Raw genomic sequence first — 141,004 nt, forward strand, 5'->3', positions numbered from 1 at the left:
TTTATCATGAACTCAACATAATTAGGCCTTTAATTTACTTACAAAAATGAAAGTTGAAACATCTTTGTTTTACAGGAACGAAAATAAACCTGATTAAAATATAGGACTTATCTACCATAAACCATTCTAACCGACTCTGAAACTGTCTTGAGGTTGTCTTTAGCCCCACTTTTTGTTTTTGTACAAGATTATTCCTTTTTAAGGAGCAGTAGGAAATTGAGAAGGGACATTCAGTCAAGTCCAATCGAGAAGGCAATAAATGGAAATTAATATTAATTGTTGTTTCCGTAATGGCTAAGAATCCCCTGTGGTGCATACATAATCTCACTACAAAGACAAAGCACATCCCATTACTGTTAGAAGAGAAAAGTAACCTCGAATCCACTTGTTAGATTAAATTGTAGTTTAATTGAACCAATTGCTAGCTTTTGACACAGTGCAGCTTCATTCAACTGGTGGATTTGCTTTGTTCACTCAAATGGACTGCTCATCTTAAAGCTTTACACTTGCATCTGTGATGGTTCAACCAAGATAAGGAAGCTTTTTTTCTGTCAAAAGTCACAGGCAGAAACCAATAGCAAATCCTAGATACCATTACAGATAATAAAACCATAACAAACCAACACACGATTCATCTAACCTGCCATTTTTTAATCACTAATGGGACACAGTCGAGCAAACATTTTAATCACTACTATTACTAACACGCTATTATCTATCAGGCGCAGAACTTTCAATTACTTTTTTTTCATCTTTTAGTCGCGATGACTTGGCGGATTAGCCCAAAAAGAAAAGGTTTTAATTATCTTGGATACTTTAAGGACCGAAAATTTAATCTGCACTTTAGAGGTGAATCACACTATGCAAATTCATCTGAGCCTTCGTGGATGAGAATACTGCTGTCTACGGAAGATGTGACCCAACCAACAAAATAATGTATTACGTAATGAAAGCATGAAATCGGTAGTGTCTGAATCAGGACAATTCCTGTCTCAGAATTGGTTTGAACATTGTCTAGGAGTCAACCAACAACAGAAAGAGGCCCCAGGAGAATACGTAAAAGAAAGCTCAAAGGGTAATTCTGATTAAGAGTGGATAGCTGTGACCTTTCTCATAACTGGGCCAAGAGTCCCGGTCTTCACTCAAGAATCCCTCATGACGTTTCCAGACTTCTTGGTCATAGTTCTCCGTTACACTGAAACGTAAGCCATTTTCCTTGGCCAACTCCAAGAACAGGTCCAACGAGTTGCCTCTTTTTGGACTTAAAAATATAGCCTCAGAAGATCCGGCTTTTGATAATAAATGTTTGACAATACGAGCAAGGTCTCTGTGGAAATCCTTAAAGAAAGTGCTGTCAAAGTGACACAATCAATGTCGTAATATAAAGATAAGAGTAGCATATATAGGCCAAAAGAAATGGCGAGTCAAGCTGCATGCATGTGAATCTGCTGATGCATTTCGTACAAGACAGAACTGTCTTTTGCCCCCACTTGATGAATAAATATAAATATCTAAACATATATTCAACTTTAAAAATTGAAAATGATAAAAAGCTAGCAAAAGAAAACAAAGAAAAGTAACAGCATTTCCCAACTGACATACATGAATGCAAAAATTTGATTATTATATATATAAATAAAAGCTTCAACCAGATAAATAAGAGATTGTGTCTTATGACTACTAGCTCACGCTGAATCCTTTGTCCGACTCAGATCTTTATCCAAATTATATAGGTTTAGGAAAATGCTATTGACATGAAATGACAGTTTCCAATAAGCAGTTACGGGCTTACAGCTATATCACAAGAACCGGATATAGTATCTTCATCTAAGGATGGAAAATGCATTCAAACCAAGTATGAAGCAGCCCAAATATCAAATATCTTACCAGTCACTCGCAATGATGATATCAAACGTGTCCGCTAAATTAGTAATATCCTCCTGATTCCAGTGAAGAGTCATAGACTTCACAACTGTATCCCCAAATGCTCCAGTGTTGGCTTCAATATTACGCTGAGTATCTGATGGTCATGGAAGAGCAATGCTATTCACCTAGAAAATATATCAAGTACATTCTAAAAACGGATATTTCTGCATGCATATTTAATTAGAGAAAGAGCATTAGATATTGTGCTGATTACAGTGAAAAAAACATCACATTTAAGTACAAAGTTGGAAACGTTAAACAATCAGTTTTCAACCCAAAAAGAAGTAAAGGACCCAGAAACATAACAGGAAGTAGAAGCGATAGACTTCGTTGGTTCTTTGAGAAAAAAATCTATACGTTGATAGTTGTTGGGACTTCATAGGTTCTTAAAAGAGAGAAGAAAATAAGATAATAAATGAATTAAGTTTCTCCCACAAATTAAAATTAACGTACGCATGATTTAAAATGATCTTTAGGAGAAATTAAGAGAAAGTGTCAATAAAAGTTTAAATATAAGTTAATTTTAACTTGTTGAGGAAACATACTTCATTTTAACTGACTTCCTTAACAAGTGTTTTAACTTCTTACTTTCTTTACCTATAACTATTTATTGAAAACTTCATCAAAACAGGGCCAATAAATGGTTTTACTGTTGCATTTATTTATTGATCCTTAAGTGCAATGAGCCAAAATATCATATACATGAATAACCAGCTTAACCACTTCTTAAATACCTTCCCCCTGGAGGGCCAATCTCCTTGATGGAATGATCATTTTGATCATGTTAACTAGAGCACTACACCTAGCTCTCCTAGAAGTATAACAGTAGACTGTTATCAACCATTCCCCTGAATGCATAATCCTAGAGTGCAATCAAGCTTCTTTCTTCATGCATCTCTTAATAGAACAAGATATTGAAAATAAAAATCCATAAATGCAATGACACAATCCCACTAGTAGTTTTCAATCTTTGGTTATGCATGATGAGACAGTATAACAATGCATTTCAAATACTCATTACAAAGGAATAGATCTTGCAAACATTTGCTGCAAGTGACATCAATTGTCTTGTGACAGAGGTCAAGTAAACCAAGTCACAAGCACTTGGGTTGCTATACTCTTAAGTAGAAAGAATTACAATTACATTTTTACTACTAACTATAGCTTTTGGTCTAGTGCTAACTGCTCGATTCAACAATTGTTATTAGAGCCAAGACCACGAGTCCAATTCCCATCCGGACAATTGCTAAGGGAGAGATTATTACAAGTAACATCAATTGTCTTATGGCAAAGATCATGTGAAGTATAGCCTTTGAAATAGTAGTAAAACGATTGACTAACTTGAAGTCACTTAAAATGGTTATCAGTTTCAACATATATATTGTGGCAATTTCTTGCACTCTAAGTTTCCCAAACACAGTACAATTTTAAAAACCTGATAATACGTCAAGTGTGCATGAGTTGTGAATAGACCACAACAGTACATAAGATTGTGTGTGCGTCAGTTCTGAATTTCAGATTTTTATCCGTGCTACATGGTTCGTGGTATGATTAGGTATGTGGCAAGGAACTTTTCCTACACAGTACAAGACAATGTGATAAGTCAGTTCATTGATTTATATCAAAATTCATTTAGCGTTTGATTGTGGACTGGACAACAAAGGAGGACTGAATCTCTATTTGATCCACTGAAATATTTCTATAAATAAAGATTGATTGGGTAGATAATTTGTTTCCCTATGTAGCTAGTGATCATACTATTTTTTTTATGGTCACTCTGATACCATTTTTGTTTAGCTTACTTTTAGGTAATTCATTAAGCGTATTTTCTTTTCTAGGATTTAGTTTCTTTCTTTTACTTTATCTAATTCTCCTTTATAAAAAAGGAGGAAACCCAATACATACTGTTAATATTTCCAATTTTCAACTTTGGAATCAGAGCACGACCTTTGCACCTCTGATTTCCAGCCATGACCTCAGCCATCAGCAATGATCAAAATCCATAGCCTCCAAAATGGAGCAAAGGGTCCCTTTTGGAAATTATCACTCTTTTCCAATCACCTCCTTTCGGCTTAATCGGTAGATATATCTCCAATGGTCCCAATCTGTCAAATGTACAATCATGAAAGCTTGGATACCTCACTAGTGAGCTACCCATGCTCAACAATAATGATCTCAGTATCCCATCTAGGATGCTGAAAACTCCATGTTGATGACATGTTTGGTCCAATCATGTAGGACTAGGTTGTGGGTAATAAATATTGCAGATTTGTTGTGCTATTCCACAGCTAGAGAATTGAAGCAAAGTGTTGTAGCAAGAAACAATGCAAATGCTGAGTTTAGAGACGTGGATTGAGAGGAGTTGTGGGAGGAAAAAGTTCCACAAGAATTGAAGGTTTCCAATTCTCCATGAGTGCAGTTATTACGTACAACCCGGTCCTACATGATAAGGTCAAACATATGGAAGTTGGCAAGCACTTCTTCAAGGAAAAGATAGAAAAGGGACGAATTTGTATTAGTTATGTTCCCACTGCAGAACAATCCATAGATATCTTAACCAAAGAATTACCCAAGAAATACTCTAAGAATATAACCAGTTGTGCATGGAGGTTACCTTCAAGCCAGCTTCAGGGGGAGTATTGACAGATGTCAAAAGAGGATAAAATCTCTATTTGATCCTCTGAAATAGTTATGCTAATATGTTTGATTGTGCAGTTAATGAGTTTCCCTATACAGCTAGTAATCATACTATTTTCTGTATGATTACTCTGTTACCATTTTAGTTCAGCTTATATTTAGGTAATTTATTATTGTTATACTTCTTTCCTTTTCAGGATTAGTTTCCTTTTTTCAGCTGATGTGATTATCCTCTATTAAAAGGTGAAAACCCTACACAACTCAATAGTTAATAATATTTCATATTTTCAATTATAGAATTAAATAGTTAAAAACTAACAAAGTAATTGAACAGGCACAACACTAGCCATTTCTATTTTGTTTAGTTCATTGCTTCGGTCTTTAGAAGGTTGTGCGCTTTGCACTTCCCATCCCTTATGTTCTATCGTGTTCCCAGGTCTTCTCTACCTTTTGCAGCCTTTCATCTATGAACAGCTGCTGCATTGAATAAGTTCCTTGACTTCCTTCATCCCTGGCACATCTTTCCTCTTCTTACACTTACTTCCACCTCTATTCTTCCATCTATTGGAATACTTCTCACAACTTCTTGGGAAAAAAAAATCATGGGTCAGCATTCAAATGAACCATTTAATATTTATCATTATACTAGTAAGTCATAGTCATTACTAAAATCCAAATTGTTGTTTTCTACAGCAAAGGAAAACATCTGTTTGTACCCATCCTAGAAAAGAGTTCATCATCCCTAATCAAAAGGAAACGAGAAGTTAATCACTACTCTTAGTATAACACAAACTTTTGCCTAAGAAAAAATTAAGCCAGCAATTAACTGCAGGAATGATAAAACTCTCACCAAGTTTCTATCACTATCCCAACCTGTTTGTCCAGGTTGACACATATTAGCTTTGCTTTTATAATATCTAATTTAAGAGATCCTTTTCATTTACCTATGAAAGCATAAACAACTGACAGATTGACAATTAAGATTTACAGTAACTGTGCATACCCCTGGACAATTACTTCCATTGTCATGAGTAGGAAGAGCACAACAAAATATCAAAAAATTGCAACCAAAGTCACCTAATTAGTCAACTTCATCTCTCTGGTGCAGCATTAATACCTCTTACCATGATAAAGGTAGACATCACACTGCAGTCAATAAACCCTTACAAAATGAGTTTAAACAAGGCTTAGGGAAGAAATGAATCAACTAATAATCGCATCAAAGGCATTATGAAATTCAATTTACATATAGAAGACATCTGACCCTTAATTTATGAAGAAAAGTTTAAAAAGAAAGAAGAAATTTGTTTAAATTAGTAGCCAAAAGGCACTATGAAACCATCCTTCACATCCATTTTTGGCAAAGATATTGAACTCTGAGATAATACAATTAATTCTCCTTCAAAACTATACCAAAAGGATACAATCAACTACTTGTGGATTTCCATCTGAGATTACAACCTCGGATGCCCCTGTAGCAGCTGCAATAACAAATCCAGCCAACCCATAGCCAGAACCAAGCTCAATAACCTTTTTAGACCTAAAAGAATTTAAATGCATACCAAGTGACCAAAAAACAATTATACCAGCAAAAAGTAACAAAAATAACAGTTAAAATATGCTAAGCAATACACAATGAAATCTTCAAGAAAAATTATGCAGTTTTCAAGAATTTAAATGCATACCAAATGACAAAAAAAAATATACCAGGAAAAAGTAACAAAAATAACAGTTAAAATATGCTAAGCAACACACAATGAAATCTTCAAGAAAATTATGCAGTTTTCAAACCTGAATATATCTGCATGTGACAAGCAATAGTGAGCAAGAACATCTTCTGAAGGCCAATTACCTGAAAAAGACATCAAGAATTTACAAATAAGCACGTGAAAAGAAAATGTACAGAATTAATATTTTGAAGATATTGAAAATTATGTCAATATCTTCTGATAAAAAGGGTGGCACAGTGCACAAGGCTCCCACCTAGTGAGGTTTAGGATGGATAAACATATGCAGTCTTACACCTAAAAGTATTTTACCAAGGCTGTACTTAAAATAAAAGCATTATTTTTACATCAAAACATTTGGGAAAATTATAATGCTTTTTTTAATGAACCAAGAATTGAAATGAGAAAGAAAATAAAGTTCTTTATAAAAGAGGATGAAAAGAACATGAATAGAAGAGAAACTCTTCAAGGGATTTCGCTTTCACAAAGATAATGGTCAATTGATAAATGACATCGAGTACTCTTTTCCCCTTATATCCTCGTATTTATTTAACTTATGAACCGCTTAACTAAACTAATCAGTATCTTAACTGTCATAATTAACTCCTTTCCTATAGTCCTAGCATCCCTCCAATGAATGCAATGAAAATTCAACTTATCTACATGACTATATCCAAAGTTCTGTTTGATGAGTAACTAATAGGATATCCACCCATCCCTCCAACCCAGAAAAAAAAAAAAAAGAACATTGGTGGAAGTCTTAAAAAGATCACGTGCTAACCAAATGCAAGCTGATCGCCTAATCTTCCCAACTCAGCTACCAAGACAAAGGGACCTATTTAAAATTACAAGACTATGCTCTAAGCCTTGAACCAAATTTTAGTACCAAGTTAAATCGATTCATGTCATAAAGAAAAACTTCCCTTCAACATCAAATATATAAAACTTTGACAATGAGCTTGTGACTCATGTTTCACTTTATTCTGAAATGTGTTATTAAACCTTACACGTCTAATCAAGGTTATAGAAAAAGGTTGTGACTATTTTGCAGTCTCAGCGTCTGCAAATGTGAACACATTTGTCGATAATTTTCTACTATATCACAATTGTAACAAAATTGCAACAACAGGAATTCAAAACATTGCTCTCGGCACTGGCAACAGAGGATTGTGAATTATTCTCAAAATCTCAGTTGACACAAATGAAAATATTTTATACAAACAAATACCATCAATCTCTCAAACCTGAGAAGCACAGCTTGTGAGTTGTAAGGAGAATTATAGAAGAAACTTACAAACAAGCCCAGTATTGTCAATGTTGTATCTGTTGCATATTTCAAAATCATCAAGGTCAGCACGGCTGTCCACTCTTTGTCTGCATAAACAAAATACAAATAGATAACCATACAAACACAATCATCAAAGGCGACTAAGTTTTTGAAGCCGTAAATCCACGTGAAATGAGATTGTCATTTACTTCTACTGATACTATATGTAAGTTAGCAGACACTTTCTATCACACTCCTTCGAACACATCTTTTATTAGTCGAAATTTATCCAAAACGACAAAATCATGAGTTACGCACACTAAAAAAGGAGTGATTCCAACAATATTTTCTGATTTCTAACCAATTTCAGTCCATAATACAGGTCTTGCTAACATTTGTCATGTAAGGTATGGCGATAGGAAAACCAAAATCAATTCAATTCAAAGTAGATCCGTTTCCGTAGAACTTGCTTACTGAAAACTATTTTTTTTCCTAGTTGCTAATATATTGGTTCTGAAGCAATGCATGGAAAACAAGCATTTGATTAGCGGAAACTGCCGAAAGTTTACCAAACATTACAGTTTTTAAGTAAAACAACACAGAAAATTTTCCCAGTTGGAACATGAACAAGAGAATGAAAACTAAAAAGGAAAAGGAAAATAGCAAACTGACGTCAGAAAGAGTTGAGGAGCGTCAGAGATAGGTAAAGTGTAACAAACGCGAGTGTCTCTGGTGGAAGAACAGTCGCGTTTGTTCGGGTGACGTTCGTCGTCGATTACATGTGAGGGTATCAAGTTGAATCCATGGCTGGTCCTTCTCGAAATGCGCTTAATAATAATGTGAGATTGTTCTTCTGCAAATAAAACGAAAATTTTTATTAGTAGAAGAAGCATTTTGGCAACGAAAAGGTGGAAATTGGATACCTACGAAAATGATATTACCTGAGTCTGGTGGAGTGGCGCGTGAGAGAAGCGCGCGACGAAGAATTTTCCATCTCAAAGAAGAAGCTTTGACGTTCGCTGTGTTGTCCATGGCAGCTTTTTGTTTTTCTCAGAAGGGGTAAGGGCCAATTTTATCTACTTTCTCCTTCATTGATCCAATTCTTAATTATTACACCCTATTATGTTCATTTAAAATGTAATATTTTTATTTTACTAACAATTTGTCGGAACGGATCGTGTTAATTAATTTTTCACTTTCAAAGAAAATATGGTCAAAGGTAATTTTTCACATTCAAAATAAAAGACTAAATGGATGAATGGATGGTTAAATACGAAGGTGTAAATGTGTTACTGAGATTAAATTTTTGCTGAAAATAGAAATGTAATTATTAATAAGATCCTAAATGATTTGATTAAAGGTAATTTAATATCAATACTTTGCTTAAAGACAAATTGGTTTTCATCTACCAACACAATCTAAATAAAATATTCTATCATTTTAATCATAATAAGTAATATTAAATTTTGATAAACTAACGTTTTGGTTTAAGTGTCATAAATAGATCATTAGAATATTACAAGAATATCATCCGGTCTCTATTACACTATTGAGTTTTAGAATGTCTATTTAATACAATTTCAATATCACACTTATAAGAAACTCTCTACGTAGAAGACATAACTCTCAAAATAAGACCATTTTAATAAGACATTAATTCACTTTTAAATGTGCTAGATTGTCTAAAAACCTATTAGTTGACTTATAAGAAACGAATTGCTGAAACACTTGTTTTTATTATGATTCGTTCTCATAGTTACATGAATTGTGATTCTAGTACATATTGTGTCTTAAATCGAGATCACACAATTTGCATTATGACAACAAATGCTTCATATATTATGGTTATTTTGGATGTTACGATTAACAATCGTAATATATCAAGTTGTAGTTTAAAACAAATATTTTAGACTATAATGAGAGAAACCATCACGAACTTGACTGTAGATGCTTCTAAACCAAAATGAAGAAAAGGAGAAGAAAAATCTTATGTCTTTCCAGGCGAAGGAAGAAAAAAATGAGTTCTGCAGGGAAGACAACGATGGTTTAAAAAATAAAAATAAAAAAAGAAAAAACTCAATTCATATAACTATAGGTTACAACTCCTTTAGTGAATTATAGTTTATTCTGTAACAATAATTTCAAAAATGAGAATTTCTTTATGAAATCGTAGCTTATTCTTTGACAATAACAGAAAAAATGGCATTGTGTGAATAGACTATAGACTATAGTTCCTTCAGTAAACCATATGGTGTAGTTAATTGATATATATCAGTGAGAAAGGAGAAGATGGAAGAAGATAAACCCAAAAGAAATGAATCCCGAAGAAGATGAATCATACCAGAAGAAGACGGGAGAAGATGTTGAAAAGATAAACAGTGAGGGAGATGTTTTTTTTTTTTACTTTTTTTTTTCTTCTTGCAGTTTAATGATACCAACTTTTATTTTATTTTTTTCTTTAAAAAATAATGCAATTCTTTAAGAAAAAAATTAACTACCGTTTAAGTTAATATATGTGTTGTCAATTAATTATTTGATATTTTTTATATTTTATTTTCTTTATAGAAAATTCTCAATATTATTTAAATTAGGACATATTCATTCTATGAAATTAATTATTATTTACTGATATTTTTTCTATATTTATTCTTACTTTCTTCCAACCAACTATTTTAACATTAATTAATCTTTCGATTATACAATCATTCTTTTTTAACGTGATTGTAAATTACATCCTATTAGAAGTGGACAAATGGAACTGCACTACTAAAAATTATACTGAATTAAAAATTAATTTGTCTAAACTGAACTGAACTGTTTTTTATTTTATCAAACTGGACTGAACTAAACTATACTAAATTATACTAAACTACAATATAAACTAACCGAATTATTAACTATATTAATTTTAAATTGAATTATACTATTTTTAAAACTGCAATAGTTTAAAACCAAATTTTTAAGTTTAAATTAATTTCATAACATAATTTGAAATAAAATTTATTTTTATTATAGTGGTTTAAAATATGAATAAAGAATAAAATATAAGTTTAAAATTTCACAATATTATTATTATTTTATTTGTTTATATTTTTTATTTGATTATTTATTATTCTACTTTTCTTATAACTAGTAATAAATATGATAAAATAATCTAAAATATTCTTAAAAAGTAATAAGATTTATAATAAGTAAAGATTTGATAATATTATAATAGGAGGTATGATCTTAAAGATTTAAATAAGTAAATATTTATATATTATTTCTTACAACATAGTATATAGAGTTTCTAAAAAATAAATTGTAATTTTATTGTCACTCAAATTTAAGTGATAGTTTTAGTAAGTGATAGTTTTAGCATAATGATTTGATTTTGACAAAGACCATAATTGGAGTGACAAACTTAAAAAAAACAAAACAAAAACCTAGAAAAACAAAATCAAGTTAATTAAAAGAAACCAGAAAAAAAATATAGAAAAAAAAAGGAAGGACCAATAAGTCTCACCAATGATCTTATATCAATTATGAGAATAAATATTTTAATTCCTATCTTTCAATGAATATGTTGAATGTTCTTTTCAATGAATATGTTGAATGTTCTCAAGTCATTTTTTTACACAAAAATAAATAAAATATTTTTTAAAACTTTCAAGTATATGTAGTTTTAATCTTTATTTTATAAGTTTTTTAATATAATATATATTAATAAATTAGAGATTAAATGTCAATATTTAAAAACAAAAACTAAAGATAAGTTTATTGATATAAGAAAATAGATTTTATCCACATCAAATAAAAAAATTAAAATTATTCTTTTTTTAATTATTATATCGTTGCATTGAATGAAATTCAAACATTTTAACTAGTGGTGGATAAGCTTAAAGGTGTGAGAGACGTGACAACATACATACAACATTAAGATTTGAGAGTACAGCTCTATCATCGATCTCTTAAAAATACAGTACACTTCTATGGGTGTTGCTCCCTCCATCACCACCCTATACTTCCTCCACCTCCCCACATTATTTTAAATACAATTATATCCTTAAATTAAAAATATTTTTACTTTTACCCTATTTTAAATAATTTGAAACCCTAATTTTACTTTCCCAGCACCAACCCACGGAACTCTCTTCCCATTTTCCCCCACCTCCCGCACTTCCATTCCTTTTTCTTCCCAGTTTTTTTTTGTTTGAAAGCTTCCATTGCCGCCATGGTGTGAAGGAGCGTCGCCGCCGTGGTGTGGAGGAACATCGAGGAACGTCCAGAACACCAACCAGCGTGAGAAAGTATATTCAACGGATGTCAACATCCGTTTAAGGTAAAACGGATGTCAACATCCGTTTAAGGTAAAACGGATGTCGACATTCGTTTTTCCTTAAACGGATGTTGACATCCGTTGAAGGATGTTGACATCCGTTGAAGGATGTTGACATCCGTTGAAGGATGTTGACATCCGGGTTACGTTTTTTATTTTAGCGTTTTATTTCAAGGTTTATTCGAATATGAGGAAGCACTTCACGCACTGCACCACGAGAGGGAGACTGCTTGATAATTTTTTCCACCCTAAAAATAAAATTTTACTGAGAAACAAAATAGTAAAGGGGAGGTGGAGGGAGAAAGGTGTGGTGGTGGAGGGAGCAACACCCCACTTCTATTAGTTAACTGAACTGAAAACTTTATAAATTGAGTTTTTTAAAACGGAACCATAAAACAGTATATTTAACTTTTAGTAAAAATGAATCATTTGTTTTTTTAGTATAATATAATGTAGTTAACATGAAAGTTATTTTTTCCAACCCTACATCCTATTGGTTACATTTTATGATATCCGATATATAATTTTGTCCGCATTAACTAGTTCTATAATAAATAACGACCAGAGTGACACTTACTTAAATTTGTACATATATTATAACAATAAATAGTTATAAAAAAAGAAAGTAATTTTTTGTAAAAGAAAAAAAAGTAAAGAAGTTTAAATGTAAAAATTTGCCTGTCATAAAAGTTTGATTTGTGTTATATAAAAAGTTGAAAAAAGAAAATAATTATTCGACACACTTAAAATTTGTACATTTATTTAATATTATTTTTATTTACTTTTTTTCTTTTTTTTTAAATACAAAAATTTAAATTTTTATGATTAATTTTATCTGTGAAATAAATTTAAAATATGTGGTGATACTTGGAAAAATAAACATTTTTCAGGTGATGAAGCTGCCATGGCGGCATTAACAGTTGAACAGGATTCTATCATGGAAGCTTAGTAAAGAGGACAGCCTTTGGATTCAACAGCTGGTGCAGTTGGACAGGAAGCTAATGGGCACCTATCTGGATCGCTGCCCCACCAGTTTAGGCTGATACCTTCCATCCCCAAACACAAGTAGAGCAAAACCCCCATGAAGGCTAAACCAGCATCAAGTGCCCCAGACAAGACATAGTTGTGTCGGCTCCACCAACCGCGATGGTAACGGTACACAACAAACCCTGAGACAAACCCAACAACAACCCAACTGCTGTAGTTTACTGCTGTAGCTGGAGGCATGTCAGCTAATGCACCCAAGAGCACAGGCACAGTGATAAGCCTGATCCATTGTTTTTGAGGCAAGGCCTTGTGTGCTACCCAGACTAAGAAAGGAGCTATTGCTCCAGCCAAGAAAAACCAGTTAATAGCCCAGTAGTGTCCAAGGTCTCCGAAAATTCTACGAGGCCCTATCAAACCCCATATCACAGATGCGTCATAGAACACATGATCACCGGGACAAGTCCAAGGACTTCCTGCTGGAAGCAATTCTCGTTCGCATATGTTTGGAACAGTGTTCATAAGCCACCATGCTGTTAGTATATGCACCACTGCAGATATTAAGGTGCCCAGTACCTACAGAAGCAAGTAAGGGGATTATATAATGAGTTTGAAAGACAAAATTGTGTCAAACATGTACCTCAGACTTTGATAAGGGGAGAGTAAGTGGGCAAACCTGTGCCAAGAACATTTCTTTAGGAGGGATCTTCATGTAATGGCCAAGCTTAAAATCTTGTAAGAAGAAAATGGCCTGCTTCATGCTCACATTACCATACACTTTAAACAACATGCTGGCAACAGGATATCCTGGGTAGACGTATCCAATTATGTATTCTGTTATTATATTCAAAGCCGGTGCCTTCACGACAAGGAAAATTATAGTTTTTGTTAGTATACAATTTAATCTTGTACACAAATTTTTATATATCAACTAACTTTACCATTGCCAAGAATTTTATAACTTTGTGTACCTGATTTGTTGTGGCTCTAATTACTCCAACGGGAAGAGTAAATGATATGGCAACAACACAAGCTAACATCACACCCCACCATGGTAGTTGGAGTTCATTGTTGAAATATTCACATACAGATATAGTGGCCACGATGTTGAACAGAAGAATGCAAAGAAACCACCATTCAGGAACTTGTTTGTAGTTCTTTCTCATGATCTTTGTGTGTATGTCTATCTTATTCTCTTGGAAAGCAGACTTACTCAGTCGCAATATTTCACTGCAGTGACAACAATTCAACTACAGCGACACATTAGTTCTAGTTCATACGATTGAAACTTTCAGTAGAAACTACAAATAGCTTGATTTATTACCTTCCATGGAAGAGTGAGACATGAACGAGAGTTGCAGAAAGGCAAGCAAAACCAATGCCATATGACATAGCAAACATGGTGCTGAGATAAAGAGGGCCCTCGCGCTCATAAGCCTCCATGTCAAGGTGAAAGTTGGAGTCTATTATAGCTGAGATGTTGTACTTTTGACCACTGGACATGAATAGTTCATCTGAAAATATTGGAAATCTTCTTGCCTTGTAAAGGTTTGCGGAATAAGCAATGGGCACAATGACATATATGAAAATGGCAAAACCAGCAGCAACATTAGCCGTAGCGAACCATGGACTGGCCAAAGGGCTACCAAGATATGAACATATACTTGACCAGTCAAAACCAACAGCACCAACTCCAAGACCATGCAAGCCTGAACCTAACTGGTGTGCTATCACGGACGTTGGAAACATCCAGCAAATCCACGAAATCGATGTTAACATAGGGAACAAGTAACCAGGAAAAACATAATAAGCAAAACTGCAAAGAAATGCTGTAAGGAAAAACTGATTCCGAGTTAACCCTCCTTTTCTTCTCTCCTCTTTCTCATGCAGTGCCCTGAAATAAATTGCATACATGCATGAGTTGTAATATTATTACGCAACCTGGAACTAATACAGTCATATTCATGTAGCTGTTCTTCTTCATAATTCTGACACCATTATCTAAATCAAGATTACATCAACTTTAAGGTACAATACAATGCTAGAAAGTTTAAGATCATGCAGCAACTACAAGGTCTAGGCGACTCCAAGCGTGTGTGTATATATATATATATATATAACAACAATGAGGTAGACTCATATAGGAACTAGTTACTGTATGTTATCACTTAAGAGACTCAAGCACCAAAACAAAACTTAAAAAAAAAATTATTTAACACCATTTTACACAACATTTATAAAAAGAAAGTAAAATTGTTTTAACAAGAGTTAGTGGCAACAAGGATTTTGGAAAACTTTACAGGGTGTGGCTGAATAAACAATTTAATTAAGTATTTTATTCAAAAAAATTATCATAAAAAGTTTTGTGATAATAAGTTTGATTGTAAAAAAATCACTTTAATGAATTTCACTGAGAGGCCTGTGGAAATAAATAAGAATTTCACAAGTTTAAAAGTTGTGTAAAAAAATAGCAACCTCGATACTTTTTTTTGGATAAATAAATACAAGAAAACAAATATAAAAGAGTTTAATTTTCAATAAATTTTTAAAAATTTAAATATATGATTTAATCCCTGTAAAATATAATTTATCCTATTTTAATTCTTGTTTAAAAAAATTTAAATCTTCATCATTTTTTAATATTATTTTTAAATTTGTATAATTAACTTCTTTCTAGTTATTTTAATGCTGAAAAAAGAAAAATATTAACTAAGATAATTGTATTTTTAGGCACATGATTTAATCAAATAATATATTCATTAATTAACTTAAATAAAGTAATTAGATATATGTTAGTTTAGATTTTTAATTCAATAACTTAATTTTAATATTTTTTTATATTTAAAATAGTTATATTTTATTTTTCTGAGTATTACTTTCCATATTATAATATAAATCAATATAAAATAATTTTTTTAATATATCACGAACAAATATTCCATCTCTAAAAAAATAATAACATATGTTTTATACTTTTAGAACTAATAATTATAGTATTTTTAATATAAAAAATATTATTAGTTTTATTGTTTCCTTTTCTATCCTTTCACAAATAAACATAACATGAAACAGTAGATTTAAATATGTTTTGATTTCATGCAAATAATATCTTATCCTATTTTAGTTTTTTTGTAAAATTTTATTACACTAAAATCCTTGACATTTTATAGTTTTTTTTTCATATCATTAAACACAACTAATTCAGTACTAAAAGTATAAAATATTAATTATAACTGTTAGATTATTCTAAGTGCATAATTCAGCAAAGTAATTTATTTAATATTTTATAAATAAGATAATAATATTTTTTTTAATATACCACAAGAATATTTTTATATTTTTCAAATGAAACTAATTTTTTATTTATAAAATATTATTAAAAAATAATTGTATGTAGATTTTACTTTATAGTTATATATTTATGTGATTTTATATATAAATAATGATTTATGAACAAATATATTAAAAATTTAAGTTATATTAGTTTAAAAGTATAAAAAAAAAATAACAATCGATGCCATATATTAATTTAACATATTATCATTAGTAGTTCTTAAAAATATAAAACATATTTTATTATATATATTTTTAAATAAAATACGATTTATTATATATTAGAAAATAATTATCTTAAAATCTTCAAAATCAATATGTGAAAAATAAATTAAAAGAATATAAGTAAATTAAATTTTTTTAAAATTGATTGAAAATTTGAGAATAATAGTCCATGAAGGGAAACCCTTGACAATGCCATATCTTCGCAAGAGGCTAGCAAATCCAAAACCAAAGGTGTTTTTGCTATCAAAGTGGATTTAGAAAACAGTAGTTATGATATTTAATAACTTAATTAATGAGAGATTTTTACAACTTTCTGGTAGGTTTGAAGAACATCCTGGGATTATGTTTTTGAGTGATAATGTGAGAAGTGTTCTTCAAAGCTGAAGAACAAGAGTTTAGTGGTCTTCAAGCTATGGAGCTAATAAGAGTTATGGAGACATACGTACTCATATTATCACGGCAATATTAGAGAATGGATCGATCATATATTGAATATTTTTACAAGTTATATAACCATTTTATAATTTTTTTTATCGTATTTATGCTTAAATTTATAATAAATATATTTTTTTAAACTAATACATTAATTTTTTTGGGTTTGTTAAATAATATTTCAAAATTTAAACTAAAATATGTTAAAAAGTGTAAACACTTCAAAAGTCAATCTAAAAGTGTTTTTATGTGTTAAGAAAATTTAACACAATTAAATTTAAAACAATATATTTATTTATTATTAAAATTTAGGAAATAAAATATATCAAAATTTGAGCAGATTAATTTTAATTTCAGACTTAAGTTTAGGAGTTAATAAAAATATATATAATCTTTAAACTTAGTTAAAATAATCTATAATAAATAACCATACTTCATTATCTAAACTAAACATTATACAATTTACATTTTGAAAAAAATATTTATTATAAATTTAAGCATAATATAATTTATAACTTTTGTTTTTATGCATATACAAAATATCTTAAAAAACAAACACACTCATAAAGAAACAAAAAAAAATAAAGATGATAATATATGAAATAAATAAATAATTAATTAATCAATGCAATAGGTAAATAGAGAAACTAGGAAAATTAGCTCCGAGTGAAAATTAGAGTTTTTCTTTATTATTGAATCAATTTTAGTTTTGTATTACATAAACGTGATATGGTCTCATTTATCTAACCTAAAATGATATTAGCCTACATTTACTAGAAAAATATGATATCAGGTCGACAATGACATAACAATAGGAGTACTTGTGATTAAATTAAGTTAATGGTTAAAACGCACAAGTAAAATATTAGGCAAATTGATTAAGGCGATTAACCATATGAATCAAACTCATCCAAGTAAAATCTCATAAATATGATGGAAACTCTCTTTGTCGACGGAATCATGGAAACTCCCAACTAATTAGAAGTCCCTTACGCTGGATAAATATGATGAAAGTACATACTTGAATGAGCACATTGTTATTTATGTTACTTAGGTTAGCTTATACACTACCGAAAACTCATACATATCTATAGTCTTCCCCACCACTTTGAAGAGAGCATATCTAAACTTATTTACTTGTTTATCTCTGTAGAAAACAACATTGTGTTTTGGGACATAGTTCGCGACAAATTGGCCTCACCATCTCACTTATTTTAATATAGTTCTACACCACATGGTCACGACACTAAGGCCGGGCATGACTCTTTGCGAGTGATGTGAGTGATCTATGCATGATATTGACTATTAATTTGGACGAGTTAAGACAATGTACTACGAAATTTATTAATTTGGACGAGTTAAGACAATGTACTACGAAATTCATGTCGTTGAAGGAAATGGAGATGTTTAAGAACAAAATGCAAACTAAGACTATGTCATGCCGTTGAAGGAATTGGAGATGTTTAAGAACAAAATGTAAGCTGAGACTATGTCAATCGAAATGAAGTCATCAAAGCGAGAACTTATGCACAAGAGTGGGTCAAACAAAGAAAGTCAAAGTTTACAAAAGTTAGTCATCTTAGACATTTTGATGTTAGAAGATTGCATGATGAAATACAAAGGTCTAATGACAAGGGAGATGGTCGAAAAGAATGCAATCGAAATAAAATAAATAAGAAAGAATCCGTTCTACATGAGAAAAGAAACACGTATCCTAACCCTATGAAAAGAGTTATAAATCTAATGGCTGATTCTTTTTCCTTTAATTATTCTTCTTGTTTTTTTTCAAAGAGTTCATAATGGCGGTACCTTTTTCCATTTTTTAGAAACCAAAATAAGTATTTGGTTTTTCAATAATTAGATTAACGTATCAATTATACAAAAAAGATGAAGTAGTTTTCAGACCATGTTTTTGTCCATTTGGTTTAGGAGATTAGAGAAAAGAATAAAATGAAAAAGAAGATCAGTGATTAGATCAAATTTAGAATCGTTAATGATAAAATATGTTGTTCGAAAATAATTTTCTTAAAACGAATTGAAATTTTAAAATATTAATTGGATCATTTAAAATTAAAAGAGAGTTCATTATACTGACTTATGTTAGTTAGGATGAGATACATTTATATTTATTTTATTTTGACACACATTATAAAAACAAAATAATTCTAGAATAAATTTTTGTATTTTAATAATAAAATAATAATAAAAAAGAATAATATTAAATAAATATAAAAAAATTGGTGTATGGAACTATCATTTATCCTGCTTTTTTTCTATTAGCTTAAACAGTAATATGATGTAAGTGGAAAATGAAGTAATGAGCACGGTACCTGAAGAGCGAGACCTGAACAAGGTTTTGGGGCCACCACATGGTAGCGGGCTCGACGAGGTAGCGTCGGAATATCCCGGCCCAACCGAAACCCAAAACCTGCGACGTTATAACCACCAATAACGCCGCAAAAACCGTTAACTCCTTACGGTAGAACATTTTAACAGCGCTAACGAAATGAATGGCGTAGACGCTAGCAGCTCCCGAACTTGCGAAGATAGTGATAAGCACGTGCTCCTTCACGTTGAACTTCCCTGGGTTCAGCGTAAACTCCCATTTCGTCCCCTTCAAGAACACGTGCTTTGTCACCGCCGCCGCCATCAGGTGTCCCGCCGGCACCACCGCTATCTGCGCCGATATCGCCGTCACAGTCAGTGGTTCTCTCCGGAACCCGAAAAACTGGTTTAGGAAGGAGAGAAGCACGCACGCCAGGGTTCCCAAAATCCATGTCCGGAAAGTGAAGGAAGGCAGCGACGGGTCGTCGCTCACTGAAACCGTCAGCGCCACCTGCTCTACCGGAGAATTCTCGACGGCCGGCGAGTTCTCCGCCTGGGAGATGGCGTCGTTGTTCTGATGAGGCCTTTTAACTGAAAAGTGAGTCAAAGAAGCGATAACTAATCAATTGTTTGGATCTTTTAATTAAGAATGAACAAAAAGGTAGGTTTGGAGAATTAGAGAAAACGAACTCAGAGGAGCATGAATTTCAGGATTATGAGCCATGTTGCTGGAAAGTGTTTCTGATTCGTTTAAGCTAAATCGCATGTCACCTGATTTACATTCCCGTCTCCACTTTTTGTTTTTATAACAATAAAAATAAAATAGAATTAAAAAGCAATTATTAAAATGAAAAATATTATTAAAGTAAAATAATGAAAGAATTAATGTAAGATTTCAACATTATATATCGAACCAAAAAATTAATAATTGTGAAATGCATGAACCACATAAATTAATGTAGTTCAGCTGTCATTTTATCCCAGATAAACCCTCGTATTTGGTCCTGTTTTTGGGCAAGATTCATTGAACGAGAGAAGCTTTGTTTTTTTCCCATACAATAGGTAAGAATGAGATAATCATATCGAAAAAATAATTTTCAAAACTGGTTATTTATTTCTTTTCCAAAATTTGACTAAACAAAGAGAAGTAATGAGAAAAACAATTAATCCCTGAAAAACAAGTTACAAACGTCAACGAAAAGAATGGGCAGACGTGGAAGGTTTGTTCCCCACATCGACCAAAGTTCCCAAGTGGTGGGCCTTCGAATATCCCTATACGAAGCGTAAGGTATTAAGATAAATAATATAAAAATTATATGAATTTAAAACGCCCACAAAAACTTACAAGACATTATTACGATTTATAAAGACTATCTTTTAATAGATCTTAAGACATAATTAAAAGTCATGAAAATTAAAACTCAACTTCATAAAATTGTTTTGTAGGTATCACAATGAAATTTATATCATCAAATCGAAATGTATAATGTCAAAAATATATTGCTTCTAAACCATCATTCCAGTGCATCCAAAAGTTTATTTCCTATTATCGTTAAAACATAACGAAACTACCCATTCATACTTTCTCTACGTACTCAACGCTTGCAGAAATATTTCTTCTATGAACCTCAATTGTGAGAAACGGCAGCGGAAGAAAACTCTGAATGCAAGAGACGAAACTTTCAAATAAAATGCGAAGGGGTAAAACCATATTTTAAATTCATGGGGGTAGAGTTAGGATTATGGAAATGCAAGAAGCAAAAGCCCATTAAGAAGGTCTTAAGAGATCAGTGTCTCTTAACATAATCGTTCCAAATGTGAGAAAATTGTAAATATTTATAGGTCACTTTATTTGGATGACATGATTTAGAATGGTAAATTATATATTTTAAGAATTTAATACTAAAATGACTTATTTGGATAAGTGATTAAAAAAAATTAAATATTTTACAAGACATTTTAAATGAATAAAACAAAACAATTTCAAATATTTAAAAAATATATAAAATTTGAAATTTTTCTCTTTTTCAATACATTAACACAACACGCATGCAAGCAATTGCCACTATTTCATAATTGGCTTACAGCAAAAGTCGAGATAAGTTAACTTAGATTAAAATTCATGATGATTCGATCTAGGTGAAGGTTAAATTAAGTCACATCAAACCAAAGGTTGAGACGAATCAAACCAAACTAAATATAGAAGCAAGTCGATATGGGTTGAAGGTTGAAACAAGTTGATCTGAGTCAAAGGTTAAGACAAGTCAATTTAGACCGAAGGTCGAGATGAGTGGACTGAGGCTAAAGGTCAAGCATAGTCAAAGGTTGTGACTAGCTAGCCCGAGATCAACCTCCACCTCAAGGCGAACGATGAGATGAGTTGTCCCGAACTGAAAATCTAGTAGAGTCACCCTAAACAAAAAGTTGACTCTAGTCGATCTAGAGCATTGAAACGAGTTACCCTAGATTGATCGAGATAAATTAACCTAAGATGAAAATCAAGACGAGTCAGTTTGACCCGAAAGGCAAGACGATTTAGTTCGAACTGATGGTCAAAATAAGTCTACCCATATTAAAGGTAGAGTCAAGACAACCTTTATTAAATGTTGAGATGAGTCCATATTGAAAATTGAAACGAGTTATCTTATATTGAAAGTTAAACAAAGTCAACTCAAGTTAAATTATCTAAATATTTTTAAAATATTTTTTTTTTCTAGAAAGAAAATTAAAATATTTTATCCAAACTAGAAAATAAAATCTATAATATCTTAATTACTTTGTTCAAATAAAATATTTAAAAAATTAAGAAAATTTAATTGGAGAAGTAATTCAACGTATTTCAATTTTTTTGAAGTTGTTGAAACTCCTCGTCCAAACACTTTTTAAGATAAATAAATCAAACCTAAATATATTAACATTAATTTTGATAAACCTCTAATGAAATAGGATAATAGTACAACCTTAAGAATCGAATGTGAGTTGTTTTGAAAGTTGAGCAACTATAAATTCGATACAACTTTTTTACCACCTTATTATTCTTAATTGTTTGAAATGAATTTATTTCTACATGCACTTACTATGATATTGTTGTATAGACCGATTGAAACTTTTGAAAAATATAATAGGGAAATTTGTTTTGGAGAAAAATAAAACAAAATTCAGTTCATCCCTCTCTTCTTTTTTATTGATCATTTGGATAATAAAATAGTTAAAGTATGCAATATCTGAATACTCCTTAACGAACCTTTAGATAGATAATGCCATGATATTGCACCCTTACATGACAATTTTTTCTCTGAAAAATGTGATAAAAGAGAGTAATAATTTTCATCGATTTTCCATTATACATGAAATGAACAAGATAAGTAGGCTAAGTGCAAGTACATTATGTTGTTAATATTACAGATAAACTACTCTAAGTGCTCAAAGAAAGTATACCGATACCCGTATGTTATTTAAGATGTCTAAAATGGAAACAAATTGATTTTGATAACAAATCTTTTGCATGTCAAAACATTATAGTTACTAATTCATATTTCTTTCCATTGGGGAACTATTTGTAAGGAAACCTTTAACACCTAAAGTTATCAGGCATTTAAAAAGAACATTTTCTAACTTAAAAATCTGAAATGACTAATTTTGTGAACTTCGCTATAAAGAGGCCACTGGTTCGTGATGTCAAAGGGTCAAATCGCCATGTTTTTGGTATGCATCCACCCTTGCAAGGCCAATTTCTGGCAGCATCTATCTCTGTCAGCTCTGTAGATTGAAATAAGAATGCAAAAACATAGAGAGGAACAAATAACTCAACTGCCACAACATGAAGCAAATACTGTGAATATATGATCCAAGGAGTAATATCACTACAGCAAAGTAAGCGTACGCTTACTCATCCCATTAAACAGGTTAGACTCTGTTTGACTAGTAAATTTGTTTTTTTGCATCCATTTCAAGTTTCATTAAAAATTACAAAAATGCCAGCATTTTTATTGCCCCCTTTGCTTGTATGATACAAAATAAAAACAACATTTCATTGCCTCACATTTCTTGCACAAACTTTTAAAAACAATAAATACAGTATATAAATAATACTACATGCTTGTCATAAATAATATAAAAATGAATATAGAAAATATTTCTGATATCCAGAAACATCCTAACTTTTGCAAGTTAACTATGTCCACCGAAATAAGAAATATATCGCAAAAGATCAAGCAGACCAATTGATAATTTTGTAAAACTATGACAACATTCAAGCAGAACTTTTTCCCACCACAAAAGAAGCAGATTGGGTGAAAGAGGGTTTAAAGGCTTCAGGATAGAGGCAATATGTTTACGCATCTAAGAATGGGGAACGTCTACAAGAGAAGCACACAACATTTGATAAGAAACAAGCATAGTACAAAAGCTAACCATATTACTGAAATGGATATGATTAGATGAAAAAATGGATAACACGAAATAATAAACATGGACCAGTAGAAGTACTCGTAAAATACAGACAAAGTTTTCACCAACCCGAAATAATTTGAAGGGTGAAGAGCATACCTGCAGCTCTATTTTCCTTCAAGAATTGTTCCACCACATCTTCATTCTGAGCAACAGTTAAGCTAATCGACAAAGTATTTTGTCAGAGTAAAATTGGCAAATGATAGGGAACATTTGTGCTGACTGAATCAGAAGAGCCGAAGAAGTTACAAAGTAATCAGGTTACCTGCAAGTGCTGTAGACAAGGGATCCTCCCACTTTTAGCAGTCTGAAACCATTGGTGAGAAGATTAAGCTGCAGCCAGACACAAAAGGTATGTTCGTTAAATTAAGGTGAAATCTAAGACTAAAGGCATTCATGCCTTGAATTATGCCAAAAAAGGCAATAGAAACAATCTACAATATCTTCTTTGCATACTTTGGGGTTAAATATGGCAAAAAAAATTAACTTTGTGCACAAGAAACTGAAATCTTACTAGTTTATTATCACATTACTAAAAATGAAACATGTCCTATTTACAAGTTCAGACTTAAATAAAATCCGTACACTCTTGTTATAATTTGCCTTGATGATTTGATGCTCATACAGTCCTCGACAAACAATGTTTATGGAGTAACATAATGAGATCATAATTGGTAGGCCTTCTTAATGAAGGCTTTCTTCCAACTTTGTTAGTTATTGTGTAAGTAGACATTCCTTGTTATCTCTTATTCTCTACTTTTCTCCATAAGGTCTAAAGGTAACATTGCAGAGTTAGCTAGTTTAATCATATTAATCACTCAAACTCTTCAACAATTTAGTTATATACCCACAATTAATCACCTCAGCACTGAGATTTTCAAAAATGTTTTAGGCCTTACACGTAGAGCATACTCCAAAGAGTGTCTCAGTTGATCATGAGTGTGCCAATACCCCTTAGACATTCTATCAGAAAGGGAAAACATTCAAAGCTAATGCCTGACACTAACACAGTAAATGATCCTGCACCATGTCATCAATAGCCAATCTGTTCTAACTCTAAGATGGGATGGGAGTGTGTTACAATATGTGTGAGAGAGAAAGAAATGAATGATTATTCTAGTAAAATATTCTACAGTAGAGAATATGTATTAATGGCTCATTTGCCTGAAGAGCATGTAAGTCATCAGTCCTCTCAGCATCTAATACACGGCGTTGAAGCGTTCTCCAGCCCCAATGTTCAAACTTTTGAATATGTTTAACTGAACCATCATGAGTGCACTCTGCATCTACAAGGACCTGCATTCCAACAGATCATAAAATATTCAGGGTTGCTGAAAGCAAAGAATTATGCAAGATAAACTCAAAATGACGTATATGTTACCTTGTCATAGCCCTTGTTTGCAATCTCATCGTCAGATAAAGTCTTAAATAATTCTCCTTTAGTAAGACCAACAACGCCAGAACGATGTCCATAATAAATGAGTTCAGGAGGCTGAGAGCTAGACACCAATTGTGGAGAACCACTTTTGCCAGCTCTTTTCCTTTCTTTCCATGGTCTTCTAGATGTCCACTCCTTGAACACATCCACTCTTTCTTCCGATCCAGACTCACCTGTTTGATACTTGATAGAAAGAAAACATTTCAAAAACAAGCAACACTGAATAATAAATATAATATAAATTTAAATTCCCGGTATTGCATTCCAGGATGAACCATCTCTATAACAACTATACTTCAATTACATGATTCACAGTCAGAACGGGATCTGGTAGGAATAACTGAAAATGATGTTCCATCAGCAACAAAAAGCCGGCATTGATCACCAAGCGTATATTTTTGCAGCATTGTCCTACAAGCGGCCAAACGATGCCTTGCAGCATCTACTCCTGTCACAGAGCCCGAATCACCAAGAAGGTCCAATATCATACAAAGTTTAGCACCTGAAAATAAAATTGTTACAAAGACAGTTATGATCAATATTGAATCGTTTCTCTGGTAAACTGATAAATTACAGTCAATGTTGATTTTTTAACTAAAAACAAAATCCTGCAAAGGAAAAAGCACGTCAAAGCATCACTGAAACACAGTCATTCATTCATTTTCTTACCGAAATAAAGCAATCTTAATCTGAAAATCATGCATTTTTGCAACAGTACGGGAAGAGAATACTCCCTCTAGTCTCATATAAAAGAAATAAACTCATGCTAATTAAGAAAGATCGATAGCATCCTTCAATTGTATCAATCTCATTTAAAAACCAAACTTTTTTACCCGCATCAAACTTTCTTGGAACTTTGATATCAAAAACACAACAACAGAGTCATTGACACAACAAAACCTCCATTGAATGAAGGGTATTTTGATAATCGTAAAAACAGTTAACATTTGCTTATATTTGAGACTTATAAACATAAGCAAGTAAAGAAAGAAACATCTACCAGGAGCAGCACATAGGTCTAGGACATGATCTCCAGGTGACACTTCTAAAGCCATAACCGCAGCTCCAGAAGCAGCATCAATTCCATATATCTGACTCAGAGGAAATCCAACAACAGCCTCACAAACTTAGGTTCTCAAAAATTACATTTTGACATTAAAATTTACTTGACTGTTGTATGAAGAGCCAAATCAAGATTCCTTGATCAGTTACCTTTCCTTCTCGGTATGCCCTAGAGCCAGCAATTTGAACGTGCGGTGGAAGAGAGAGAAAGCCCGATAACCACTCTACTTTTTCGAGGTTGCACTTTACCTCTGCTTCAACCTCTTCAATGCATGCTTCACAACCAGGTTTCAACCTTCGAAGGCACGATATAAATAGGAAAAAAATGTGAAATTGAAAGGCAAAAATGAAGGAGGTGTAGAAAGGGTGGAATTGGAATTACCGAATGTATCTTGGGGTGGAATCGATTGCAGTGTAAAGGGAAGGATCGAGCCCATTGGCCTCCAGGAAGTGAAGGAAAGCCTCTGGCAATGGCGCCATTGCAGCGTTTTCTCCTTCCATCCACGGCTCAATTCGGGTTCAACTTCATAATATTTTGGTGGGTTGTGCTAACAACCAATATTAAGAAAATCAAATTAAGGTTTGTTCTTTTATGTTCTGTTTCCAATGTTGTTAACTTAGATACAGTTATCATTGTACCCTTTTATTTTATTTTTCTCAAAAATATTCTTTTAATTTTGTATTTGCTCTTCTTCTTTTTAAATTTCTTGTTTTAGTCACTTAAATTTTTAAAAAAAACATCAATTTTAAAGTTCTACAAAAACATAGTTTATATTTTCTATTTTAAAATATTTAATTTTAATGATTTGATGATGGTTTAAATTTACTTAAGTTAAGTATATTATAATAAAATAATTAATTTAAATATTCATTTCCTTTTAATTGTCATTATAATAGTTCTAATTTGTAAAAAATATTTGATATGATATAAAAATATTGGATATGATAAACTCGCTCTGGAATCTCTAATCTGCAAAATTATATCCAAATATTTTCAAAAATCTACAACTCTAACATTATAAACGTAAAATAATTAGATTAAATGTTTAAACAATTTTAGTTGTTGTTAACTAATTTTAGTTTATAAAAATATTGCAAATTGCAAAATCTTCTTCACATTATCAAACACAATTTTAATGCTTTAATTTCTCATACTCGATAGGATGTTTTCAATATTATAAGAATAAGTATTAAAGATAGGATGTTTTCAAGATTATAAGAACGAGTATTAAAGATGAGAGAAAAATATACAAATATTTAAATCTAATTTATAATTATTTAAATTTATATTAACTTATTTTAATATATTTATCTTAAGTTTAAATTCATAAATTCCAATTCATATGATTGAATTTGAATTAAATATAAATATAAATTAAATAATGTTTTAGATTTTGAAAATTAATAAAATGAGTTTGTGATAATTTAAATTGTGAAAAGATAGATTTAATAAGGTAAGATTGAATTGAGTAAGATCGAGTCTTATGTAAGATTATGTTAGGTTAAATGTAAGATAAGTTGAATTATGTCATATTAAAGTTAAGTTAGGTTAGGTTAAATTTAAGTTAGATTAAGTTCAAATTGCTCTGAGTTATATTGAATTTAAGTTTAATTAAATAAATTTAAGTCAAGTCAAGTTAAATTGGAGTAGAACTAATTTAAACTAGTCAAGTTGGGTTTAAGTGGAGTCTGGTCAAATCAGATCAAGGTTAGATTGAGTTTGGTCCAAGTTAGACTAAGTCAGGTCAAATTTGTAAGACCCTGAAAATTAGAAGAAAAAGTAAGTTTTGGGTCATTAGAATACTAAGAAACTCAAAATGTAACAAGTTGTAACAAAAGTACAAAGTATAGTACAAAATACAATGCTGTCGACTTTGACATGGTTTAATATTTTAATTATTACTTTTTGTTAAAATTAGATCTTGAGTTGATTCTTCTTCCATTAGAAAGTAGACTCGAATAGCTTCGATTCGAGTACTTGTATGCGTAATTCCGACTTCAGGAAGGGGTTCAACAGGACTGACAAAGTTTTCCTAGTGAGTGAACACGTTTTTGACGCGTTTTTGATGCATTTTTTTACTGTTCAAACGCGTTTTTGGCCAAATTTTGGCTATTTCAGGACGTCCCAGGGGGCTGGAATGGTTCCTAAGTTGAACCAGAGACTAGAGTACGAAGGTTTTGGAGCAAAGGGACTTTAGAGTTGTGATTTGAGTCGGGGGAACATTCGCAAAGTGTTTTCGAAAGGCTAGCTAAGGAGAAAACCGTAAATGGAGCTAACCTTGAGTCTTTTTGTTTCTGTATGATCTTAAATTTGGTATATGTTTAGGATTTTGATTCTCTTTATGATTTTAGAATGAAATTTTGCTTTTGTTGTATCTTTTGAATTGATGTACGGTTTGGAATTGGGATATGCTTCTGTTTTGATAATTTTGAAGAGATCTTGTTCGTATTAAGTATTTTGAATAGGTGGAAGTTTTTTTTAGGTATACGTATAGATCGAAGATTTTGAATTTGTTTATGGATTTAAAAGGAGACTAGGTTTTTGATAGGAAATTTTGGATTGTACTATTTATCCGCTGCCTTTTATTTATATGTTTAGTTTAGATGTTTATAAGATTTGGATAAATATGGGTTGTTGATAGGAGATGAGTTTTTGGACGTCTAGAAAGTCTGTATGATGAAAGGAATAGTCGGTATAGCCTAGGAAGTGAATTTTCGTGATTTTGGAATGGTAAATTCGCTTGAGCGAATGAGCCAACTCGCTGGAGCGAGTTATGCGTGACAAATTTAGTGTTTTTGATGTTTTTGACATTTTGGGAGTTCTGGATGTCCGTTTTGGACGTTCTTTAGGTCGATATGGGGGTTTTTGACCCTTCGGGAGCCATTAGTGAGGGTATCCAAGCTGTTTGAACTACTTAAGGGTTCGAATTAATAGACCATAAAGAGTTATGTGTTAATAAGTGATGTTTTTTGTGAGGATGTGAAATGTCTGAGTATGTAAGAGTTATTTTCTTGAGATATGACTAAAGATGATAATATGTTGACATGTGTATCTATGAATGGAGAATGTGGAATAGAGTTCCAAGGAGGAACTCCTTGTTGATTTTGTGTCAAGTACTGTACGTATGAATATAGGAACTCCGATTTAGGGGTTCATTCTTATGCTCTCAATAGTCTCGATCTCACTTAGAGAGAAAGCTATGTGGTGGAGAGTGGGAAATCCTTACCGAAGATCCACAGTGGGGTGGACAGAGTAGGAAGGATGTAGCTTTAGTGGTGGTATTCATATCCGAAGTTCCAGCTTGAGGAACAGAGTAGGATAGAATAATTGAGCTAGCGAATAAGTGCATCCATATCCGAAGATCCAGTTTGGGGGACAGAGTAGGAAGGATGTAGCTTCAGTGATTGTATTCATATCCGAAGATCCAGTTTGGGGGACATAGTAGGATAGAATAATTGAGCTAGCGAATAAGTGCATCATATCCGAAGATCCAGTTTGGGGGACAGAGTAAGATAGGATGTAGTTGAGTAAAGTACCACTGTAAGTGTAGAACTAGCTAAGAGTTCAATATTCATACGATTATTCGGATGAGTGAGTTTATGATGATTATGGTATGCTTATTGTATTATTGAGTAATTTAACTTGTAAGTTGGAAATTTGGTTATTAATTTAATTTACCATAACATTTTATGTTGCATTAGCTCACCCTTGCTTTGTCTGTTATGTGGTTGTTATTTTGTGTTATGTATTTTGTCTGGCGATGATCATTCGGTGGATGGGAGCAGAAGTTGGTGATATGCCGGTGGAGCAAGCATTAGATGGAGGATCGATGGAAGCTTAGTTATAAGAAGGAAACTTATATGTTTAGTCTCTATTTTAAGCATGAATTGTATTTAGTTTGTGATTTGAGTGAGGGTTTGTATAATAATGAGGAAAACTATTATTCCTCCTTCTATCAACTGTTCTATTGTATCAATGATGTAAGAACTCTATTATAATTTAATGCTATAATTATTGGAGTGTTACAAAATTCACATTCAAATCAAGCAACAAAATGAGAATGTGTTGTTGTCTGACAAGTTGGATAATAGAGTTCACTTTATGTACCTCTATTTGTTGACTAATCTTTCATGTCTAATATAGGTAATTGTATATTTAATTGTTGTGTATATGTTGAAATCCAATAGGCTATTGCAACTTAATGTTAATGTTGTAATTAATAACATTCACTTCACTAATATAAATATACTAAAAATATGTTAATAAATGTATTCATTGATGTATAAATAGAGTTGAGTGGAAGTGCTTGGTTGAGTTGATGTGTGTCATAAAGATGTTATGGGAGCAATAGTTTGGATCATATCCAAACTGTGAGTACCAATTATAAACATGTCTTCCATATCTAGTTATTTATTATATGTGTCATTACCATTAAATTCATAACATCAATGTTTATTGTAATTTTTATATAAAGGCAACGAAAGATAAATATAATGAATGGATACAAATGCTTAATTATGGATGACAAACACAACTTTAATTTGTTTTTTAATTATCAAATGAGACTATGATGACAAGGTAAAATTGTAATGTAGTATATTTCAAGATGTATCTTGCCTACTAAGTAAACTTGTCAAAGTTACAAAAAAAGTTGACATATAGAATAAAATTGACAAGAATTTACTAACAAAACATATAATATGTATGCGGTATGAAACAACAAACATGAACAATTGACAAATACAATGTCCATTGTTTTATATATATAAATACATGGAATTATACATGACCAATTATATTAATTTATTAATTTTGTCGGATTTATGAATTATTTGATCAAACATTTATTGTTAAGTGAAAAGCCACAACTAAAAGTTGAAATATAACTCTTTCTATTTAAATATTGTAGCAATCAAAACCTCAATTAGATGGTAAACTAATCTATCCAACCTCAACCATGAAACAACCCTTAACCAAATCATCATGCACATCTCAAATTTAGTAAATTAGTGGTAATGTATTAACTTTGTCAAAAAGATGCTATCATAGCATTCTTTTGTATCAATAGTTGAATATTTCTTACTTTCACCACATGTATTATAGACTAATCATTTGCCTCAAGTTCAAATGAGTTTATGTCAAATTTGTTTCTCATAAATCTTTAAACTCTAGTTTTAGCTTATGCATATTCGAAAACTCTATATAACATGAAATTGACAGTTTATCAAGTGCATTTGAACATTATATTACTTATTACCATAAAATATCTCTTATAAAACGAGTAACCATATTATAAAGAGTTAGTATCTAATTAAAAAATGTGGATCCATCAAGTCTTAAGCCATAACTCACACCTATATATAAGATTTTCATCAAACAATTATATGAAACAATAAATTTGTGACACTTTTTTCGTCTTCTTATATTATGCTTTTCTTACTAATCTCGACTCATTATAAAAATTTTAGTTTAACACGTGAATTTTTCACCATTTGTGTTTTGTATTATGCAAATTCTTAATTTTCATTCGAGTTATTTATTTTATTATATTAAATTTAACGTTTTACGATAAATAATTGTACGTAACCATAAATTTCAAAATCTACAAATACTCTATATAAAAAATAAACTAAATTTTCAAGACAAATTTAAAAATCAATAGCCAATTTTTCGGCAGGTACCAATTACAAAGTTTAGAATTAAGTATAGTGAATCTTAAACGGTGACTTGAAGAAAACAACTGCAGTTAATTAATTTCTTAAAAATTAATTACATCCGGAAAAAGAAAATCTAAATTTGTGTGAAGTATTGTAGATTTTGTGATGCAGTGTTGTAAATACTTTTGAATCGTGTTTAAACTCTATATATAAAAAATCGAGTTAAATAATTTATCTTGAAAGAGATGGGAAGCATGGTAAAATGGAATCCGACACATCCTGCTACTAATCTGACGCGACACGCAATTCAAAGACCTTTGTGTTTTATAAGAAATGATAATTTAATACACACAAATTTTCTTATATTTAATTGATATTATTTTTTCATTATTTATTTATATATTCAATTCAATCTCTTGCATTCAAACCTATCCATTCACTGCTATGGCGAACTTTATATTACCAAACACAAAATAACGACCACAAATCTTCTTCCTCTTTTTTCACCTTTCTTCCTCACCCTATAAAGATCACTTCTTTAAACAACCACACACTACCAATTAAACAACACCCACTTCCCCTCATGGGTTCTATTGGAATCAAAAGGTTTGTTTCAGAATCATCACTCTCTTCAACATTTGCCTTAATTATACTTTCCTAATATATAGTTTCAGACTCACTGAATCACTGTATCATCATTGTTAATGATTTTTTATTATTATGAACAAACTATGTGTGGTTGTCTTTGTTCCCCTGTGGATTACAATATCTGTCTCTTTTTGTTTTGGCCTTCTGAAGCTCGGGATCCGAGGTTGTCACCATTGATGTTCATGCAGCCAAGGGTTTGATCCAGACCGGTCATGTTTATCTCGATGTCAGGTAACAAAAAGTTCTGATTTTTCTTTTCTTTCTGTTTGTTGATTGAAAATCAAACACTGAAATGAATCTCTGGGTTTCTGCATAATCGTGTTTATCTTTTGGGAAGAGACTGAATCTTATGGTAATTAATAGGACGGTGGAAGAGTTTCAGAAAGGTCATGTGGATGCTGAGAAGATAATTAACATTCCGTACATGTTTAATACACCAGAAGGTAAAACATTTGTGATATCAATGTTCTTTGTTTAGTGAAATTGCAAATTAATTCTATGATTAGAATGTGAAATCTTGTGATTTATTTTGGAGAGAAGGTAGGGTGAAGAATCCGGAGTTTCTGAAGGAGGTTTTATCAGCGTGCAAGAAAGAAGATCGCATCATCGTGGTAACTTTCTTTTTCAATGCTTAATAGAAAAAATTAGTTTATTGTCCTTTTCATGCTTCAACTTGTTTTCTGTCTACGTTTACTACCATATTTAAATTTGATTGGTCAAAGATTTTGAACTTAGTTTCATTTATCACTTTTAGTCTCTCATACGTACTTTTTTTTAGTAAACTATATTTAATTTATTAATAACTAGTTTTAATAAGCAAGAAATTAAAAATGCAGTTCATGAAAAAGGTTTTTTGAATGAGTATTTAATAACATGACAAATTACTATTATGTGTTAACGGCACGATACTTTCACTAACTTAATCAGTTAAACGCATTCATAATGCAATGTTTTATATGAAAAAATACTTTTAGAATATGATTTTATTTTATTTCATTTTAAATGATTTTTATCATATTATATTACTTTAAATAATTCTTAAAATTTTATTTCAACGATATAAAAATTGACTTTGTCACACTTAATATTTAAATAATGTTTCTTTTTGGAAATTGATATTCTAAAAATATGGTTTTGGATTACAGGGTTGTCAAAGTGGAGTGAGATCTGTGTATGCAACTAGTGATCTTCTGACGGAGGTAAGTATCAATTCTAGTAAACTGGAGTATATATATATTAAAATAGGAAGAGTATTTAACTGGTTTTAGATTTTGATATTTAGAAGAAAACTATTGAATATGGTAATAATATAATTGATGTTATTTTTCCTTCGTTTTGGTAGGGTTTTAAAGATGTGAGGAACATGGGAGGAGGATATCTTGACTGGGTTAAAAATCAATTTCCACTGAAAATACCTTTGAATTTGGTTAAAGATGAAGTTCCACTGAAAGCTCCTCTGGATTTGGTTATAGGTGAAGTTACAGTGAAAGAACCTTTGGACTTGCTTAACAACGAATTACCATAAAAAACCATAATTCAGTTAAATTAAAAAAAAAAAAAAGATGCTTCTCATCAGTTACACGAGCATTCTGAATGGTTCACAACACAGGGATATGTATTATTATTATTATTAGTATTACCTTATCTTTGCTATTCACTACTATAAGCTTGTTCATAATAATGCAATTAAGGAAAACAATGTATTGTATCCATTAAGTAATGCACAAGGGTTTACCAGTTTATAACCATTCAAAATATGGTTTACTTCCTTCTTTCGTTTTATCTGATTATTCTTTTATTATATAATGTTCCAATCAGAAGTACTTCGATACGATACTTAGGCATATAACAATGAAAAAAGAAGAAAAAAATCTTACGAGAATGTGGATGTGTTGAATGCAGGGAACATTAAACATTTAAAAGGGAAAAAGAAACCCTGATAAGCCAAATAACGAATTTGTAAAGTTAACGTTACACTATTATTTTATACTGTAAGAATTTCAATAAGAATTATAATTTTTTTTATACCTTATTGTTATTGTATGGTGTAACTTTTCAATCAACAGTTGACGTGAAAATTGCACGTTAATTAATTAAGGGAACAGACCAAATGGTAATTGTTCAAATAATGATCAAAAACTCAGTAGAAAAAATATATTTACAGTATGTTTATCAAAGGATTAGGTTGTAGTTAGACCAATATTAATTAAAATTCAGTTTGAAATTTATAAATACAAACTTAAGGTAATGAAATTCAACGATTATTTATTGACTTAAGCATCATAGTACTTATATGCAAATAACCCATCGCACTCTAAAGGTGAAAAAGGAAAAAAAACATTCAAAATAGTAAAAGATTTGAACTATAAAACTTATATGAGGAATTTTCTTTGCACCTCACTCATTTCTTCCTGCACCTCTCATTTTACATATTTGTCCTTCATTTATTAAAATTAAATAAAAATTAATGATGAGTTAATGATTTCGTAACTACCAGCAATCCTAAATCTTATTTTGTTGTCCTACATGCACCCCCTTTCCTCTTCTTATTTTTTGACTTTAAAATAAAATAACAAACAAATAAAAAATGAAAAGATATTCCAAAAACATATTCAATATTATTTAATCATAAAATATAACATAAAAATAAAATTTACAAAATATATAAATATAAAATATTAACAAAAAAACTATATAAAATATTAAACAAAATAAATTAAATATACTAACATAATATTTCATACATATATTTTTAAACAAATTTAATACTATAAATAAATATAAAAAATACTAAATAATAAATATAAAGAAATATAATTTATAAATTTTAAACAAATTTAATTAAATATAATAAAAGAAAATAAAGTAATAAAAGAAACCCTAAAAAAGCAAGCGGCGCAGCTCCAAGTGTGGCTAGCCTCATTCGTATCTCCAAGTGCAGCTGCACGCAAAAGTGTCGAAAGCCAACCGTAGGTCCAACGTGGCGACCCGTCAACGCAGCTCCAAGTGCGGTTCTCATCCCTCCCAACCGCAGTTCCATGTGCGGCGATGCTTGATCCGCAATTCCAAGTACGCTTAAGGCCCCAGAGATCAAATACAAGATAAAAACAAAAATCTACCTTTGAAGTTAACTATGTGAGAAGAAGAAAATCTACACTGTTATACCAGAAGAACTTAAAAACAAATGAACTTGATGATCAGGGAGGAGGAGAGGAGTGCGAGAGGAAAATGTGAGCTTGAAATGAAATGCGACAAATAGAGGCAAGGAGGAGGAAGAAGTGTAGGGTTTACAAAATAATCTGAAATGCAGTAAGGCTGAACTCAATTAGGAAGGGGTGTAGGACGGCTGCTTCAATTTAATCATTAAATGATCAACTTTTTTAAGTAAAATATTCTTTCTGAGAAGGATAGAATTGTAAATGAAAAAAAGAAAGAAAGTGCAGGATGATGTTGGTGAGGTGTAGGAATAACCTCTCAACTTACCGCCTATCTTAGTCGGGAAAGTAAATCCCAACCCATGTATCCCATTTAAAATTTTGCAATCAATTGTAATAATTTACAACAAATTAATAAAGGGCTTTCATTCATGAAAACCATTTTGATAAATTTTAACTGTAATTTTTTATTTAAGAATTATGAATCATATTTATTTACAGTAATTATGATAATATTTATCCATTATAAATCATATTTTTGTCATAATCATAAAAGTAAATAATATCCCGTCGATAGTTAATAATCTTTCTTCCATTCACATTTTATGTTTTCTTAAGTAAATTTAGTTGGCAACGTATAATAATCTTAGCGTCATTTTTTTAATGTAATTCACTTTTCTAGTTTGTCTGATACTTTCCTTCAATTAAACTTTTTCAATTCGCATATTTTATTTTATAGTTTATCTTGTGTTATATATATATATATATATATATATATATATATATATATATATACAAACACTTATATTTTAATAATTTAACAAAATATTTCAAGAACTATTTTTCAATTTATAACTAATAATATGTCAATAAAATTTTCAACTAAGATAATCAAACATATGCAAAACTTTTCTTTTATAAAAATATCAAAGAAATTAAATCTCCACATTCATTTCATGTAATTTCTTACCATGTATTTTCTCTTTATATTTATTAAATAATTTTTAACCCTCAAGTTAAATTTGATTATATTTTATATTTAAAAATATGTCAACTTTAGTTGATATATTTTTATTCCTCATAATTTTTGTTAATGTGCATCTAACTACAAATAATTAATGTTATTATATTTTTATCGATAATATAAAGTAGAGTTTGTTGTTTTAATAAACATGATCAGTAAACAAGTATTATTATACATTTTCTTGACTAAAAGTTTACATATTTATGAAATTGGATTTAATTGTTTTATCCTTGAAAGAGCTTGAGCTAGTACAGTTTTTGACCTTCATTTCCCCGTTACGTGGCAATCGAATTTTTCTTGGAAAGAATCGAGGGTTATATTATTAGGGTCACATACAACCTCTTCTGCAAGTAAACTTGAGTTCCTTTCTTTTTCGTACGATACATTGCTCCCTTCCTAATTTTTTCTGCACAAATTCCATTTTTAGTTTCTGAATCTCCAACGATGGTGCTCGAGGTAAATCCCTTTCTCCTTCGTATTAATTTTAATGTTGCCATCACTATCCCTTTAATATAATCAATTAGGGTTTCTTCATTCGATCGTGTTTTTATTACTGATTGCAATTCCTTTTCTGTGTTCGTAATAATAGGCCACCATGATCTGTATTGACAATTCGGAATGGATGCGTAATGGAGATTACTCTCCTTCTCGATTTCAAGCCCAAGCGGACGCCGTCAATCTTATTTGCGGTGCCAAAACCCAGGTGGAAAGTCAAGCCTGTTTGTCGTTGCTTAACACTGCTATTATTTGTGACTGCTACTGTCAGTAGAAAAATAAAATGTGTCAGATATTGTTGTGTTTCAGACTAGGACTTTGAGAATTATTTTAAGGTTTAGGAAATTGCAGTAGGGTTCAATTTGTGCTGATTTTTTTTTCTTTTGCTTATTTAGTCTAATCCAGAAAATACGGTGGGAGTTCTCACAATGGCAGGGAAGGGCGTTCGTGTCTTGGTCACCCCTACCAGTGATTTGGGCAAGATCTTAGCTTGCATGCATGGTCAGTGGTTTTTTTTTTGAAGTATATGGATTAAGTGACATTTGAATTTGGCATGTTGTAGAATGGTGTGTGTAATTTCTGTGTTATAGAGGTGCCTGTTATTACAACTGATGTGGATGGAACTTATTTCGGAAAATATCGAACGCATTGCAACAAATTTGCTCGGACATGTTATTATGATTTAATTCTTCTGTTGACGCAAGGGTTGATGCTTTCCTTGTTTTTCGTTTCCTGCTTTAGGACTAGAAATAGGTGGTGAGATGAACCTAGCTGCGGGCATTCAGGTGGCACAATTGGCTCTTAAGCATAGGCAGAACAAGAAGCAGCAGCAAAGGATTATTGTCTTTGCTGGAAGGTGTGATTAAGCGGTTCTTCTGTGTTATTTTAAATTGTTTTGTCTGTTGCTGACTATATTGTCTCCAATTATCTAATTTAATGCTTTTTAGTCCCATTAAACATGAGAAGAAAATGTTGGAGATGATTGGTAGAAAATTGAAAAAGAACAGTGTAGCACTTGACATTGTCAATTTTGGCGAAGAAGATGAAGGAAAGAATGAGAAGTTGGAAGCACTCCTCTCCGCTGTTAACAATAATGATACCAGCCACATCGTCCATGTTCCATCTGGTCCGAATGCTCTTTCTGATGTACTAATAAGGTTTGTTGGGTTTATTTCTTTATTTCCTTTTCACCCAGTCTTCCCATTTGAACTGAATTCCCAGTTAGTAATAGAGAAGTTATTGATTTAAGTACCCGTACTTCTTTTCAATTCTGTCCATTTTCTTCTGGCTCTGATAGAATAGTTTGTATTGTGGACTCTTGGGCATTTTCTTTTTTAAAACATCGGACTCTTGTGGCAGTACTCCTATTTTTACTGGTGACGGGGAAGGTGGAAGTGGTTTTGCAGCAGCTGCCGCAGCTGCTGCAGCAGGCGGTGTATCTGGATTTGAGTTTGGTGTAGATCCGAACTTGGACCCTGAACTAGCTCTTGCTTTAAGAGTTTCAATGGAAGAAGAGAGAGCTAGACAGGAAGCAGCTGCAAAAAAAGCTGCAGAGGATGCTTCCAAACAGGATAAAGGTGATGAGCAGAAGGCTAGTCCACAGGATACAACTATGACCGAGGGTGCCAGTGCAGGAGCTTCTGAAGGCAATAATAAGAAAACTGATTTGACGGTTGGTGCAATTTGTTATTTTAGCATGTTTTTTGCTTGTTTTTTCATTTGCTTATTTGAATTAGAAAATCAATTATCTAAATTCATTCAAGTAGTTTATAGGACGATCTGCTATAATTATTTTGTCCTATAGTGTTTACTTTTCATTACCAGTATGTACATGGTTTGACTCTTTTAAAGGTTGATATTAGAGCTAAAGTGTCCTTAGTTGTACGGGATCATTTTCTTTTTTGTTAGGTGGTGTAAGTGAAACTTAAAAAAAAATTGTGGAGTGTGGGAGCTAGTTGTTAACTGAGAGTCTAAAGCATACCTTTGCCGTTGTTCAGTGCTAGCGACTTAAGTGTGACTGTGGCTGGGTTCTACTTGATCACTCAAGTGAATTTAATCAGAGAACATATACTCCATAGCGTCATAATTGCTCAGTTGATAATCGCAGCATCTTGTTTTGGTATCTTATAATGTATTATAATTATGTCCAATTTTACTATTTTTTGCATTTTGTTTTCCCTATACCATGCTTTCCACTGGCTCACTAGAAACCTAATCTTTGTAAGCATTTTCTGTTAGTTTAAACTAAAGCAGCTCTTTTGGATTCTATCATTGCATTCTAAATGCTGTGATGAGTACTATCTGTTTGGCTAACTTGTGTCTAGCAACATGTTGCTTTTCTAGCTGCATTTCAACTTGATTGGCAACAAATCTGTTTAGCTAGCTGGTGTGAGTATGTTCTTGTCTTCCACCCCAAATAGTTTGCTTCTGCTTGCCACAAATGAGTTCTCTCGTTTTATTTTCATCCTTCCCACAAATGAGTGTCCGATAATAGTATGTGATATGCATGAGCTTATTTTCAATTGAAAACAGGACGATGAAAATGCACTTCTACAGCAGGCTCTTGCAATGTCAATGGACGATCCTGCTATTACCCATGATGTGAGAGATACAGATATGTCTGAAGCAGCTGCTGATGATCCTGAGCTGGCTCTAGGTGAGTTTTTACGCTTAGTAGTTATGTGTTTAAACATGGGTGGGGTGTTTTCTCATTATGTTGATTGATGATTGATTTGGTTCTGGAACTGAGAAAACGTTTGAGGATGTGGCTATTTTTTCTCCGTCTGTTTTGAGGTATCAATGATTTAGCTTTGTTTAATCATGTATAATCATATTCTCTCTCTCTTTTTAATGACAACTTGTTCTGGAGTCCATTTGCATCTGATAGAATTTACAGGAAAGCATTAGTTGTTGTCCTGATCACATCGAGTTCTTGTCTTTTTATTGTAGCTCTCCAATTGTCAGTAGAAGATAGGTCAAAGGACTCGGCAAGCCAGTCTGACGTCAGTAAATTGTTAGCAGATCAGTCCTTTGTATCTTCTATCCTTGCATCGGTATGTCTATAGATCCTGAAAATTTCCATCTTGTTCTTTTAATGCTTGTTTGGTTTGGCGTCATTCAAAACTGGAGTTGCAATCATTGAAGCTAAAATACAAAGCCTCCACATCTTTTTAACTGATACGATTCAAAAATATCAGAAACTGACATACCATGATAGGACTCCAAATAGGGGTCATACGTGAGAAGTGAGCATGGGCCTGTTACTCAACAATATGGAATGTTTATACCAGGAAAAAGGAAGTGGGGTCAAGTGGGGAAGGAGTGAGAAGTTAGTTAGGAAATGGGGATGTCGTGTAAGAAATCCCTATTATGTGGGATTTTGGTATATGAGAGAGAGGGAGAGTTTGTTGGAGGGGGGAGGAATTGTGGTTCCTTTTGGAGGAGGTTACTCTCTGGAGGAGTCTATGACTCTGGGATTACTTGGTTTGCTGTAGAGCTATCAGCTCATCACTATTTTACTGCATAATCTGTTAAATAATACATACCTAGTTATTCAGTTCGTTCTTGGCTTTTATCATACCATAAATGTATTAATAAAATGATTTGCTTCTGCAGCTTCCCGGGGTTGACCCAAATGATCCATCGGTCAAAGATTTACTGGCTTCTATGCAAAATCAGTCTGAGGTAGGTTTTCTTCTATGAAGAATAATCTGTATTCTCTTTTGTCCTTACTAATTGTGGTGGAAAAATTTATTCATGTTCGACGAGCAAATTGGGTCATTATATCTTTGATCAATATTTGTTTGTTCGATATTGTATCTGTTTTTCCCTGTTCGATGAAGAGAAGGGGGAACGTGGTTAAAAAATGGCCGATTAAAATACAACAGTTTCCACTAAATGAAAAAATTTATACGTGTAGGTGGAAATATAATATTTAATTGACCAAATATAATTTTATACGAGTGATATATGAACACCATTATGCTCAGTACTACAAATAACTAATTAACATTCAAACAGTTTTGGTACATTCCTGTCCTAATAACAATTTCTTGATTGTGCTGTCAATCAGCCTCAGCAGAAGAATGAAGACAAGCCACCAAATGAAGAGGAGAAAAAGTAATGTTGATCGAGTCTCTTCGCCGTTTTATTTGTGTTCCTCTGGTAGGCTTATAATAGCATGTTGGAAAGTGATTTTACTTGGGGTGTTATTACTCTGCTGATTGAAACGCATATATTTCTCGAATGGATGGTTGAGTAGAGCATATTGTCAATGGGGGTTTATTAAGGAATACTTCATTTTAAAACATTGCAGAATCGAGTACACGGTTTCCTTTCCTTTCCTTTCTTATTTGCATATATTTATTTTAGTTTGAAAGTTTATGCTTAACGTTGAAATGTGGCATTTCGTAGTACAAAGCATAACCCATCAATATAAACAAATTTATTATAAAATTTACATCTCTGTCAAATGTTGTCCAATCATCGACAGCTGAACGGATTGGGCAAGTGAATTTATTTTTTAAGTGACGTGAATACCAAGCAAAAAGGATTGTGTAAACCTGTATTCTTAATTGAATGGTTTTAATAAGTAAACCATCTTTAATTATTAATTTAAGAACATATAAATTATGAAAGTGGAAATAAAACTCTTGATATCACTTTAACCTGGTCAGGGAATTTTACAGATTTTCAGGAAATTTAAATATGTTCCTTTAAATTACTTCCATTTTAAGTTGTTTAATCTTTTAAATGTTCAGACAATATTAAATATTAATTGTCTTGTTTGAATGAAGTATTCTAATTACTATCAAGTACAAATTTTACTACTTTAACTTTAGAGAGACATTAATCAAAATTAGCTATTACAAACTGCAACTGAAAAACAGTCGCGAGAAATCATGATAAAGATCCATTGAAAACTGGATTGGATTGATAGATAAATAATCTTAACAATGTGAAATAAAAACTAATTTATATCAATATGGAGTAAAAAGGTTTGATTTAAACCAACTAAAAATTAGTTTCTTGAGCCGTATCTAAAAGAAAAAAAAGAGCTTAGTTGACACTCATTGAAAGATTAATCATGTCAATGTTGAGAAAACTTTGATTAATATTAATTAAGAAATAACTCTAACTTATTTTCTAACAGTTAATTGTAGAAAATAAAATAGTCTTAAATGACATCAATTGAAATTAATATATGATGATGTTAATACAAAATTTGGGTTTAACATATGGTTGAAGTTGACAAAAAAATCTAATTTATTTTAACTTAAAATAACATTGATTTGTATGACAACAGAAGAACTTTAGTGATAACTATATGTAAAAAAGCTTTGCAATAGGTTAAATTTAATCTAATTGTAATTATTCTTATAAATTAATTCAAATTTCCTGTCCAAATAATGCATTTTATGATAGTATTTTCGTTTTTTTAAACACAACTTAATCTTCTAAATACTTCTAATACAAGTAAACGTAATTTGACCTCTTTTATGTCTGAGTACCGCAGCCAGCAGTTTGTAATTGACAATAAACTCAGTACATTTTTGAAGTAGTTTTCCAATGATGATGTATATGTGCAGTCAGTAAAGCACGTGAGTAGAGCAATGGTTGAATCCAGATCATAACGAAATAAACAATGAAACAGGGTTTGTAAGCATGGATGAAACACCCAAAATTCGATCTCAAACATATACAGAGTGAAGATAAAACAAAACTCTAGAAAGTAGTGAAATCCAAATTTTGAAATACGTCTGATAGATAAGTTAAAGAGATAGAAATTAATTAATCAGCCTATTCCACTACATAGTTTCCAGGGCCGGCATTCTTAGGCATGGACCAATCATTACTTTATTTGTTGGGTCATTCAAAGCTCCTTTTCCTTTAGTATCCCTTCAATGCCATAATCCTCACACTCTGCAAAATGGAAACCACTTTAGTTGCACAAACTCTCTCTGCTTTTCTATGGCTTTCCTTCTGTGCCACACTAGTTTCTGCCAAATACATCAGGTACAATACAGGGGCTGCTATTGCTCCAGGAAAATTGAATGTTCACCTGGTTCCACACTCCCATGATGATGTTGGTTGGCTCAAAACCGTTGATCAGTACTACGTCGGATCAAACAACAGTATCCAGGTTAGAAACATAACATTCATTTGTGTTCGTTTTGAGCATATATATAATTCTCCACTAGCTGAACTTCACAGTTCGATGAAACAGGGGGCATGCGTTGAGAATGTGCTGGACTCGGTGGTCGTATCTCTTCAGAAAGACCCAAATAGAAAGTTTGTGTTTGCCGAAATGGTAAAACGAAATCTGTCAGGTTTTGGTGCATTTGTTGTTAATTGGACATAATAGGTTTGGTTTGATCGGGTAAATGGTGATAAATGTCAGGCCTTTTTCCATCGGTGGTGGGTAGAACAAAGTCCAGAAACACAAGAAGAAATGAGAAAGCTTGTGAATGCGGGGCAGCTAGAGATCATGTACGTGACAGATTTATGCTTTACTTTTTATCTACATTCGTCTTTCTAAAAACTAGAGCTTTTTTTTGGATCTTTTTTGTGGGGTCCAGCACGTGTGTGTTTTTGTGTGAGAGACAAAGATTGGGGAATCTTGTTGCAGATGTGTGTTATGACGTGTTTTTGTCGGCAGAAACGGTGGTTGGTGCATGCACGATGAAGCTGCAACTCACTACATAGACATGATTGATCAAACCACTTTGGGCCATCGATTTATCAAGGATGAGTTTAACAAGACTCCCACCGTTGGATGGCAGATTGATCCATTTGGACACTCTGCTGTGCAGGCTTACCTTCTTGGAGCTGAGGTACCTCCATTATCAATCGCCCATTTCATTCATTTTTCTCTATTTTTCAGACAGAAGAAACAAACACAATGATGCTGAACAGACTTATAAAAACACTGTACAAATTAAGGATGAACTATGAAAATTGTGTAATTTGCTTTGGTAAATGTTGTTTTTTTTTTCTGGGTCTTGAAACTTTAGTTTAACTTATCTAAATTTAAACTTTAGTATATTTAATTAAGTTTTAAATATCTTATAAATTTGAACATTTTTAATTAATTTTTATATTTTTTATTTATCTTTTGTTTTCGTATAAATATTTTGTGATTGTTAATGGAATGACATCGCAGTTGCCTTTTTTATTTATTTCTAACGTAGTGAGTAACTCACTCCTTTCTTCTTTAATCCTTCTTTAATCCGATTCAATTTATTAATTAAGTCACCCTTTTCCTTTGAAAAAGCAAGTTAACCACAGAATTCGAAAAAAGTAGAAAGAAAGACATAAAATAATAAACAAATTAAAGATAAGAAGATAAAAATAATAACTATGTACTTTTTTAACTACAAAATCAAATAATAAAATACTTAGGTAAAAATAAAAATATTTTAAATATTCAATAGAATAATTATTTTGATAAAAACTTTACAAAAAAATATCTAAATTTATAAAATAATTTAAATGTAAATAAGCTTTTTTATTATTTATTGTAGAGAGCGTACTATATTATTTTTATTTACTGTTATTATTAGAAGATTGTATACTAAGTTGGCATTTGGTTGGCTGGTTTTTATATTGAGAAAGTAAAACCATGGGCAGGGTACATCTAAACCTTTTTAGTTTTGGAATATGTCATGATATTTTTCTTTTACAAAATTTTACTTGATTTATTACTGTAGAAAGATATCAACAATGTTGAATTTTATTTTTATCTTTTTGATGATGACATTATTCAATGAAATTAGTTTTTCAATGAATTATACTATTAAAATTTTAAAATATTTGATGATTTTATTTATTTAATTGTAAATTATGGATGATAAATATATATTACGTTTTATTGCAAGTAAATAGATTCGAATATAAAAATTACATTTTAATTTTATAACAAATAATTAAAATTTCCTTAAAAAGTTATTTTAAAAAGAACTAAAATCCAATTATATTTAGAAGAATTTAAAATGAAGTAAAAAAGTACTATGAAAATAAAATGTATAAGTTAGTTGTTGTAATATATTTCAACTTCTCATGATCTTGTTTATGTTCTTCACCCATGATTTAATAATGTGTAGGGATACTTTGCGTTTTATCTAAAATGAATTGTGCTTCCATATTAATTGCATAATTGTGACTACTAATGAATGAAAAAAGAAATAATCAGTTTTAATTTGGCATTGCATGCAGCTTGGGTTTGATTCTGTACATTTTGCAAGAATTGATTATCAAGACAGAGCTAAGCGCAAAGCTGATAAGTCTCTTGAAGTTGTTTGGCGTGCCTCCAAAACATTTGGTTCTTCTGCTCAGATTTTTGCCAATGCTTTCCCTGTTCATTACAGTGCTCCAAATGGTTTCAACTTTGAAGTCAATAATGCTGATGTTAATGTTGTTCCAGTGCAGGTTCCAACACTCAACACCTAAAATGCTGATGCTATTTTGCATATTTTGATATGCACATAATGCCTTATGTATTTAACTTCACTTTTACATATGCAGGATGATCCTCTTCTTTTTGACTACAACGTTGAACAACGTGTCAAAGACTTTATTGAAGCTTCCACTACCCAAGTAATCTCATTCCATCATAGAATTTTGTCATTAGAGTGGGAATTTCCCTATAGTGATTAATGAGTGTATCATTGTAGTGGGAATGAGGAAGTCACAAATTTTGAATATGACTCTTGAAACTGAGGTTCTCATTTCATATACCAATTAGCTTTGCTTGTGGTTAATTTAGGCAAATGTGACGAGGACAAACCATATAATGTGGACAATGGGTGATGATTTCCAGTACCAATATGCAGAGTCTTGGTTCAAGCAAATGGATAAACTAATTCATTATGTTAATAAGGTGATGAATCATAATACATCTCCCAGCTACTGATTTTTATACACGTATTGTTTGATCATATTACGCTGAGAGCAAATGCATGCTTCCCTGTGTTTTAAATCTTCAGGATGGTAGAGTAAATGCTTTGTATTCCACTCCATCTATTTACACCAATGCCAAAAATGCTGCTAATCAAACTTGGCCACTGAAAACTGATGATTACTTCCCGTAAGGATATACATGCTATTGTTTTGCTTGCAAACTAGCTTATTATCTCAACCACTTATGCACATTTCCTGATTATTTCTTATATATATATAGGTATGCTGATAGTGCTAATGCTTATTGGACTGGCTATTTCACGAGTCGCCCAGCCTTAAAGCGATATGTTAGGATGACAAGTGGATACTATTTGGTATAATACTTTGTACTAAACAAAATAAAATTGGATGGATTTTTTTTCTTGTTTGCTCCCAAGTGTTCTAGTTAAATACGAGACATTGCTTAAATTTTGATGCAGGCAACGCGTCAACTTGAATTTTTTGCTGGAAAGCAATCAGCTAAATACAATACTTTCGGTCTTGGAGATGCTCTAGGAATTGCACAACATCATGATGCTGTCAGTGGCACTGCCAAACAGCATACAACCAATGACTATGCCAAACGACTGGCTATTGGAGTCTCTGAGGTCAGGAATTAGAAATTGTCCAAATTTTAAATTTGACCATATATTTTGTGTCCTGGCTGGATTCGTTTATCTAGTTAATGTTTCCAAAAAAACAATGTTTTCTTATAGGCTGAAGCAGTTGTTAGTTCTACTTTGGCTTGTCTTACTAGTAAGAAATCAAGTGGTCAATGTTCAGCACCTGCATCGGCTTTTGCCCAGGTAAAGTCTCAATTTCAAAGAAAAAGCAGTGTTTCTCTATGTTTGATATTTGTTACTCTTGTCCAAATGTATTGCCAAAAAAATGTCGAAGACATTTCTGTCAATGCTCCAGGCTTTCAGCTAAAGATAGATATATCTACAAGACTTGTTTAACGTGATATGTTTATTTTGTATACGTAGATTGTGTAGTTTGTCATATTCTTGATTCTTTAATTTTTTTTTTCTCATTACTGTTGGATCTTTTGGCAGTGTCAATTGTTAAATATCAGTTACTGCCCTCCTACAGAAGATAACATTCCAGACGCTAAGAGTTTGGTAACATTTTCTTAAGCTTTGATAAGGAGTTCTGGTTAAATTTTGTCTATCATGTGTTAATAATAATTATTTCCAGGTAGTTGTGGTGTATAATCCACTTGGATGGAAACGTACTGATATCGTCAAAATACCAGTGAGTACATGTCATTTACCTGCAACGTCATAATACATATTGATTCCAATGTTATCTAAAGGTGGCATTTGCATTAGGTTAATGATGCTCATCTTGTTGTCCAAGACTCTCTGGGCAATAATATTGAAGTACAATATGTGGATGTGGATGATGTTACAGCAAATTTAAGAAATTTCTATGTAAAGGCTTATTTGGGGGTGTCACCAAAACAAGCCCCAAAGTACTGGCTTCTGTTTCAGGCGTCAGTACCTCCACTTGGATGGAGCACGTACTTCATTTCTAAAGCAACGGGAACAGGTGCACTTCCACTTTTCTCTCATTGTCTAAGTGTACTAACCATTTATTTTTTCTTTTTGACCACACTATTTTACCTTCTGAGTCGTGGTTCAGTGGTAAAGGTTGCCTTGTGACCTCCATATAAGGTTTGCCTTGTGACCACACCATTTATCTCTCAAAGTAACACTAGGTGGAAGTGCTGTGCTTTGGATCACCCATTAACAGCATTTGGACCTGATGATATGTTCCAATACATTTGGTGAAACATAAGTCATGTTTGACAACCTTTGGAAAGTCATTGCATTAGTTAGGAGAGAGAACGTTAAAGGGCAATTTTTCTTTCTTTGTATTGGACTAATTGTCTGTTAGGCTTAATTTTAGTGTACATATATCAGGTTCTGTTGAGAAGTCTATGTCTAACCAAGATCCATTTGGATAAGTGCATCACAAGCTCCATGCAAAACTCCTATTTTTAGTTCCATTATCGTGCTGAAAAGTATTTATATGATGTACTAACCAATTAAATATCATTTTTAGTTTAACTTTTGAGATAAGTATCATAAAAGCTGACAAAATAACCTGCATGGACATTAGTTATTAGATGCTAGCATAACGCTGCTAGCTAGTGCATTCTAATTAAATTTATTAGTTTTTAGTACTAAGCATGCTTTTTTGTTGTTTCAATTTACAAGGGTCCAAAACAAAAAACCTATCTAACCTCGGCAGTCAGAGAGGTGACACCATTGTCATTGGGCCCGGAAATTTAAAGATGTCCTTTTCCTCAACCTCTGGGCAACTCAAAAGGATGTATAATTCTAGAACTGGAGTACGTATTTTGCAAAGTTCATACAGCACAGTATTTCCCACTCATTGAACTTCAAATTGTCATATTCCATGATCATTTATTTATTTATTTTGACACATAATCACTATTTATTCAACAGAAGTTCCTACTCATGACCGTTTATCGTCATGCTATATTTTGTGCATTCTTGAAAATATATTCTATTGAATTCATATGCAAAAAAGTAATGTATAGCAATAGCATGTTCAAATCATATTTTCTTATATTTTAGTTTTATTGATTTCATATCCTGACATATTTCTAAGGGTGTGATGGAGAGTATTTCACTATTTTCAAAATTTTCCCAGGTTGATATACCTATTCAGCAAAGCTACCTCTATTATGGATCCAGTGAGGGTGATAGTGATCCTCAGGTGTGTGATTTATTTGAACATACGACTCACTCCAATAACAAATTAAATTAGTACAATGTATGCGTCAATAGTGTGATTTCTTCCACAGGCTTCTGGTGCGTATATATTCCGGCCTAATGGATCCCCTCCAACTATCATTTCAAGATCAGTAAGTTCTTTCCATGAATCTAGTAACATCTGAGATTAGTTTTATATAAAATAGAATTCTTTATATGAACTCTAAATGGACAACAAGATATTCACAAAAAGTTCTAACATAGTATCATGGTTTGCTATTTTCTATACTACATGCTTTTCAATGTCCTTCTAAGATTTTTGTATTTCTAATACTACATCTATAGTCTCTATATTTGCCTTTTGATTTATTTGATGTGTAGGTGCCCGCCAAGGTAATCCGCGGACCACTAGTTGATGAAGTTCATCAGAAATTTAGCTCTTGGATTTATCAGGTAAGTACCTCAGCAGAATTATTAAGTCTAGGATGCAAAAAGATTCAGAGTCTTTTAAAGATTGTGCTTTTTGTTTAACTTATATTGTCTAGTCCCATATATTCTATGTTGTAATAAATTTATGAATTTCAAGATACAACAGTGGAGGCTGAGTATTAGTGTTTCTTGGCTTCGTTTTATTGAGGCAATTAAGTGCTACACAATCTAGATCTTTAATGGAGTGAATGCATTCAGGACTGGAAGGCAGGAACCTTATCCAATTATCTGGATTGATGACATTTAGAACTAATTTTTATACTATAATTTTGAGTGATTCAATAATCAATTACTACAAATTGCCTGAAGGAAAAGAAAAAGCGTTGCAGTGGAAAAGTTGCAGCTCATTTCTTTGCTTTCAGCTCATTAAGTTATAGATTATGACAGATGTCCAATTCATTGTAAATGATACTTTAATTGAATATTTGAATGCCTCTGCTTTGTCTTGAATAACCTTTTCTTACTATTTGTTTATTTACCTTTTAGGTTACTAGGCTTTACAAAGATAAAGACCACGCTGAAGTCGAATTCACTGTAAGTTGGATTGTCTGGTCTTATGAAGTTTATGGTAATTGGCCTAACATGGATTCCGTAGGCTGGAGTCGTTAAATAGCAAATAATAAGGTTCTGACCTGAGTTTATTTACGAAGATTGGTCCAATTCCTACTGATGATGGAGTTGGAAAAGAGGTGATCACAAGAATGACAGCAAATATGGTCACAAACAAGGAGTTTTATACTGATTCCAACGGCAGAGATTTTCTCAAACGAGTAATTTTATACATTTTTTCTCTCTTTATAATGAAATGCTCTAGGGAGAAAATAATTGCAGCATTGACTTATATGACCCTTAAAACTGTCATGCAGGTTCGAGATCATAGGGATGATTGGCCCCTTCAAGTAACTCAACCAGTTGCAGGAAACTATTACCCAGTAAAATTCTTTAACTCTTAATTTCATTAGGATTTCAGGTTTTAATTGTAGATAATGTTAGGGCCTGCAAGACTGGAAAATTAAATAGAAGAATTTGAGGGAGTAGCATATGTTAGTTCTGTTGCTCCAAAGTTGATAGGTTTCTACAATGTTGATGAAATTTATATAGAACTATTCTATTTGTTTTTTTCTCTGTCCAGCTCAATCTTGGAATTTATACCAAGGATAAGAAATCTGAGTTCTCAATCTTAGTTGATCGTGCCACTGGTGGGGCTAGCATCAAAGATGGTGAGGTGGAATTGATGCTTCATAGGTATTAAATCTGTCTTTTAGTCTAAATCAGTAGTATTTTACTGCAAACAAAATATTAACATAATTTTTACCACTCAAGGCGTATTCTTCACGATGATGGTCGAGGCGTTGGGGAAGCACTCGATGAACAAGTTTGCGTGAACAATAACAAAACATGTGAAGGACTAACAGTATGGCAATCTCATCAATTGACTTATATTTCTTTGCATCCTCTTTATTAATTGATTGAGTGACAAATTCAGTTTGCTTTTGGGTATGAATTGAAATGCTCTCTTTGACCAACTTGCTAGAAAAGCTAGAAAGTAGAAATTGACTATGTTTTCGTTTCTTCTATCTACGTAAAGTATATCTTTTTTTTTCCCTGTCATATCAGGTCAGAGGAAATTATTATATCAGCATAGACAAACTTGGGGCTGGTGCACGCTGGCGCCGTACAACTGGTCAAGAAATCTATTCGCCATTCTTATTGGCTTTTACACATGAGGTATGATATGACAGTTGCATGCACTAATGAATTTCTAATCATCAACATATTGATGATATCTTATGAGGTGTTTACTGATCAGAACTTGGAAAGTTGGAAGTCCTCACATTGGACCAAGGGAACGATCCTGGACCCAAATTACAGCCTGCCCCCGAATGTAGCTCTGATAACTCTTGAGGTAGAACAAATGCTGAGGATATCTGTAAAACTTTTGACTATCTCTCTCTAAACAAATTTCTTTTGCAGGAGTTGGATGGTGGAGTTGTGCTTCTCCGTTTGGCACATCTATATGAGGTTAGTCTATACAAGTATTTATCACGTATAACTTCACATGTTTTAGTGTAATTCAGTTTGATCAATACTGTAATATCTCTAAGTTTTAATATCGTATTTTCTCATGTTTTCGATGTGATTAGCCAAGTGAAGATGCCGAGTATTCAACTCTAACCAAAGTAGAATTGAAGAAGCTGATTGCCAAGAAAACGGTACATAGATATTCTTTTCACCCTAAAGAAAAAGGGTTTTCCTATTTTTCTTGTCTTTGTGAAGCACATACTTTTTTAGATTAGCATATAATTTGGATTGCTTTTGTGCTATAAAACTGTCTTTCTGGTTGTAACGTGTGATGGTGTTTTATTATGCAGATAAAGGAGTTGAAGGAGGTAAGTTTATCAGCTAACCAAGAGAAGTCAGAAATAAAGAAAATGACATGGAAGGTTGAAGGAGACAATGGACAAGAACCTCAAGGTCTTAGGGGTGGCCCTGTCAACAATAATTTGGTTGTTGAGCTTGGCCCCATGGAAATACGAACTTTCCTATTGAAACTTTCAAATACCCCAAGTCATCATTGATGAATTTATTTGAAGACATAAACATTGAAATAATTCTGTCAGGGAAATAAACATATTTTATGTTGGTTTAATGTCTCGGTAGGTCCCTATTTTCGGCGTGAATTTCAAATAGGTCCCTTTTCTTTTCGGCGTCTCAATTGGGTTCTTTTTTATGTAAAATTGGAGCAATTAGGGGTCTGCCGTCAAATTACACAAACGGCCGTTTAAGTTTGCCTACGTGTTATTAAAAATGATTTTGAATTAATTTTTGTATTAAAAAATGGATTTGTTCTTCAAGGGCAAAAAAGGCAAACTGGGGCAAACCCTTTTCTTCTTTTCTTCTTCGATTGGAAGCGTGGTTCTTCTTTTCTTCTTCGATTGGCTTCTGCAACTGCTTCCTCCAGATTCATACTTTCCCCACCTGCATCATCTACAGTTTCTTCCATTCCCTCACATAACAAGATTTTTTTTTTCTGAATTTTTGCATATTCTGTTTCGAATATGAAGGATGGACTAGAATAAATATGATAGCTGCTAAGTCATAACACACACAGCCGCAGCAGACCCATTTGGTCGTATTGTGATCCTAGGAAAAGAAAAATACAAAGATTCTAGCAGAAATTTGAAAAAGGATGTTTGTCTTGATTGTCCCTCTGATCAGTAGCTGTAATGAGCAGGCTTGTATGGACCCTCAACAGGGACACTGATGTAATCAGTCTGATCTTTGGTGAGCTTGGTGAGCTTATCTCCTAGCTGGCCAAGGTGGAGGGCAGCAACTTTCTCATCAAGCTGTTTGGGCAAAACATAAACCTTCGTTTTCGTACTTGCCAGTACCCTTCTCCTTCCACAGCTCAAGCTGAGCGATGACCTGATTGGTGAAGGAGCAGGGGTGGCCCGTCGCACACCCCAAGTTCATCAGACGACCCTCGGCCAACACAATGATGCGTGTCCCGGTCTCAGGGAAAACCCATCTGTCGGTTTGAGGCTTAATACTGATGCGCTTCACACCAGGGTAGTTCTCAAGTGCCCAATGTTGCACACGATCGCGTTGTTCTTCATTTTTTCTTCATGTCGGCTTCAGAGACAACATCCTCCAGGGTGAGAACCTGAAGACCCTCCATCATACCTTCCAGCAGAGCAACGCCATTATCGATTAACGATGTTCTTCCTCTTGTTCTTGGATCGATGTTCTTTAAATACCCTCCTTTTCACCAAGCCTATTCGAAGGTGGGGAAAGTATGAATCTGGAGGAAGCAGTTGCAGAAGCCAATCGAAGAAGAAAAGAAGAACCGCGCTTCCAATCGAAGAAGAAAAGAAGAAAAGGGTTTGCCTTTTTTGCCCTTGAAGAACAAATCCATTTTTTAATACAAAAATTAATTCAAAATCATTTTTAATAACACGTAGGCAAACTTAAACGGCCGTTTGGGTAATTTGACGGTAGACCCCTAATTGCTCCAATTTTACATAAAAAAGAACCCAATTGAGACGCCGAAAAGAAAAGGGACCTATTTGAAATTCACGTCGAAAATAGGGACTTACTGAGACATTAAACCTTTTATGTTTCTATCTTTTATCTTCAATTTCTAATTGCAAAAGGCTAACTAAATCCCATATTTTATCTCCTTTTTCCTAAAGTCTGTAATATATCAAATATATGGATAATAAATTTTTAAATGAAAAGTGTGTTTATCCCGAAATTATATACAAATTTTACATTAAGGAGACCTTATCTCTTTATTATCCATGTAAGTTAATCTTACTTTCTCAACAATTTGTACAGTGTGAAATGACTCATTATCAAGTAATTGATGCATTAATATTCCTCTTAAATATTGTATGTGAAGTTAAAGTTGTACTGTATAGACAATAGTATTTGTGTTCTTCATCGCCTACTTTATGATTTTCTATACAAATTTATATTCTACCATTAACAAATGCTTACCTTGTATTTACATTTCTTAATTTTTCCTTTTCTTGCAATTTTCTTCTTTAAGTTTTACTTGCTCTTCAAATTTTACAAAAAGCTTCCTTAATATCTAGAAATGCTTTTTCCATTACGCTTTAAAAAAAAAGAGTTTACATTTATGTTGACCATCTTATTTATCTTCAATAGTAAATATCTTTCTAATAAATTCAATTTACATTTATTATCCAAATATTGTTTTATTTAATATATAAATGAAATCTATATTATCATATACACACAAAAAAAATCAAATTTATTTGTTATATTGTCATATAGTTATATAATCATATCAATTAGAAATGGAGACCTTGTGAATCTAAATCTCACATTGAGTAAGGATGAGAATGTTAAGACCATATAAGGACGAAGATGATATCAATCATTGTGGGTAAATTTTTGAATTCTAATTTGATGAGCAAGTGGAGAATGGACTTTATGGTTGATGTGACATGCTATGAGACAACACAACAAATTTAAAATGAAATATTTAAAGGCTCATAGGGAGAATTTAATTAAGGATCAATCATAACTAAAATATATTTTATTTTGATTTTTTTTAATTAAGGTGCATTTACAAGGCTTGGAGAATGAAGATAAACACTTTGAAATTAGGGTTAGACATGTCTCCTTATTAAATTAGGTTAAGATACAAACTATGCACATAAAAAAAGAAGCAAAAACGTGAGTGTGTCGTGATAAAAATATTTTTCTTATTAAAAGATTTGTGAGAGCTAGTGGGTGTAGAGAAAAGACGTTCTTTTGATCAAGGAAGGGAAGTAGTATGAATCAAGATAAAAGGAGTTAATTAGATCTTTTCCTTTTATTTGAGTATGTGTCGTCTTGTGATTTTGATGAGAGTTTATGAAAAAATTATTTGAATCAGAACCCTTGGATATTTGTCATTCTGATTATTCATCTTAATTGTACTATGGATGTTGTATTATAATATATTATTATGGGGAGAAGGGTAAGGTGTTGGACCATTGTGTTTGGTGTTGTAGAAGTGAGTTAAGCATTTTAAGATTATTGATTTGTTTTTGCTTCATGATTGATGCTTTTTTCTATGAGTGTGTGCAGAGGTTCCTTTTATACTTTGGAAGTAAGCCTATTGATTATTAGGTCTTGGTGTTTTTCCTTGGGATAAAGATGATGTGGTTTTGGTAAATTACACTCTTTTTTTTGTTTATCAATGCGATTTTTATGAGGCATGATGTTGTTTTTCTTTTATTGTGATTACATGAAAAGGAAATAAGAGACTTTGTTAGATTATATATAACGTTAAAGTGATGAATTACAACTTTGTCAAAGCTAGCCAATCCTTGTCCGAGGTGTACTTGTCCCATACCTTTAAGCCTTTACCGAGATGTATCATACCTTAACTGAGATGTATCAAGCCTTAGCCAAGATGTATCAAACCTTGGTCGAAAAATATCAAACCTTGACCGAGTTGTATTATACCCGTCATTACCTTGATATATCTAGTGGCTTTGTATGAGTCGATGCCTTGCGTTAAGAGCATTTTATGTGGTTGAATTGGGGTATGAGATCATGTGTGGTTGCATTAGGTTAAAATGTTGGTTGAGGGATATGTTGGAATTTTTGTATTGCATGTAGTAATGATGTGAGTTTAAGTTATGTGGTGGTTGTTTGATAATATGAAATATGTGATGTGATGGTGCTGATGAGAAGCATGCGTCTCAGCCAAAGGTGAGAGGTCTTTGGGAGCTGGCCCTAAGGACTCCAACTGTGGTATTTGGGAGAGTAGTGGAAGTGGCATAGTGTACTTCACTGGTGAAGCTCTTTGGGAGAGTGGTGGGAAGTGGCACCGTGTACTTCGTCGGGGAAGCTCTTTTGGAGAGTGGTGAGAAGTGGCACCGTGTACTTCGTCGGGGAAGCTCTTTTGGAGAATGGTGGGAAGTGGCTCTTGTGTACTTCACTAGGGAAGCTCTCTGAAAAAGTGGTAGAAAGTCACACTTGTGTACTTAACCTAGGAAGCTCTCTGAGAGAGTGGTGAGAATTTGCATCGGTGTACTTCACTAGGGAAGCTCTTTGGAGAGTGGTGGAAGTGGCACTAGAGCTAGTTTTGGATGGTAAGTTACGCGCGAGGGTTATGTTGATGATTGAACCTCTTGGACCAAGTCTACACGTGGATTTATTGTTGCTACATGATACAATAATAATTGTTATTTGATTATATGCTATTTCTGAATTAACAAAAGATTGAATGAGATGTGTCATGATGTGTTATTATGATATATTTATAAATTTAATTATTATGTTTTCTTTTAACTGAGTTCACCCTTGAATGTTTGTGGTTATGATTTTTATTTGTGATGATCGTTTGACTTATGTTATTGTGAGTAGATAATGTTATGGTTCATATTTACAAATAATGAGGAACGTGAATATTATATCGGGAATGCATTTTCTTGTATTTCAAAATGTATTTTAAGTATTGAATTTTTTTATGTTTTCTTATTATTTTTAAATAAATGTTATCGAGTGAAACATTTATCAGATTAAATAAATGAACATTTTAGTTTTATTTTGTGATGATAAATAAATATGTTTAGTATATGTAAAAAAATTCTATTTTTAGTAACATCTCAAAAAAAGTTACATTTTGGTTTGTAAATATGATGGAATTGTTTAATCAGGTCAACATGACTAAATCACTCAATCAAATGACAACACTTATCATGAATCGTTTTATTATCATATTGTTATATTATCATATGTTATCTCTTTATATCATTATATTGTTATATTATCATATTGATATATTATAATATTATGATATATTGATGTTGTTATATAATATATGATTATATTGTTAAACTAATAGAAAAAATAACATTTTTACAACTTATTTGTGATGAATAATTTACCTATTGTAATAAAGTGATACTTGCATTTTTATAATAAACTATGAACTTACTATGTTGCATTTTTATAATAAACTATGAACTTACTATGTTGATTTTACTTTTAGGTGACATAACATATATTATGTCATATGTAATAATAAGTGACACAGTAACTAATCTGGGACAAAAATTCTCCTTTACCTTATCTTGACTTCCTTTGTCCTTTAACTCATTTTTGCTCTTTTGCTTATAATTGGTACTAAACCATTTCCATTATGTAAAACTTTTCTTTCTAATGGCAATCTCATTTATGTTATTGAAATTATAAAAATAAATAAAAATAATTTTAATAATTTTATTACATATATTTTTTGTTTATTTTTTAAATACCTTTTGTTATAAATATTTATTTTAATTTTAAGAAATAATTAAATTTTAAAAAATAGTCAAATAAAGAATAAAGGTTAAATTTAAAAAATAAATGGATTAAAAGATAATTGTTTTAGTTAAAAAGAAAGATAGAATAAAATTGAAAAAAAAATCCTTTATATAAAACCATTAAAAAAATTCACATCTTTCATGTAAATTTTAATCTCATGTCTCGAAATGTAAAAAAAAACATAACATATATGTAATTAGAATTTATTATTGTTACAAACTTTTTGATATATTATGATATTTTAATTTAAAAAATGAATGGATATAACTTATTAACCCAATTATGTTAATTTTTTGTATTTGATGAATGGTGTTTGAAATTGACATTTAAGTTTAAACACATAAAATGATGTAAATAATTTTTGAAATATTATTTAATGTCAAAATAATTTCACGCAATTGGTTTACAGAGACTATATCTATGTTTATTTCTAAAGATTAAAAACTAAATTGTATCAAAATTTAAAACATGAATAAATTTTAGTTTTACACGTAGAAGCTAAAAATATATTTAATCATAAATTTTATTATATAAATAAGAAAACTACTCTTTAAAATAAATGGATGAAGTCCAATCACACAACTTTCTTATCATTGTGAGTTATTAGGATTTGTTTAACAAATTTTAGAAAGGTCATTTTGGGTTGGCTATTCTTCTAGCTCTCTTATTAAACGTCTTTCAATGTTCTGTTTTCTTTTAAGATTTTGATATTTCTTATTCTACACTTTATTTGATATGCAGGGCCTACCAAGTTAATGGACCACTATTTGATGAAGTTCATCAGCAATTTTGGGGATTGGATTTACAAGTTATTAGAAAATTAGTAAAATAATTTTATATATTTTATGTTTTTTTTTCTCTTGTGCAAGTCCAACATATTTATCTTGTGATAACGAATACATTTCTTTTGATTTGTGTAGACTAAATGTTGATTTAACATAGAAAATTTTGGTCATTGTCCGGGAAGAAATAACTACAGTGGAATAAACACATTTAAGTCAATTTTAAGTTATAAATTATAATATTTACAAAAATAGTTGTATTCATAGTCTGAATAAATACATTAATGCTCAGTCATGAAAAACCTATCTTGCTAAGGTTACGAGGCTTTACACAATACAAATACCATGCTGAAATTGAATTGAATTTAAGTTGCATTGTCAGGTTTCATGAAAACAAATATGTATTAGAAATTTAAATGTAAAAATATAAACTAAAAAGGGTGTAAAGTATTAATAATCAATCAATCATTCATTTGAAATATTAATACAGATGTTTTAAAATCTTAAAATATATTTAATTCTGAGCAAATTTTTAGTTATAAGTTTTATTAAAAATTTGATCAATTACTTACTAAAGAAAAGTAACACTCACTTAGAGGAGTCAGAAAGACAAAACAGCAAGTTCCGCAGCGACATCGACGCGGGAAATTTACGTTGCAGTTAACAAATCTTTCGCTAAGCGCCACGTGTCGTTTTTCCTCTGTCAGTTTGTTTTCCGTTTCTGATTCCAAATCCACACAACGGTAACGACTTTGGAAGTTGGAAGTTGGAAACTCCGTTCATCAATGGCATCTGAAATTCCTAACGAGAAAAACTCCCTCTATCCGCAGGTAATAGTCGATGTAAAGCCCGAAGCATCTTCTTCCAACCCTTCCTCCAATCTTTACCCCAAAATCGACGAGGTCGAAAACCTCATCCCCAACGACTTGAGCGCCTCCGCCCCGCCGCTCGCCGCCGAGGAGGTTCTCATCAAGGTCCCCGGCGCCATCCTCCACCTCATCGACAAGGAATGCAGCGTGGAGCTCGCCTGCGGCGACCTCAAAATCATCTGCCTCCGCCAGGGGACGAATATAGTCGGTTTTTATGCAAATGTCGGCGATATACAGTGGCCCATGGCAAAAGACGAGGCGGCGGTAAAGGTCGACGACTCGCACTACTTCTTCTCCCTCCACATGCCGAACGAATCCAAATCAGATTCCTCCAGTGATGAGGAGGAAAAAAGAGGACTATTTAACCTCCGCCGGAACCGGAAGAAGAAAAAGAAGGACTCCGTTCCCAGCGTGATGAGCTACGGCTTAACGATAGCGTCGAGGGGGCAGGAGGATTTGCTGAAGGAGTTGGATAAGGTGCTTCAGGAATGCAGTGCTTTCTCGGTGCAGAAGGTGTCGGAGGAGGCGAAGAAGGAGGGGGAGGCGTTGGATGCGTCGGTGGCGAAGGAGGTATCGCCGGCGGATTTGCAGACGGAGGAGAAGAAGGAGATGATGGAGGAGAAGTGTGCTGCGTATTGGACCACGTTGGCTCCTAATGTAGAGGATTACAGTGGAACTGCTGCGAAACTTATTGCGGCTGGTTCTGGACAACTGGTGAAGGGGATTTTGTGGTGTGGGGATGTGACGGTGGAACGGTTGCGGTGGGGGAATGAGATCATGAAGACAAGGATGGCTCCGGGTTCACAGGAAGAGGTTAATCCCGAAACCCTGAAGCGGATCCAAAGGTTGGTGTGCTCTTAATTAATCTTCTTTTGCTTTGTCAGGTTGAATTTGTTCTGTAACAACATAAGGAATTTGCATCACTCTGTTGTACTATGTTTTTCTGTTCAATGGTTATTTGTTTTATTTTTTTTGTCTGCTACTCTGTTTGAACTTGAACATTCAAATAACTGATATTGTCTTTTGACTTGATGTTTATATAGGGTTAAGAGAATGACCCAAATGACAGAGAATGTAGCAAATGGGGTCCTCACTGGGGTTGTGAAGGTCTCTGGATATTTCACCAGTTCACTTGTAAATTCAAAAGCGGGAAAGAAAATTTTCAGCCTCCTACCTGGCGAAGTTGTGCTTGCATCATTGGATGGATTCAGTATGTCAGTTATCCTAATCCAGGCTTCTACGGGCTTGCTTACAGCCATCACTATGATGCTGTTTGAGTTGTTTTAAGCACTAATCATGCAATATCCCCTTGCAAAGAAAGAAATAGAAAACCTTCCAAATTCTTTACAAAGCAAAGAAAATTAGGGCGAAAAAGTTTATATATTTTTTATTACAAGGTAAGGAAGGGCATTGAAACTCTCACACACGCGCAAAGGGTTCAAACAGGAAAATAACTTGACTAGTGTGTTTGTAGTTGATAAGAACGTTCTAAGTATGTTGTGTTCTGGTTGTCTTCAAAACACAAGCAATTTCTGAGTGGCTAAACAACAGAATAGAAAATTTGGTTTGAAAGGCTCGTAGGAAGTGCAGTTTGAAATGGCTCACAATCAGTGTTTAGACATTATTGTTCATTTGGTAGACAAATATTCACATGTTTGGGCTTTAAGATCAACCAGCCATGATCCTGCTATTTAGTTACTGTACATAATTTACCGAGTCAGTTATTATAGTGATGAATTGTTTTGTAAATAGGCAAAGTGTGCGATGCTGTTGAAGTAGCAGGAAAAAATGTGATGTCAACGTCAAACACTGTTACAACCGAGCTTGTCAGTCACAGGTAAAGTGAATAGATGAAGTATCTATGGTAAAATACCTATTGAAGAAAGCATGAAATTAGGTATTGAATTTAATGATACTGTCTACACTGCAGATATGGAGATGAAGCTGCAAAGGCAACAAGTGAAGGACTGGATGCTGCTGGTCATGCTGTGGGGACTGCTTGGGCTGCATTTAAGCTTCGACAGGCTTTGAATCCTAAGAGTGTTATAAAACCTACTGCACTCACCAAATCTGCGGCTGAAGCTGCTGCTGCTGAAATTAAGGCTAAAATGTCCAAGTGATTTCTGCCGGTACTTCTTCAATTAAGCTTTTCACCATCATAACATCAATAGCCACTGCTATTCATTCTAGACAGCTACGAACATTCATTTATGATTTTATTTGTTTTTTTTTCCTTTATGGTATGTGTGTGTATATATATACATATCCATTCTCATTACCATGATGTCTGATCTTTCATCAGCTTTAGACTTTTCCCAAGTGTAAATAAAATACAGGATAATTCTACTTGCAGACAATTTTTTTATAACCATTTTTGCAATTTAGAAGAGGAGGGAAGTGAATGATAGAACGGTTGATTTAATTGGAAGCGATAGAGAAAATATGAGTTGTAAATAAGTGTTTTAAGAACTGATTTGTATACTTTCGCTGTCATTTCAGTTAATTAAACACAGTTTTCTTCTGAGATTGTCTTTTACTGATTCAATCCTTTGGCCAAGGCTGATTGATAACAACTTGCGATTAGCACTGAATTTTATTTTCGTTTTCTACTAATCTTAATTGTTCTTGTTTTGAATTCTGATATATAGGCTTGTGATACCGAATTTATGAGTTGTATCTGTTCACTTCTCCTTCCTAGTACTCTTACCATATGACTAATGACTTTTTTCGATGAACTATGAACTACTGTCATACTTTCGTGTACCATCAACTAGTCAAAGTGTAAAATACTAGAATTGGATTAGCAGTTCGGGACTAGTTTGTAACATGTCATAATAATGCAAACTTTATTGCTTCAATGTATTTAAAAAAGCAGCATGTCATAAACACAAACTTTATTATCTTCATTGTACTTAAAGCAAGAGAAAGTGTAAATTTTATGGGAGTTCTTTTTCTTGGTGATTGATAGGTGGTATCAGAATTTCAGACTTTGTTCACATCCCAAGTAGTAGAATAAGATAGATTTATTTTTGTGCTTAAAATTGTAACAAACAGATTCCTCCACTTCAGGATAAGAAGGAAAAAACTGTCCAGAGCTGCCATTTTTTTTCCCTTTTTTTCTCCTGTCAAACGAACAACAAAATTTGACATTTTCATTCTATTCCACTCTATTTGGCTTCCACTGAATTTATACTGAAAGATAGGGTAAATGAAAATTTCCAGTACTTACTTTAAGAAGAAGCATACAATGATGTAAAACGTTTGTGGACCATGTAGAAAAAGGGAAAAAAAAAAGGTTCTATTACTTGAAGATTGGGAGCATTACCGAGTCAGCAATCGCGTGAGAGTTTTCACTTTATACTTACATAGTGTTCAGTTATCGGAGAAGCCAAAAGGGAATAAAAGAAAGGCATGATGCATACCATTTGGTCCAAATTCCAATTGATTTGGTGCACAAGGTAAGCGTGCAGAATAAGATCAGTAATAAATGAGAAATACTGAGAAAGAAAAATATATTGGGTCCTTCCAATTGGTATCTTACACTAAACTGGTTGGTCTTCATCAATTTAATTATATTCTTTTTTATAAAGTGTATATTATTTTCAATGTGTACCAGAAATGAGTGTGAGTCACCACTTTTGATAAAAGAAAAAGTTGATTTATTTTTTCCAATCACTAATTAGTCTCTCTCACATTCTTTAACTTAAATCCCTTTTTTTAAAAACCAAAAATTCTGGTATACCAAATAATTTGCAGTTTAAATATTCCTTTCACTTTCTACATTAAAAAATAAATAATATCTCGAAAATATTGTTCTCCATACATCAAATAGTTTCATATTATTTTAAAAAAATTATATTTTGTGACTTTAATCTAATACACATAAACATTTTACCTCACTTTTATCCAAAAAATTGTAAGATAATAAATTCATATACCTTTTACCTTATATAATGTTTAATTTTGTTTTTTTATAACTTTCACTCACACTTAAATTATTTTTACATGACATAATTCTATATTTTAAAAAGGAAATTACCCAAAAAATAATGCGATAATTGATCTAACAGTATTATAAGACTTGTCGTGGGAACAAAAATATTCTACTGAGATAATTTTAATCCGCGCTTTAAGCTAGAATTTTTATTTTTATTTTATATTTAGAACCGAGAATTCGAAGCTTTACATTGAAATTATCGGAGAGATTGGCCCCAAAATCTGGTTTTACCTATTAATAATATTTTTAAAATATAATTAAGAAAAAATATGAACATAATAAGAGCAAATACTTTGTCAACAACCCCCTTTTATCTTAGTTATCTCATTGTGAAGCTTAATTAATTAGTATTAAGATAAAGAAGGGGCTACGTGAGTGGTGTGTATCAGCATTGGCATCTTTAGTTGATAATTTTTCTTTTGGTGAAAAAGGGACCAGATGTGCCCACTATTGGACTATCACCTCATCTGATTAAGATGTAACATCCCAAACAAAACATATAAATTTTTAAATTTCAATTTATTTCTTTCAAATCTTATTTATAAATTTATACCTACATGTTCTTTTTATGTTTCTAATCTTATTTAAAACATCATTTGTTCTTGTATCAAGATACCAACCTTCAAGATAAACTAATTGCATTTAATCAATATACAAAATGCTTAATTATTTAAAGCATTCAATAAACAATTCATCTAACTCATTTTATCAATTCAACAAATTTATAAATTTCCTCAATGCGACACCCAGGGTATTGCAGTATATCATAAACTTGAATTTATTTTATTATTTTAATTGATTAAATGGACTCTTTCAAACTATTCATCAACTAATATATTTTATAAAATTATAATATAACTATTTTTTAGTTAAGAAGTACCAATTTCATCAATAAAGTGTCTCTTAGATAAATCTCCATTAACAAACAAAACCAAAAATTTCAAAATAAAAAACACACCCTTTAATACTAGTGAAAAAGAAACCCACTCATCTTTAAAGCTCTTCCACAGTATTTTGTCTTTCATGTATAAATACTCAAATGCAATTTAAACACCATATCACTTTTATCACAACATCTCAATTCATACTTCATATTTCAATCAATTGAATTTACAAATCAAAATGCACTTCTACACCATTAATCTATATTTACAATTTTTAAATAACTAGTTTCTTTTATGTGACTTATAAGTAGAAAACACAATCTCTTCTATACAAAGAAGTTAATATTTACATAAAGAAGAGTCAAATCAATGATTTGATCATACTATAATAATCATGATTGAACAGAGATTCATTTACATGCAATCTCCTAATCTCACATATTACAAAAATTAATTAGACTCTAAAAAGATCAAAAGATAAACTTATTTTATTAGAAAAATTGATAAAAAAAAAAGATAAACCTTGTTGTTAAGAGTTTTATGACATATTCCAATTTTCAAATAAATGAGTAATGAAGCCAAAAATTTAGAGAGAAAGTAAAAACAATGTTTTAAAAATAAAGAGATGGTTGGTTATTATAAAATGAATTATTTGTTATGATATATTAAATTAATATGTAGGATTTAGTTAAATCATGATAAAATCAATTTTAAGATTGCAAAAATATAAATTTTTTAAAATATGAGAAATAAGATAAAAAAATGGAAAATAATATCGTAGATAAAAACATATAATTTAACCTTAAAAAGTAATTTTTTTAGGCGAATGTACAATTTTAAATAGAGAAAAGTATGCCTTAACTATATTGATCAAAGGTCAAAACCTTGCCCAACTCCTGTGGATATGATGAACTACTTTTCAATTTATAAACCCTATTGTGTGATATGACAGCCCCACAACCATATAATAAATAAATTATAAAACATAAATATTAGGGTTAATTGAACTACTACTACTACTACTACTAAAATTAGGTGAATGAATTGCTTGAAAAAAAAATAGCAACCTGTATATAGTTCTCATCTTTGATCATATATTAACAGTTGTCTGAGATTATTAAATTTCAAGAAATGAGGAGACTCGTATGGCTATTAGTTTTTTTCCAACACAGTTATCAGGTTCTAAACAGTGTTTATAACACTCTTTTAGCTAAAATTCAAACTTTAATATTCTATTCTAAATATTGGTCGTGTAATAACTATAGTTACCTGAGATACTCATGATGAAACTATACAAAATCTAAAAATGAATAAAATTTTACACAACAATTTTATACATAAAAGATGTATCAAATATTTAACATAATTGTATAATTATTTTTATATTCATTGCAATCGCATAATAATTTTACTGTGATAATGGGAAATAATCTCCATCAGCAACCCCCTCATTTAATGTATGGCCTATAAATATAAAAACCTACTCTAACGACCAATTATTCTAAGTAAGACTATAAAAATAAAGTCAATATAAAAATATACAATGCTTTTCTATTCGACAACAACATAATAAGTAAATAGGTTTTATAATATTATCAAATAATTATATAATTTTTTTATTATTCTATAATTTCTAATACGTCCTCACAAGTCAAAAGATTGAATATTTTTTTATGTAAAATTTGATATTTATAAGTAGTTTATGACGAATCCGATGACACAATATAATTTTGATAAACTTGATTGAAATAAATTTTAAATAATTTTGATAAATTTTAAAAAGTGAATTATATAATGTAATTTGACATTTTTTTTTCAATTGACTTAAAATTATTAACAAAAAGTAAAAAGAAAATATTATTCCTTTTTCTCTGCTGGGCAGCAAAGCGATTCCTGAAACCCTGAGACCTAAATTTGCAGCTCACAGTGGACCTGAGGAATGTAATTCCTTCATGGTATCTGCATTGAAAAGAAGGAATTGAAGTTCAAAATTTGATTTGAACGTGACACCTTTGTCCAGATCCTTAGTGATCAAAGATTCTGCATATCTTTCATTTCTCACTCCCAATATGTTTGTGTATGAATAAGTAAATTAAACTATTACAGCAGCAAAATTTGCAGCCATGGAATTTCAGTGGTCGACACAGTCAACTTGGAAAAATACCTTCACTATGTGTACATGTCATTGTCCTAACTTCCAACTATTCTATTAATTGCCCACAACTTAATTTGTCTCTTTTGTAAAATACAGAAGAAGGACCAAGTTGAGAACCACATTATCACCATCATGGTACTGTTTGAGGGAACAAAGAATTGCAAGTAGAAGAGTTTTGAGCATGTAAAAAATTAAAATGTGCACACAACTTGTTTGTAGTATAATGCCAATGGTATTTGTATGATCTTGATGATTTGGTTCTTGATATGTTCTCTTTTTGACTATGCAATGGAAATGGAATACTATGGAGCAGTTCAGTTTTCTCCCACTATAAACCATTAAAGATCTTAACCCTCATCTTAGTTAGTGCTTCAATTCATATTATATTCCCGAGTTCTGTACGAACACTGCAAAATGGGTTTCTATGGAATAGTGAGTTGGAGCACAAAGGTGTGTTCTAGAGGACTCCGTTTCTGCTTTCTGTTCCCTCATTCTATCAGCTAAGAAGAATTACATCATGTATTGTTTACCAGCCACCACCGATTAACACAAAAAAACATAATACACATGTTTTCTCTTTTTTGCTTCAGATTATCTTTGCGATGAGGGCATTATCAGATTTTAGGAATTACAACTGACATATTTTGAATTTACATTTCAGGTCATTCAAATCTAGGTGTTATGCCTTTTTTATTTTATTACAATTTTTTTTAAATTATCAATATAATTTTATCAACGGAATCTATCGATAAATTTAAATTATTAATAAATTTTATTAATATATTTTAAAATTTTAATTATCAATTAATTATATTAATAAATTTATTATTGAAAATAATCCCAATAATATTCATTTTACTTTTTAACAATTTTTTATCAGAAAAATCTGTTGATAAATAAAATATATATTACTTATAAACTTTTTGTCAATAAAATTCGCTGACACTTTTTTTATTAACGAATTCATTAGTCAATAAATATATCAATAAAAAAAGAATGATAAATTTTATGTCCAAATAGCTTAATATGTGTATAAGTAATAAAAGTGGGAGTGTAGAGATGAGACCAAACCTCTTCATCTTTATTTCCTCTTCAAATCTAAATCCCTTATTCTTCAAACCTAGAAATAACTAAGGTTTCATCTCCATCTAGACACAAGAGAGTTAATCCTCCTTCATTTTTATTTTATTTTTACCAATAATTTAGCACAAACCATCGTCGTCACTCATCGTGATTGTCATTAAAGTGTCATCACACACCTCACTCTTATTATTGATTGTATTTTTATCAACAAATTTCGATCTGTCAAAAAAAATATTACCAATAAATTTTTTTACGTTTTTGACGAATTTTGACCATCCATAATATTTTTTTTTAGTGTTTAATTTCTATAATTTTAAAAGTTCTTTTAATAATAATAAAATTTAATGTAAAGGAAATAATACTTTTCATATGTTTAAAATTTTTCAAGGATCTCTTAACATATATGTGGAAAAGAATAAAAATATACAAATTTTATTGAAATCAAAACTAAAAATATTTGTTATGTATAAAATCATCAGAAAGCATATAGTTATTTTATTTAAGCATAAAATATATTGAATGTGAAAAAAAATTATAATATTCAAATAACTTTACAGATATTTGGAAGCTATATTAATGGATAAATGAAAGTTAAGTTTTATTAGTTTTGTTTTTATTTAATATATTTAAATAAGAATTAAGTATTGTTTTAGCGTTCAAACTTTGACACCAAATTAGAATTCGTTTCTGTCTCAAAATTTGATATATTTGATTCTTAAACTTTTAGAAAAATGAATTAATGTAGTCTTTTTAATCTTATTATATTATTTTTTTTATATGTCAAACATGTTTTCAAGTAGATATTGAAGAGAAATGTATGAAATGATGTAAACAACTCAAACACTAACATGAAACGTGTTTGACACAAAAAAAAGTTAACATAATTGGATTAAAAAGATTATATTAATTTATTTTCAAAGTTTGAAAATCAAAATCTATCAAAGTTTCAAACACAACGAATTTTAATTTCACATCATTGTTAAGGAACTAAAAAGATATTCAACTCTTTGAATAATCATTCCTTTGGTGAATCATTGATTTATTTATTTTTTCTATTAAATAAACATTGTATATCTACTTTCACATTTTGACTTTATTTTGGTTATTTTCATAATAAAATCATTTCCTAAATGTTGCATATTTATTTTAAAAATATTGTACTATTAAATTATCTGTATAAAATTCTAAAATATTTCTTACATAATAGGTTTTATTTATTAATTATTTTTAAATATTGGTATTTATTTTAGACTAATTTTAATCAATAATTTAATGAAGATGTAAAAAAGCGTATTTAGAAGAGGAAACACTCTTTTTATTTCGTGACAAGAGTTAGGATTCTACCAATAAAAGTCAAGGTTTGGAACAAAAATGATTATTGATAAATATCTCACATTAATATTATTTATAATACCTATATATTTAATTATATGCTAAGAATCTCACATTAAATTAAAAAAAAAAAACGTATTACAATATTTAAGTTACAAACTCTCAATAAATACATACACAATAATTGTGAACCATATTCACATTAAACTGTCAATGATTTTTTTCCTACCTTTTTGTTGAAGATATAGTAGCATCAAGAAAATGCAAACTTTTGTGCTTTGGCTATTATGTAGTTTTGGTCCTCTCCTTTTATTTTTTTACCACATTTTATGCTTTGAATAGGCAAGACATTAGGCTGGTAGAATTGTAGTTGTTGTTCTGATTTTTGTGTTTGATTTGTGCACCCAAAAGCTTCTATTGTAAAACCACTCACACAGAAAAATCCAAAGGCATGTGTTAAAGGACCAACCAATCAGCTAAGTCACTTCTTGCAGACCATATTTAAATATGCAAATGAAATTGAAGGAATAAAATAAACATTCGTTTAGGATGTATTGTAGTACTTACTTTATCATGCAAAAAAATAATTTGGTATGAATGTTTTTTCTGTGTTGAAGTTGGTATAAAAAGAAAATGTATTCTTAGTTTTCCCAATAACAGTAAAAGTGGAGCAGAAGAATAACGTAGGATTAGAAATAGAAAAGAAAAAATAATTGGGATTCGTTGACCCTTACATCAGTTCTTGGCGAAAGGTTCATGATTGAAGAGAAAAGAGAGTGTGGGCACCACTGCACCCGATTCATGGTATCCAAACCCAGACACGACACGAGTATGTTCCTCGGCCATCTTTCTTCCCTTTCTTCCCAGTAATGTAATGGCCACATTTATGGTTCAAATTATGCCAACAATCGCCGTAGGAAGTGGCAAATGTGGCATAACTATGGATAAGGAAAGCATAAAGAATAAACAAATCACATCCTCTCTTTCACTTTTACTCACACTACCACGACATGGAAGTACAACTAGCATAATTCAAACGACCAATCATCTTTCAACAACTAGCATAATTCAAATGTTAAAACTAAGGAGGGTCTAGGGAGGATAGATGTACGCAATCTTAGCCTAGATAGGTTGAGGACTTAAAAAACCAAGTGTTATCCAATCAAAGTTAGTGAAAAAGCTATTCCCTTCTCAATCAAGCACACAGCAGAGTTTAATTGAAGTGCTACTTTATATGCTCATAATTGCTTCAAGTAACACAAAGTGATTTTATTTGACCCAAGACAAAGACCATCGTTCTTCTGAAACTTCTGTATGGTCACCTGGTTCAAGGTAACCAATGGCTGCCAAGTGCAGACACGTTTTTGATAGAGTACAGAGTTTGAGTTTTTGCACTTACTGGAAAAAAAGCACCACACCAACAGGCAGACGAATTTTCCACAGGGATGTGGAAAAGGAAGAATTCCAGTATGCCAGTACTCAATGTCTTTCATCCTACTACAGTGTCTTTGTGGTTCGTCTAGCAATCATGGTAAGTTATTTTTTCTCAATATGATCGAGTGTTGTAGCTGCAGCTACAATATCGTTCATGTGTGGAGATTGTTTATAATGATTAAAAGATTAGACCCTTTGTGTTACTATGCTTGAAGTCACAATTTGATGGACTAAGCTATTATCTTTTTGCTTTTCCCAGGCGATGCTAGCCATCTTGATTGGTCTGCTCACTTTCCTCACATGGCATTTCACAAAGATTTATACAACAAAATCTCTTAACAGCTTGGCATACGACCTGCGTTATGAACTTCTGCAACGCCCCATCTTGAGGATGTGGAACATTCTGAATTCTACTTCTGAAATTACCACTGCTCAGGTTAAGCTGTCGCAGTATGTGATCAGAAGCCACACCACCAACCTTCCCACTCAAGCAGACCAAGTTGAGGTTGAGTTACCTGTTCAATTTTTTCATTGTTTATTCTCCTGCTATGCTGTTCTTCTGTTTGATTCCATTTTCAATTACAAGTTTGAGTATGTTCCAACTCTTGCCAGATGTACGACGCGATGAGAGCTGTGACGTGGGCACTGTTTGCCAGTAAAAAAGCTCTGAATTCAATAACTGTCAAATACAAGAATGGATTTGTGCAAGCATTCCATAGAGACCTGAAGGAAAACAACACCTTTTACATATATTCTGATCTTGCAAATTACTCCATGGCTGCCAGTGGCCACAATGAGATCAATTCGCTTTCATCGAACGAAGCTTGGAATGATAAAGACATTCACGGAAACAAGTCTGCAATTTGGTATCGGGAACCGCTTGATCCTGTCAGTGGAGAGAAGATTGGAAAAGTAATGCCAATTGCACCAGAAGACTCCATCAATATAGCAGGCATCTCCCAAGTACCTGATGGTGTAGCTTCGTGGCATGTTGCTGTTAGCAAGTTTACAGATTCACCATTGCTTTCTGCGGCATTGCCAGTTTGGGACTCTTCAAATAAAAGCATTGTGGCAGTTGTGGGTGTCACAACTGCACTTTATAGTGTGGGGCAGCTCATGCAAGAGCTGGTTGAGTTGCACAGTGGTCACATGTATTTGACCTCCCAAGAGGGTTACTTACTTGCAACTTCCACAAATGCACCTCTACTGTCAAATTCTACAAGGCCTCCGAAGCTTAAGATGGCTGTTGACTGTGAAAATGAAGTAATAAGAGAGGGAGCTCGGTGGCTACAGAAAACCTATGGCAACAATTTCCCTCAAAGTCATGAACTTCATGTAGAGAATGTCAAGCTAGGTCCCCAGCAATATTACATCGACTCATTCTTCCTTAACTTGAAGAGACTTCCTCTGGTACATTTAAAGAAGCTGCACGTGTTCTTTTTATCTCATCTTATGTGTAACATTTGTTTTGAGATCTTACAATGATCCATAGATGATCAAGTACTGCAATTTCTGCTAAATATAGATTCAACGAAATTTTTTCTGCTGCTATTTACTTTATTACTGTTTTGACTGACCATCTGCTCTACTATAATTTATACTGGTTTGCAAGTTACTGACTTAAACTTTGTGCAGGTGGGTGTAATCATCATACCCAGAAAGCATATCATGGGGCAGGCAGATGAAAGAGCCTTCAAAACATTGGTTATTCTTATATCTGCATCGTTGTGTATTATTGTCATTGGATGTGTTTGCATTTTGATACTGACAAATGGAGTGTCAAAGGAAATGAAACTAAGAGCAGAACTCATCAGCCACCTGGAAGCAAGAAGGAAGGCAGAGGCATCAAGCAACTATAAAAGTCAATTTCTTGCAAATATGAGGTTGGTTTTTCCGAAATCGAATGTGAATTTAAAGAAATTTAATTTAGCTGAAATCATATAAAAAAGATAATATAAATACCCTGCAACCACAAGCTACTCTAAACAAATAACAAATGTTCATTTTTGTTGCTATCACGTTCAATAGTCCTATGTCCTTTAGGAGTTCAGGCCATTTGGTTCGCATGTACGACAAAATCCTTGCTTTTTGTTGTTCACAAATGTGCTTAAATAGCTTTTGCTTGGGTGCATTACAGTCATGAATTGAGGACACCAATGGCTGCAGTAATCGGGTTACTCGACATTCTTATATCTGATGACCGTCTCACAAATGAGCAATGTGCAACAGTTACTCAAATAAGAAAATGTTCAACTGCCCTGCTTCGTCTACTTAATAACATCTTGGACCTGAGCAAGGTATAACAAGCCTTTTGTTCAAGAACGTTTAATTCCACACTTACATTCATTACAGAAATGATTCTAATGCAAAGTTCTCTTACCATTGCTGCAAAGCTGCAATCATTCAAGAAAGACTTCTAATATTTTATAGAAAATAGGTTGAATCTGGAAAATTGGTCCTAGAAGATGCAGAATTTGATTTCGGGCGGGAACTTGAAGGGCTTGTAGATATGTTTTCTGTGCAGTGCATTAACCACAATGTAGAGACTGTTCTAGACTTGTCTGGTATGTATCGTATTTCTCTGATTAAGAGATTAATTTTACTGAAAAGCGTGAGATAAGAAATCATCACAAAAAGTGTCTGATGCATAGTTAATTTGTTGCAGATGATATGCCAAAGCTAGTTCGAGGTGATTCTGCTAGGGTAGTTCAAATTTTTGCAAATTTGATCAACAACTCAATTAAGTTTACTCTATGTAAGTCAAACCTTTTCTTGTATAAAGTTTCAACACAGCAGTGATTGTAGAAAAGAAAACTTGTGTTCATATCAATTACATTCCTATCACATCTATTCGTAACATTCAAACTTTCTAAAATAAGAAAATAAAAAATATGCTATAATGAATAGGAAGAATTTAAAGATATTTTCTCCCAACTAATCAACATGGAGATATTCAAAATATTTTTATCCTAATAATGTGCTATTTGCAACCGTTACTAATTAACATGTTCCTAAGAATTTTAAAGATTTAACAAATTGTTCAATTACTGTGTATCAACGAATCACTGAAACTCAGATGACTAATCTTAACTCTTTGAAATGAATTACAGCCGGTCACATTATTCTGAGAGGATGGTGTGAAAACCCAAATGCTTGCAGTGATGATACGAATTTTCCACTTGAGCAAAAGAAATCACGGTGTTCACAGAAGAACAGAGCAAAACAACATGAAAACCATGCAAAGAGGATTTCCAATAGAGATAACAAAATAGTACTTTGGTTTGAAGTTGATGACACAGGCTGTGGTATGTTTCAAAAACTTGACTGTAAAAACAGTGGTGAAAATCATCTCTTTTGTGGCAAAAGAAATATGTTTTCAGGTTATTGATTTTTTTGACATGTATATGGCTATCTCAAATTCGCATGCATCCCCTTCATAGGTATTGATCCAAGTAAATGGGAATCCGTGTTTGAAAGCTTTGAGCAAGCTGATCCATCAACTACTAGACTGTAAGTGACTTGAAATTTTAACAAAGACAAGATATAAATCTGCTAGAAATTACTTTTTAGCTATCATATTAACATGGCCTCATTATCTCAGTCATATGAGATTGCTATTAAACTTTCAAATTAATTTGAACATACATCCAGCAATAATTTAAGACTTGAACTCCAGCACTTTTACTCGTTTCAGGCATGGAGGCACGGGTCTTGGTCTTTGCATTGTCAGAACCTTGGTGAGTAAGACCTTAATGTGTAAACTTTCAATCAAGTCAATAACAATTACCATTCATAATACACGTTCTTGATGAAAGTCAAAAGGTGTCCATCTCTGCCGGCCCAAACATGTAATCGCATCACACAAGTTGGTGAAACTTGTATCAGTTGCATGTTTTTAGTTTAGTAGAGCAGGGTTTTCATCTCAAGGTCTATAAATTCACTTGCATTTGTTCTTTCTCTTCTAAAATGACGCAAGTATCTTGAGTTGCATACATTTTCATATTATCTGAATTAATCTATGGTGGTAGGTTAACAAGATGGGTGGAGAAATCAAGGTTGTCAAAAAGGAGGGCCCAGGAACACTGATGCGATTATACTTGCGTCTGAGTGCACCTCTGGATGCCACAGAACAACATTGTCAAGTAGATTTTGCTAACAAAGGCTTAGTGGTGAGTAGAATCAACTTGGCTTTGAGTGACTACAAAGATAATAACCAGGACATGAAATAAAATGTGTCAGTGCAGGTACTTCTTGCACTACATGGCAGTATGGGTAGATCTGTTACATCTAAGTGGTTACAGAAAAATGGTGTAGTGTCTATGGAGGCATCAGAATGGAATGGATTAACACAAATCCTTAGGGTACTCTTTCATGCTAGAAGTTCAGCTCATAATAATGGTTTCGATGCAAATTATTCAGTGCATGAAAATTTAAAGTCGAAACTACTGAGCATACAGGAATTGAGGAACCCAGTTTTTGTGATTGCTGTTGACATTGGACTACTTGACTTGAGCACAGATATATGGAAGGAACAGCTCAATTTCCTTCACAAATACTTTGGGAGAGCGAAATTCGTGTGGATACTAAAGCATGACTCCTCCAATACCATAAAGATGGAGCTTTGCAGGAAAGGGCATACACTGACAGTGAACAAACCCCTCTACAAAACAAAAATGCTTCATATTTTGGAAACCATTACAAAGGAAAGAAGTGATGAGCTACAAAAGAAAAATATGACTACTCCCAGATCTACTACAGTGAAAGAGGGTTATTTGCATGAGAGTCTTGAGATTGATTATACTCAATGTGATGTTGCAAGCTCGGATGGTTCTGACATTTCTGAAACGGGAGGTTCTAATCCTGTTCGTGAAAGTGGAGATAAACAAAGAGAGAAGGTAGTGAGATCTGAATCATCATCACAACACAAGATAAATAACTTAGCTGGATTAGCAAATGGATATAAGGAAGATAATAGTCCTTGGAAGGAAGAGTTATGTGGGAGCAGCCTCAACTCTAACAATGTCACTGCGAATGGCACACCAAAATCATCCTCCACTAAACAAGCATTGTTTGCGAAAGGCAGTCAATGTGAAGATTCTGAATATGGCGAAACAGGAAGTGGCAGTAGCTCGAGAAGAACAGTGAGTGGAAAGAAATCTCTTGAAGGTCTGAGGATATTGCTTGCAGAAGACACACCAGTAATTCAAAGGGTTGCAACCATAATGCTTGAAAAAATGGGAGCCATTGTTGTAGCTGTAGGTGATGGACAACAAGCAGTGGATGCTCTGAATGGCATGCCTGGTGTTGAAGATTGTAGAAGGGAGTCTATCATGAAAGAAAGAAACACAAGATCATCTCAAACTGAGATTCTCAGTTGCCCTCCATATGATTTGATCCTAATGGATTGTCAGGTATGAACTAGGACAAAAAGTATGAGGTAAAGTTTGTTGCAGTTTCATAATCTATTTTAGTTTTCTTGTTCCAATTCCTTGTCTTGTGTGTAAAATAAAACAGATGCCAAAGATGGATGGCTATGAGACAACAAAAGCAATCAGGAAATCAGAAATGGGAACTGGTTTGCACATTCCAATTGTTGCTCTTACAGCTCATGCAATGTCATGTGATGAAGCCAAGTGCTTAGAGGTTGGCATGGATGCTTATTTAACAAAGCCAATTGACTTCAAACTGATGGAGTCCACCATTCTTTCACTCACAAGAAGGACATCTCCGACTTTTGTTTAATGCTGTAACCAAGCTAATAAAGGGTTGTCTTAGACATCCTACGAATATATACAACTTTACCAGACATTAACATCGAGAATCATGGCTTAAGATAAGAATTCCAGAAACGTAATCCAATTTTCCTGAATTAACTCATTTGTACAGCGAAGGACTCAGACTTGTTACTCTTTGTTTCTTTAACCATACAGAGAAGGCCAAATTCTATGTCAATGTGACAGCATTTTGTACACGAAAGAACATTTTGTCTGTATATTACCTTGTCTGTTCACCCATTTCTTTATTATATATACACATAAGCCGAACTATCTGCTCTGAACTATGCAATCAACATAAAATTTGGTTAATCATCAATTTGTCATTGGTTTCACATTTTAGTTAAATTCTGATTTTCTCCTTCTTTAGCCGTGTGTGCTCTTAGATTTGTCGTCTCTACCATTTTGGCGGATAATGTACAAGATTTTAAGAGAGATTTAAGCAGTAATTATATGCATCACATTCTATTTCTACACACAATAATGTTCTTAGATTTAGTCTTTCAGAACTTAGATATAATCATGTTTTCATTTGTCTTTAAAGATGTTGAAAATAGTTGGAGAACCTTTCATTTTGGAAGAGTGTAAAATTTTGAAAAAACTACAACTAAAAGAATATTTGAAATTCTTTTCGGAGGAACAAGTAAAAAAATTATTTTGGTTACATAAAAATAGCTAATGAATAAATCTTATACTATGTCAAGAGTTAGCCAAACTTGGTTGATTGGTGAAGATTTGGACACAATTTTCACGGTTGAGATGAACTATAAAAAGTTGTCTTTCAAATATATTTTTAGACTAAAATTTTTATAAGTGCAAAAAACTTTATAAACACTGTTTAACCGTTCTCCTTATACTATTTTTCACTAATAAAGTAATACTTGAGTTCGTAACGAATTATATTTGAAGAATATTAATAGTGCAAATATGTTTCTGAACCTCTTGATAGTTTGAAACAAGAGGATATGCTTTTATTTTATTTTTTTATTTTTTTTAGGAATTGAGAATTTGGTATTTGACTTAATGAGGATAAAATTCCTATATATCGTGTTTGATTACGATATATTGAAGGAGGAAATGGAATGGATCTTAAATGTGATGTTGTGAATCTTTATTCTGATTTGAGTGTTGTACAAGGTATTATTTTCTATTATTTTGTTTTTAGTTTGACTTCATTTGTATTATGTTAGTTTTTATATAATGTATTTATCCATCATGTATTATTACACTTAATTTCTATGGGTTTTGATATTATTTAGAAATAGCATCGGTTACTCATTTATTAATGAATCTTAACCATGAGAATCAATACCATTAAAGTATGAATAGAATATTTACTTTGTGTGTGATAAATAGTAGTGTAGTAGAAAAAGTTCATTAAAATATTGGATGTGACTTAGCAAAACCATGGTGGAACTAGTAAAGTAGGTGATGCGTTTCCATGACTAGGCCCAATGTGAGCCCAACACGTTACTACTCTACTTGTTGCCTAAGCAGCTGCACTTTCTTCGTTTTCTTGTTCTTTACTCTCTTCACCGAAGCAAAAAGCTTGAATAGAGAGGCAAGGAGAGAGCTAGCAATCCCAACTCAGAAGTAAAACTTAGTAGCAAACACAAAAGCACGGCACAATGGCCAGGTACGATCGAGCAATCACCGTGTTCTCCCCCGACGGTCACCTCTTCCAGGTCGAGTATGCCCTCGAAGCCGTCCGCAAAGGTAACGCCGCCGTCGGCGTCCGAGGCACAGACAACGTCGTCCTCGGCGTCGAGAAGAAATCCACCGCCAAACTCCAAGACTCCAGGTTCCTTTCCAATTCCCCCTTCTTCTTTTTTTCAGATCCCTTTCCCTTCGATTAGGGATCACCGAGACAACGACGTCGTTTCAAACTAGACTTGGCTTACTCCCTGATTGACTCTGTGTCGTTTCGCAGGACTGTAAGGAAGATTGTGAATCTCGACGATCACATTGCGCTTGCCTGCGCGGGGCTGAAGGCCGACGCACGTGTGCTCATAAACCGGGCACGTGTGGAGTGTCAGAGTCACAGGCTCACCGTCGAGGATCCCGTTACTGTTGAGTATATCACCCGTTACATTGCGGGGCTTCAGCAGAAGTACACGCAGAGTGGTGGTGTGCGACCCTTTGGGCTTTCCACCCTCATTGTTGGGTTTGATCCCTACACTGGCGCCCCCTCACTGTACCAGACGGACCCTTCTGGCACGTTTTCCGCGTGGAAGGCCAACGCCACCGGCCGAAACTCGAATTCGATTCGGGAGTTTCTGGAGAAGAATTTCAAGGAGACCTCTGGGCAGGAGACTGTGAAATTGGCTATTCGTGCATTGCTTGAAGTGAGTTTCATTTTTGCCTTTTGTTTGTGAATGAATACCTGCCTGCCTGGTTTTGTTGTTTATCTAGAAACCCTTGCCTTGCATTTTGCGTGTTCTGCCTTTTAACGTTTTTTATGGCTTGGGAAGAACGCCAAGGTAGTTTCTGGTGGGAAGAAGAAATGGATTGGAATGGTCTACCCTGATGTGTTCTCTTTGGTTCTACCTTTTTAGTGGAATCATAACATACGACTTTATATCTTTATGTTCAATTCCGTTGTATTTTTTAAAATGTACCGAAATAGCACAAAATCTATATACTATGTTCTATCCTGTTCAACCCTTTCTATCAAAAGCTATCTAATTGTCCTGAGCTTGGTATGCCTCATAATATATTGGGCAGTTGAGTCAAAGTAACATTTTCACTAGATTAGACTGGCCTAAAGTACTCAACTTCATACATAGATCTTGTCTCTCTCTTTGATTCTTAATGTAGACCTGGCTTCTTTCTAAAAATCAATGACTAATATAGCCATAGGAGTTGTTATGTAACACATATATAGCATTATTCTTTTGGAATATTTATCGTTGAGTAAGATTAAAAACACGAATCTCATGCACTGATTAATGTTTTATAGTTGTAAACAGAAACCATGTTTTAGCATGTGACTCTTTCTTAACTAAACTTTGTTGATATATGTCTGTAAGCTATCTGGTACATTATTATATACTTAATGCAAATAAGCATGTCATTCAACCTCAACTTAAACCATCAAATTCATTTTAATTCACTAAAATAACAATTTTGTAGAACTTCATGATGACTTCTCACATATCTAATCTAATAGTTTATATCTTTCATATTCTTTTTGTATTGATCTATGCCAATAACGTTCTGTAATTGTATTTAGGAATTTAAGCCAAACCAAAATGAATATATGAAAAACAAGACAACTTTGTGATACACTTATGTGGTAAAAGCTCTTCGTTTGAAAATTTTAATATAAAATAAAAGATGAGAGCTAGGTCAGACAGTTGGAAGGAATGAGGATATCATTGGTACTTAAGATGCACTTTTCCTTTCCTCTTACGAATTTTTTTGCATAGATGCTAGCTAAATTCGTCTTTACTGATAAATAAAATTATTAGGAACTAGGATATGTCATTTAGATCATTTCTAGATGATCTAGGATAGTCAGCAACCTAAAGTGAAGCTTATGTTGCTGTATTTCACAATCCTTGGCACTTAATTCCCTTATTGTTTTGAGCAGAATTATAATTTAGGTATTTCTGGTAAAATATTTGTTGTTCGGGAACAATCAACCAAATAAATGGTTAACAATGTTGTAATATTGTTAATGGTTTAACCATATATTTGCTTCAATGAACACTTAACTAATTAATTTTACTTAAATTAGAAAAATATTTTTCTGGGAATTTCCCTGTTTATGTTTTTTGTATTTGTTATGCCCTAGGTCCAGAACTCTTAACTAGTCCTATTTTTGGTTTGTGTTTTGCATACTTGGGAAAGGGAAATTATCTTGGGGCAATATTTTCCCATTGAAGACTGACGTTTTCAGTGCTGCAGACTGGTTCTTTTGATTTAGTTTTTTTTTTATTATTGAAGTAAATGTACATCTATACATGACTTGTTTGCATTCAAAGCTTTTATATAAGTTGTGTCTTTTGCCACTTAAAATGCAAAATTTTGGGCTGCTTACATAATGATATCGACTCTAATATTGACAGAGCAAGTTGATAAATCTGATAGTGGTAAATTGGCCTGTTCAATCAAACTCTGAAATAGATCGAGTGGTTCTGCCTATTCCAGTTGCATGATTACAGTATTAGTGTTATTACTATCTTTTAATAGTTATGCATTCGGAACATGGTTTTTTGCGCTTCACTTTGTGATTTTTATTTGACATCGTATGTGATTAGGTTGTTGAGAGTGGAGGGAAAAATATAGAAGTTGCTGTGATGACCAAGGAGCATGGTCTGCGTCAACTGGAGGAAGCTGAAATTGATGCCATCGTTGCTGAGATCGAAGCAGAGAAAGCAGCTGCTGAGGCTGCGAAGAAAGCCCCTCCGAAGGAGACATGATTTTCTGTTTAGTGTGTTCCGCAGTGTTCTTGCTAGGTTGTGGCTGTACTCGCTGGAGCTAAAATTGATGGCATTGTGTCTGAGATTGAAACAGAGAAAACGGTTGTTGAGGCTGCAAAGAATACCATTTCTAGGGAGAAGACATGATTTATGTTACTTTTGTTTAGCACTTGTGGTCTCGATAGATGTTGGCCTAACTTAAAATTGAATTCTTTGTTGTTTTTTGGTACTGCCATATGACATAGTATTGGTCAAATTAATTGCATGCCCTTGTTATTCAAGTTCAACTTGAGTCGGGTGATACTCCATGATCCACAACATTTCATATGCAAGAACTCGTGCTTTATACTGGTAAATACGACAATATTTAGGAAATATGTGTCCATTGTGTAGAAAAAAGAGAGAGTATATTTCCATCTCTATAAGAAAATCTAATGACGTGAAATTGAAATAATGGTGTTATTAGATTGTGGATAAATCATGTGAACTGCTATATAATAAAATGTTGTAATTTCGTGTTTGATTCTTTGGTTTTCCTAGAACATATATTGATGGTAGTATCTTAACGTAATTTGTTGTACGCCATATTTGCTCTTCATTTATGTGAGAAATTAATTGACCATAGCATTTAAATAAAATTTTCTTCTATAACAACCTGCTTATAATCTTAGATATTGGGCACAATGACACTCACGCTATATTTACGTCAGATTCCAATAATATTTCTAAAATTACAAGAACATAACATTTAAATCCACTGTAAACTTGTGTTAACAAACAAAGAATATGCTACTTCTCTATCCAACCTTTTAAAAGGTTAAGTTTATATCACTACTATTGTTATTGGAAAATATAAGAACTTTTGTTATCCATTTTTAGAACGTAATGATATAGAATGACATCTTTAAATTGTTCTAGTGATAAGAACTATATGCCAATTAACCATTTTCTCTTTTTGAGCCTTTTCTCTTTTTTTAAATAACTTTATTACAATCGTAGTTTCACACGCATCAAAATCATAACGTAGTAGCTCATCAATATTATAATTATTTTTTTAGATGAAGCATCAGATCACTAAGATCCAATTAAACTTCTTTGTTTAGACTTCTCTTTGTTTTCTATTTTCCTTTTCTTTTCCTCCTTTGGATTATTTGTCCTTAAACATTAATTCCATGGCCAATGTCTATGTATGACACGAATTTCATCTCTTATAATAGAATGATGAATAATTTATCCAATATCTCATAGAGTAGATTTTAAATATGAATTACATTCCTACAAAATAAAACTCTCATATTATATAACCAGAACCTAAGGACCAAATAAATATAAAAAATGATAACCTTAATTCACTCAATCCACCATCATCAATAACTAAAAAACCAAAAAAATATGGATACAAAAGGTAAAAATAATTGAAAACCCTTATCTATCCCACCCCCATCAACTTTAATTAAAATGAGAGAAACAACAGTGAACAATCAATAAAATAAAAATCCAAATGACTTTCTTTTATTACACAAGTATTTTGTTATCTCTTCTTCATCGTTTTAACTATTTCACATCATTGCCTCCTTTGTATAAACTAAGTTCAAAATCCTACAGATTATATGTCTAAAGCGACAAAATGAAAACATTTCAGAAAAACAAATATTGGCCCATGCAGGCCTCGAACCTGCGACCTTCGCGTTATTAGCACGACGCTCTAACCAGCTGAGCTAATAGGCCAATTGTTGATTATCTTTTGCCGGTTATATATATTTATTATAATTATTACGCAGATCAAAGCTTTTTCATTCTCGGTGCCTTCTATCAAACTCGCGAGAAGGGAGGATCGGGAACTTCGTCAGATTGACATACACCATGAAAGAAATGAAAGAAGATAACGAGGTAACTTCCTTCCTCCAATAAAACTAGCTTGTATTATTGTTATTTTTTCTGCTCTCAACCTTCTTTGTTACCAAGTTCTCAATTCATTTTTCTCCCATCTCCCGGACTTTTTGATAAAAATCTGTAAAGTTTCATCTTTCAATGTTAAAAAGATCTTGTTGGTGTCATGAAGTTTTGTTCCTTTTTTTTTATTGTTGTTGTTTTCATTTGTTTATTGTTCTTGTATCCTGGTACGGTTTAGCGCTGGTTACATCTCTGTTTAATGTTGAAATCTGCTTGGAAAGTCTCTACTTGGGCCAGACTCTATTGATTTACGGGAAAAAGTTGTAGCTTTCGTCTCTTTTCTGCAGATAAACCATCACTACTTGAGGATTTTGCTATTTTGCTTTGAAAATTTAGGTTGTGCATTTTAGCGACAAGGTACCATTCACATGTTTTCTTTTCCCTGGGTAAAATCCCATCGACTAGAAGATCCAGAAACAACTTAGAATGTTCAAACGTGGCTGGAAGAGATTCCATGTAAAACAGCATCATGTGTATGATAGGGTTTTGTTTGAATTCCCTGATATTTAAGGTTATGGATTCAATTCAGGTTATTATAGCTCTGTAGGTTAAGCTAGACTCGAATGTTCAGGCAGATCAACTTCACTACTGGTTTTATTTTCAAAGGTTTTGCACTTTTAGAAATTAGTGGTGCTCCCTGTTGAAAGACAAAAATGAGACCATTTTTGATCTGGTTTTTCTGTTTAAGATTTGCATTGCTTTCTCATTTGACAAAGCTATGGTTTTGATGATTCTAATGGCATGTGAAGAAATCCATACACCCTTGTCTGTAACTACACCCAATAGTCACTCAGAGACTTGTCTGAAGTTCAGCGACTGTTACTGATTGGAATTTTGTATTTTCCGAATGGGTTCTCCTATTGTCTTAACTGACTTTCTCAACATGAACGCATGAGAAGGCAGAACAATAAACTTACCTAGTCATCAAGTGAGGATCTTTCATATATGGTTCTTTGGAATTTGTATGTCATACAAACCTCTCTTTTTTGGCACATAGGAGGAGTAACGGTGTAGTTTCATCCCAATACTATACTATATTTTATAGAATTTGGCCTTTAAAGGAACAAGAGAAAAAAGTGGGAGTAGCATTAAATCTGTATTTTAAAATTGAAGTGTAAATAAGGAGATTTGTCGTGACATCTATTGAGAAAAGGAAAACAGAAAATTGGTAAAGGTGGTTTGGACACATGCACAGTGCAATCAAACAAAGAAGGTCACTGGAACTTTAAGGAAAGTGGTTTGATTTCACATTTTTCATACAATATCCTTGTTTTAACATTGGCAATCATACAATATTCTTTGCTTTAGCATTGACAATAGATTCAATTTTGCCTGCAGTATACTGATTTTGACAAAACATTATTTTTGTTTCCTTCTAAACATTATTACTGTACATAGGATTTTGTATATACTCATATTCTCCAAATCATTTATTTGAAAAAAGTGAATTTTATTGCAGACAGAAGATAATAAGCAAGCTTCTGCTGATGTGTTGTTTCATTATTCAAGATTTGCGCTGGCATGTATTGGATGCAAGATTCAACCATTCAATTTCAGACTTCATCTGATGAAGGTAGAAGAACATATTTTTGTTATTTTCTCATTTAGATTACATGTATTGTCATACGGTAGCATGTAGATCCATACTTTTGTTTTTTGCATTAATTTTGTTTGATCATACTTTTTATAACATTTTTCAGGAGATTTCAGGTATGCCTTCTTCTCTAAATAGGGAATCACCACAGAATGCAGCGTCTCCTGATCCAATGGGTGAGTCATCAAGCACAGGAACAGCAAGACTTGACAGAGGAGACAGTTTCCGTGCACTATGACCATGTTTTTGTTTGGGTTGTGTGGCATGTTAAAACATTCTCTTCTCCCATATATTATGATTACGATGCCATACTCATCCATCCAATGGTTATAGATTGGTATTGATAATCAAGTTCAGTCATTTCAATTTCAAGTGTGCTGTAGTATGATTTAAATTTAGTTACTTTAGTAAGTAATTATCGTTTTAAGTGATTTTACCTTATTTTAGCATGATTCTACCTACCTTAGTATGTATCTTTGCACCAAAATATTTATTAATAAGTAAATGCTTGTCTTCACTCAATGTAAGCTTATCTTCTGTAAAATATAAATCTTATTTTTGGAAGGATTAGACCAATCTTAATTGAACATTCAAGAGGGAAATTTTGTTATGTCTTTGGTGGTATTTTGGGAGGAGCCTCATTGAATTTTATAAGTTTTAATTGAGACTGTGATTAATACGAAGAAGAATGAGACTCTGTTCAAATATGTTTATTTATTTTTTTCTAAAATTTATGGAACTATCTTTTAGTTTTTCTATTATTTTCCAAGTTTTATGCTTTTTGAATTTTGAAATATATTTTTAATAATCAAGGATTTTAGATAGTCATCATTGTTTAAGGCTTTGTTCTTTTGGGTAGATTTGGGGAAGATGATTTGAATGGATTTAAGTGGATTTGAGGGTAATTTTTTAGTTGTTTTTTTGAGTGGATTTGTGGGTAATTGAGAGTGCATTTGGAAGTAAAGTTTGTGAGAATTAGTGTAGGATTTGATTGATGTGATAGATTTTAAAAATTAGTTTAATTGGTAGAAATTAAATATTACCAAAATGCTCTTAGTTATAAAAGTAATATAAAATGTTATTTATAAATGTTATATTTAATTGTAAAAATGTTTATAAAGAAAAAAAAATTATGAATAATTTATAAAATTAATTTTTAAAAATTATAAAAATTAAATAATCAACTTATTTTTAATAAATTAGAAAATATAATATACCTAATTTTATTAAGATGTAGATCTTTTTAAATTATAATATTAAAATAATTATACAAAAAACTGAAAAATATATAATCTTGTAACCGGTTACGCGTTTGAGTAACCGGTTACGCGTGCCAGCCAAAACTTCACTCTGCTGTAACCGGTTACGCTACCCTCTTTCGTTGCTTAAATTGAAGGGCACATACGACTTTTCCGTGACAATCCACTCAAATCTCATCACAACCGCGGGTGACTAAACAATGCAATCATCTCGCATTTCACCGCAAATCCGTCTGTGCATTTCACTTCAACCGAACGCATAACGAGCTTAATTCCTCGCTCGCAAAACTGTGTGAACAGTTAAATCGTTTCAAACGAACACAGCATAAGAGAAGAAAAAATGATTTAGATAAGTTTTGATTGGATTGCTAGAGTACAACACGAAAAATCTTTCTTTTTTAAATATGCATCAAGTTTATTTCTACATGATAAACATATACCTATTTCAGTTTTAAAATGGATTAGTTTATTTATTCTTTTAACATAGTGGTACTTATCTTTAATATAGTGTTTAAGTAAATATTTATCTTTTTTATATTTCTAACAAATTATAGACATTTTCTATATTTTGAATAAACTGATTTATTTTCTTTATTTGTTTAAAAATAACATATTAATTAAAAATTAAATTAAATTAAATTTTATAATATAGAAATTAAAATTTTATAAATAAAAAAGTGAATGATGTAATTATTATGTATTAACAATATAAAATGTGTTTTTTTATAAATTACTTTCTAATATAATACAAAAGGTATATTTTTTTAAAAATAAATTTAATATAAAATAAATAAATAATTATAAAATGTTTTTATTAAAAACTATTAGCCTATTAGTATATTTAAGGACTTTAATGCAAATATAAATAAAATAAAATATATAAGTGCTTCTTTAGTAGAATGTTAATGAGTATTTTTAAAGTACAGAAATAAAAAAGTATATTATTATGAATGATTGTGATTTGTATCTATTAATTAAGTAGTTCAAGTTATAATTATTAATTATGAAATAATCCCATTAATTAAGTTGTTCAGGTTTTTTAATTATATATGATAGAAGAACTACAAAATTTTAAAGTTCCATTTATTTATTCATTACAAATTATACGTGTGAAATATATTACATTTTAAAATTATAAAACTTATTTGAAAGTACAAATAGAAAAAAAAATTAATGAAACTTTATATTAGTCCAGCTAATTTGTTAGTATAAGCTGTATTATATGTATGTTTTGTAATTAGATATTTATGTTATATTAATGTTATCATTAATTTAAAGTTTTATATATATAATTATAATTATAATTGTACAATTTGGGGCAGATTTTAGTTTGTATCTCGGTGTAGGAATAGAAATACAGACAACTAAGTAGTTTTTAGTTACACATGTATTGACATTACAATGTGATGTTTTTTCTATTTTAGCCTTATTAATGCTTACCTGAACTATGATTTGTTTCGCTATTATTCTTAACTATGAATACTAGAAAATTTTAAAAATATTTTTTAAATAAAAAAAGCCCTAAAAAATTAGAGTCAAAATTATATAAACTAAAAGTATATCTGATTCTCTCTTATACAGAGGATCATAGGATATAGTTTTTTTTAACATCTGGTAATAAGAAATAGTTTAAAAGAAAGAGAATGAAGTTGAAATTAATAAATGGGAGGTATAAATAGAAAAAACCCAATTTCATCCTAAGTAACGGCTACTTATCTCAATCTTCCAACGGCTATTTTTTTCAGAAATTTAAAAAGGTCTCAGTCTTCCCCACAGCACATCCTTCCCTTCTTTCCTTCAATCTTCTTCACTTTCACAGTAGCTTCTCTTTTACTCTTTCAGAGCACTGTCCGATTTGTTCATCTCTTACAGAAGAATATCTATTATCATTTCTCAAGTCACAATGCAAGACATGTGGAATGTTCCTCCGGGTTTTATACCCTCCAAATCTGCACCTTCTTCTCCTGCGAAGCCTCTCGGAGCAGTTCTCAGAACGCGCTCTGAGTCCTTTCATGTCACCCACAAGGTCCCGGTTGGTGACACTCCTTATGTCAGAGCAAAAAATGTTCAGGTAACCCTTTTTTGGTTGTTTTGTTGCAATGCATGTTCCTTTCATGCCCTTCTGGGTTTTCTTTTTTGTTTTGTTCAAGTGTTGAAAGATATAGTTTTTATTTTTGTTGGTATGGATTTCAGTTGGTGGATAAGGATCCAGAGAAAGCAATTCCGCTGTTTTGGGCAGCCATTAATGCGGGAGATAGGGTGGACAGTGCTTTGAAAGATATGGCTATTGTCATGAAGCAGCAAAATCGGGCTGGAGAAGCCATTGAAGCCATTAAATCCCTTCGAAGTAGATGTTCAGATCAAGCCCAAGAATCTCTTGATAATATCCTCTTGGATCTTTACAAGGTAAGTCACCTTGAATGACTAAGTTTTATATTTTGTTGCAAAAGCTTTCAATTGGATTGTCATGTGTATAATAATATATTTGATTGGTTTGTTAAGTCGCTGTCATTTTCACCGAAATTCGTGCTTAGTAATGCAGCTTGTCTATAAAAACTATTACTTATGGCTAGCAATACTTGTTTGGAAACTAATACTTGTATGACTAGCAATACTGAGCAAAAAAATTCACTTTGTCTCAACAGAGGTGTGGAAGACTTGATGACCAAATAGCCCTCTTGAAGCACAAGTTGTACTTAATTCAACAAGGGTTGGCATTCAATGGTAAGCGCACAAAGACTGCGAGATCTCAAGGGAAAAAGTTTCAAGTTTCTGTTGAGCAAGAAGCCACGAGATTGCTGGTAAGAATAGAGTAACACATGAAAGTGAATTTTAACTCATCTTCACAGTTTTCACTCATCTCTGTGGTGTGTACGGAAAGAATAGAATAGAATTTAATACTGTTTTATATTGTCTTTATGGAACTGAATTAGACTTGTTTTAATGTAGGGAAACTTGGGTTGGGCACTGATGCAGCAGAACAACTACATAGAAGCAGAAGAGGCTTATCGCCGGGCGCTGTCTATTGCTCCTGACAACAATAAGATGTGCAATCTGGGCATTTGTTTGATGAAGCAAGGAAGAATTGGTGAAGCAAAAGAGACACTGTACCGTGTAAAGCCTGCAGTTATGGATGGCCCTAGAGGCTCAGATTCTCACTTGAAAGCCTATGAAAGGGCACAACAGATGCTGAAAGACCTTGAATCTGAGATGATGAATAAGGGAGTCGATAGGATTGAACAAAGCAGGCTCTTTGAGGCCTTTTTAGGTTCTTCATCAATATGGCAACCCCAGCCTTGCAAGGATCACCACACAACCTTGCCAGCAGCTACAAATTCATCCAGAATTCAAGATGATTTTGCTGATGAGAACATCAATTCCAACACAATAACCAAAAATCACACAGCACTGCCACCACCTAAAGGTACCACTACTACTACCAACAAACAAACTGTTACCATGTTGGGGAACTCACTCAATGTTGCAGCTCCTCCCTTTTATGCATCAAAATCCATGCTGAGAGAACCATTTGAGAACCAGTTCTCGGAGACCCTTAAGAGAACAAGGTCTGGAAACTCTGCAGGGTCCATGAGAGTGGTTAGTGATGTGAGGGACAGGGACAGCAGCAACAAGTTGCAAGTGGAATTAGAGGTGTCAGTGCCAGAGAACAAAACAAGAAGGCTCTCATCAGAGGATAGTCAGAAGAACAAGTTAACAGATATGTTACCTGATGATGATGACTTTGAAGAGGCGATTCTTGCTGCAATTTTGGGACCTTCCAATGATAATAAAGCTACTGAGACAAGCAGAACTTTGCAGAGGAATAATGACAAGAGGCTTAAGGTTTTTAAGGATATTACGCTGTCTCTGAGTCCAAGAGCTTGAAGTGGAACAATTTTTAATCTAATGAATAATGAATCAACATAATGTTTTTAGGTTGGAGATGATCTTGCTCTCCACTTGATGTTTTTAACTTCTTTTCTGTAGAGTGAAGCAGTATGGTGCTACTTACGGATAGGAATAGCTTCATGACTTTAGGCATGGAATCATTTGTTACTATCTATTTATTTGTTATATTGCCTTGTAAACAGGGCACATCATTGACTTAATAAATTCATATCAGTTTTCCCTTCTTAATAAAGGTTAATTGTGTTTTTATTTGTGTCTTCAACCATCCATATAATTTTCAACATCTAGGTCCTATATTTAGAAGATGGACGATGAAGTTAAACAACTACTACTTAAAATTAAAAATAAAATTTTCTATAAATGTAATTGATTAAAAATAACAAGAAAATGTTATTTGGTAAAATTTAAAAATAGTTAAGACATCTATTTTTTAATTTATATAATATATCTACCACATATATAAAGTAATAGTGTTAAAATTATGAAAAAATAAATAAAAATTATATGTATAAAGAAAATTTTTCATTGTCTCATTCTTCTATCTTTTTATACACACAAGATAAAATAGAAAAATAAGTTCCCCAAAACAAATATGGTTTTAGAGAAAAAAAAATATGATTTTTTTTAATGAGTCCATATTTAGTTTTTAATCTTAGATTCTTAATTAACTTTTTGCATTTTAAAATTAATTAAAAACATACATATAAAGATAAAATAGAAAAATAAATTCCTCATTCACAAGGGAAAAGTAGCACAAGAACAAATATTTTTCATAAAAGATGAGTTTTTTTTATGAGTACATATATTTATTCTCTCATTTAATTTTTAATTTTTAATTTTTAATTTTTAATTTTTAATTTTAGATTTTTAATTAATTTTTGTATGTTTAAAAGAATGTTTTAATTAGAGTTATAATTGGGTTAATTGATTATTATATACAAAAACATGTTAAAAAAAACTTTTTAGTTATATAAATATTCTTAGATATTTTGATATGTTAGTGCAATGTAACTAAGTTAAGCTTATGAATGTGTGAAAATAAATTGATTAAAAGTTTTATGACAAAGATGAATAGCAAATAGTCAAAACCAAATCATGTCCAGCATTACGTGAAGAGACAAGAAAAATATGAAAAAGGGAAGAAATTTGACTAATTTAGTAAGAGAGAATGAACAACAAAAATTCAACTTTATGGTTTTCTCTTTTGTTTTTCTACAAAAAAAAAAAGCTTTGATAATTAATAAAAGATAATTTCGACAAAATATATCTTTAGATAGTTTATTTGATATTTTTAAAGAATTACCTCATTTAACTATGTCACTAAATATCAAAAGATAATATTTTTCAAATCTTTTTTAATCTTGAAAGATCTTCTTAAATCTTTTTACACCTTAGATAAGACTTAAAAACTCTTTCAGGGCCTAATTTCATCCTCTCTTTCATCTTTGACATTTATTATCTCCTTTTCTATTTTTATGTTATTTCTACATTCAATAGAATGTTAAACTTCTAGAGTTGATTATGCTATAATTTCTTGATGGATTCTGAGGTTATAATGCAATAATTGGTTTGTCCTTTTGATTATTGTTGTAATTTATTTTTATTTATGTCTTTTACTTTTTAATCAAGTAAAAGTAATGATTTTACAAGGGTTTTTAATTTTAATTTTAAATCTACTTTGATTAAATTTAGAAACTTTCATATGTGGTTGGATGAATTTTTTTCAATAATTGATAATGTATTTTGATTAAAGGTGAAAACTTTAACAAGAATTAACCAATATTGTATTTTGACTAATTAAATTTTTATTTTATATAAGAGATAAAAAAATAAATATGATTAAAAATAATAATATTTATTTGAGAATGTGTTTTGGTTAAATTTAGTATGATTAATCTACATAGGATATACTTTGATTAATAGTAAAAACTCCAAAAAATTTATTAAGAATTTACATTAATTAATTTAAATATTCAATACAATAAATAATTAAACGATAGTTTTTATATAACCAAATGATAAGTTCTATTTCAGAAAGACAGTAAAAGCAACATATTTCCTCTATTATTATTTTTATCTTTTTTTTAACTTTTTCTAATTTTATTTCTAGCTTTCATTTACTATTTTGTTAATTATATTTTTACTTATTTTTATTTATTTTTGTTTTATCTTCTTATATTAATTTTCTTTTATTTGATTAATTTTTTATATAGTTTTTATAAAAATAATTTGTTGAAAATCAATTTTATATTGATTGGAAGACAAGTAAAAATGACTTTTCTCAAATTAATCATTAACTACTGATTAGATAACTACCTTACACCCATCTTTCACTTTTGTTTTGTTTCACGTTGTCATCATTGCATTTTGTATGTGTCGTAAGTTGAATTCCACGACTTAGTTACTTTTCTAATTCTTTTATAGAAATAAGTAGCCAGCATTGATCATTGATGAGGGTGATTCAATATCCAAAACAATTCTAAACATACTTCATGCATGAAGGTGCCATGCCAAGATTTTACGTGCACATAATTTGTGTTCCCAATTCACATCAATAATATATATATAGCAACTATTATCCATACTTTCTTTAAGTCCTTTTTAAAGTTGAAAGGTAATTATTTCTTTTAAGGTTTATTTAGAATTGTTTATATAAATTGTGACTCTTTTATTTTGTTTTTCAAATAATTTAAACGTCGAATTTTATAAAAAAAAATTAATTAGACACATGAAAAGAACAACTAGAATATAAAGTTGATTGTTCATACCGTTTCAATGATCTTTTTATGTTGAATCATTCTATAAAGGTGTCAATCTTATTCTAGTTTATAAACTAACTTTAACTCATTCTTAAATAGTTTTTCTTTTTTAATGTCTCATCAAACGAGGAGTCTAACAAGTTTTAACTCCTAAAATCTCTTTAAAGTTAAGGTTAAGGCCAAAGAGGGTTTGGTTCTTAATAAAACTTTAAGTAGTTGACTTGAATCAAATATTAACACAAGTAAGTCAAGGCGGGTTGAGTCGAGTTAGTCCGGACATAAGGTCGTGATGAGTCACCTAAGCCAAAATTCAAGATAAGTCAACTCAGGCAAAAGGTCAAGTCAATTAACCCAAGACCAAAGGTTGAGCCGAATCAACCCAATCAAAAAGATTGAAATGAGTCGATCAGGATCGAAGGTTAAATCATATAGGTTCAAGTCGAAGGTCGTGCAAAGTCAATCAAGGTTAAAGGTCATGATAAGTCAACCCAGGCTAAAGGTTGTGATAAATCAACTTAGGACGAAGGTCGAGCCGAGTCAACTTGAGTTTAGTAGGTCCTAGTCGAAGGTTTGACCAAGTTGGTTCAAGCCAAAGGTCAAGTCAAGTCGGTTTGGGATGAAGATCATGATAAGTCAACATAGGCCAAAGGTCAAGACCAGTCAATCTATGCTAAAGGTCAAGATAAGACATTTCAAACCAAAGATCAAGATGAATCAATACGGTTGAAAGTCGAGTCCAATTAATTCATTTTGAAAATCGTGATGAATAGACTCGAATTAAAGATCAAAATAAGTCGACTCAAACGGAAGGTTAAGCTTGGTATCTTGGCCAAAGAGGTTTTATTGTTGCTTTGAACTTGTGACTTTTTTTATTTGAACTTTTTGATCTTATGGACATTTTCTCTTATCCACGTGAACCAAGACCAAACTCTGTGGGCTAAGCCAAATCAACAACTCTACCTTTCTTCTAATAACCTAACTCACTGCAATAGTTACATGTCCCTTGGATCAATATTATCTTTCTTCGATTACACCTTTGCAGCGGTGAACACGGTCGGTCTAAAGGCTTCAGCTTCACCATCATCCTTCAATTCCTTGTGTCAAAGCTCCGAGGCATGGAGGCAGACCTTCACAAATTCTACCGTGATGCACCTTTGTCCAACACTCAGCAAATACACGAAATTCAAGAACAAAGAGGGGATAACAAGATCCCTCCCTTCCATCTTTATGTCCGTATCCTTCAAAGTCGATTTCATTCATTTTATCATGACCCTTTACATGTTAGGAGATATTTTCAACTAGATCGTTAGACTACCAAAACCAAGTTGGACGAAATTTCCAACTTGATCATTGAGCTAGGAAAGACAACACCTTGACATGTTCGAAAATATATCCACCTTAATCGTCAAGCCACCAAAACAGCTCATTGGCATGTTTGAAGATATTAACAAATTGTTCGATGAGCTACCAAAATAGCTCATTGGCATGTTTTTATAATATTATCGAATTGATCAACGTTTAAATTGATTAGTAAAACCTTGATGTTACTTCAAATCACCACTTGATAATGGTATTCAAAACACAAAGAAAATCTTTTAGCAGCACTACGAACATTGGGCATCCCAACATTATCACTTCCGTATTCAACTATCATTTCCAAACTTCTCTCCTATTATTAAAACGATAATCTTCTTAGCAATCTAATAAAAACAAAACAAAAAGTGAACACCTTTTAACTGTACTAAAAACACAAACTAATTATGTTCCATGTTCTTGGAATTTACCCCCCTTGAACTGTTTGTAATATATAAGCTCTTTTCCAATAACTTCCATCCCATGTTCCTGCTTTCATAAGTAGCTATTAATTCGTTATTGCGAGCGTTAACACAACATTACAAAGTAACAAAAGTAGATATTTACAAAGGCTCTTTCTTACTAAGAATTTGCTTTTAGAAACCCATCATCCTCATCAAGGCTTGAGAGTACCAATTCGGACTTCTGATCATGCATCAGAACTCAAACCTGTTTCCTGGGTAAAGCTTTAACCTCAATCAATAGTATAGATGATAGGCTTTAGAAGCTGCTAACACTATATGCATTAAAGAAAGATTTTATGCTGAACAACCACATATATTACACGTTGCATCCCTACCAATCTTCTATGTCATCATCGGAAAGGCCCATAGATTGTTCATCTAAATCCATTTTGTCGAAATCAAAGTCTTCCATTTCCAAGTTCTGTGATGATTTCTGACTCGGTCCATCATATCCACATGCTCTATTTCCGAGCAATTTAAGCATGGGCATGTACTCAGTGGCCATAATTGACATATGATAAGAACTAAACCGTTTACAGGCAGGAATTCTCAGCCTATCCACCTCCTTCTGCAATGTAAGACCATGAACAGAAGTCAAATTTCAACAGTGGCGAGAAACAAAAAACTAGAAGGCGAAACATTTGAATCTTGCAGTGAGAAAAAAAACATTAAAAAAATAGACGATAGTAAATAGCATAAAAATAACGTTTATAAAAAGTATTATATTCCATCGATGCTCTCCAGAGTCCTTTGTTCTTTCCCAAGGTAACTGCTATATAAATGTAATAAATTTCAAATCCAAATTACCTACATCACAGATAATTGAAAAAATGCGGGATAAGAACATATAACATATAGAGCAGCCATAATGCGTTTACCTTGTATAATGATACTTTCTCAACTTGCCAGAGCCTTGGTCGCCGAACTGCATGCCACCTGTACAAGTGAACAGGTTTAAATATAACAGAAACATAAAGTTTTGTCACAGAACACTGAATGTAAAGAAATGATAACCTGGAGGATATCGGGTTAGAATTTCCAAATAGCACCCCACGAACAGCTATGGATGCAGCAGCTGACTGTAAAACACCCTCTGCCTCGTTATAACTACATAGCATTCCCCGGAGTTTTGCAAGAAGAATGTCAGCATCACCTAGATATGAAGACACAGTCCATGCGTCATCTATTGCCTCATCATCCAAAAAATCCAGAACTGCAAGAAATTAGCATGACTTATAAAGCTACTGGATTTGGTTTTTAGAACATTAAAGAAAGATGCCATCTTCATTATAGAAATATGTTTTCAATTTTAATGAAGAATGTCAACACTAGCATATGGGAAGGAAGTACCATTTTCATGCAGAAAATCAGCAACTGAACCAGGTTGCACATGGGCTTGGCAAAGAATCTTCTCAGGGACATCCATTTTTAAAGGTAATCTTGAAAGTCTTTCTCGAAGAAGAAATCCATCTTGATCTACCAAACAAGAAAATCCACAAGTTAAAAGATGTAACATAGATATTAAATATTTAACTTAGCCTAGTTATATTGCTGCTTCCTCAAGTACAAGAGAGAGAAAATACGGAATCCAAATTTTGCTGAATCACACACCAAATTCTATTCCAACTCCAGTCTCCCTTTTATTATGCAAAAATTTCCCCAAAGCATGAAATAGAGATAATGCTTCGTCTCTTCCAAAGTGCAACGAATATCCATAATCTGATCTATCAGGTTTATTATTTTCTTCTTTCAACGAACCATGAGAGCAAGTGGAAGAGGCCAAAGAATGCACTAGATTTGGTTTCAGGCAGAAAAACTGTAAAGAAGTGATTGCATGTCTGATGTCACCTCCACTTGTTTTTGCTATTAGATCAACATACTCAGCAGTCACATCACGACGCTCCATTTGGCATATTCTGAAAAGAACCTTCTTCATAGAATTCACTGTAATTGGATTGAAAGCAACCTGAAAGTTTCCCAAACTAAGTCTAACACATTCTCTTATAACATGGCAATAAAAACCAGAAGATAATTCTTCAAGGATGTAACCTTACAAGCCCCAGAACTCTCCAGAGATAGCTTCAGTTCTTCCAGGCAACGAGCATTATAATCTACTGAGTCAGCATTTCCACAGTCAGTTAACAATATCGCTGTGGGTATCTGAGTTGATTTTACCAAAAGTTGCAAGCAATTTTTAAGTCTTCCAAAAGCAGATTTCCCATTAGTCATGGGAAGATCGTCTATTAAAAGTATGATGGGAGGCTTTGAATCCCCAGTATAGGAAGTTAGCAATAATCCATATTTTCGCACTCTCTCAACAAAACTTTCAAATTCATCTAACTTGGATGTGTATTGAGTCCCTGCATTGAATAAGAAAATTAAAAAGAAAAAAAAAGGTTTCAATCAGTAAGTCACAAATTTCAATCATTACAATCCCACCAACCCGAAACAGCCTGTATGATACATTGGAATGTAAACACAATGCACATTGTAATTTAACAATACATCCTCAAGGACACTAATCATTTCACTGAAAAAATAGATGTTTAACGAGAGAGGCTAAAGAGGATTAAAATCATGATTTACTCGTACTAGCTCATCAAAATATAGTTGCTGAACCCACCTGTGCCAGAATTATAAAGATGCTCTTGCCATACTACAGGTGTAGGTGTGTTCCACCCATAAACTATTGCTCCCAGATGAGATGCAATCACATGAATAGCAGCCTACATAGTGAAAAGAAGAAATGCTTAAATATCTAAGTGGTATTTCTATCAAAGTACATTAAAATAAGGTTATTCATATCAATGTAAAGTGAAGTGTTATTTAGTAATAGATAAAGAGAAGATTTTGACAGCAAGCAATAGAAGCCTGAAGCTCCAAAACTTAACATTTCCAAATTTTCCTCAGTGGCTGAGCCAGTATGCAAAAATAGGCTAAATGAGGATGGTAGAGCTACATACAGATTTTCCAACTCCAGCCTGACCACTGATGAGGATAACATTATTATTGTAGACACCCTGAAAATTTGCCATAAAGAAAACAAAGAAAAAGGAACTCACGATATGAATAGAATAAAATCAACAAAATGCAGAGAGGACAATTTATAGTAACTTAGTATAACTCCGGGAAGAAGTTCCATAGGAATGTAAAATTTGGAATTAAACACGTATGAGGAAGAATTTAGAAGACTAGAAACAACCAACAGCCAACAACCAAAAGATGATGACGTTCTCTTTTTTATACCTGGTCAAACTGTCAAACATTCTAAAAACATTGACATTTCAGCATTAATTTATCATTACCACATTCTAAAAACTTGTTTTGCACATTTACAAGAATAACAATCTCTATGAAGCTATACATTCTAGTGCGTGAAAAACAAGATAACAGTCATAAGTTAATAAGATTTACTATAATCTCACAACTCTACTCCTAGATTTACCTTTGAAGGTTTCAACCTCTCTTCAAACCACGTCTTAACGTCTTCAACCTGCAAATCCCACCGAAATGGAGAAAATGGGATGACATTCATATCAATACCAGAATCAAGACCTTAGGTATCAGATTCTTGACCTTTTTCTTGTGAACAGCAAGCTCTTCCAGTGAATTGGGCTTGTATTTATCAACCCATAACTCCTCCCCAAAGCTCCTTTGAGTACCTGTTGTATTCAGGTAGCACTTGCAACATATTAGAGCAGAAAATAAATAAATAAAATCCAGAAGGCACAACAATCGAAACAAAAGGTACAAATTCAAGATTTCAATTTTGTTCTGTGTATGTGAAGTTGATAATAACCCAGACAATCTGTTTAATAAAGTTTCACCATTTTAACAAAGTCAAGGTATTAGTACCAAATTGAAAAGGAACCACTGTGATACTACAATCTGCATCCTTCAAAGCGAGGAGCACATTTAGAGAATAAGGTGAAGTTTTAACTGTCAGTTAGAAAATTAACTGGTTGTAAACAAACTATTTAGCTGTTATTGCTTTTCAATCCAAGGATCGTAAATGCACTTTATTCTCTAAAGTGCAACCTCCTCACTGTAAAGGAACTGCGCATATTGAATAGTAATCTCATCAGATTTAGTTTATCTGAAGAGAGCAAGTGTAGAATTAGTAATCTCGGTAGTTGACGAGAAGAAGAACAGTTACTATTCATACACATTCATGATTTGTTACGTAATGACTAAATGAGCTGACTTTACTTCCTAATCGAACTGTTCAAATTAGAGGGGTCGAATCCATTTGCATCATGCTGAAGCAAACAAATTACAAATGTACAATAAAAAGATTGAAGAAAAGTTTTAAACACAGCAATAGCATACCAGCGGATACCTTTGACCCAGTAAACACTTCATTGAAGTCATCTCCAAATAAGTCTATCTGCCAAAAATAATCAACAAATAACACACATTAAAAAATGCAAACTCGCTCAGGCTTCACATTGATTAGTAAAAATTTAAGTAACATGATGTAAATAATAAACATATGAAGTGAAAAACTGATACCTCGTGCAATTTGGAGGGGTGAGAGCGAGAATGCGAAGCACGTGCCTTCTTCCTTCCCCGAGAGGATGCTGAGGTGGACCTCGACTTCGACTTCGTATAACTGCGACTGGAACACAACGAGCGAAGGTTAGAAGTATCGTCTTCATCTTCCGATGACAGAATAACGACGCAGCTTCTCTTTGACATCAGAAAACCCTATTTCCCTTTTCTATTTTACGGATTTGTTGCAACAAGGGATAATTACTAACTCAGTTCGTAGTCGTGAAATGAAACCTAAGGAAATCAGGAGTGGCCGTGAATCGGAATCGAAAACGCCAACATGCTAATAGGGGGTTTCATTTTGGAGCGCAAAATACGAGAGTGGAAGGAAGGAACTGCGCGCCTTTTCTCTTTTCTTTTCTTTTCTCTCTCTCAGTCTTTGGCTTCTGGTTGAAGGGAACCAACCAAACCAGGAGAAGATTTTAAAATTTGAAATTACCATTTAGTACTTTTTTTAAGTTTAGAAAAATGAACTAGTTTTGATTTTGGTTTTCATAAAAAATATATTTTTGTAAAATTTGAAATTATTATTTTAGTTATTGTAAAATTTCTAGTTTTTTCAGTTATTGTAAAAAATAATCTTATCTTCCTAAATTTGTAAATTAACAATTTTTAATATTTATTTTTGGAGACACTAGTAAAAACATATATGTGCATGTGTTTATTTGTTATTATAGATAATTCTTCTAATTTAAAAATAATTAAATTGAAATAAATATTATTTAAAGAGTAAAATAATAAAGTAATTCTTTTAATTAAAAAATAGTTAATTATTAAAAAAGAATTTTATTTATTAATGTCATAGATAAATAAGATTCATTTTATATAATTTTAGAATATGATTGCATTATATTACAATATTATTATGGATTACACGGAAAGAATATTTAACTTTTTGTTCAATAACATAAGTTATAGAAAAAGAATTTTATAAGTTTAAAGGGAAAGAAGTTAACTTTAAATGGAGAATAAATATGTTGTTATTTAAACAATTATAAAGGTTATATACATGATATAAATCGAATTATTTTTTATTTATCTATAATATTTAATTTTTTATAAATATACAATATTTTTTCTCTTTAAATTTTTGAAACCATTTCTTAGCTTTGTGGTTTAATATTTGTTCTCAATAGAAAAAAAATCCGTTTGATGCTGGCATTAAGAGTTACATATGATAATGTAAACATATTATTTTAATAATTAACTTAATTTCTTTTACTACACCCTGGTAAAATGAGATTGGTGAAAGAAAAAAATTAGCATTTACTGGACAAAAGTAAGGCTTTTCTTTTCTCTTAGATACTGAGTTCTTTCTTTTTATATTTTTATTGAGGAATTTGTTAGCATGTGAGATTTGAGCTAAATAGTTTAATCTACATTAGTCTAGGTTCATAGGGAAATGTTTAGCTTGTAAATTAAATTTCTTGATATTATGTTAAGATTTTTGTAATTTTATAAGCTTTTAGAGCAATTCTATAGAAATACAATAATTACTAAACATTATAGCGACAATGCATAAAAACCAACGGAGGAGGAACGACAATGTAAAATCTTTAAGTAATGGAAAATTGGAGAACCACATAGGTGGATGACCTTGAAGTAGTGCAAACATGGAAGTCAAATGTGAAAGAGAAAGATAAGATCCAGAAAAAATATTTTAAATTGATTAAATAAATTAAATGAATGGATATTTTTATTTAAATTATCATGTAAATTGATGTGATAAAAAGATGTAGTAACTTAGTTATCTAAAACTTATCTGTAAATGATGTTTCAGGTTCAACTCTCACATAGTACATATTTTTGAGATATATTGTTTTTAATATTTGTAAAATGGATTTTAACATGGGATTATTATATTAGGTTTATTAAGTTGGAGTTATGATTAAAATGATGTAATAGTTTTGGTTTGTTAGATGTTTGTGTTATATTTAAGGATAATGAAACTTTGAGAATGTTTTTTTATAACATTTTAACATTTGCATATTATTTTGTTATTGGTTCATGTTAGTGTTTATGTATTATTAATTATGAAATAATTTTGAACTAATCACACAATAACACGTAAATGATATTAAAATATTGTCAAAAAAGATTGTTAAAATATTGTTATTTTAGATTTAATTTATATTCATAAACTTTTAACACAATGTACTAGACATGAGATTTTGTGTCGACGTGTATATTTATGTTCAAATGTTTTATAATAAAATAAATTATTAAATAAATTGAACTTTTATAATTTAACGAGATTAACTTGTTAAAATTAAAACATTTAAATTTTTTATTAAGAATTTAAAATACTTCATATTAAGACTTGTGTTTTTTTTAAATATTACCTTCAACTCAATATAAGTCAAAACATCATGTGTTTGGTTAAAATTGAGATATCGTTGATTTGACTAAAATAGATACATAGTTAACTTTATTAACATTAAATTTAGAACTTTTGAAAGTTAACATTTTGTAATATCCTCTTATTAATTTATAATTTGAAAAGACTTTAATAAGAAACGTTATATATTTAATCTTTGATATGAAAATATTAGTTAATATCTAAAGTAATTTTCTACAGCGACATAAATTGAAAACAGTAAATAATAATATTTGTAACTATGTGATTATATATATATATATATATATATATATGGGGTTTGCTAACGTGCGTACGCCTCTTTTTCAGTTGGTACATTTTAGCAATGTGTACCGGGTTTTAGTAGACAAAAATATCCTTATATATCATGGATTCTAACTTTTAAGGTTAAGGGTATTTTAATAATTTTCATTCTCAAAACTAAAAAAAAACCCAAAATCCTTAATCACCTCTCTCATTTCTCTCAACCCTTTCTCTTTCATCTTTTTCACTCCAACCTTTTCTCTGTCATCCCTACTGTAGTTCCAATTGAAAAAATCAGAAACATTTGCCTTTAAACATTTGCCTTTAAACAATTTGCCTTTGTAAAGAGTTGAGTCATTGACATATTCACTTTCAGGCAAAGGTTCATTCAAGATCTCTTCAATTTCACCATCTTCACTAACCTCTCTAATTTCATCATCTGCTGAATCATCATCTCTGAAAAAATCCTCCAGGCCAATTAACAATTCTTTTGGATGTCATTATGCTTGTGAAAATTAGATAATATACGACAAAAATTATAAAATGAAAACTCATTATAAAGTCATTTTTTGTAGGAAATTATTTAACAATGAGTGTTTCTGATTTTTTCAAGGCCAATTATCAATTCCTTTCTTTGATGTCATTATGCTTGTGAAAATTAGATAAAACAAAAATCACAAAATAAAAACTCATTATAAAATCATTTTGTAAGAAATTGTTTAACAACGAGTATTTCTGATTTTTTCCAGGTTAATTACCAATTCCTTTATGCTTGTGAAAATTGGATAAAATTAGATAAGACAAAAATTATAAGATGAAAACTCATTATAAAATCATTTTTTATTAAGATTGTTTAACGGCAAGTGTTTTTGATTTTTTCAATTGGGGCTACAGTAGGGATGACAGAGAAAAGATTGGAGTGAGAAAGATGAAAGAGAAAAGGTTGAGAGAAATTTTTTATTTTTTCAATTGGAGCTACAGTAGGGATGACAGAGAAAAGATTGGAGTGAAAAAGATGAAAGAGAAAGGGTTGAGAGGAATGAGAGATGTGAGTAAGGGTTTGAGGTTTTTTTTTTTTTTTTTTTTTTTTTTTTTTTTTTTTTTAGTTTTGAGAATGAAAATTATTAAAATACCCTTAACCTTAAAACTTAGAATCCATTGATATATAAGGATACTTTTGGCGTACGCGCGTTAGCAAACCCCTATATATATATATATATTATCTGTGAAAAAACATAATATTATTAATCATACAATCCAAAATTTGATTTAAAAAATGTACAGTAATAATTTTATAAATATTTCATCCAAATTGACGATAGATCATTTTAATTTTTAATTTGACATTGTTCATAAAACCAACAAATATTAAATAATGTTGGACTATCTCAGGATCAATGTCAAATTGGGAATTGACGTTTGTTGTAAGGAATTCAACTTCAATTTGACTTTTAAAATTTTAGAAATAGTAATGAAACTTTCCACTAAAGTGGAGGGATCCAAACTCATAAAAACAAGTTCTTCAATCGATTTCACTTTATCTTATTATAATGGTGCTTGAGCTTAAACTTTTATTCTCTCCGATTACATTTCATATTAAGGTTAATGTTTTGATTTACTAGTTATTGTTGTGTGTCCTAATGGTTGAGTTTTTGTGTTTTTAGTTTAATTTTGATTTTGTAAAATGTATTAAAAATAGTTAGAAAATATTTTTGACTCTCTTTTTTGTGGTAATAGATTGTATTCAAATATAGAATATTCAACCCTAAGATATTGGTTAGAGATTTATATTATAAAGATTTGGTGGTAAAAAAATTTAAATTGACGCAACTTTTGTTACAGACATAAGATGGAGACGCTAAGTTGTTGGGGGTCTAAAATTTCAAAACTACCGTATGTTTTTTTCTTAATATCTTCACCCATTTTTCCATACTTTATAATTTTATTTGAGAAACTCATATTATTTAGAAAATCATGAAAATTTGTATGGTATACTTTTGTATTGTATCTTATTATTTTATGATTTTAGTAAAATAAAATATTGATGAAAAACTAAAAAACAACAACTAGACAATGTTCCAATAACCAAATTTATTTAAGATTTATGCAAATTGACGTCTATTCAGATAACAAACGTTAATTTAATATCTCCTACAATAACGTCGTACTTTCAACAAACATAAAAAAACCTAAAATAATAAATATTAAAAACATCTTTTGTGTTAGTAATAATGAAAGAAAAAATATACATAATCAGGTTCAAACAGAATTAATATAAATAACTTCAAGTCAAATCTACTAAATAATTTCAGACAGATACAACTTCTTTCTCGTGTCTTCATGGCACGACTTGAACTTTAAAATTTTTTAAAAAGTTGCACCTTTTTTATAATTTGTAAAGCAAATTACCTCACACTGATAAAAAATAAATCTTAAAAAAACTGATTATTCTTTTATAGAGGCTTTTACTGAAAGTTTGTTAACAAGTTTCAAAATTTTAAAATGATTTAATTAAGATTGTGAAAGTTTAATCACAGTCTTAATTAAATTATTTTGAAACCTATTATGTGCAGAGAGCAGAGTGCAAAACAATTGTTGCAAATCTACCCAAAAGTTTGAAGAATGTTTGTTTCTTTGGATGACAAATGACTTTTGCAAAGGAAAAGTGAAGTGATTAAATAGTTTATTCATCAAAGTGATACAAGATTTAGATCAGGCTGAATTTATAGGAATATGTTTGAATTTATAAAATAAAGAGAAATTAAATTGAAAACAATATTATTATTACAAAGTGTATACCCCATAAATGTAAATAGGTCAGATATTTAAAATTATTATCCTTTTTTTTGGTAATGTGTCCATAAAAAAAATGTTATGATTCAAAGAAAGGAGGATAAAAGCGTCACTATCTATAGAACTAAGCAAAACGATAGAGAATCGATAAATATATAAAGCAGTGTAAATGAAAATATAAAATAATTTAAATATATTCATGTAAATAAGGTGGTAATTCCTAACTGGGATATTCCAGTAAATTAATACATAAAACATAAGTTAAGAAAAAAAAGTGAGTAGCATGAAAAGCAAATTTGACAATTAGAATCCACAAGCACTTTATGGTCCAAGGAGATGTTGAGTATGTGAAATGAAGACCCAGAAGACTCCAACTTCTTCTTCAATGGCAAAGGAATGAATAAACGGAACAAAAATAGTGATAATCACAATATTGAACAAGCCTTTTGTCCTTTATTCTTCTTTTTCTTTTGTTTTGGTGGCTGAAGGACAACTCTTATGGCTGCATCAAACACTGCTTTCACGTTCTGCCATAAACCCCAAAAAATGTTCAACTCTATCAATTCATTTAACCAATATTGTGTGCAAGAACAAAAGGAAAATAACAATAAAACCTCTTGTGATTTTGAACTGCACTCAATGTAAGCAGGTGAATTAATCAGCTTCTTAAGTTCTTCCCCCTTTAACAACATAACAAAATTTTAAAATTGGATTCAAATATAAGTCTGAAACAATTCAACAACAAAATATATTATTCATGTACCTGAGCATTGGTAATGGGTACAGCACCGGGATGGTCTACGAAGAACTGTTTATCATCTCGAAGATCTGTCCCAAATTGTTCATAGTTTATGACTAAGATTGAAAGCTACTTTTTTTTTTAATCTTATATATTATCACATTGATGAACATAGAAAAATGCTATTTAACATCATTTAATACATAAAATAATCATAAAAAAGTAAATTAATTACATTAACATATACTCTTACCATTTAAAACTTCATCAAATATGAACAACATAAAAAAAACATATAAGCAATCACATTATATAAATACATGATTCCATGATATAAATATTAATTCATATTATATAGATTAATATGCTAGAAGGAAACAATTAAAATGCACAAGTTAACTCACCAAGCTTTGTGCCAACCAGAATAATGGGAACACCAGGTGCATAATGTTTTAACTCTGGAATCCACTGGAAATGAAAATATTAATACACAAATTGATTAGTTTTTTAATCAATGGAAATATTCTTTTTGCAGTTATCATGGAAATACCACTTTCCAATCAAAAGGTATAACAACATTTTAAAATGTATAGTGAGAGAACAATCAGTACCTTCTTGGAAACATTTTCATAACTGGCCTTGCTTATGAGAGAGAAAGCCAATATGAAAACATCGGCACCTCGATAACTCAATGGTCGTAATCTGTTGTAATCCTCTTGTCCTATTTCACAAAATAAAACAATAAAAACCAGAAAAAATTCGAAAAAAGAAAAAGTAAAAAATAAAAATAGCAACAATATTACCAGCAGTGTCCCACAATCCCAGATTCACAGTGGCTCCATTCACAACCACATTTGCGCTGAAATTGTCAAAAACTGTTGGCACATAATCCTGTTTCCAAGAAAATTAAAGAAATAAAAAAAATTAAGAAATAAAATATAAGATTAAAATGAAGAGGTTATTGTAAGAAAAAGAAAAAAGAAAACTGACAGTGGGGAAGGTATTGCTGGTATAGGAGATTAACAAGCAAGTTTTGCCCACAGCTCCATCTCCAACGGTGACACACTTGATGAACCTAGTAGCGCTCATCTTCTTCAATTACCCTCTATTCACCTAAAAACACGAAACCCTATCATATCATTCATCTGAGGACCTTGATCAATAACTCACCCACACACCACGCACACAACCTTCCAATTTCTTCTCCTCCACCGCTTATTGCAACTTTCTGCTTCGATCATGCATCTGTTTGAGCAAAAATTCAATTCTACAAACTTCCGTCAAGGCAAATTCTAAAACAGATACACAAAAAAACGAGGCCTGAAACAAAATCCGGAAGTGCAAGAAAACAAAAGGTAGAGAGAGGAATTTGGATGAAGAAGAAGAAGAAAAATGAGAAACCCTAACCCTTTTGGAGGAGATAGAAATTATGCATCAGGAACGTGAGTTGTTGTTGTTGTTGTGGCGGGATGAGATCAACGAAAGAGAAAGAGACAAGAATTTTTCTAATCCGATAAATTTTCCTGTTGAAGCGTTCATTATATCAACTAATCTTTGCCATTTTTATTACTATTATTGTTCGTTTCAGTTTTCTTTGATTTTCATTTTTACATTTTTTTTTTCTTTTAGTGTAATTGTGTATTTTTCTTTTATGCGGCAAATTTTACACACCACATTAATCGCAATGAAAGTCGGTTCAGACAGAGACTCATTTTCAATTCTGTAAATATTGTTTTATTTTATTTTAAAATAATATAAAACCAATGGCAATGGAAAAGTTTCGAGCATTGGTCAGATGAAACCAAAAGTTTTCAACCAAGAAAATCACTTATTTGATTAAAGAGGAAATAAATAGAGAAAATAAAGTTTATATCCAAGGAAGTAAACTAGATAAATTTTTATAGTGAATATTCGGTAATGGGGTTGATGTTAGCTTTTTACTTTATAAGTGTGTTATTAAATATTATTACCTATATATTTATCTCAAATTTATATTTATAAATTTTTAGATAAGTTTTGGATTAATAAAAACTTAATTATGACACATATTCTATTCATGGGACAATATTTATATATTTATAAATTTTGATGCTGATAAAAGAAAACGCCTTTTACCCCTTCCCCTTCTGTTCCTAATCGTGTTAGATTTATGTTCTAAACATCTTATGCATACTATAAGCTAGGTATCAGTTAGAGTAAGGAAAAGTTACCTTCAACTTTTTCTATAACGCATAGTTAGTTTATATTATAATAAAAGTAGGTAAAAGATATCCGAACCACAAGTTAAAAAAAAAGTTTTTATAACTAAATTTGTTGTTTTAATTTATAAAAAAATCACAATCATATATATTTATCCTTGTTATAAGAATGTCTTCAATGCGCAATATTTTTTCCCTAAGTATGCATAAACATAATTTCTTTAAAATAACCACTATTAAAAAAATTAACATATAAAAATATAGTGGGTGAGAGAGCAGAGTGGATTGACATTGGAGAAACTGTTGTTGAAATTAATAAAGTATTGGTCAGTGTATTCAAGTTATTGATCTTGGGTTTTCTTTGCTTAATATTTTTTTTAAGAAGTGTTTTTTTTTTTACAAAATAATTACTTTTTAATCTTAACACGTTTTCGATAAATTTATTTTAAAAATAAAAAAAAATAGAAAATGTTTTGGTATACTTAGTCTTAGATAATTTAGGATTTAAAGTAAAAAAATAATTGAAATACACTTTCCTTTCTTAATTTTTTCCCAAACATTTTTAATAACAAAATGATGATGAAGCTCTAAAGTTTAAAGGAGATAATGCCTCATAGGTATATAGGTATTATAATGGAATTGAACTTGGAAAATTGATGTGAAAATAAGAGAAATGATTTAGAAAATGAACTCTTATTTTCTTAATCCTCTACCGGAGAGAATGAAAAAGTGATTATAAAGAGATTTGTGTTCATATGAGAGAAGAAAATAACATTGGTCATAGTGAAATATGTAGCACGAGGGCTCTATCAATTAAGCTATAGTTTTAAACATGTTGCAAATTAAATTTGTGGCCCTTAAAATTATGGGAATTAATAATTACTTATTTTAGATATTACAAGTTGAATATTAGATGTTGAATTACGTTTATATGCAATGAGTATTGATGATGTCATTAAAGAAAAAGTTTAAGTATTTGAGTAAGATAAAACTAAAGCTAAGAGTTTCCTTCATCATCACCTCCATGAAGGATTGAAATTTTAATATATATCTTACTGTCAAAGACCCTACTGTGTTGTGGAACAATTTAGAAAAAATACATGACCACCAAAAAATTACGATTGCTCTTATGATTAGATGCATTTACGATAGTAATATTTTTAAACTATAAGTGGGAAAAATTAATGATGTGGAAAAAAATTACTAATGATAATATGTTAGAAACAACATTCTCCACTTTCATGCAACTAATTTGATCATGTAACAACAATATCATGAAAAAGGATTTTACATATATTCCAAATTAATTTCAGGTCTTTTTATGAATGAACAAAATAATGATCATTTTATGAAAAATCACATGGTCCGCCTAACTAGTTCTGTTTGATTCCTATAAGTGAATGCAACAACATCTGATTTATATTTTTGTGGTTGAGGTTGTGACCACGTGCTAGTAATCATAATAATGGACATGTCATAAAGAAAATTTCAAAGAGATTTTATCATCATCAATGATAATGTAAAAAAGGAGAAAGAAAATAGTGAAAATAATAGCAAACAAGATATATAATTGCTTATTATCAACTCACAATTAGACATTTGCAAGGTTATTAATACAATTAATCAAGTTAAGAGCTCACTTTCCATATTATCCAATTCGTCTTGTGAATGTTGGTGAATTTACATCTCATATTTTTAATGAGTATTGTATATTAATTAGAATTGAAATTGAACATATAGTATAACACATGTTCATACTCAAAATGAACTTGCAAAGTCATTAATAAAACGTCTAAAATTGATTGTGATATAATTACTATTGATTAACATCAAGCCAACAAGTTATCACAAATATTTTCTTCTAGAATTGATTTTTGGTCAACAACCTAATATTTCTCATTTAAGAATTTTTAGGTGTGATGTATATGTTTCAATTTTCCACCAAAAATGACTATGATGGATCCTCAAAGATGATTGGAAATATATGTTGGATATGATTCTTCATCAATAATAAAATATTTAGAACCATCAACAAAAGAATTATTTACAGTTTGATTTGCCGACTGTCATTTTGATGAATCATTTTTTCTAACATTTGGTGAAAAATGAAAACAATTGAAAATGACATTGGTTGGAATGAATTATCATTATATCATCTTGATTTTTGTACAAAAAAATGTAACTGGAAATTCAAAAAATAATTCATTTACAAAAATTGGTCAATCAATCAATAGATGTTTTTATTAACACAAAAAGGGTAACTAAGTCACATTTATCGGTAACTAATTAACTAATACTCCAAATAGAATTGATATTCATGTTGGATAACCTAACATTGCAAATGAATCTCAAACACGCTTGAAGTATGGTAGACCTGTTGGTTCCAAAGATAAAAACTCTCAAAATGAGAAAATGAGTTAAAAAGCAAGATGACCTAATTAAGGAGATGAAAATCTCTAAAGATTCATTTGACATATGATTAAGTTCCAGAGAACCTCAAATATATGAAATTGTTAAAAATGATATAATCTCAATAAATTATGTCATAAATAAAATAATATAACCGAAACAAAATTAATATTGATGAGACTTTTTGCATATAATTTAGTCATAAATGTTATGAGTGACAATAACATTCTAGAATCAATTACCAAGATTTAAGAAAAAGAAATGATTTGTCAAAATCCAAAAATATAATTGAAGCAAAATTAGATTCTCTTGCTAAACAAAAGGTTTTTGGGCCTGTAATTCCCTAAGTGTAAAACAAAATGAGAATGGTGAAATTGTTAGATAAAAAAGAAAAATAAAAATCAGTGTATAAAATATAATTGAAAAAAGGAAAATTAAAAACATATTGACATTTAATGTGAATTATTTAACTCAAAAAATATTTATAGAAAATAATAATTTTTAAATGTTAATTAAAATAAAATAAAAAATTGGAATAACTATTTACATTATTTGTAAAGTTTAAAGTTAACTGGTATTGAAAAAAAATCAATTCATTTAAGAATGATAAAATTTTTTAGGATTGATTAAAATTTAGAATGCATATTTATAAAATATAAAAATTTAAAGGAGTTAAATACTCTTTATCCTTAATAAAAAAAAATCACAATAGCTAAGGCTTTTTGTCTTATAACCTAAGGGAGTTTAACATCAACCCATCCTTAATTTCCCTACAAAACACATTTATAAGGTGGGATAGCTTGTAAAGCTATACATATTTGTTTATAATTTTTTTTTTAAAATCTTATATTTTTGAAAACAAAGAAAAACTAATTTTAAAAAATATTTTTTCAGATTAAAATGCAGCCGTTTTTTAATAAATAGTATGTATTGGACTTGACAAACTTGGGCTGGATTGTGTGCTATTGGGTTTGGGCCCTTAATTTTTGTTAGAAACAAAAACAATTTTGAATTTAATTTTATATATATACCATGATGCTCATTCTGCATCATTTTAAATTCCAAACAAAAAAGGGTGTTATGAGATGTAAGGAATCAATGTAGATTGAATTTTGTTTGGTGTATAAAGAGAAAGCCAACATTTTTTCTTATGAACAATCGCTTCTTGTCAGGACCCTTAATTTCTGTAGAGAAAGTGGAAGCCAGGTGAAGGGGTGAGAATATAGAAATTTAGAAAGTGGAAGATAGGTGTGAGCAAAAGAATGGACCGATCGATTTTTTACGGTAGTATTTAAGTGAAAATTTCAAATCTGGTGCGATTTTCTGCATGTACTTTCTTTCCCAACTTTCTGAAATCTCATTTTCTCCTCCTTCTCTCTAACTTCTCTCTAAATTATCCTCATTTTCTCTACAAATTCTCACGTTTTCCTTCATCTGATCATTCATCAGATTGTGTCTGAGATTGACTAGTAGCAAGAGTTCTCTTTTCAACGATCAAGTGGTGGTTTGAGCCGGTAGGTCTTTCTATTTCTAAGAAAGTCTAGTTTCTGGTACATGCAAACCAAGTTTCTGTTTGCATGTGTTTATCTTCTTCTTCTTGTTAAAGTTCTGATTACATTTCTGGTCTTGTGGTTGGTTTATTTTCCTCAACCAGTGAATCTTAGGTTATGAGATTTTTGGTGGTGAGCAAGTTCTTCACTGTGAGCGTTTCGTTTTGTTAAGAGGTAAGGGAAGCTATTTAATTTAATTGTTTGAGGGATGATTCCGTGTTTGTGTGAACTTGAATGATTTGATGATTTGGTTATGTGGTATGAAATGTGTGTTTATGAGTCTGGTGATCCTGTATAATTCTGCAGAATTATGCAGAAAAGCTGAGTATTCGACCTTGACCGTTCGGTCATGGTCAGACACTAGGATTTATATGAGATTATATTTCTTGGGTTTTATCTGAGTATGACCGCTCAGTCTTAGTTGAGTGGTCAGTCTCCTAGTGGTAAGTGGTTCTGTAATAATGGTTGGTATTATCAGGTTGAGTAGTCTTTTGTTAACGATCATTCTTATACTAGAGTTAGACTTTGTACTTGTACTAGGCTTATAATACGTTTGGTTATAATTGGATAGTAGTTTATGTACATAATTCGGTCATACTATTTTGACGTTCGGTTTCCTTGAAATTGTTAGGTTTGATGAATAGTATTTAGGATTAACCTTAAATGTTCGGACTAAACGGTAAGTGTTCATCTTATGTTATAGCGTTCAATTTCGTGTTTGTATTTTATTTAGTTCTAATAGTCAGCTATTTCTCATCCTTGCTTAGTATGAAATACCGTTCGGTCTTATACCAAAGGTTCAGTAATTATAAGTGTTCAGTCTAAGTTTAAGTGTTCGGTTTTCTTCTATGAATGAATATTTGATATTTTCACTATGTAACTCTGATTGTTTGAGATAATAGTATTGATCTAATGTGTATGGGGAATTTTATGGATATTCCAATAAGGTATGAGTTTCATGTAATGTGGAAGAGAATTTCAAGGAGGAATGTCTCAGTGAAATGTGTATTGATGTGGTAAAGTATGAATATGGATAGTGAAATTCACGGAGTTCATCCTGATATTCTGATGATTACCAATTCTCAAGTAGAGATGGGTAATGCATTGTGTGAGAATGGCAGGAGGTCCTAACCCATAGGTTCTTGGGTGAGTTATAGCGGACTAACTTCGGGTGGCAGCTGATGGTTTTCCAGTTACTACACCACCCGAGTGCATGAACGACCTCAACATACAATCCGGATGGTCAAGTCAGGTGTTCGGTTTATGCATGAAATATAATGTCCAGTTTGTATATGTTTATTTGTATTGGTTTTGGTATGTTGTAGTGTTCGGCCTTGTATTGTTTGTACTTGTACTAAATGTATGTTTGTATGCTCAATTAAATTACATTAGCTTACCCTTATTTTCTGTTTGTCCATGTTTCCGTTCGATTTTTCTCTTGCGATGATCACCTTTTGGGTGTGAGCAGAAGGGGAGGAGTGTACGTTGGAGCAGAAGTTGGACGGCGAGAATCCTGCTGTTTAGTTTATGACCGTTCGGTCATATTAGTGTTTATAGTTTTGGGTGAACCGTTCGGTCACCACTATACTCTTGAATTAACCGATCGATTACGGGTATAATTTTACACTAGTATAAGAAGCTTTTGTAAAGTTTTAAATTTTATGGTTATTTTGTAATAACTGTAAGGTTAACTTTGGCCTATAAGTGTTCTATCATATTATTAAATGGTGACACCTGTATATAGTTTTATGCTATATTTTTTGGATGTTACACTTCTTATATTTAAGGAATGTTTAGATGGATTTTTTTTATAAATAATTTTTAAACGAAAGAAAAATATTTATTGTTTGGGAACGATCAACCAAATAAATGGTTAGCAAAAGTTTTTATATCCTCACGTTATATTCCACTAATATTTCTAATTACAAGAACATAGCTTAATAGCTTAATATTTAAGGATAAAATTACAAGAACAAAATTATGTAATTGATATATTTTGTGTATCTTTGTAGGAATTTTATAAGAATAAAATTATAATGAAATTCCAAATATGAAAATAGACAATAATGTGATAATTAGTACTAATAATTATTATAAAAAAAACTTTAAATCGGAACATCATGTTTCAATTAAAGTTATTTTATATAAGATTCATAAATTAAACTTAAGATTATTGAGGATAGTTTTATGGTTAATAGATTAGAAACCAAAAAATATGAAAAAAAAAAGTTAAAATTGTATTTCCTTAAATTTTTATTTTAAACTTATATTTTAACTCAAAGAAATTTGTCAAAATTTTTCTTATTGTTTTTTTTCTTCTAGAAGCATTTATGAAGCGGTTTCTCCAAACATGTATAAATAATGCTAAATAATGATTTATTTTTTTTCCCATTTTTTTTATATTTCTTATTTTATAACTGTGTTGTGTTATTCCATGAGGTTAAATATTTTTTTAAAATGAATTAGATTGATAAATTAGAAAAACATTATTATTTAATGTTGAAACTCCAAAATCCATGAACATGAGGGAATATTTGAATGAAGTAATAGATGATTAACTGTTAGAGATTACATTCATACACATTTCATTTCATTGGTACAAAGGCAAAAGTGATTCAACAATAGATGTGTGTTGTAACGATGAATTAGTTATTCGTTGCTCTCACCAACTAACTTCAAACCACACGCAATCTATGAACACACAAACCATAACAAGTAAAAACCTAGCTCTAGTTCTTATTTTCTTATGCTTAACTCTATGTGCAAAACTTTATATATATATATATATATGAAGAATATAAAAAATTAATCTTAATTAATCCATATGAGTATTTTCATCCAAATGGGAATGGTTTGAGTAGAACTTTTATAAAAAAAAAATTAAAATTTTGATAAACCATTAAAAATATTTTAAGAATAAGTCTAAATAAAAACAACAAATTAAGGATTACGACAGTTGGACTAAAATTACATAAAATTAATTGAAAGGAGTTTTTTATACCTAAAAGTGAAGTGTAACCATTGAAAATGCATATAAATATATAGTAATCATTTATACCACTTTTTCTCACGAATACTTGGAATGATTTCATTTAATGTTTGTTTGAATCTTTTGGTCTTAGGTTAGGGAACAAAAGAAAAATATTTTTACTATTTTCATAATATTGAACTTAGAGATTATTGGTGTAATAAAGAAATATAAAAAAAAAATCTACAAAAGATAATCATACATGAAAAGTGTACAAAGAAAAAATCAAATAATTGATAATTTAGATTTGATTAGTTCTCACCAATTTTTATAAAATATAAATTTAATAGAATTTGTTTAATGAGTTACTTGTGTACATATAAACAGAATAATACTTTTTAATTATTTTTATGAAAAAAAAGGGAATTTACTATCCGTTTCTCTTATATTTGTTACATTTAAATTTATTCTATTTGTAAATGATTTTTTACGTGAAAAGATTTAGTGATTTAAAGAGACATTTTTTTTTTCATTAATGAACAATTATATGATATATCATTCTGGATAAGAAGTCATATCTCATAAATTTTGCTAAGTTCAATAAAAGAATAAACAATATAACATTCTGGATAAGAAGTCATATTTATCTTTAATTGATTAAAAGCATAATTAAAGATATTTTTTGTGTAAAAATGGTAGAATATGAAATTTAAAAGAATGAGAAATGTTTTAGATATAAATACAGATAAGTGGGTTTGTTGAAATGAATGAGAAAAAAAAAAGAGAGAAAAAGAAGGGTGTAACGTAAGGAATTAGGTGTAGAGTTGAATGTTGTTGAAGGCTATAAGGAATGGCAACTGGCATGAAAGGTTCGTGGGCGTTGCCAACTTCTCAGCATGTGCATTAATATGTTCAATGACTTCTAAACCCTATCATTCCTATATATCCATAATTTTACAAGTTTTACGACAATTTCTTTTAGTTACAATGCACGTGCTTCAAACATACTTCTGAAATTTTGTGCTCTTTTGTATCAATATTTTGTTTTCTTTTTACTTAGAGATAACATGTAAACGGAATAGAGGGTGTAACACCCCTCTCAAAAACGTTACATATAATTGGATATAATAATCTGGATAGGTAATTATTCAATCAATGTATTTTAATATATATATTCAAAATTATAATTATTCTTTTCTTTCGGAGTTAGTTTTTGAATATGCACATCTATTCACTAATGTTTCATAATACTAATTCTTAAACATTACAAGGTAAAAGGTTTATTTTACAAATTTCATATGTCCATAAGATATTTTTATTTTAATATTTTTTATAATTCTTTTTTTTCTTTTATTCAACCCTTTAACTATCTTTGTCTTTTAGTGTGTGTTGATTGATAATTAATGAAACACATAAAAAACTCTAAAAGATATTTGAATAGACTTTTCAAAAACTTTTAGTAAATATGTATTAAACACTTTAAATTTTTGAATTGTGTTTAGAAAAACACATATAAAGGAAAGCAAATAAAACAAACTTATTTTTATATTGGTTGATTCTAACTGAGCTACTTATAGTTTTTTTTAAGTACTATTTAGGGGTTGCACTAATCTTTCAAAGATTACAACAAGTTTCAACACTCTTGGTTTACAACTATCCAATCTGGATATATTAGTTTACTCACTCCTAGTTCAACACTAATCTTTCTTATTATACCGTTTAGTTCAACTGAACTAAACAACTAAGTGTTTTTTTTATTTTTCTTTAGAATTTTACAAACACAATGAAAGTGTTTTAAAAAATGATCATTTACTTGTATTACATTTTAAAACATGCTTAAAATCATGTATATATTTTCTAAACTGAGGCATAAAAGATATTGTGAAGGTTAGTCAAAGGGAGAGGTAGGGTCAGGTCTATAAATTTGTTATGGTCCTATGAACTTTAAAGTTTACTTTCTAGATATGATAGTTGTTTTCACACCAACAAATGGTATAATTCTAAGACAAACATGATCACCAACAACGAATTTCAAAATTATTCTTCTCTAATCTAAATATGATTTTTTTTATTTACTAACATAAGTCTTTAGTCTCTCTTGAATCATTATAACCTTGTTAGTAGTATGTTGTAGTAAACTCAAGTCCAATCAACAAACTTTTTTCATCTTGAAACCAATGCAAAAATGTATTACACTTTCTACATTATAATGTTTCACAAGGAATCATTGATTCATATAAATGATGATTTCTTAATTGTTATTATAGGTGAACTCCAAAAGTGGCAAAATTTATCCTAGTTGTCCAAATGATCCAAACTAGAAGTTCTTGATAAATCTTTTTAAACTTAGATCATTCTTTTTTATTGTCCATAAGTCTATGGATGGTAGGTTGAATTAAGTTGAAATCTAATTCCCAAAATTCTTGAAGCGTTTACGAGAATCTAGAAGTGAAACACAATTATCTATTTGATACAATATTGGAAGGTATCTCATGCACTCTGACAACCTCACTACTTTAAATTTGTGTAATCTTTTGCATAGAAATCCTTATATTTATAGGAAAGAAATGTACAATATTTGTCAACTAATCCATTATTTACCAACTCAATCATACTTTCTCATGGTATGTGACAAATGGGTTGTAAAATCTTGTTGAATCAAGGACTTACCATTAGACTAAAAACTCTATAATTGATAATTAAAACACAACCTTTTTTTAGTGACACTAACACTAAATTTGATTTATGTATTTATAACTAGACCAAAAAGCTTTAATTAATAGTTAAAATGCAACTCTTTCTACTTAAAAATATAACAGTCTAAAGTAACATAATTCGATTATAACTTGATATGTCTAACTTACATCATACACATTTAATATCACCCGTAAAACATTCATTAATATATTATTGCACTTTCACACAAAAATACATGTTCTTAAGTCATTAATGTTCAACCTTAGATTTTTGACAAATCAAACAAACAACTACATACTTATTCACATCTTTCTTCATGTCTGTATGACTTCTTAAATTACTGATACAATTTAATTATAAAAGAATGTAAGTTGAATATATTATATCAATATCATCTAACCCTCAAAGACTAAAATAACATTTCACTAAATTAAGATTTAAAAAATAAAATTTTTAATATGAGAACCAAAAGAATTAGTGTCCCAACTAAAAATCTATTATAAAAGAAAAATATTAAACTATTTGTAAAATTCAAAAGAAAATTAAATATGACTTTACTATGAATAATAACATTACTTATAAAACTCTATTTTATAGGTTTGAAATTGAAACTCATACACGTGTAAAGTAGTCCATTTTTTTCTCCGTAACTAAAAGAATGAAAAAAATAAAGGTTATACTTTATGATAGAAGATGATCACTCATATGGTTGATGTGAGAAAAACAAATTGCAGCGGGAGAACAATATTTTTGGGATTACTGGTGCATTAGTACCACAGATCTCGGAATTAATCCATTCAAAACTTTACTTTTTACATTAAGATTTCACAAAAATATTAAAAATTATTTTAATCTATTTATCTTTTGATATTTTTTTCTTTCACCTGTGTGATTAGAAATGTTAAATGAGTCCATCCAAATAATTAATTCACTTGAAAATATTTTGTTATTCTAATTTATTTTATATATTTAGTATAGTATAATTACAATTAAAATGTCATTGTTTATAGTTGTACAATCAAAGTGTTTATCTATTTTATCAAATACTATTAGAAAATAATAATTAAAAATTAAATAGATAACTTAACAAACAAATTAATTAAATATTTAAAATATTTAAATATTATTAAATAATTTTTTAATATTTAAAAAGATGAAATTGTCAATCTATATAATTAAGAATAGTAAAAATTTATAATAAAAAATTTATAAAAAATAATAAAAAGCTAATAAAGAGTTGGTGATAGTGAATTAGTATAAATCCCACTCGAACGAACTCATTAAAGACAAAGGTGTGAATCAAGTTTGATTTAACTTGTACTTAAAATAAATATTTTTTTTTCAATCTAATTCAACTCATGCATGTGTGAGCTGAGTTATGCATTGAAATCCATTTTCACATTACTATTTGTCACTTATTAGTAAGCAATCACCCACCACTAATTCGGCAAGATAATAAACTGACAATTTATATTTTCTAAGAACAAGATTCTATTTTTATTTTAAATTTTATGCGCTATTTTTTATTTATTAATAGGATAACATTATAAAATTTATAATAAATAATATGTTGGTAGGCTTTTGGTACGATAACCATGCCTTTGGTGCGAATATTTTCATAGGTTTGAAATTTTAAAATAAAATAAAAATTGTAGAGCAGTGAAGTTATCTATGTTAAATACTTGTATTTCATTGGAGTAAAAGTATGAAGCCTAAGGAGATACCTCAACATACCAAACAAAGATAATGACAAAGAAACATTAGTTTGCATATAAGAAATTACATTTCATCAATTAATAAAAATATATTACAATTTTGCGACAGAAGTGTCATACGGAAGACACACCATCTAGTTTTTCTATAAGTTGCTCAAACCAAAACTTCAAATGTTCAAAAACAACATAGGAAACAGTAGATACAGAAGCATGAGTCTTCTCTGTGGAAAGCTTCTTTCTCAATGGCTTATAGTCATTCTCATGTTTCAATATGTTTCTGCACTGATCCTACCCAACAATGAAACTGTGCCAGCAGTCATTGTCTTTGGGGACTCCATAGTAGATACCGGAAACAACAACTATATCTCCACTCTTGTCAAATGCAATTTCCCACCATATGGTAGAGATTTTGCTGAAGGAAATCATCCATCTGGGAGGTTCAGCAATGGCTTAGTCCCATCAGATATTATTGGTACAAATTTTTATGCTCTAAAAACATTATCTTGTACAGTTACAGAGAATGAACTCTTCAATTTCTTAACAACTTTCTTTCATTTTCAGCTGCAAAATTTGGAGTCAAGAAGTTCTTACCTCCTTATCTCGATCCAACTTTGCAGCTTCAAGATCTCCTCACTGGTGTAAGCTTTGCCTCAGGTGGGGCCGGATATGATCCTCTAACAGCCGAATTAGTGGTACATAACCATATATGCAACTTGTTCATGTTATGTTAAAGCTAATTTACTTTGGCACATCTTAAAGCTAACTTGTCTATTTTCTCCATCACAAGTCTGTGATGTCATTGTCAGATCAATTAATCATGTTCAAGGAGTATATAGACAAGATTAAAGCTGCAGTTGGAGGAAACAGAACCACACAAATAGTGTCTAAGAGCATATACATAGTGTGCATAGGAAGTGATGACATTGCCAATACTTACACTCAATCACCATTTAGGCGTGCTGAGTATGATATTCCTTCATACACTGATCTAATGGCCTCTGAAGCTTCAAAGTTCTTTGAGGTATGTTTTGGAAAAATAGATATGTAAAAGATAAACAGAAACTGTCATATAACCATGCATTTACTACGTTATAGACTCATTATATAATGGTTCATTTTTTAAGCATAAGCCATGTTACTGCCATATATAACAATCAAATCTATTCAAAACAGTATGCTAATAGTATACACAAATGCTCTACTGTACATCTTTTAAACTTTTTTGTTTTATTTATCTTTCTTATGCAGACACTTTATGGAATGGGAGCTAGAAGGATCGGAGTGTTTGGTATACCAGCTATAGGGTGTGTGCCTTCACAAAGAACAATGGCTGGAGGCTTAGATAGAGCATGTGTAGAATCTTCTAATGAAGCGGCAATGCTCTTCAATTCGAAGCTTTCTTCTCAAATGGATGCACTTGGAAAGAAGTTACCAGACGCTAGACTTGTTTACCTTGATTCTTACAATGGATTGCTAAAAATGATTAGAGATCCTGCTAAATATGGTAATCAACCATCAATCACATCTGTTATTTATCATTACATTGTTACAGTCCATTAATAATTTCAGTTTAACTCAACAAGTAACATTATATTTGTGAAACAACAGCGTGTATGAAATCATGTGACTGTTTTTGTTTTTTATGGTTGTGGTGAAGGTTTCCAAGTGACAGAGAAAGGATGCTGCGGCACAGGGAATATAGAAGTGAGCATTTTGTGCAACCGCTACATCGTAAACACATGCTCTAACTCTTCTGACTACATATTTTGGGACAGCTATCATCCAACAGAGCAGGCTTACTATGTTCTTAGTACTATAACACTTGATGAAAAAGTTAAGCAGTTCTTTTAAGGATCTACTTGGTGTAGCTTTTTTATCTATGAATTTAATTTGTCTGGTTTTATGCCTAATATGTTGTAAGAGATTGTAAGGAATGTTATGCATAAGTGTGATCATGAACGTGATTTCAAAATATTGGTAGGATTGATATGTATGGTTGCCTTGTTATGAAAGTATATTGAACTATTACTTTTATCTGTTTCTTCTACCTATTATTATTCCTGTTTGATTGGTTACTGGTTTAACATTTTTATGCATGCTGAATTGGGAAGCTGTTGACAAAAAAAATCTTTTTACTAATGAAGATAAGGTAAGGATTAACAGCATAAACAATGAAGATGCACAGTTTGGCTCTCTTACTGACAAAAACAGAGCCTTAGATTGAGCATAATTCCTGGTCTGCTTAGATGATGCTGAATCTATATTTGATTTTGTAGCTAATAGGTGTGTGTTTGGTAAACATGGTGTTAGGAGTTAGAAATGCCGCAGAAAAGGAAGTGGAAGATATCATTGTTGAAACATCAAATTGATTAAGATTCTCATGCTACTAATCGTGTACTCAAAAAAGCTGCTAGTTGATGTGTCTAGGACACTTTTTGTTGTGCGGGTTTAATATACACATATCCATATATCTCCAGGTTAGTAATATTGTCCACTTTGGACTAAGCTCTCACTAATTTGCTTTTGCTATCACTCCTAAAGACCTTATGTGTATATAAACCCATGTGTATTTCATATTTTATCCGATTTGAAACTTTGTTTGTAACCAACACTTTTATCCCCTGGGTTGTTATACCATAGTCTGATTCATTGGACTAAAGTGATTTTTCGAACTTGCATATTTATTTGCTAACGAAGAAATAACACTATTCATATAATATCGTCATAAATTAAGGTAAGTTAAGGTAAACAAATAATAACTAAATGCAAACTACTTTGCATCAAAATTTAATTTTTTATACACTTAGCGTAACTTAGGTCAGGTTAAACATTATTATAACTTTGACATCTCAGTCATATTCACATCTCAAAATTTATTAATTATTTGTCATTACATAAATATTTATTAAAAATAAAATAATACAAAGTATGAGAGAGTACACCAAACCCATGATAATTTATACTTCACAAAAGACAAGCAAATTATATCTATTATAAAAAAAAATACATGAAAAAATATTAAATCACTTATTTTGTTGTTTATAAACCAAAACTAAGTTTTCTAACTTATCGACACAATAATTTTCTTCACAAAAAAATATAAGAAACTTGGAACTGCATATGTGTACAAAAATGTAAGTATGGACTACATTTCTCTCTAAGATTCTAGAAAACTACTTGTTAATCCAAAAAATTATGATAGACCAAAGAAGAATCAATTTTCAACCAAAGCCTTTGAAAGTATTCCTTTCAAGCATGTTCCAAATCATAAATAACTCATAAAACTCAACATAAATAAAAATATGTACCCCTAAAATAGTTGAAAAACTACCCACATATTTACTCCAACTTCCTCTACAAATATCATCTCATAAAGCCAAACTAGGACCATTCCTAGCTACATCATCAATATCAACACCAATTAGCAAATGAATTACGTCCATAAATGAAATCTTCTTACTCTCCCTAATTTGAATATTAAAAAATTTCAGCATAAAGAAAAAAGACAATATTATTTTATATTCTTCTTAGATTTATTTTTAATCATATGCACTAACTCCTTAATTTAAAAAGTAGTAAAAGAAAATACAATTGTATTCTGAAATCTACTATGATTTCTCATCCTCCAAATAATCCAAATAGATGCAATAATCACCACTTTAACTAAAGGACTACAAGGAAACTTTGTAAACTGAATAAACAAATCAAAAAAAGAACTCTAACTCCTGAGAAATGTTCTTTAACCATTCGCACAAGCGTATAACAATAGAATAATAAAAGAGAAAATGAGATAAAAACTCAACATTATTACCACACAAAGAACACATAGAGCATAAACTCACTCTTTTTTTTTTCTTGAACCTCCAAATCAATAGGTAAATAACCATACAACAATTTCCAAATAACTAACTAAAGTTTTAGTGGGTGACATCTCATCCAACCAAATTAGTTCACCCAATCCACACGTTTAATACCATACGAGTAAAACTTTTTGTAACTCTTTTTTAAAAAACACATCAACATCGTTCAAGATCCAATTAGACACATCATCATCTTCATTAATCATTAAAGAAGAAAAATCGAATAAACTGATAAGAAAAGAAAAGTTTCCATAAGTATTTGCCCAAACCGAACTAACAACAAACTATAACCTTACTTTATCACAATAAGAAATTTTGTGATAACTTAGGATTAACTTTATCTTATCTATTTTGTTGGCTATTATCCTAATAATACTCAAATTGCTATAGTTTAGTAATATTAATTAAATTGTGTCAACGATAACTTATCAACATCCATAAATAAGTCAGCCACAACCTAAACAAAGGGCCAATTTCATATGAGTTCATTCATTATGCATTTCGAACTTCCTAGATTGAGGGGCTTGCTTACATACCCAGCTTGACTTAATTACTTCTTTAATCTCGATAATTTGACTCATAATAAGGTTTTTCTTTTTTTCGTTATTACCAGTCATTGTGATTATTATTTATTTGAAGTTTATTGGTCATTATTTCTTATGGTGCGAACTTTCGAGCTTGGGAGCTAGCATACATACCCAGCTCATCACAGAACTTAATTACATCATTAATCTTGGTAATTTGACTCACAATGAGTTTTTTTTTTCTTTTATTACCAATCATTGTGACTATTATTTGTTAAGTTTATTGGTCATTATTTTCTATGGATGTGATACAGCAGTCATATAGATTCATAAATCCTATAAAAGAGGTATTCTATGAAGTATCTGCTCACTCATAAAAAACTAACTGATACTCTCTTATAAACATTCACAGATTCCAAACATTTTTGCTAAGTTGACTATCGAAAAGTCTTTAACATAAATATCTCCCTCTCCAAATCATCAAGGCCTACATAACACTCTCTTGAATCTTGTCACGTATCTTGAAGATAAAGTCAGATCCTAACAACTCTCAATCTCCCAATATTTATATGAGAAATGATGTAAGGTTTATAAAAAAAGAATTCAAGATAACTTAGAAAAAATTCTAATAAAAGAATCCTAAAGAAATGAAAAATTTATGAAAAATATAATAAAATAACTTCAATTAATATCCATTCTCAAATGTCATCTCACTTATTAATCATATCCAGTAATAATTTTATAAAGTTAATAACTAATCTATTAGAAATATTTGATTTTTAATTTTAGTGAAATACATTTTCTGTCTAGGGAGGGTTTCAACTTTAATCACTTTTATTTCATGCCAAACCTGAAGCGGGGAAGGGTGTCAGCTTAAAGAGAGCATCTAAGATTAATTTCAAGATAGAGATCAAAGTCTAACCAGTGCTTTGTACCAGTATTATGGTATATAAAAATTATTTATACATTTGAATATCTAGCTATCTGTGTATGTATGTCTTTTTGTTGTGCTTTTTCATCTATTTGTTTTATTTTCCTGTGCAAAAGCTGGAGTCCAACCACCATGTATGCATGCGTATGCATAATTGCTGTTGGTTTCTTATCAAAGGGAAAAGTAACTGGTCATGCCTATTACCAGGCACTTTTAAGGAAGCACACTACATGTATGAACAAAGTTTCGTGAGAAACTTGAAGACTAAATCTCGTAATGCTTGAGTAACTCAGTTGCCTTGCTTAAATACCTAACACCAACAGGTAAATGCTATGGACTTCCAATCAACAAAATATGCCAAACATGAAAATCAATACTATAAATTTATTATATGGATCAAAATCTTAGAAGCAGAAGTGTGAGATTCTAGTCACATGATGATGAACCTTTCCACCCTTAAATCTCTTAATGTACGTCTTTTTGTTGTGATGTTTTACATGTTTGATGTAACAGCCAAATCACAAACAAATTACAGCAAGTTTGCAATTCCTGCTGTCATAGCTTTTGGTGATTCAATCTTGGATACTGGGAACAACGATTATATTGAAACCATAATGAAAGCAGATTTCAGACCATATGGGAGGGATTTCTTCGGAGGAAAACCCACAGGAAGGTTTAGCAATGGCAGGATCCCTTCAGACTTTTTAGGTACTTCTAACTAATGCTTTATAAAAGTGGTTTTATCTAATAAAAGAAAAATGTTATTTGTTCAACAAATCATACCAGCTAAATGTCAACTGAGAAAGAAATACTGCATGAATAACAAAAGTCCAATTTGATTTGGTCACCATATAACACTGTCATGTATGCTTAGAAATTGGCTTATAATTTCAGCTGAAAAGTTTGGAATAAAGGACACTCTGCCACCCTATCTTGATCCAACTCTGGAGATTGAAGACCTCTTAACTGGGGTATCTTTTGCCTCTGCTGGCTCTGGATATGATCCTCTAACACCAGAACTAGCAGTAATCATCACTCTGCTCAGCCACCATAATCTATTTTCTAATCTCAACATTTCAGTTTTGTTTTTCCTACAACAGCGTAACAGTTTTTTTCATTTGTGTTATATATCAGGCAGTGTTATCAGTAGAGGATCAACTGAATATGTTCAAAGATTACATAGGAAAACTGAAGGCCGATGCAGGGAAAGAAAGGACAGCTTTCATTCTAGCAGAAAGCGTATTTTTTATCAGTATGGGAAGCAATGACGTTTCAGTAACATATTTCATGTCACCATATCGGAGAAATGAGTATAATGTTGAAGACTACACAAGTATGCTAGTCAATATATGTTCAAATTTTCTTCAGGTGTGCTTTTGATGTGAATAATATTTAAATTCAAGGCTAGGAACATGTATATTGACAATAATAACAACATAGCATGATGGTATTAGAAAATTTCACAATTTGATGAAAATGTCATGAAATTTAATGGAAGGAACTGTATAAATATGGAGCAAGAAAGATTGGAGTACTGAGCCTATCTCCAATAGGATGTGTGCCACTGCAAAGAACATTAGGGGGAGGTGGAGAAAGGAATTGCGTAGAATCATTAAACCAAGCAGCCATGGTCTTCAACTCCAAGCTTTCTTCTTCAATAGAGGCTCTCAACAAAAGTCTTCCAAAAGCTAGGCTTGTTTACCTTGACAACTATAGTGAACTCAATGAAATTATCCAACACTACAACAAATTTGGTAAATTTCTTCATCTATGTTTAGCCTTGTACTCTTTATATGCCATGCCACCTTAGCCAAATTTCATGGTATGCACAGCTTATATGGGTCCCATTTTCTGTACGAATAAACAGTCTGGCCTAAGCATTACATGGTATTCAGTCACAAACTAGTGACAGTATTCAGTCAAAAACTAGTGTATACTGAGTTTTTTTATTATTGTAATAATTAATTTAAAAAACATACAGTCAATGATTTTTTATTATGTGATAGAGAAACATATTTTCTAAGTGTATGAAAATCTGTAAATATATTATGTGAGAATGTTACAGTTGATTTCTGATGAGAATGTTTGTTTGGAGGAAGCAAATTGGCACATGAATTGATTGACTCTTATGGAACAGGATTTGAAGTGGGGGATACTGCATGCTGTGGCGTTGGAAATATTGAAGCAGGCATTTTGTGTAATTCTTTCTCCTTAAAAGTATGTGAAAATGCTACAAAATATGTATTCTGGGACAGTATTCACCCCACAGAGCGAACTTACAGTATGCTTGTCACAAGTACCATAGCAAAGAATGTTCACAAGTTTGTTTGAAAATACTTTTCCTTTCGAGACTGATGCAGTTAATGGATTATATATGTTGTAAAATGAGGCTCAACCATGAAAACATACTCTAGAGTTAACTTATATATGTTTTATACTTTATTCCGAACAAAGCTACAAAACCGTAGCTCAACTATCATGAAGGCTATGGTGTGTCTTATGATTTTAGAAAAAGACAAAAGCATAATGCAATACAACGAATAGTGAAGAAAAAATAGGTATTCATTGAAGGAAAATGGTAAGAATAGACCTTTCCATCTTTCTACATCTATTTGACACTTAATTAAATATTAATATTTTAATTCTTCTACATGATTCATCTCTAAAAATGTCGTGTTTGTTTATCATGACTTTGGATTGAAAATGATTGTGTACACCAATCTTGTACCATCACATTTTGGGTGAGTTGACTATGGAAAAAGGAAAGTCCATGTACCAGAAAATTAGAGAACATAATTAAGTTCTAAAGAGTTTCTTCTTTTTTTTTATATATATTAAAGAGGGGTCAGTTTGTCTGCCTTGCCTTCATTTTTTAGGTAAAAATTCATCTTCGTCTCATACTAAATATATATCATCATTTGAACGGATTCTTATCCAATAAAAAAAATGTGTTATCAAAATTATGATGATAGATAATATATTTTAATAATATAATGGAAATTTGTGAAATTAAATAACACCAATAAAAGTTAAGAGAATGAAAAATAATATGAAAAAAGAGTTTTTTAAATGAAACCAAATTAAGAGGAAGAGATATAAGAATAAGTTTTCTAAATTATGAGGACAGAAATAAGAAAAGATACTTACGGAAACAAAGAATTTCTATTAAAATAGATATTGATATATTTGTACTATTTAGGAAATTGATGTGAAATACAAAATATAAGAATTAGAAGCGGAAAAATCAGGTTTGTTTTGAAATATTAAAATAAAGAACTTATAACAATGGACAGAAAGAAGAAAAAGGAATTTAAATTAAATCGAATTATTTTTTTCTTCAACTTATTTAGTCTTTAGTTTGAATTATGGGTTTTAGATAGGATCAATTCTTAAGCTTATGAATCGGTGCATCTTAAAAAAATAACTATTATATTTTAAAAAAATATATTTTGTTTTTTTCTGAAATATATACCTCTGAATTTCAATTAACATGGAGGATTATGTGAAACAAAATTTCAGAACAATTAGTTATAAAAAATTTTGTTGTAAATAATGTTTTGGATATAATTTGAGAAGTAACCGAAACATTATTTCTAAAGTATGGAAAACTACCAACAAAATATAGAAAATTGTGGTTTAGAGTAATAGTAAAAAGTATGGTTAGTGGTAAATAAAGTATGTGGCTGGGACCTAAATCTTTCTAGTATGTTGATTTTGTCTTTTTCAGCAACGACCAACAGAGCACTACAAACACACCACGCATAGATTTTGTAGGATGGTTTTAGGTTTTACAGATAAAAGCATATTTAATAAACACGATAATTAATGAAAATAATTTCAGTTCCACCACCACAATTTCCTCTTTAATCTTCCTTCAACCCACTCTCTCCCTCAGGCACTGCCATTAAATTTAACTGGGATAAATACTCATTTTGATATTGATTGAAATAACAGCAAAATTTTATTTAATCTTAATAATTCATTGTCACGTTATTTTTTATGTATTAGTCTTTGCTCCTCGTGTATCGAATCCTTTAGTTAATATAAAATGATAAATGTATTGAATTCTTCAAAAAAATATAAAATTGTAAGTTTAAGTATGATTTTTCAATAAATTCGCGTCATATTAAATAATTATATCATTAATAAATTATCTAGACTACAAGAATATTTATATGTGTAAAAAGATAACTTAACAAAGAAATAAAATGTGATTTTGATAATTGGAGACATTTGGTTGAGGAAAAATGTCAGAAATGGAATGGAAGGAGATTATTAAGGATAGAATTCATCGGCTTCATACACTATTGTGTATACATAGAATTATTTCATCTCCATCAAATACTAAAGTCAACCCACTCAAACCATAATCTTTTAGGTGGAAGAGTCTAGGTTTATTGACTAAGAACCAGTTCCTTAAACACTTAAGCAATTAACCCACATTAAGATCTAGGGTTTAAAACAACTAATAATTCAAGTTTCATTCCTAGATACAATCTTTATTAGATTTCTTGTTTCAAGTAGGGTTCATTAGATTCTTCCAAAAACCTAACGAATCTACAAATCAAGTTATTCACGTCCTCGTTTCAAACAAACATAAGAGTAGAAACAAAAAATTAGCATACAATGGAAGAAGTATGTATATAATCAAAACATTTACAAAGTACATGAGAGTTCACTGACTACACATGTCCCTAACCATATGAGTTTGACTCTCCATTTTTATGAAGAACCTCAAATTTATAAAATGGAAAATGAAAGAAAAATGAGACATATACGATAGAAAGTCTTCCTAATATCAAAATATATACAAAAAGAAGGGATCAGAGTTATAATTTAAGAAATGTAGCTCAAAATAGGAGTATTTAAAAAAAAGATAAAAGTGAATATTTAAACAAATTCTATAAAAAAGTTTATTTTGTCACTAAAATGAAACTAAAATAATGGTAAAAATTAAAATTATCAATTAATTAATCTAAAAAACCATCCCATAAAATTTTACCTGAAATAATTATCAAAATTTTCATTGAAATCTTATTAACTTAGTTTTGGTATATGTAAAACGGTACCGGTGTAGTCACTTAGTTTTTTATGCAATTTAAATGTTGGTATACTCTTAGTGTATTTTAAATTTGATTAACTAAATTAAGATTGCATTAACCAGGCACCAAGTAAAACCAAGCAAGGAATTTAATACATTATATAAAATAAAAATGATGAAAAAGACATTTAATCATTTAGCTGAGTATAACAGAATCAATGCATTGGATATACTTATACGAATCTTAAAACTCAGGAGTTAAAGAACGACAGCTGAAGCACTGCTGTGGCACATCCCAATTAAAATAATTTAGTTTGAACGATTGAGTCTGAGTTATGTCGAACAATTTAACCAGTACTTTTACGCAACCATGAAAACCTCACGTCAGCAAAATCAGTCATTTCTGTATCATTTCATTCCCAGACGTTCCACCCACCCGATTAGGCATTTAACTACAGAAAAAGTAATTTAATAAATTTCCATGAAAAGCATGATAACATACGCGCACCATCCTGCCACTCTATCATAATATTGAAGCTAAAAGAAGCAACAAGCACTTTGACAAAACTACTTGTCAATAGATTCCAACAAATTCATTGCAATCAAGCAACGATGAAGGTAATGGGGCACTACCTTTGACACTACTAATATGAAAGATCCTTCAATTGTTTCAGCATACAAACCATATACAAGTAATGATTATAATAATATTATTACTTACCACAACCATCGCTAACCCCCCGCATCTATTTAGACATATATGAAATATCCACACCACCTAGACTGCCACAAGACAGACTACAAAATTGCATTTTAACTATTCTAAAATTCACTTGAGAGTAGAGACCGAAAGAGAATATACACAGCAGAGAACATGAGTATGAGGCGGTGAGCAAAAAGAAATCCAAGACACAGTTGGCATCAGCGAAGTTTATTCTGAGCAACTGCCTGGCAAAGTTCATCTTCATAGAAGAGAACTCTATTAGAAGCCAAAGATTTGTATAGGGGCCTTGGTATAACTGATGGCATCAAGCAACGCGAAGGAAAAGCTGACTCTGGGAAAAGAACAGCTGCAACCTGCCGCATCTCAGAAACTTTTAGGCGAGAAGGAGGTCGAGGCCCATGTCTCGGTGCTTTAGGCGTGTGTGGACTTGGAACTCTCACTCCCTTCCCATCACCCTTGCTGCAAAAAATCAATTAGAGTGAGATGAAAACTTGCTTATGAAACTGTATGATAAAGACATGCATATAAAACTGCAGAAAATTATTTTGTCAGAAACACCTACGACAAAAAAGGCCAATGCTCAGTAGGACGAGGAGTCATTGTGCTTAACATTTCTTGCCGAGAGCGATCTGGAGTAGTATAATTGAAGTAAAATTGCCTTGCAATCATAACCTAACAGCATTAGAAAAAGTTAGCAATTACAGAAGCCAATGTACTTCAGCTAAATCATAAACAAGCATTTAAAGGAATAAATACAGAGACACGACTTACAGCTTTCCTAATTCTCTGAGAAACATGGAACACAGCTCTCAGTTGGTCATGGTGCAGGAGACACAGTATTTTAACCTCGAATTTGTCAAAGATAAGGGGTCAACATAACAGAAAAAGAAAAATAGTATGCAGTCTACCAATTAATTCTTCCTTATACAAGCTTCAACATTCAAACAAGTCAGAACAAATCACCGAAACCCACAGATACAAATACATAAAATACTGACGAGACCTAAAATTCAACATCAAAGCAACAAAAATATGACTCAACAACCGAATACAATCATTAACAAACCAAAGTAGAGAGTCTGCAATCATGGCCCAATAACCTCGGTTTTCAACAACATTATTCCAATTAACTTGATAAAAAAGATAATGATCTCTCTTTTCTATCCCACGCACCATTTCTCTGATTGATCTTACAAGCAAACACATTAATTCGGTATGGCAGAAGAAACAAAAATTCCCAAATTAGAGAAAATTTAATAAATTAGCAACTCTAGATACAAATCCATAAAAACAGTGGCAAGACATGACTAATAAAGAAAACAACAAAAATAACCCAAAACAAAAGTACAAGAAACGCATGCAAAACATTAAAATCCCAAGGCAGAATCGGAAAGTTGAGACACAACTACAGGTTAAACAAATAGGAACACAAGCATATCCTAACACATCCTTCAAATTCAAGGAAACCCAACCATCAACAAGCAACACAACACCAATCAAGAAAACAGAGTAGTATCCATGATCATGACCCATCAACACTGGTGTTTAACCAACGGAGAACCTCAGCCTTTAAATAACATAATCACTATTCTAATTAAATCCTAAAAAAAACAAATAAAAACGTTTTTTTCTTCCCGGAAAACCAGCTCGCATCAATTTCCCTCAAATCAAACCCTCAAGTACACCAACAAACACAAGTCAAACAAACACTCCAGTTGTAGAAAACTGATTAAATTAACAACTCCAGAAAATTGAATCCAGTGAAAGATACCAGCAATTCCATGGGGAGAGACTCGAGCTTGGATTCAGAAAGCGAATCGTCGAGGCGAGGGGTTTTGGGGGTTCCGACGAAACCAGCACCGTGGCTAGCCAAATTCACAGGAGACAACATGACAGGACTCTTGTCGAAAACCCTGGCATTCTCTTCATGCCCCTTTGCTCTCTTCCTGGCATGCAACACCGCCACCCTCTTCTTGCCGAGATCGGTGCAGCAACACTTTCCCGCAGCAGAAGCCGAACCTGAAGGCTTGGAGCAGCGAAGCTGAGCGAGAGTCCCCGGCCTCAGGTACTTGTTCCCGGAGCTCCGTGACTGCCTCCTTCCCTTAACCCTCCGAGTCTTCTCCTTCGGCGACACCTTACCCATTCTCTCGTTCCCCACACTCAACCCAGCCTGAAAAAAAAATAAAATAAAATTGAAAACCAAAGATCAAGAAGAAGAAGAAGAAGAAGAGAGAAAGAGAAAGGTTGGTACATGGTGGTGAGGTGGAAGGTGAAAATAGAAGGCGGAACAGAGAGGGAAAGAAAGAAATGGGGCCGCTAGGGTTTTTATTCTACTTTGTTTGAATTTGGTCACTCATTAAGGTGCCCGCCAAATTTCAATGAACTGTTTTTGTTCCACAGAATCACACCCTGGGCCTCCTGCACTCGATCTACTTTTCCTCACGTGGCATCTTCTCCTTCGTCCTTTTTGGTATCCTAGGCCACCTGGGTCCCACCACAATCTTTCATCCACTCATTCCCGGGCCTCATGCCTGCCGTGGATTTCGATCAATTTCTCAGGTTGAAATTCGCACGTAAATTTCTTTTCTTTTTTTTTTCCTTCATCTCTATTCTCTTGTTAGGATTCTTCTAAATCTAAAAAAAATTCGGAGGTCTTTCAGATATTCTTATATAAAATAATAATAATAATTTTTTTATAATAGAAAGAAAGATTGGGTATATTTTTAAGGTAATTTTAAAGTATGTTCTGTTATTGAGAGTAAATATGATATTTGGGAGGACAAAAGGAAGAAATAAATAATAGATGGTAGAATGACTGGTTTACCCTGACTTTGTTGCTGTACCCTGAAAAGGTGGCAACCCTCGTGTCATAAGTGATGATAGGGATTTAATGCGCAAAAATACGGATTCACCCCTTTATTAATTCAGCACTCGCACGTGAGTTCCGCGCTTTGTAAAACTACCCAAGAGAACAGACAAAGACGGCATCTACAGTTGTTAGATAACAAATGTACTTTCAAATTTGTTACTTCATGATTTTCCAAATAAAATGTTATTATAATAAATAAAGCTCATTACTGGTTAGAAAATACTACTGTCAATCTCTCCTCAACAAACAAGACATTATCTGTTATTATATGGTTGATTATTTTGGCTTATTTTAAAAAGTAACAATATTAACTTTATTCTGTGAAAGTAAATGATGTACATCTACTCACAAATATTATTTTAAATTTATATATTAAGGAATTTTATATATATAGCAATGATGATGTAGAACTCACAAATAACATATCAAGTGCGATTTATTTGTTTCAAAAACTGAAAACAGACCTGCCAAATTGATAAATTGAGAAATAATAAAATGGATAAATACGAATTTTAATGGAAAAATGTCTTTAATAAATAACATCTTTATATACTTCTATTGTATTTTCTACCGGTGCCTCTCAAATTACATGTAGTTTAAGATTTATAAACATAGATTGGAATGAATATGTATCTTTGGTACAATTTTATTATTAAAATAGTTTCACATTTTCAATAAATACATAAAATAAAATATTTATATAAATGTAATTGTTTTTATAAAGTCTAAAATAGTATTACATTATTTAGGAATCAGACTTAAAATAGTTTAAATATTTTTTTACCGTGTTTTAAAGGAGAAAATTGAGATAGACAACATCTCAAATATATGGTGATTGATCCTAACTATGTTATTTGACATATTTGAGATCATAAACATTAACGTCTACCATAGAATCGATGATGAAATTATTGATTTCTTAAGCTCTTCATTATAAATAATTAGTTATTCTTCTTAAACTTCGACTGGAGATTTGTATTCTTATCAAATATAATAGTCTTACATCATTTATAAATCGTGATGTAAGATATTTTAAATAATCATTTTACCGTCCATTGCGTCTTTTAAGGATAAAATCATTTAAAACAATTTTATAAAACAAAAATAATCGTGATTTTTTGATATATTTGACGGGTTTGAGATTAAAAAAAGTGGTTGAAGATATGTGAAGACAAATTAAGAAAAATAAATAATTAATATTGCGTTAGGATAAAAGTGTATATAATTAAATAAAGAATAATGTTGTATTTTAATGTAATTTTATGATTTAAATATATTTTTAGTTTTAAATATCTTGACTTTCGGTCCTTAAATTATTTGCAGAATTTATATTTGGCCCCTGAAGCAAATAGTTAGTATATGTTGTCTTTGGTGGATCAGATAGAGGGGTCCTGATCTCTCAATATGATATAATTTAAAACATTTTTTATAAATTTAATATATTTATATATTTGTCTTTATAATGCTTACTTTGTAAATTGACTAAAAAATATTTGTAAGTTTCTCTTTTGGCTTCTGTTGACAGTAATTCATAGTTTTTATGAGATGAAGAGTTTTGAAAATATTGTTTTGGTAGTGGTGTAGGTGGATGTCTCTGACAAGTAGTTGGATGAGGAGAAAGTAACAGAGCATAGGATCCCAGGTTTTGGTTTGGCAATGAACTCAATTATTTCGTTGAATGTTGACTGTGTAGGTCCTCACTTTACAACTATCATTATTCATCATGATGTTTTATAAAGAAATTCACCATTTTTACTAATCATATACACGTTCGTAAATGTTGTTCAAAAATAACAAGGGAAGAGTGAGGCAGAAAAAGAAATCAACCATTCTTACACGTCACTCCACATTCATGTCTAATGTTTCTCTATTCTACTTGTATTAATTTTAAATCTTTTATTTTTCCCATGTTTTTTTCGGTCAAAAACATCTAAATTTATACTCATTAATAAGGGTGGACCAATTTATTTAACACCCATGAAACATGCAAATAACCAATAAAAACAATAATTATTGGTAAACAAATGGTTTATTGTTGGTAAATGATAAACAGGATAAAAGCCAAGTTTCTTATATTTATGTAGGTGTTACTAACGAGTGCCCTTAAAAGCACTGAATCAGGAATTAATGGAAAACTGTTGTTAAAAATATATAAAAATATAAACAAAGCACTATTCGGGTACAATGTTTTACAAAAATTTATTTAAACCAACAGTTTAAAAAAAATCACAGATAGATAAATTATGTCGAGGTCATACGATTTTATTGTAAAATCGTGTTAAAGTTACATAATTTTAGTTCAAAATATTTTTAAGTAAAATTGTAACAGTTTGATACTATTTATATCAAAATTAAATTAAAGTTATGGCATATGTTAATTAGCATTTTTAAAACAGTTTGATACTATTTATATCAAAATTAAATTAAAGTTATGTCATATGTTAATTAGCATTTTTAAAATGCATTGAATTAAAGTTATATATTAAAGTTATATCGTATTAATACAATTTCAACTTTAAAATATTTTGTATTAAAGTTATTTCATTATCACACGAGCTTTTTCACAATAAAATTGTACTAAATTAACACGATTTATCTTGTTTTGTAATTGTCAGAACCATTAAAAATACACTAAAAATTCCATTTGAGTGGAAGACAAATGTCGAGCAAGGGGAACTAGAAATCAGAAAGTAGAAGACATGTGTGAGCAGTCGAGTGGTCGTTCGATTTTGGAGGGTAGAAGTAAAACTTAGTTTTTCAAAATTCACGCCACTCTCTGCATGCAACCATCTTCTTCAATCTTCTGAAATTCCATTTTTCTCCTCCTTCTCTCTAAAAAGCTCCCTACAAAATCTCACTCTTTTCTTCTTCCGATCATCAAACAGACCACACCTGAGCATTTCCGGCGTCGAGGACGTTCGTTTGAACCGATCAGTTCCGGGTTCTAAGTTGGTAAGTTCTCTCTTCATTCAGCCGGTTGGTTTCCTGGTACATGCAAACCTAGTTTATGGGTTGCATGAGTCAATCATCTTGTTCTAAGAGTTTCTAGATTTCTGTTTGGTTTAGTTTCTTAAGGCGTGACTGTAGAACGCTAAGGTATCTGGTAGAGGTGAACCCGTATTCTGAAATGTGAACGTTCGGTCACGCTTAGAGGTAAGTGAAGCTTATATAATTTGATTAAGATTCTTGTTTTGAATGGATGTACGTTCGTTGATTTCTGAATGAATATGAAGTATGATTGTTGATATGTGTTGACTGTATGAAGTGTGAATATTTACTATGATATGGATGTATGAATGTATGAAGATAGATGTTGAGAAATGTATTGATAAGATTATGAATTATAGGTCTAGAGTTTTATGTGAAAATTTATGCTCGTCACTGAAGATCTTTGACCGTTGGGTTTTCCTGTGGACTCGGTTGGAACTAGATTCTTTCATTTGGAAAGAATTCCAGTTGAGGACCGAGCGTCTTCGTTCTGTAATATTTGTATATAAGCGTTCAACCAATGATATTCGTTCCTTGGTGTTTGATGGTAAACTTAAGTATATCTATATGTATTTGTATATTTCGTTCGTTCGTGAACACTATTTAAATGGTATCTTATTATTTTATCAAGTCTTTCTTCTATAAGTTTAGTAGTGCTCGGTCTTACACCAAGCGCTCGTATTAAGTAAGTGTTCGGTCTTACACCAGCCGCTCGTTCTCGTTTCCGTAATCTATCTTTATAATAAGAGCGTTCGTCCAAACTGCATAGAGTTCGCTCTCTACAGTGCTCAGTCTTCAACTGACATTCGATTTCCTTGAGGTTTAGCTCATTAAGAAGCTAAGTATTTATTGGCGATCAGTTTCTTCATATGATTCCGTCAAGTACTATTATTTGGTGTCTTACAGTACTTGTCTCAATTGGTTTCGGCCTAGAGTCCTAGTACTCGGCCTAGGCTTTACGGTGTTCGGTTTGAACTTTCAAGAGTCAGTTCATTAAATTGGCTCACTTGGTAAACAACATTCGATTATATTAGTCTCTGAAAAGTATTATTATATTCGGTCCTTTTCACAACTAGTGAGTAACTCTCTCAATTTGATTATGTTTGAGTTGGAGACATCTCGGTCTCACTCCAAGTGTTCGGTCTTGTTCTGGATTAAAAACTAATGTGCGGTATTTGGTATCCTAAGGGATCATTATTCAAATTGGTTCATTTGAGGTTTTAATAATGAAAGATGATAGAATACGATATGGATGAAATGACTTTGGTTATGGAAGAGTGTTTCAGGGAGGAATATCTCATGATTTGATATTGGAATGGTAAAGTATGAATGTGGGCACGCTAAGCTGGCGGTTCATCCTGATATTCCGTGATTACTCATTTCTCACGTAGAGAAGGGTAAATCATGTGTGGGAATGGCAGGAGGTCCTCGTCCTTATGGTTAATTTGGACGGAACGGACTAACCTCGGGTGAAAGCTGTTGAGGGTATCCCAGTTACTACATCACCCGGGTGCACAAACGTCGTAGCTACACAGAATTCATACAGTCCGGACAGTCAGAGTCTAGTATTAGGCTTTGCATGAAAGAGTTAATGAGCTATATTGTTTAAATTGATTGAGTGAGATATATGTTGATAATTGAATTAAATTACATAAGCTTACCCTATTTCTGTTTTGTCCGTTTTGTACGTTCGATGGTTGTCCTTCTGTTGCAATGATCATCCGTATGGATGTGAGCAGAAGGAGAAGCTTTGCTGGAAGAGGTGCTGGAAGAAGAAAGTTTGGTCGAGGTAGAAGTTAAGACCGAATAGTAGAGTCGTTCGGTCAGTAGTTAGTTTCTTTGTGTGATAACCGTTCGGTCATCTGTTGTTTTCTTCTTTTGTATGACCGTTCGGTACGTCTTCTGTAAACCGTTCGGTCTAGATTACATATTTGTACAATTTTAATTTCCTCGTTATCTTGTAAGGCCGTTCGACCATAAGCGTACGTTTCATCTTTTGTAAGACTGATCTGGAATATTATTAATATGTGATTATTCCCTTATATAGTTTTTATACTGTATTTTTGGGATGTTACAATAATATTTTTCAAAACTTTCCATTTCCATAATTTTAAATTTTAATGTTTTTACATTAAGAAAACATATATTTAGTAAACAAAATACACTTTTTAAGTTGTTTAGTTAGAAGTCCTTCTAGATTTAACCACACTACACACTAACAAAATAACTAACAAAATAAATATTTGTTTGAATATTTGGTATAAAAATCAAACAATAATACATTAGGGTGATAAAGTAATATATATGGAATGTGGTGATAATAATAATAAAATAATAATAATAATAATAATAATAATAATAATAATAGGGATATATAATAATGTTAATAAATAATAATAATAATAATAAAATAATAATAATAATAAGATGGTGAAAAAGTGACAATTATAATGAAAGTAATATAAATAAAGGACTAATTGTTATGTTAGCATAATGTTGATAGTAACAATGATATTAACAAAAAATTGTGACGTTAGCAGTGATAATATAATGATAGTTGTTATGATGAATATAACATTATCCATTACTTGAGAAAAAAAAAATGGTAATGGTGGTAATAATGTTGCAAGAGATAACAATTTTTTTTAATAAGCGAGTTTGTGCTTAATTTAATTTCACAAAAGAGGATTGCATTTACTATTATTTGACTTTTTTAGTTGTGTTGATATATAATTTTCAATACATTTTTTATATCGAAGAATGACCATCTTAAACATAAGAGTATATATATTTTTTATGATTCTCCTGATACTAATTCTCAATGAATGTTTTGCTCATTTTCAATGAAGCAATTTATAAAATATATATTAAAAAAATTTCAACTCAGTTTAAATCTTTTTTAATTTTTAATTTTTATGTTGATCTTTCTTTCCTTGAGGTTATCATAGAGATAAATATTAACATGTATTTCACGTTATATTTAATGATTCACCTGTTTATTTGTAATTGTCTAATTAATGTAGTTATTATTAGATTATTCAAATATTCGAATACTTAATTTAATTTAGTTTTTAAGTTTAAAAATGTGTGAATTAAATTTTATTAACTTTATTTAATTTTTTAAACATTTTTATAATAAAATTTGAATTATTTATCTTTGATATATTTTCATTTTAATATTAATTATGTAACACCCTTTATTGGAGTATTATGAGAAAATTTTTCATTTTATTTATTAAGAAAATTCTCGTTTTCCATTTATACATTAATTTCATGAATTTACAGAAAAACATCATTATAATTTTTCAGTAGCTAAAACTCCCATCATTAATCCCCTCTTTCGTCAATCATCGGCTCCAGAATCACATTCCTATCTGAGCTCTCGTACAATAACACGAGCTATACGATCATCGCACAAATACAAACACAAACAAGTAGGAGTGAGCTAACATGCAACAAATCATTTATAAAACATGCATAATTACATTGATACACTTAACAAACATCATATAATAATCATGTCAGACATTGTCATCCCATCATACAATAATCACACCATAGACACTCATTCCATCATACCACGATCTCCAATAGACACTCATCCCATCATACCACAATCCCCAATGGACACTCATCCGGATGATAAGTTTATGACTCTACTTCTCCTTCCAAATACACTTCCAAGATACTCCATATCATCCACAAGGTTAGTCCTTAACACTATGTCCAAAACCGGAACATAGACCATGTAAGACCCATAAAAATATATATATATATATATATATATATATATATATATATATATATATATATATATATATATATATATATATATATATATATATATATTTATAATAGTAAATTTTAGCATTTTATTAGTAATAATAATTTTAATGGATAGAAAAATGTAAATTTTTGGATATAAAATTATAGTAATTCTAGAGGGAGAGCTTCAAATTTTTGATAACTTATTTAGGATTTTTTTTAAGAAAAGTGAATAGTGAATAGTAAATAGTAAATAGTGAATAGTGAATAGTGAATGGTTAAAAAAAAATATATATATATATTAAAATAAATTGTGGAAGAGAACACTCCACGTAGAGTTAATCATTCAGAGATAAGAATGGTGAATAAAAAAATAATTTTTGAATAGTAAAAGTGAATAGTAAAAGTGAATAGTAAAAATGAATAGTAAAATTTTTGGCTATAAATAGCCAAGGGGGGGAGGCTGAAGATTTACACCAAAATTCTAGAGAAATTGTGAGAGAAGAGAGTTGGAGGAAATTTTAGTTGAAGAGGGGAAATTCTGGAAGTTTCCGGAGAACGGTTTGAGAAGAAGAAACTAAGTCTGGAATAGAGGTAAGGGGAGCTAACTTTGAGTATTTCCTTTTGTATTATCTTGAGTCTTGAATATGCTATATTTTGCTTTTGTCTGATCTTAAATCTTGAACATGGAGTATTTTGTTTCTGTATGATTTTGAATTTAAATGAGAGTATGCTTTTGTGTTGATATCCAAGTGTGATAGTTGTAAATTGTGATGTTGAATATGTTATGCCATTTGTATGTTATTTTTGTATTTTGGAAGGATTAGAAATTGTCTAACCGGCTCTGCCAGATTCAATTTCTTGTTTCCCCAAACATTTTATTGTTCTCCTTATTTATTCTTATTGTAATTTGGAAGGATTAGAAATTGTCTAACCGGCTCTGCCAGATTCAATTTCTTGATTCCCCAAATTTTTTTATTTCTTTCCTTACTTATTTTATTACATTTTTGGAAGGATTAGAAGTTGTCTAACCGGCTCTGCCAGATTCAACTTCTTGTTTCCCCAAACTATTTATTGCTTTACTTATTTATTTTATTGCAATTTTTGGAAGGATTAGAAGTTGTCTAACCGGCTCTGCCAGATTCAACTTCTTATTTCCCCAGACATGTATTGTTCTTGTTATTTAATTATATTGTATTGTTGGATGGATTAGAAGTTGTCTAACCGGCTCTGCCAGATTCAACTTCTTGTTTCCCCATAAAATTTTATATTAAGATTATTTTTATGATTGTCAAATATTGTATTCTTCTATGACCATTTATAGTAATATTTTATTATTGTTAATTGTTTATAATTATCTTGTATGAATTCTATTATGGATGTTTATTGTGATGAATTTATTGAATGAGTTTGTTGGCTGAAATTGATCTTTTTGGAAGGTTTGGAGAAAGAGTTCTGTAATAACTTGTATATGGGTATTAAATATACAGATACTGTTTGAGGTTGTTGTGAGAGGAAGTAAAATATTAAAATTAGGCATTTTAGATTTAGAGCATAAGAGAACAAGGTAGATAAATTAAATAAATAAATTGTAAATTATTAAGGGCCTCCCTTTGTTGGTAGGATAGAGGAACCTTAAAAACCTGAGTTGGCACATCCCTGATCATAGAGCAGCCCTGGCCTGGTCCAGTCAGTTGTGACTAGTCATATGTGCTGGCGTCGAAGGTGAGTTTGATGCGTTCAGACATCTAGGTACTCTCCGGTGACCAATTGGGGTAAAGAAAGATCTCTAATAGGATGAAAATAAAATAAAATAAGTCAATTGTAGATGCATAAAGTTATCATGGTAAAAACTTCATATATATTTTATTTGTCGTTACATTGAGCTCAAACTTTAATATGTAGTTGCTAAGATATGTTGAAATGTTTTGGCTGATCTATGAATCTTTGATTGGTGAAAATATGTTGAGTTATACTCGTTATGGTCAAAATGAGTTTATAATATGAAGTATGATATCTGGCAATATGTTTAATTTATTGACACCAAATTAGGTTATTGTCAAATTATGATTAGAGAATGAACATGATTGAGTTATGTGGAGAAGAGGTTATGAATTGTTGATTTGATTAAATGTTGGAGTAGATAAGAGGGTATGAAATGTTGATTTAATGAAATGTTGGAGTGGATATAAGAAATCATTGCTTATGAAATGAGGTTTCCTACGGGAAGTAGTATGTTCGGTTTATACCATGAGAGCTTGATATGAGCAAAGTAACACCTGAGGTTTATGAAAGCAGGCAGCAAGTGGTCTGACCATAAGGCTTTGACATAAATATGTGGTTCATAAGTTTTATAGAAGCAGGCAGAGAGGGGTCTGACCATAAGGCTTCAGAAAGTAAGACATAGTATATAAGTGAGGCTTAAGGAAGCAGGCAGAGAGCGGTCTGACCATAAGGCTTCATGAGTAAGCATGGTACACTTGTAAGATTTATGGAAATGAGAAAGATGATTTTGATAATGATGAATTAATGACATTGGAATAATGATATTTTATCAATTGCAGAAATACATTATTATAATATTTTTATTACAAGTTTAATGATTTTTTTTATATGGTTGGCTTACCCTTATTTGTTTGTACTATGATCATATAACTCATGTTATATGTGATTAGATAATGTTGCAGAAACGGTTGAACAAGCTTAGAGATGAGAGAGATGCGGGGAAAAACTTTCAGGGATTTTTGTAAAAAGAATAAATTTGTATTGGGAAGATTATGTTGTGTAAAACTTATAAGTTGAAATTTCAATGGTGAAGACTATATTGTTTAAAGTTTGTAAGTTTGGTATTGTACTTTGGAGTAATTGAAATAAAGTTTGATTGTTTATAAGAGATATCAAATTAATTTAGTCTCTACTATCAGTAATACCCTT

The 141,004-nt window shown here is 31.3% G+C and overlaps 16 protein-coding genes, 1 non-coding gene and 1 pseudogene across 26 annotated transcripts; 10 read left to right on the forward strand and 8 right to left on the reverse strand.

Moving 5' to 3' along the window:
- Window positions 1–246: 246 nt before the first annotated feature.
- On the reverse strand, window positions 247–8,649 carry LOC108340980 (calmodulin-lysine N-methyltransferase). The gene is made up of 7 exons (XM_017578608.1): window positions 8,499–8,649; window positions 8,230–8,410; window positions 7,585–7,664; window positions 6,355–6,415; window positions 5,988–6,103; window positions 1,888–2,020; window positions 247–1,351 (listed from the first exon to the last, which is right to left on the reverse strand). Exons 1-7 carry the CDS (start codon window positions 8,587–8,589, stop codon window positions 1,069–1,071), a joined length of 945 nt encoding a protein of 314 aa, XP_017434097.1. The 5' UTR covers window positions 8,590–8,649; the 3' UTR covers window positions 247–1,068.
- A 4,087-nt stretch (window positions 8,650–12,736) lies between these two features.
- Window positions 12,737–20,019, reverse strand: LOC108322513 (oligopeptide transporter 7-like). The gene is made up of 6 exons (XM_017554668.2): window positions 19,865–20,019; window positions 19,180–19,765; window positions 14,184–14,753; window positions 13,831–14,089; window positions 13,536–13,718; window positions 12,737–13,435 (listed from the first exon to the last, which is right to left on the reverse strand). Exons 1-6 carry the CDS (start codon window positions 19,938–19,940, stop codon window positions 12,821–12,823), a joined length of 2,289 nt encoding a protein of 762 aa, XP_017410157.1. The 5' UTR covers window positions 19,941–20,019; the 3' UTR covers window positions 12,737–12,820.
- Window positions 20,020–22,479: 2,460 nt separating this feature from the next.
- LOC108324098 (rRNA (cytosine-C(5))-methyltransferase NOP2C) lies at window positions 22,480–26,699 on the reverse strand. 2 transcript variants are annotated; one of them, XM_052871649.1, is made up of 9 exons: window positions 26,506–26,699; window positions 26,274–26,418; window positions 26,062–26,152; window positions 25,403–25,563; window positions 25,005–25,244; window positions 24,788–24,919; window positions 23,889–23,956; window positions 23,723–23,784; window positions 22,480–22,933 (listed from the first exon to the last, which is right to left on the reverse strand). In XM_052871649.1, exons 1-9 carry the CDS (start codon window positions 26,622–26,624, stop codon window positions 22,791–22,793), a joined length of 1,161 nt encoding a protein of 386 aa, XP_052727609.1. In that variant the 5' UTR covers window positions 26,625–26,699; the 3' UTR covers window positions 22,480–22,790. The 2 variants fall into 2 exon arrangements, with proteins under 2 accessions (XP_052727609.1, XP_017412414.1); XM_017556925.2 differs by having other exon boundaries at window positions 25,005–25,234; window positions 25,366–25,563; window positions 26,506–26,697.
- Window positions 26,700–32,204: 5,505 nt separating this feature from the next.
- Window positions 32,205–34,197, forward strand: LOC108336844 (thiosulfate sulfurtransferase 18). Of its 2 annotated transcripts, XM_017573295.2 has the most exons (6): window positions 32,205–32,387; window positions 32,580–32,660; window positions 32,793–32,872; window positions 32,970–33,040; window positions 33,575–33,628; window positions 33,772–34,197. In XM_017573295.2, exons 1-6 carry the CDS (start codon window positions 32,365–32,367, stop codon window positions 33,952–33,954), a joined length of 492 nt encoding a protein of 163 aa, XP_017428784.1. In that variant the 5' UTR covers window positions 32,205–32,364; the 3' UTR covers window positions 33,955–34,197. The 2 variants fall into 2 exon arrangements, with proteins under 2 accessions (XP_017428784.1, XP_052727896.1); XM_052871936.1 differs by lacking the exon at window positions 32,205–32,387 and having other exon boundaries at window positions 32,767–32,872.
- Window positions 34,198–36,865: 2,668 nt separating this feature from the next.
- Window positions 36,866–41,446, forward strand: LOC108343924 (26S proteasome non-ATPase regulatory subunit 4 homolog). 2 transcript variants are annotated; one of them, XM_017582377.2, is made up of 10 exons: window positions 36,866–37,064; window positions 37,198–37,311; window positions 37,499–37,604; window positions 37,845–37,959; window positions 38,051–38,260; window positions 38,463–38,775; window positions 39,636–39,759; window positions 40,053–40,156; window positions 40,719–40,787; window positions 41,176–41,446. In XM_017582377.2, exons 1-10 carry the CDS (start codon window positions 37,053–37,055, stop codon window positions 41,224–41,226), a joined length of 1,218 nt encoding a protein of 405 aa, XP_017437866.1. In that variant the 5' UTR covers window positions 36,866–37,052; the 3' UTR covers window positions 41,227–41,446. The 2 variants fall into 2 exon arrangements, 1 of the variants encoding a protein (XP_017437866.1); XR_008247835.1 differs by lacking the exon at window positions 40,053–40,156.
- Window positions 41,447–42,706: 1,260 nt separating this feature from the next.
- Window positions 42,707–51,923, forward strand: LOC108343931 (alpha-mannosidase). The gene is made up of 28 exons (XM_017582389.2): window positions 42,707–43,245; window positions 43,330–43,413; window positions 43,504–43,592; window positions 43,762–43,936; window positions 45,318–45,530; window positions 45,627–45,698; window positions 45,868–45,981; window positions 46,088–46,188; window positions 46,282–46,375; window positions 46,481–46,648; window positions 46,757–46,846; window positions 47,096–47,161; window positions 47,238–47,294; window positions 47,372–47,591; window positions 48,263–48,396; window positions 48,723–48,788; window positions 48,877–48,936; window positions 49,166–49,237; window positions 49,760–49,807; window positions 49,924–50,043; window positions 50,140–50,205; window positions 50,406–50,518; window positions 50,597–50,687; window positions 50,891–51,001; window positions 51,084–51,179; window positions 51,248–51,295; window positions 51,418–51,486; window positions 51,646–51,923. The coding sequence occupies exons 1-28, from the start codon at window positions 43,033–43,035 to the stop codon at window positions 51,850–51,852; spliced, it is 3,057 nt and encodes a 1,018-aa protein (XP_017437878.1). The 5' UTR covers window positions 42,707–43,032; the 3' UTR covers window positions 51,853–51,923.
- Window positions 51,924–52,181: 258 nt separating this feature from the next.
- Window positions 52,182–53,039, reverse strand: LOC108328581 (adenosylhomocysteinase-like; annotated as a pseudogene).
- Window positions 53,040–58,512: 5,473 nt separating this feature from the next.
- Window positions 58,513–61,117, forward strand: LOC108340661 (protein EARLY-RESPONSIVE TO DEHYDRATION 7, chloroplastic). The gene is made up of 4 exons (XM_017578180.2): window positions 58,513–59,599; window positions 59,798–59,964; window positions 60,507–60,591; window positions 60,685–61,117. The coding sequence occupies exons 1-4, from the start codon at window positions 58,671–58,673 to the stop codon at window positions 60,872–60,874; spliced, it is 1,371 nt and encodes a 456-aa protein (XP_017433669.1). The 5' UTR covers window positions 58,513–58,670; the 3' UTR covers window positions 60,875–61,117.
- Window positions 61,118–69,327: 8,210 nt separating this feature from the next.
- Window positions 69,328–75,725, forward strand: LOC108323877 (histidine kinase 1). The gene is made up of 13 exons (XM_017556687.2): window positions 69,328–69,736; window positions 69,899–70,144; window positions 70,252–71,049; window positions 71,275–71,522; window positions 71,777–71,936; window positions 72,077–72,203; window positions 72,305–72,394; window positions 72,750–72,944; window positions 73,080–73,149; window positions 73,334–73,376; window positions 73,668–73,808; window positions 73,884–75,050; window positions 75,154–75,725. The coding sequence occupies exons 1-13, from the start codon at window positions 69,545–69,547 to the stop codon at window positions 75,379–75,381; spliced, it is 3,705 nt and encodes a 1,234-aa protein (XP_017412176.1). The 5' UTR covers window positions 69,328–69,544; the 3' UTR covers window positions 75,382–75,725.
- Window positions 75,726–76,921: 1,196 nt separating this feature from the next.
- LOC108319628 (proteasome subunit alpha type-7) lies at window positions 76,922–80,124 on the forward strand. The gene is made up of 3 exons (XM_017550827.2): window positions 76,922–77,214; window positions 77,344–77,758; window positions 79,676–80,124. Exons 1-3 carry the CDS (start codon window positions 77,042–77,044, stop codon window positions 79,835–79,837), a joined length of 750 nt encoding a protein of 249 aa, XP_017406316.1. The 5' UTR covers window positions 76,922–77,041; the 3' UTR covers window positions 79,838–80,124.
- A 1,367-nt stretch (window positions 80,125–81,491) lies between these two features.
- TRNAI-AAU (transfer RNA isoleucine (anticodon AAU)) lies at window positions 81,492–81,565 on the reverse strand. The gene has a single exon. It is a non-coding gene; the product is annotated as a tRNA-Ile (tRNA).
- Window positions 81,566–81,596: 31 nt separating this feature from the next.
- LOC108319638 (uncharacterized) lies at window positions 81,597–83,906 on the forward strand. Its single transcript, XM_017550840.2, has 3 exons — window positions 81,597–81,727; window positions 83,250–83,363; window positions 83,491–83,906. Exons 1-3 carry the CDS (start codon window positions 81,701–81,703, stop codon window positions 83,620–83,622), a joined length of 273 nt encoding a protein of 90 aa, XP_017406329.1. The 5' UTR covers window positions 81,597–81,700; the 3' UTR covers window positions 83,623–83,906.
- A 2,530-nt stretch (window positions 83,907–86,436) lies between these two features.
- LOC108334071 (protein POLLENLESS 3-LIKE 2) lies at window positions 86,437–88,784 on the forward strand. Its single transcript, XM_017569696.1, has 4 exons — window positions 86,437–86,714; window positions 86,837–87,049; window positions 87,289–87,444; window positions 87,593–88,784. The coding sequence occupies exons 1-4, from the start codon at window positions 86,547–86,549 to the stop codon at window positions 88,526–88,528; spliced, it is 1,473 nt and encodes a 490-aa protein (XP_017425185.1). The 5' UTR covers window positions 86,437–86,546; the 3' UTR covers window positions 88,529–88,784.
- A 4,297-nt stretch (window positions 88,785–93,081) lies between these two features.
- On the reverse strand, window positions 93,082–98,086 carry LOC108343549 (cell cycle checkpoint protein RAD17). 5 transcript variants are annotated; one of them, XM_052871402.1, is made up of 12 exons: window positions 97,641–98,086; window positions 97,458–97,515; window positions 96,705–96,790; window positions 96,574–96,621; window positions 96,092–96,148; window positions 95,752–95,854; window positions 95,178–95,488; window positions 94,977–95,094; window positions 94,479–94,604; window positions 94,143–94,281; window positions 94,007–94,064; window positions 93,082–93,696 (listed from the first exon to the last, which is right to left on the reverse strand). In XM_052871402.1, exons 1-12 carry the CDS (start codon window positions 97,824–97,826, stop codon window positions 93,460–93,462), a joined length of 1,527 nt encoding a protein of 508 aa, XP_052727362.1. In that variant the 5' UTR covers window positions 97,827–98,086; the 3' UTR covers window positions 93,082–93,459. The 5 variants fall into 5 exon arrangements, with proteins under 5 accessions (XP_052727362.1, XP_052727361.1, XP_052727360.1 ...); XM_052871401.1 differs by having other exon boundaries at window positions 94,143–94,341; XM_052871400.1 differs by having other exon boundaries at window positions 94,740–95,094.
- Window positions 98,087–103,248: 5,162 nt separating this feature from the next.
- On the reverse strand, window positions 103,249–105,378 carry LOC108331812 (rac-like GTP-binding protein RHO1). 2 transcript variants are annotated; one of them, XM_052880144.1, is made up of 9 exons: window positions 105,239–105,378; window positions 105,022–105,123; window positions 104,822–104,944; window positions 104,635–104,722; window positions 104,443–104,552; window positions 104,236–104,299; window positions 103,856–103,920; window positions 103,707–103,772; window positions 103,249–103,619 (listed from the first exon to the last, which is right to left on the reverse strand). In XM_052880144.1, the coding sequence occupies exons 3-9, from the start codon at window positions 104,918–104,920 to the stop codon at window positions 103,518–103,520; spliced, it is 594 nt and encodes a 197-aa protein (XP_052736104.1). In that variant the 5' UTR covers window positions 104,921–104,944; window positions 105,022–105,123; window positions 105,239–105,378; the 3' UTR covers window positions 103,249–103,517. The 2 variants fall into 2 exon arrangements, with proteins under 2 accessions (XP_052736104.1, XP_017422256.1); XM_017566767.2 differs by having other exon boundaries at window positions 105,022–105,076; window positions 105,239–105,373.
- Window positions 105,379–117,562: 12,184 nt separating this feature from the next.
- LOC108340124 (GDSL esterase/lipase EXL3) lies at window positions 117,563–119,402 on the forward strand. The gene is made up of 5 exons (XM_017577355.2): window positions 117,563–117,840; window positions 117,930–118,060; window positions 118,156–118,389; window positions 118,617–118,872; window positions 119,026–119,402. Exons 1-5 carry the CDS (start codon window positions 117,579–117,581, stop codon window positions 119,217–119,219), a joined length of 1,077 nt encoding a protein of 358 aa, XP_017432844.1. The 5' UTR covers window positions 117,563–117,578; the 3' UTR covers window positions 119,220–119,402.
- A 3,170-nt stretch (window positions 119,403–122,572) lies between these two features.
- Window positions 122,573–125,156, forward strand: LOC108340407 (GDSL esterase/lipase EXL3). Of its 2 annotated transcripts, XM_017577787.2 has the most exons (7): window positions 122,573–122,697; window positions 122,800–123,006; window positions 123,197–123,391; window positions 123,578–123,708; window positions 123,818–124,051; window positions 124,182–124,437; window positions 124,821–125,156. In XM_017577787.2, the coding sequence occupies exons 3-7, from the start codon at window positions 123,298–123,300 to the stop codon at window positions 125,012–125,014; spliced, it is 909 nt and encodes a 302-aa protein (XP_017433276.1). In that variant the 5' UTR covers window positions 122,573–122,697; window positions 122,800–123,006; window positions 123,197–123,297; the 3' UTR covers window positions 125,015–125,156. The 2 variants fall into 2 exon arrangements, with proteins under 2 accessions (XP_017433276.1, XP_052724828.1); XM_052868868.1 differs by having other exon boundaries at window positions 122,800–123,391.
- Window positions 125,157–128,295: 3,139 nt separating this feature from the next.
- On the reverse strand, window positions 128,296–130,858 carry LOC108332917 (F-box protein At4g35930). Its single transcript, XM_017568220.2, has 5 exons — window positions 130,700–130,858; window positions 130,220–130,618; window positions 129,220–129,294; window positions 129,011–129,120; window positions 128,296–128,907 (listed from the first exon to the last, which is right to left on the reverse strand). The coding sequence occupies exons 2-5, from the start codon at window positions 130,589–130,591 to the stop codon at window positions 128,646–128,648; spliced, it is 819 nt and encodes a 272-aa protein (XP_017423709.1). The 5' UTR covers window positions 130,592–130,618; window positions 130,700–130,858; the 3' UTR covers window positions 128,296–128,645.
- Between the last annotated feature and the right edge of the window lie 10,146 nt (window positions 130,859–141,004).

The sequence above is a fragment of the Vigna angularis genome, chromosome 1, assembly GCF_016808095.1.
Source record: "Vigna angularis cultivar LongXiaoDou No.4 chromosome 1, ASM1680809v1, whole genome shotgun sequence".
NCBI lineage: Eukaryota > Viridiplantae > Streptophyta > Magnoliopsida > Fabales > Fabaceae > Vigna > Vigna angularis.

Coding starts and splice junctions, on each gene's coding strand:
- LOC108340980 (XM_017578608.1), bottom strand. CDS start 8,589: ATGGACAACACAGCGAACGTCAAAGCTTCTTCTTTGAGATGGAAAATT. Junction 6,416..7,584: donor TGACAATACTGGGCTTGTTT/GTAAGTTTCTTC, acceptor TGTCTTTTTCAG/GTAATTGGCCTTCAGAAGAT. Junction 2,021..5,987: donor AAATCCACAAGTAGTTGATT/GTATCCTTTTGG, acceptor CATGACCATCAG/ATACTCAGCGTAATATTGAA.
- LOC108322513 (XM_017554668.2), bottom strand. CDS start 19,940: ATGCGATTTAGCTTAAACGAATCAGAAACACTTTCCAGCAACATGGCT. Junction 14,090..14,183: donor GTCTCACTCTTCCATGGAAG/GTAATAAATCAA, acceptor TTGTCACTGCAG/TGAAATATTGCGACTGAGTA. Junction 13,436..13,535: donor AAGAAATGTTCTTGGCACAG/GTTTGCCCACTT, acceptor TTGCTTCTGTAG/GTACTGGGCACCTTAATATC.
- LOC108324098 (XM_017556925.2), bottom strand. CDS start 26,624: ATGGAAGGAGAAAACGCTGCAATGGCGCCATTGCCAGAGGCTTTCCTT. Junction 23,785..23,888: donor CTTGTCTACAGCACTTGCAG/GTAACCTGATTA, acceptor TTTGTCGATTAG/CTTAACTGTTGCTCAGAATG. Junction 22,934..23,722: donor GAAGGAAAATAGAGCTGCAG/GTATGCTCTTCA, acceptor TTCAATCTACAG/AGCTGACAGAGATAGATGCT.
- LOC108336844 (XM_017573295.2), top strand. CDS start 32,365: ATGGGTTCTATTGGAATCAAAAG. Junction 32,661..32,792: donor CATGTTTATCTCGATGTCAG/GTAACAAAAAGT, acceptor GGTAATTAATAG/GACGGTGGAAGAGTTTCAGA. Junction 32,873..32,969: donor CATGTTTAATACACCAGAAG/GTAAAACATTTG, acceptor TTTGGAGAGAAG/GTAGGGTGAAGAATCCGGAG.
- LOC108343924 (XM_017582377.2), top strand. Junction 37,312..37,498: donor TTTGCGGTGCCAAAACCCAG/GTGGAAAGTCAA, acceptor TTGCTTATTTAG/TCTAATCCAGAAAATACGGT. Junction 37,605..37,844: donor GATCTTAGCTTGCATGCATG/GTCAGTGGTTTT, acceptor TTCCTGCTTTAG/GACTAGAAATAGGTGGTGAG.
- LOC108343931 (XM_017582389.2), top strand. CDS start 43,033: ATGGAAACCACTTTAGTTGCACAAACTCTCTCTGCTTTTCTATGGCTT. Junction 47,592..48,262: donor TTCTAAAGCAACGGGAACAG/GTGCACTTCCAC, acceptor TCAATTTACAAG/GGTCCAAAACAAAAAACCTA. Junction 51,002..51,083: donor TATTGGCTTTTACACATGAG/GTATGATATGAC, acceptor TTTACTGATCAG/AACTTGGAAAGTTGGAAGTC.
- LOC108340661 (XM_017578180.2), top strand. CDS start 58,671: ATGGCATCTGAAATTCCTAACGAGAAAAACTCCCTCTATCCGCAGGTA. Junction 59,965..60,506: donor TGCATCATTGGATGGATTCA/GTATGTCAGTTA, acceptor TTTTGTAAATAG/GCAAAGTGTGCGATGCTGTT. Junction 60,592..60,684: donor ACCGAGCTTGTCAGTCACAG/GTAAAGTGAATA, acceptor TCTACACTGCAG/ATATGGAGATGAAGCTGCAA.
- LOC108323877 (XM_017556687.2), top strand. CDS start 69,545: ATGGCTGCCAAGTGCAGACACGTTTTTGATAGAGTACAGAGTTTGAGT. Junction 71,050..71,274: donor ACTTGAAGAGACTTCCTCTG/GTACATTTAAAG, acceptor AACTTTGTGCAG/GTGGGTGTAATCATCATACC. Junction 72,204..72,304: donor GACTGTTCTAGACTTGTCTG/GTATGTATCGTA, acceptor AATTTGTTGCAG/ATGATATGCCAAAGCTAGTT.
- LOC108319628 (XM_017550827.2), top strand. CDS start 77,042: ATGGCCAGGTACGATCGAGCAATCACCGTGTTCTCCCCCGACGGTCAC. Junction 77,215..77,343: donor GCCAAACTCCAAGACTCCAG/GTTCCTTTCCAA, acceptor GTCGTTTCGCAG/GACTGTAAGGAAGATTGTGA. Junction 77,759..79,675: donor CTATTCGTGCATTGCTTGAA/GTGAGTTTCATT, acceptor GTATGTGATTAG/GTTGTTGAGAGTGGAGGGAA.
- LOC108319638 (XM_017550840.2), top strand. CDS start 81,701: ATGAAAGAAATGAAAGAAGATAACGAG. Junction 81,728..83,249: donor AAATGAAAGAAGATAACGAG/GTAACTTCCTTC, acceptor ATTTTATTGCAG/ACAGAAGATAATAAGCAAGC. Junction 83,364..83,490: donor TCAGACTTCATCTGATGAAG/GTAGAAGAACAT, acceptor AACATTTTTCAG/GAGATTTCAGGTATGCCTTC.
- LOC108334071 (XM_017569696.1), top strand. CDS start 86,547: ATGCAAGACATGTGGAATGTTCCTCCGGGTTTTATACCCTCCAAATCT. Junction 86,715..86,836: donor TCAGAGCAAAAAATGTTCAG/GTAACCCTTTTT, acceptor TATGGATTTCAG/TTGGTGGATAAGGATCCAGA. Junction 87,445..87,592: donor AAGAAGCCACGAGATTGCTG/GTAAGAATAGAG, acceptor GTTTTAATGTAG/GGAAACTTGGGTTGGGCACT.
- LOC108343549 (XM_017581937.2), bottom strand. CDS start 97,826: ATGTCAAAGAGAAGCTGCGTCGTTATTCTGTCATCGGAAGATGAAGAC. Junction 96,622..96,704: donor TTGCTGTTCACAAGAAAAAG/GTCAAGAATCTG, acceptor TGGGATTTGCAG/GTTGAAGACGTTAAGACGTG. Junction 95,095..95,177: donor AGAGTTCTGGGGCTTGTAAG/GTTACATCCTTG, acceptor GGAAACTTTCAG/GTTGCTTTCAATCCAATTAC.
- LOC108331812 (XM_052880144.1), bottom strand. CDS start 104,920: ATGAGCGCTACTAGGTTCATCAAGTGTGTCACCGTTGGAGATGGAGCT. Junction 104,553..104,634: donor GGGATTGTGGGACACTGCTG/GTAATATTGTTG, acceptor TTTGTGAAATAG/GACAAGAGGATTACAACAGA. Junction 104,300..104,442: donor ATGAAAATGTTTCCAAGAAG/GTACTGATTGTT, acceptor TTTCATTTCCAG/TGGATTCCAGAGTTAAAACA.
- LOC108340124 (XM_017577355.2), top strand. CDS start 117,579: ATGAGTCTTCTCTGTGGAAAGCTTCTTTCTCAATGGCTTATAGTCATT. Junction 118,390..118,616: donor AAGCTTCAAAGTTCTTTGAG/GTATGTTTTGGA, acceptor TTTCTTATGCAG/ACACTTTATGGAATGGGAGC. Junction 118,873..119,025: donor TAGAGATCCTGCTAAATATG/GTAATCAACCAT, acceptor GTTGTGGTGAAG/GTTTCCAAGTGACAGAGAAA.
- LOC108340407 (XM_052868868.1), top strand. CDS start 123,118: ATGATGATGAACCTTTCCACCCTTAAATCTCTTAATGTACGTCTTTTT. Junction 123,709..123,817: donor CTCTAACACCAGAACTAGCA/GTAATCATCACT, acceptor GTTATATATCAG/GCAGTGTTATCAGTAGAGGA. Junction 124,052..124,181: donor TATGTTCAAATTTTCTTCAG/GTGTGCTTTTGA, acceptor ATTTAATGGAAG/GAACTGTATAAATATGGAGC.
- LOC108332917 (XM_017568220.2), bottom strand. CDS start 130,591: ATGGGTAAGGTGTCGCCGAAGGAGAAGACTCGGAGGGTTAAGGGAAGG. Junction 129,295..130,219: donor CTCTCCCCATGGAATTGCTG/GTATCTTTCACT, acceptor GACAAATTCGAG/GTTAAAATACTGTGTCTCCT. Junction 128,908..129,010: donor GAGCATTGGCCTTTTTTGTC/GTAGGTGTTTCT, acceptor GATTTTTTGCAG/CAAGGGTGATGGGAAGGGAG.